Genomic DNA, 126423 nt, shown 5'->3' on the forward strand with positions numbered 1-126423 from the left:
AGGAAAAATCTATTAACGGGTGCATTTACCGAGATATGCTATCAGACTGGTTGTTAACTCAGTTGGAGGAAGCGGTTCCTGCCTTCCATTCTGCAGCAAGAACGGTGCTCCAGATCTCATTGCATAAAAACGTACGCCAGTACGTAAAAAATAGTCTACCCCATCGCTGGTTGGCCGTGCTGTGTCAAACGATATGTTATTCTTATGTTGGCTACTAAAATCCCCAAACCTAACCTCTTCTGATTTTTTCCTATGGGATTTAGTTTAAGGCAAACTGTGCATCCCTCCATTTTGCTGAAATTAATAGCAGCTGAAGCAGCAGATACCTGAAGTGCTCGAATCATTATCAAATTATATAACGAGTGTGGCAGGAACTGGAATAGCGCAGAGATATTTGCCGTGTCACCGGAGGGGCACAGATAGAACATCTATAGAAATTTGGATAACTATAGTTTCACTGTAAATTTCATTTATCAAAATAAAATAATTAGAGCGTTCACGGGAAAAACGTCGAACTAAGGTCCGGCGCAAAAAGGTAATGTTCCATCAAGATAATGCAAGACCACATGTGTCTGCATTCACCGGCTGGACACTGTACGGACTCGACAGGGATCTTTTGCTGCACCCACCATATAGCCTAGACATCGCTTCTTCGACTTCTACATTTTTTCACCCTGCAGCTACGTCTTACTGGTACTATCTTGCATTCTCCACAGGACATCCGGACTGAGGTTGATCTGTTTTTGGACTCGCGGCCACCAAGTTTCTGAGCCGAAGGCTTTGAAAAAAAACTACCAAATCGTTGGCAGAAAAGCATAGATTTGGGTGGTGATTACTAGGTACTTCTTTCATGTTTTTTTTCCCTTAACTTTATTCAGGGGCGTAGCTAGAGGGGGCATCTGTCCCCGGGCGCAGAATCCAAGGGGCGCCAAACTGATGTTACGACATTTTAGAATTAAATGTTTTCCATCCTTGGCAAGCAGTAGGGGGCGCGAAATCTTCAGTTGTCCCTCGGCGCTAAAAACCCTAGCTACGACTCGGACTTTATTAAGAATGTTTTTGGCGGAAAGCTTTCGTTTTAACTATATATTTTGTCAATTACTGATTTATACAAATATTTTTCTTTTAAACTTTTTCTTATCGTTTCCATTTCCCATTTCTGAACTCTGTCTTGTCGTGACCACTCGCTTGAGAGCCTTTGGTTACACAGCTTATTGAGCGATCGGAATAACGATTGTTACTGAATTTATGTATTAATCCAAAAGGGTTATTATTCTCTAAACAGGATTTTGCGCTGTTTTATTCGAGTCTATTGCCTTTCGTAAAAACGTGATAAATTGCTCTTTCATATTTAATTTATTTGTTATTAATTAACAAACTAAACTATTTGAAAGTGATATAGTTCTTAAGAATATTATTATTTTTTTAAAATTTCTAATCTCATTGATTTAAATAAAATGCATTTAATTCATAATATATCTAATTAAAAACTTTCAATAGTCTTATAGAACTGCATTACATATTTTCCCCTTTTTTACATAAACAAACGATATATATAATTTTAAAAGTTGGATATAAGCGTTCCCATGTTACTCTAAATGTCTATTCATCTAACATCCTATAAAATGCTTCGCTGTTCCGCTTGGGACATTTCTCTCGATAATCTTTACTGATAAACCATATTAAACTTTAAAACAGCCCTTTTGGAAGAACATTAAAATCTGAAAAGGTTCAGATTTTTCGAATTTGATTCTTTGTAAATTTTTGAAGTTATTTAAAATTAATTTTTATTCACTTTAAAAAGTAATGTTACATATAAGTACAGTGAATTTAATATTTGATTCATATGTGTATCGTTTCTTACCTCTTTATCAAATTTTATTAAAAATATGATGCATCTGATCAACTATATTCACAAAATTACTTCTTCTCTCCAATTCCGATATTTTTACTTCCTTGTACGAAGTAATCGCGAAAAATTTCGGGTATCATATTTCAACGGAAATATACATTTCAACCGCTCTCGAAACCATATGAACGATGTTTTTGCGTGACATCTGTACGAATGGAAAGCATAATAGACTGTTTTTGCCAAAAAAAAAAAAAAAAAAAAATTGTAAAATGTATCTAAAATAGATTCAAAAGAGATATTTTTCTTGACGTCTGTACGTACGTATGTATGTACCTCGTATAACTCAAGAGCGAGTAGCCATAGAACGTTGAAATTTTGTATATGAGACTGCTATAACATGTAGTTGTGCATCTCCCTTTTTCGTTGCGATTGGCTGCACCAATCGTAACTAATTACATAAAGTAAAAAAAAATAGTAAAATTGAATTTTAAAATCGAATGACTAAGCTACTTTGCTACCTGATCGGTGAGCTTAGCTTTTTTTGATTATATATGTCGGTAAACTGTGCATTTTTTACTGTGCATTCTATAAAAATGATTGAATTATGTTAATATTATCTTTCACTTAAGGTTTTTTATGCCTTTAGTTAACCTGCATGCAATAGTTGTAGAATTATCAACAGTTTAAAATTAAGTTCCACTAAGCCTAACGAACATCGCTATTTGTTTACATTTGAAACTTAGCAGCATAGTGAATTAAGTCAGTTTCTGCACCAACTACATTCTATTTTTGTCGAGTGAGGCAAAACGTTTTGTGCACTGAAGAATCTGTCTTTCTGCCTAATTGTAATGAATTTAAACTCTAATTTTAATTGTAAAAATTTTTTAACTGTACATGGTGTTTTAAAGTTTTTCTCTATATTATAATTTTTAAAGAAAATGTTTTGTATTTTTCTTTGCCACGAAGGGAGAACTGAATTCATTCAATGAGAAATATATTTTCAATGAAATTCGGGAATGAAATACAGCAAAAAATGTGCATAATTTAATGAGCCATAGAAGGAAGTCATGTGGTGTCCACATCAGAATTTTTTATATATGTTACCGGCAAAGTATGAAATCCGGCATTCTATAGAATGACAAATGCTCTTTTAGGCAAGGTATGAAAAAAAAAGATTATGATAAGGCTTATTATTTAAAGAACGTTCATTCCTCTAAAATACGAATGTTATTTTGAAAAATTAATGAAACTGCCATTAAAAAACTGTTCTTCGAAATACGTTAAAAAAAATAGTGAGGTGATCTTGATACAGCGTAATAAATTTGTATTTTCTATCTGGCCGAGACTGGGAATCGGTAAGATCTACTTGACAACGGAAGTTAACTTCAGAAACAATCACAAGTTTCACAATCGGTGCACTTTTTAATACCCTTTCTTTCTTTTTCTTTTTTTTTTTTTCCTGGCAGGGCTCACAAAGGTGATTGTTATAGTTCAATATCATTACGTGTAACGTTTTTGTAATGGATTGAGAGTCTTTCGGCATTCTGTCACGTCGTTCCTGGGCAGTACTCAAATGAGTTTTCATGAAATACGGAAAATAACTCAGCGTCCGTGACGCAATACTGCATAGTACTGACGCTATTTTTTAACAGGATAAATGAATGTACTTTAAGTTTTCACAAAAATCACAACCTACCGATTCGGCGGCCAGTAGTCCCGAAGTTCCTTCTTGGTAATTATTTTTGTCATTTTACATCATTTATTAACGTCTGGTAAGCAGTTTCGGTTCTTCAAAACGAGTGGGAAATGTATTTTATTCTTTGCCGGTTTGTCATCTGACATTCTATAGAATGCCTAGGAAATGTATGAAATATGAATCGTTTCATACATTGCGAGCTAGTTTTAGGCATTAAATACAATGCCTAGGCATTCTATAGAGTGCCAGATTTCATACTTTGCCGGTAACATATATAGTATCGACATTATCAAGAATATAGTAATTGCAGTCCTATATAGTTTAAAAATACTAATTATTGTTATCGAGAATTAACTCAGTTATTAAATTTCAAACTTATGCTACATGAAAACAAAAACTTATTTACTTACGTTTAAACTTATTTAAAGGATATTTTAATAACTTGTAAAAATGCTTTACATTCGACTTTTACAAGAAAGTTAAAAAAATTCTGAATCGATGTTACGTGAAAATTGTTTCCTTAAAAATTCTTAAATTGTTCTGTGTAAAGATCAAATTGTGATAAATTTTTAATAAAAGTCTATTGAATATTCTGTAACCTTTTTCTAGAAATGCGAATTTTTTCTTAATTATCTGTTGTGTTCTATTAACCTTATGCAGCATATACAAAACAACAAAAGCAAAAATAATCAGTCATGGAAAGACGTTGCTGCTTTTGCCTTTTCTGTATCAGTTGCTTTGTTTAAATATCAAATCAACCAAAAAATTTAATAAATCTGCTTTTTTATCTTGTCATTTTCCTTTACCTTATCATTTCTATATAAATATTATCTTCTTGCTTATATATTTTGTTGAAAGTGGGTGGATAACATTTACTCGCATCATTGAACATTCTAGTACTTTTTTAACTCCATTTTCCGTTTAATTATACTGTTATCTTTTTTATTTCAGTTGCGGTGATGTTTGGGAATAAAAGAATGCCGCAAGTTTATCTCAACCAGTCGCATAAAAATCTTATTAATCGAAACAATAAGCTACTGTTCGAGTTCCTTTTATTTTTCTTTAATGTTCTGTTTGAGGGTCTTAAGTATTGTTTGGTATCATTGGAAACAGGTGCAATGGCCTCATTTCAACTTGTAATGACTATCGTCTGCGTTCTTCCTTTTTTTTTTTTTTTTTTTTTTTTTTTTATTTTGAGAAGAACGAAAATTCTATCTCACACGGAGGATTTCTATAAAAAATGCAATTGTTCATAATTTTTAATTAATCTTTATTATCACGTTAAAAATGGTAGCTGAAAATGTTTGCATATTCCGTTTCTATCATTCGTGTAATTAAAACAAGTAAATTTCGGGATCTTTTAAAACAGTTGCAATTGGAGCTGATTTTATTTTGGTAATGACTTTGGAATTCCGCTTGTATGATGATGATGATTTCAAAATTGTAGATAAATGTTTAAAACCTAAAGCTTATAAAAATTACAGAAGTAATTCTAAAAATGGCGTAAAATATATTCGATAGTCAATGGAGCGTAAATAATAAAGAATCTGCATAAATGTATGTATGTTTCTCGCATTGGGATAAAACAACGATACCTAGAGCCATCCAGTTTTGAATAGCGTAATCTTCACCGAATATGGGCATATGGAAGACCTATTTGTAATTTGTAATTTGTTTTATTATCGATTCCATATTTTGTAACACTTTAACGAATTTTTGATTAAGAAACTCAACGATTTCAAAGCGAGCAATGGCTACACTGTACGGAAAAAACAAACATTTTTATCTCACACGCGTGAGACTGCGTATCGGAATTCTAAAGCAAAATTCTTCGCAAAATAATTTTAAAATGAGCGTCATTTTAAAATTATTTTGCGATATTGCCCGTGAACTGATATTTATGGTTTAATTGCGAAGAACATGATATTTAATAAATAAAGGTAACACACAAAATGTTAAAAAAACGCCCCTTTGGACGTAATTTAAAATCTGAAACCTTTCAGTTCCCCCCCCCCAAAGACATAAAAAGATAGTATGATATAAATGTTTTTTTACCTTCAGTATGTTTAATTTTGTTGATTTAGTGATTAACAATCGAATAATAAAAACTACTTATTTTAAAAATAATTTATCATAAGAATTTAATTTAAATCAAAGTTATCTGTTATTACACTGATATTGTAAGCTCAGTTACGTTACACATTTTATATATTATCCGTCTCTTAATTGATGTTAATGAGGAATTTATATAAGTCAGAGACATCGTGCTGAAAATTTCATTTTGAAATTCTGCTCTCATAATTCTATCTTATCTATGTCTTTTATTGCATTGGACGGAGATGAAAAAAAGGATTAAAAAATAAATAAAGAAAATAATAAAAGAAAAGAAAGAAGTGGACTTTGACATCAGATATCCGGTTTGATCTTCGCGATGCATAGTGATGAACGGATATCCTATGATTCACTTTATTTCAAAAATCTGATTTCTTGTTAGAATTCTGATAATGACATAAAATACATTATCGTGTGGTGAATCCGAAATATTCCCCTCACTGTAACATAATTCTAAAAAATTATATTGTTTTAGAATTCAGCATTTTTTGTTGATATCTGGCGACATTCGAATCTCAGAATTAGACCTTATCAATAATCTGGCAACCCACTTGAGTACTTTTGCATCGTGTATGACGTCATGTAGTCACGAGTCGGTTGATGGTCGGCATCTTCTCGTACAGCGTGTAATCTATGAATGGCGATGATGAAAAAGTAGGGTTTCTGCTGCTATTATTATTATTATTATTATTATGGCTCTGAACAGCCTGTAAAGCATACATTAAGCTTTCGCCGTCACGATTATTCCTAGAAGTATATTTTTCTAGGCGGCTTTACTGACCGCTGATGTGTAAGCGAGGGCGTTGTTGGGTTTAATTCTGAGAATTTAGAATTGACGTTTCGAAATTAGATTATTTTCTTGTGTTATTGCGAGTCATGGAATTTCTATAGTAATGGCGTGTTTTTATAAATCTATTTCCATAAATATTCATCATGGTTGATTTAAAAAAATTATTGTAAAATGAATTTTTAAGAATTTCAAATTAAGGTTTTAGTGATTTAATATTAGACAATGAAGCGCTCAAAATTCAGATTTAGTTCCTCTGTAGCGGATTTTTATAAGAAAAAAAAAAAAAAGTTCACAATTTAAAATATACATTCGGAAGAAAAATTCTAAATTGAAAATAAAACTGCAAGAGTTCCAGTTATTTATGGAGTTCTTAGAAGTTTTTTTATTTATTTACTAGACGCTACGCGGCCAGCCTTCGTCTGGCTTTTAAATGTACTAGAAAAAATGCCTAAGGAACACCAAGCATAAAGTTTAAAAACTACACAGAATTTTACTCTGCAGAACAACTTTATCAAAAAAAAAAAAAAAAAAAAAAATCGATTAAAATGTATTATATATAAAAAGTTACAATGAAATAAGCAATAATATCCCTTAAAACAAATATTAATTATCCTAATAAATAAATTAACCAATTTCCCGTTGCAAAATCTTAAGAATTCGAATGGAACTTTGAAGAAAGTTTAAAACTTTGTTTCCTAAAAAAATCATGCAAAACGTTTTACATAATTAAACCATAATATAAAAAATTACAATGAAATAAGCAATAAATCTCATATTTTCAAGAGAAAACAGTTAGCAGTGCGTTATCCAAAGCGATGAATGAAAAACTGTTGCCAAAGCCACATTTCTAAAATAATGAAACTATCATCAGAAAGCAATAACCAATCAAAATTGTGCTTTGTGGATGACATAATTCAAAATATATAAACCTCTTTGCCATTAGCTAATAAAAAGAGAGAGGGGGAGGAAATTCTTTTCTGTTGTGCCTCGCGAGACACGTGCGAGTCAGAAGGTTTTAGGCCGCGCACCTGAAACCTTTTTTGGGAGGGCTGGCGTGCCCAAAACCTCTTTGATTAAATCCCCATCAGTAAGCGGTTTACCATGTTTTGCCAGGCACAGTGAAATTTGAAAGCTGGCCTTTGTTAGATGGTTTGTTTTACAAAGATAATTGCAAAAATCAACTTTCTGGTAATTATAATTCCTCAATTTCCCGTCAATAAACACCTTCAGTTCAACTTCATCAAGTTCGGCAACAATCTTGTGGTTGGTGTTAAAATGCCGTAAGTGAATAAGTGAAAAGTAAGCCATAAGTAAGTGAAACGTTTAAGAACAGACTATAACACGTATTTAAATTACATAGTATCATTTTATTGTGATTATTGATTAAGGAAGTAATATTTTAGTCGCGTGCCGGCTGATGAGGTTCTGCGTGCCGACTGTGGCACGCGTGCCATTTCGCCATCACTAGTCTAGGACCTAGACCCAGACTCTGGGTATACTTTGTCTCTCTTGAAAGTCTGTTTCCATTGTACTGATACAGCCTGTATATCAGTACCGGAAGTATTACACACCGAGTATAATATATGGTCTTATGCCAGTGCTCGCTAGATAAGATAATTTTAATATCATATCTGTATACTACAATAATTCCCTCCCCGGGAAATTATTAGGGGAATCGCGTGATCAAATGGAACGCGCAACACCGAAAGAACTTTCTTTAATAGTTTTATGGACTACGATCAGATTGATTTTCAGAGGAAAAAAACTAAGTGATTAATATTACCCAAATTTATTATCAATTATTTTCTTGGACGTTTTATCATGAATTGTAGGGGAAACAATAAGACTTCCCCCTACATCTACACATGTTCAGTGATGAAATAACATAGCAAACAATAATTTTTACGCCCAATCAAGAAAGATTAATTACAAGTGGTCTGCTATTGATGACATGAAAATAACAACATAAAAATCTTATTTTATCTTTTCCCCACAATCTCCTTCGCGGCGTTTAGTCAATAGCAATTCTGTTACAGAGAGATACGAAACAAATATTTGCTTTACACTTCTCGATAAGATATCGTATCGTTATCGATTATTTCATAAAAGTTGCTTCAAAAGCCTCAGTTAAATTGCAAGCTTTGCCTTTTATAGTTATTTTGCTAAGCTAGTGAGTGATTCACGATTTGCCCAAATATCGTTCGCTAAGAACTTTACCGATAATTAACCCTGGTCGAAAATAATAAACGAATATGAACTTTTTATAATTGTGTTTTCTTATCTTTATTCCATGATATTATATTATTATCATCATTCTTTCAATTACTACTAATAATTATAATGCAGGAAAAATAACTGCAGGAAGAGTTAACTATTAAATTTTTTAAATTGTTCGCGAAAAGCATAAAAAAATTAAAAATATAGTAAAGTCATATCGGATTTCAGTTTAACGCCTACAAACAGTTTTAAGCTGAGCAATTACGATAGGATTAAATTAATTTTTCAGAAATTAAACAGCATAAAATCTTATATTTAAAATACGTTCTTCAAAATGACAAAACCAAATGATGGGGGGGGAAGGGTTTGCTACGATTTTAGTTCATCGTAAATTAATGCCAAATGCAGACTCTGCACTTCTTTAATAAAGGAAAAACTTAAATCTTCTCTGTTATAGAACGACACGCGCCATAGAGTTTTCAGCAGAAAGTTATTTGCGCGAACCGTACTTATTAGCTTCTCGATTCAGTATATTGATGTTAACTCTTATTAGCTTCTCGATTCAGTATATTGATGTTAACTCTTATAACAATATTCTTGTTTTCAAAGCAAGTATTATCAGTAAAAAGTTTTTAAAATGTATCATTCCATTTCGCGCTCTGTTCATTGAAACAATTAACCTAATGGAAAATTTGGCACTTCTTTGTTATAGCGGCCCCCAAGATTAAATGACCAATCAACCGAGATATCTCGCCAAAATCTGGCTGCTCGTTCTTATACTTCACCACGTGATCGTATATTAGCATCGGCTACGTGTTCTTATACCTCGCCACGTAATCGTTTAATAGCAACGTGTGCGCAGCTCGTTCGCCTTACTGAGTTCATCGGCTCAACTCTTCATAACAAGATGTGTGTTGCAATCCTGATGATGGCCAAGTCGTTTGACCGCGTCTGGAATCCAGATCTCATATATAAGCTGATCAAGGTGAGACAGCCTCGTAGCTCGGTTCTGATGATTAAATCTTTCTTGGAAAGTCACACCTTCGATGTTAAAAAAGAAAATGAGATCTACAGCGCTAAAAGCATACACGCGTGAGTTCCGCAAGGCTTTGTCTTGGCACCGATATTTTACATTTTGTATGTCAACAACTTCTTCAGTTTTAAAGACGGCCACACAGGAAAAGATCCTCGCCATTGAGAAATGATGTAGCAAAGGGAAAATCAGTATTCAACCTGACAAATCAAAAATTCTGATGGTTTAGGAAATACCCCAAAATGACAGCTATCACGAAAGATGTAAAACTCTTCGGTACACTAGTTCTCAGAGTGGACAGCGCCAGTTATTTGGGGGTTACCTTTAATAGGTCATTCACCTGGTCCACTTTCATGGCCAAAGTGTATGGAAAAGCATACGTAATAATGTTCAAACTTTTCCCATTGCTTAAAAATTATCATGTTTCTAGCAATTTGAAGAGAAAAATCTATATCACATCTATTAGGCCTATTATTACATATGCGTGTTCCTCCTGCACTACTGCCAGTCAGAAAGACGACAAAAAACTTCAAGTGTTGCAAAATAAATCTCTTAGAATTATCTCTGGTGCCCGTATTTTGTAAGGAACAGACGCCTGCACTCGGATCTAAAAATAAAATCAATCAAAGATTTCACCGCATGGATTAATGGAAGATTTTATGAGCGAACTTTAAAAAATAACCCAGCAAATTTCGCAGAAATCCTGAAGTACGTCATTGTCGAGGAAGATATATTTTTTTAGGCCCTACGCTGCTCATTTGCTGCGTACTACACTGAACAATTAGGCTGATCAATGAGAAAGCAGAATTCCCTAGTGCTTTTACTATTCAGTTTGATATTGTGTCTTTGCAAATGCAGGAGTTTTGTGAAACTACCAGCATCCGCACCGATCAGTCGTCAGACCTCCCCATTCTTCAGTTTTAGAAACAAAGCCCTTCAGTCTATTCTCTCCCCGTCAGATACTAATCTCTTTTGGAGAATAATCTTTACGGTTGCATCATAGGTCAAACCCTAATGGGACTCTAATGGGAATAACTGGCAACACTAGCTACCGCTGCAGGCCAATATACCGACCAAGTATCAAAGTATATTAGCACCTAGTTGGATTTTGCTTTTGCCGCGTGTTCCCGTTTTGATGAGGTTCTTGTGAATGCCATTATCATTATCATTATAAGGGCACAGCCCCGATCCTCCTAGCCGGCACAAGCCGATCAAAAAAATGGGACTGACAATATATATATAAATAAAGTCCAAAATCTGAGTCTCAGTTCCGAATTCTAATTCTATCTTTATTCGTATTTATAATCTTCATTATTGTCTCTGCAAAATCTTTCAAATTTGAATGATTTTGAATGTGGATGCCATATCATTTTTTCAAGAAATAGGTCTTTTACCTGACAAACGAGTATGCGAAAATAGCCACAACATGAAACTTTATGCTAATGACGAAATCATTTGGAGGTGCAATGTTAAAAATTGCAAAAAGAAGAAGGGTCTTCGTGGAAATTGATTCAGCAAGCCCCGAATATAGTTCGTCACTGCTAATAGATTTATGTATTCTTGAGCAGAGGAGCTGACGTCTATGAAATGGTGTTACAAACAGCTTAATGAGTGTGAAAGTGCTGCAGGTGGCTGGAACAATTACATGCGATAAAATAATAGCAGTCTGAAAAAGTGAACCGATATTTATGTGAATCAACGCAAAATGTCAAAACGAAATTAATAGCCCTTAATAATAATAAGGATTCTTAAAAATATCCTTAGGAAAGAACATGTGAGTATTATTGTTCTCATAATATATTATGTCGTTTATTTTTACATTCGCGCTTCACGAGCTTGGATAAATTATAGCTGAAATCTCGGCACAAATCTAAAATCTCCAAACATGGTTGGAAGCCAGTGTAACAAAGAAGTATCGACAACATATATCTTATATTTAAAAAAAAAAAAAAAAAAAAAAAAAAATCTGAAGGCTTTTTTTTTTTTTTTTTTTAACGTTACGTGTGTTACCTTTTTTTAATTAAATATCATGATCTTCGTACTTACAACACATAAAACTCAATTCAACAGCAATATCACAAAATATTTCAAAACGGCATATCTTTAGAATTTCAATACACAGTCTCGCGCGCTGGAGATAAAAATGTTTTTTTTTTTTTTTTTTCGTACAATGTTGCCATTGGTATCTTTGAAATCATCGGGTTTGCTGATCGAAAATTCGTTAAAGTTTTACAAAATTTTAAATACATAATAAAAAATTCAAAATTCGGGCTTCCAAGTGTCCAGGTTCAGTTGGAGGACAACGGTATTCAAAATTTGAGAACTCAAGAACCGTTGTTTCGTCACAATGCGAAAAATATTCTTGCAGATTGCTCATTATTTAGTTTCTTTAAATAGGGTGATAATATTTGGTGGCAACAATTTGAAAAGTGAATTGACGCAAATTGCCGTTTTGAAATGAATAGCCCTTCTGTGCTAAAAACTGGTACTTTTCTGTTAAAGCGGCGTTAGTCGCCAAATGTGCCCAAAACACCAAATATTATACCGCGTTTTTGTCGCGTCATAAATATGTGCAGTGCCAAGGCTGTTGCTCTCCCCATGTGCATAGCGATCTGTTTTCGCTTCAGAAAATCAGAGAACTACAAAAAATTCAATATCGTGCATAGCTTCGGCATTGGGCACACTAAACATTATATATTATATTATGCGATATATTACTGCTACTGCAAGTCAAGGCTTTCCCCCCCTTAGGGAGCTTTATGTGTTGTTAATGTTGCCGCCATCTAGTTACATTTCGTGCCGAGTTTTATGTCTACGCTAAGTAAAGCTCCGCTAACAGAAAAGTACCGACAAATTTTATCATAGTCAAAATGAGTTGATTGAGCTGAATGACTTGAAAATATGTTGTAGAGACATTAGGTATTTCTTGAAAGCAGGAAGAAGTGAAAAATGAGCAACGTCTTTGTCGGGTGTCGAATCACGGACCTCTGGAATACGCGCCCAGCGTGCTGACCACTACACGACGATGAAATACCTTATAATGTTTTCTTGATAAATATATCAAATTGGTGCATAGATCGTGGTAGAGAAAATAGGTAGGCGCGTTTAATGAACGGAAAAAAAACCTAGACTTAAATATTCAGAAAAGGTGTGTGTACTTCAGTGGATCTCTTGCTCATGAGTCTTGCAACAAATTTGTGCTTTCAAGAAGCAGAATCTTTTATTTTAACAGAAAAACAAATCCGAGAACTGAAAATAACACACACTTCGAAGAAGTTTCATCTGCTGTGTTAAAAATGTTAAATTTTAACGCTAATTCGATTAAGAAGCGAGAGGGCAGATATTGTTATAAATGAATTACTTTTCTGCACTGATAAGCAATGTATTTTTAAAACGTGGAAAGTAAACGCAAGATTGTTGCGCGGATTGAGAAGAATTTCATTTTTTGGTGCGGCAATTTCATTCAACGAAACGTAAAGAATCTCTTCTGAAAGACTTAAAAATTGAAATCAGCAATCTATTTGCACGAACTCAGTTGCCATCAAATAAGTGCAATTAAGAACGAATCTCGAATAGAATACAAAACGGATTTCTATTTCCGAGAATGACTCAGCTGCAACTGATGTATCACCTCGAAGAATACAATTAAGCGCTCAGCTTACAAAGCGTTTTTCCTAACAGGAAGACAGACACCTGTACAGAAAACTTGGTGGCTCACGACAAGCAATTCTAGTGACTTCCTTTAATGCAGCGGCGTAGGCGTACAAATTAAAGGAAAACAGATTTGTTTTTGACGCTTCTTCTTGCGCATATAACTACCTTAAGTTCCTTGAAAGAGAAGAATCCATTAGTCCAGATCTCTGTACCGTCACTTTATATCTGAAATGTTATTTAAATATCTTTTTATTTGATGTTATGCTATTCAGTCCAGCACAACTATTATTATAAACACGCCCTTGAATTTTGCGTATGACCTTGAAAGTTTTTACCTCTAAATGAAGAATCTAATGTGAATTTCTGATGAGTTTTCTGCATCACTAATATTACAGAACATAAACCATGTATAATGTAACAATGTTCCGTCAAATATAAAGGATCGGTTTAAATGCAAAATTTTGAAGGAAAGCCATTAATAATAATAAAGTTCATATATGAAATCTTGCATCAAAAATTTTCCCCGATAAAATTTAGTTCATTTAATAAATTGAAGAAATTTTATGTAATGTGAATATACGTCCTATATTACTGAAAATATTGCATTGTTTTGTTATATGCATTCAAGATAAAGAAAATCGAATATAAAATCCTAATTTTAATCTGCAATTTAATTTGGCTGTTTTCTTTCGATTTAAAAAATAGTAACATGCTTGTTACAAATCATTCTAAACTGCATCAGTTCAAAAAGTATTTGTGTCATATAATTCTTATACGTCGGGCAGTCCAAAAGTTTCTGGAATTTCGTTGTGACTCTTTATCACCGCAAATAATTAATTCATTTGTTTACTACCACTATATTTATTTACTACCGGAATTCATAGCAGGCTGTGTAGATGAAGGTAAGAGTGTGTGGTGATCAGTCGGCGCGATTCCGAAGTTCGAGCAATATCACATATTGAATATCACATTTAGTGCAGATTAGGGAAAACCTGCTTCAAAGCTCATTTGCATTTTGTGGCGTTTCACTAGAAACAGCGAATCACTTTTAAATTGTTGCCATTAAATATTATCAACTTGTACTATATTTAAAGAAATGGAATAATGAAGAATCTGCGTGAATGTATGTTTGTTTCTCTCGTTGTGAAAAAAAGAACAACGGTACTTGGAGCCATCCAAATTGTGAATAACGTAATCCTCCACCCGAACATGGGCACCTGGACGCCCGAATTTGGAATTTGTTATATTGTCTATTTCATATTTTGTAAAACTTTAACGAATTTTTGATTAACAAACTCAATGATTTCAAAGCGAGCAATGGCAAGACTGTGGGGAATAAAACATTTTTATCTCCAGCGCGCGAGTCTATCTAGTCTATCGAAAATTCTAAAGATATGCTGTTTTTAAATATTTCGTGGTATTGCTGTTGAATTGAATTTTATGTGGTTTAAGTTCGAAGATATTTAATAACTAAATATGACGATGATGAAATTTAATAAATAAAAATTACGCACAAAACGTTAAAAAAAAAAATGCTTCTTTGGGCGTCATATAAAATCTAGGTTTCAGATTTTCTTATTTTTATTTTATTTTATTTATTTTTTAATAAAGAGTTTAAAAGAGGGTATTAGCCTCAAAATGGGATTTTGCGTCGCTTCTGTATAAACGGCAAATCACTTTCGAGATTGCTACCACTGAATATCACCTCCCTGTATTATTTTTAAAAAAATCAAATGATGAAGAATCTGCATGTATGTATGTCTGTTCCTGACATTGTGAAAAAACGACAATACCTAGAGCCATCAAATTTTTAATAAAGTAGTCCTCCACCCGAACATGTGCACCTGGAAAGGCCCGAAGAATGAATTCCATTTTTTTTTTAATATTTTGTAAGATTTTAATGAATTTTTGATTAACAAACTAAACGATTTGGAAACGAGCAATGGCAACAATTTAAGATATAAAACACTTTTGTCTGCAGCACCCGGAACTGTTGCCGTTCAGGAAAAGTTATCAATTTTAATTAATTTATGCGATTTGAAAGCGAGCAGTGACAACATTTTTAGAAATAAAGCAAATTTTTATTTCCAGCGGCTTCCGAGACTGTTGTCACTCGAAAAAATAAGGGCGAAAATGAGCGTTTTCGGAGTTTTTAATTAATATTTCGGCTGATTAAAATTGCCTGAAGATGAGAATGGTCGAAATGGCTTCCCACGTATTTTTGGAATCCGGGGGGGAGGGTACCTCAACTCAACTCCTCGCCGTTCCAGAGGAGATGATGCTGTAAGGATCTTAAGTTTTACTAACGTTTATTTTATTTTAAAACTATACTATCACTTTCTATTTTCCACATCCGGCCAGAATTAAATGCGTTAACTTGTTTATGCAAACTGTACTTGCTAACGCTCAAGTATTTAAGTTGTGGCTTTTTGATAAGAGTTAGAGAGAGAGGGATAGTGAGCCACCTTGCCACTGCATTCTGTAAGAATTTTCAATCAGTTGCTGCTTGCCTTTAAGGCCAGAGGTTTAGTCCTCTTGATATTTAAAACGCATTTTAGTTTCGGCAGTTTGCGTACTACATTCGTAATCTTTTAAAAGGCCAGTCTTAGCGGCATTTGTAAACTAATTCAAAGTTAGCTCTTATTTAGAATTTTAGTTAGTAGTTTCATATTCTTACGTTCAGACCACAAGTGGTTGGTCTCTGTATCCCGAAGTGCAGGAACACCTGTCATCTTATAGAGAATAAAGGGTAAAGTAAACCCTTTCTGCTTGTGTCGTCCATTCCACACATACTTGAACATAGCTTGAGTAAACTCCCTGTTACTATTCAGGGTACATCATATTCCCTAAACAAGTCAAAAGACATACAAGTCCTGACAATGCCACAAGCAAACAGACGCGCACAGATTTTAATTGTATAGATGAGTTTAATTTCAACTAAATCACTCACTTTGATTAAAGGTTATCAAAGCCATTAAATCTTTTTACTGTGTAAGTTTCTACATCTGCATTTGTTCATTTTAACTAAAGGAGTGTACACATCAGTCGCTTAACATTTCCTTATTTGCTGCCGAAAGGGCCAAGACCGACATTGCCACACCAGGAAGTGGAAGTCAAGGTCTAGAAAAAGACACACTTTCGTTTTCTGCTTCCACTTTCTTTTTTTATATCCATTCTTCGTCTTCTGTTGCTTGAACGTTGCCCTTTTTGGAAAGAGGTTGTTAGATAAGGCCATCTGACTCCTCGGAAAGCGGCGAAAAAATTATTTTGTTAAATGCAGCGGAGAGAAGAATAATTGAAGGAAGGCCCTTGAATACGGTAGGTTTACTAGGTCACATCTGAGTCATAAATGAAGTACGTTTGGGTTGCATGGCGATCCTTACATGTCCATGCATCGGGATGGTCTTCGAGATACTTTAAATTCCTTAACCCTGACAGTATTTGATGCGCTGCGGTGAAGAGAGCGACTATGTGACTTTTTCATGTTGTTTCTATCAGCCATAAGAAAACATAAACTATCTGCTTTTTTATTTTTTGGAAAATTAGAATATTTGGAGTTTACTCGACTAGAATTCAGGTCAATAACTTTTATCTAAGATCATACAGTGTCACGTAGTTCTACATGAGTTTTTTTCCTCCCCACCAATTAGCGGTTTTTATTTACAAAGCATTTGTGCTGTTAAATTGGTCATATTTATTTTAATGTTTCCATTCTCGCATATTAAACGCCAGTGGTTAAGACCACTGAATACTGGAACTTCGACCCACGTTCAATCCCAGGCGAACGGGCTAGCTGCATGGTTCATTTTCACATTTGTAACATGAATACGATCCCCGTTCCCTTTAAAAATTTGACACTGCTGGGCATAAAGCATCTTCAGTATGTTGAACGACATTTAGTTTTAATTAGCGTTAAAGCTGAAACACTAGTTTTATAAAAATATGTGCTGCTGAATGAGAGAAGAACACTTAATGCGTTTCAAAAATAACGAGAAATCTAGTTCTAACACCTGTCCAGAATTCATCAAGGATTTTTGTGAAAACTCAAGTTTTAGATGGTTTTACAAATTCTTTTGCACTTTATGTAACAGGTTATAAGGTATTTCTCCCGCCTTAGCATGCCTTTGTGGTGTAGAAGTCAGCACACTCGGCGCGTATTCGAGAGGTCCGTGGTTCGAGTCTCGGCGAGGGTATTGCTCATTTCTCCCATATCCTGCTTTTCAAAATTGCCTAATGTCTCTACAAGGTAATGAATCTCATTAATATCAATTAATGTAATGTCTAGTCTAATCTCATTAATGTTAATCTATGGAATTTCTTTAAAAGTCTTATGAATGCAGTTTTTTTAAATTCAACTATGGAACTTAATTTTCGTGACCCCAAAATTTCGATTTGCGACCCCCATAGTTTAAGAACCACTGCTGTAAATCATTGGTATAGCTACGGGTAGAACGTAGCAGTATTTTTAATAGCTCGTGTGAGAACATTTCCCTTTTAAGTTAACATTCTTTGGAATTATTTTGAAGTTTCCTAAAGTACCCGCTCTACAATTATTGTTCTCAAAATGTTCTTGCTTTCGTCTTTCAACCAATAACGTCGGGGTAAAGGAAAGGTTTATTGGCAAACACTAGAAATCTTTCTCTAAACCAGTTGAGTCACTGTTTTAAAGGGGTTCAGGGGATTAAAAGCAGACGATTGCTTATCTTTCATGTGCATGGGGAAGTATTGGAAAATGCTCCCTGCTGCTTTGTCGTTTCGTTTAATTTAAGCTACACCGTTACCGTTCGCTGTTGAGCTTAAAACACTCTTAATGACTGGTTCGTTGTTGAGCTTAAAACACTCTTAATGACTGAATAGAACCTCCGAACACAAGAGGGAAATGTCAATTAGATACGTCCCGTACCACAGACGATAACTCGAGGTCTATTTAGCGTCCTTTTCATCGAAACCGTGGGAGGTCTCGTTCGATAACAGCCGATGTTTACGAGAATTGTTAAATCATGGACCTTCGGGCAGATTCCAAAATTGCTAGCACGTGTTTTGTTTCCTTTACAGTACATGTGGTTAAATGTAAAGAGATACAAACCCCAGAATCTTTATGGATGAAAACTTAAGTTTTGCTAACATAATTTTAATTCTTTTACATGTAAAATAATAAAAGTTGGAAAACATTTCGCAATTACTTAACAGTCGTAAATTTTGCAATTACTTAATATTTAATTTAAATATTTATACATATAAATTATAATTAGCTTAACAAAAATCAAAATTCCTTTATTTTTTATATATAAGAATATAAAAATGCCTTTTAAATTGTATTGTTTTAATTAGATAAAATATCTTTTTTCAGTCCAAAGGGGCTTTCTCCCTGAAGGAATATTGTTTTCGTTTTGCGATTTTGCGTTGGTTCACCATAAATGTCCGTTTTACTTTTCAAACTGTTGTCACCAAGTGTTAGAGTCGTGCATTATATTTGAAGAAATTAAATAATGAAAAATCTGCGTAAATGCATGTATAGTTCTCGCATTGTGATAATACAACGGTACATAGAGCCATCCAGTTTTGAATGACTTAATCCTACTGCGAATCATATTTGGGCATCTGGAAGCCCAAATTTGAAATTTGGAATTTGTTTATTATCGTTTTCCTATTCTGTAAAACTTTAACGAATTTTTGATTAACAAACTCAAGGATTTCAAAGCGAGCCATGGCAACGTTGTACAGAAAAAAAACATTTTTATCTCCAGCGCGTGAGTCTGCGTATCGGAAATTCTAAAGATAGGCTCAATTTAAAACCATTTTGCGATATTGCTCTTGAACTGAATTTTATGGTTTAAGTGTGAAGAACGTGATATTTAATAAATAAAGGGTAACAAAAAAAAAAAAAAAAAAAACCTTTGGACGTAATTTAAAATCTGAAACCTTTCAGATTTTTTATTATTTATTTATTTATTTATTGGCTGTGATAATTTTTTTCGCCATACGTAACTAGAAATGTAATCGCATGGCTGAAGCAATGGCTGCTTTTAGATCAAAATTCCCAAATAGAATGTTGCACGAATTGAATTATTTAATAATTTTATACAAGTCATTTCTATTCTTCCTTGAAATCCTGTTAATGTCCTAAAACAATTTCTGCATTGATCTTTATGGTTTTATTTTTCAACATATGACTAGGGATATTATAATAGGGTTTTGTTTTATTTTATTTTATTTTATAGTGCTCTTAAAAAGATTGTATAATTAAAAAAAATGGTTTTATGTATTTTACTTTATTCATTTTAATCTAAAAAAGGAATAATAGTAATAATAACAAGAAGAAGAACTACAAATCGAGTGCCTCTGAAAGTCTGGAAACTTCCTTCTTAATCTGATGTAAGATTATATTCAATTCACATGACTTTCCTTTAGATTTACAATTCGAATCTTACCTTTACTGAAAATCATTGAGGTTCTAACAATAAAGGGTGAAACATTGTTATAAAAATCCATCATTGTTAGCTTTCTTGTTTCCGTTATACATGTGGTTAAATGTAAAGAGATCTAAATCCCCAAAATTTTTATGGATATTCAATACTTTTTTGAAAAACTGCCCCCCCCCAAAAAAAAAGTAGAAAACCACTTTTCCTCTATTCCATTGTCTACTGTTCAACATTCTGCGATAATCAGTTATATAGTTAGAGCAAGGCTTTGTGGGAAAAATTCAAAATTAAATAAATTAAAAAAAAAATCCGATCTTGAATTTTGAAAAATTGCTGTGAATTCATTGCCATTGCCAATGTGCACATGTGAAAAATTTTATAATCATGCAATTACATTTGTAATCCACAGCTACAGTGAATTTTTAATTATGGCAAAACATGCGAGGGCTATTTGACTAAGGTAAGGCATGCCTTCGTGGAGGAATTTCTTAGAAAAACTTACTGTACACAGGGGGACCACTATGCAGGGACACGTTTTCGCGGGATTTTAAATCGGATCGAACTATCATTGCTCAGCGAGTTTATGCCTGGGGCACTGGTAAGCCTCGAAAAGCATATGTTGACAGAATGGAGTCAGAAATTAATTTTAAGTTTTGCCCCTAACAAGAAACCGAGTTAAGTAAAACCATTAGAAATTAAGGTACTTACATATTAACGGAACAACCTTAGTAGAAGTCGCCAAGTTTTCAGAATGTGCTAAACTATGGCAACCATGCGCATAACCATTCTTTCGGCAACTAATTGATAGCAATCTTTTAGTCGAGAAACGCCGCCATTTTCGTACGCGGTTCTCTCTCTCTCTTTTTTTCATTCCAAATTCCAACGGTTTTTATAAACAAATCGTGATATTTTTTGCCTTAGTTTTAAAATGTGAACTTGTGGAATTTGACAGCAATGGAAAAAAATTTTAGCAAAATTTCTGCAAGAATACAGAGTTTTGCTGCAAATTTTCTAAAGGTAATAACGACGAAATGCGTTTCCTCAACTGCCGCTGTTGCAGACGATGCACGAAGCCGAGTCTCTGCAATTCTCTGACTTTTTTAAGCGAAAAATAGATCGCCGTCTACTTCCAGAGAAGAACAGTAAAAGAAAGGGGAAAAAAAAAAAAAAAAAGAATGTAAGTGTTTTATTTTTTAATGTATTACATAATTCTTATTTAATAATTCAAATTGCTAACGTATATTTTTTTCATATGTTGATGATGTTTACCGATTTAACGATAAATATCGATAGTTTAGGAATATTTCTAATGGAAAAAGTGCGAAAACCACCAACTTGCACTCGATAAGTAACTTTTACCTTTTCATCGGGGAAAAATTGCTGGTGGTTGCGTTAAAACATAAGTACCGAAATTAAAAAAAAAAAAAAAATAAAATAAAATAAAAAAAAAAAAAAAAAAGAACGAAAGGAACATTTTATTTGGACGACTGTTTTTAGCTGTGTCGAACAAAACTCCTTAACACTTAAACACTATTAAACAAGGATTTTGTGCATAATATTCAACACCAGGTAAACAAATAGTTGTATCAAATTTAGAAAGACTTCCCATGAAATACTGTATTTAGATCGCAAATACGTACATACGAAAATTTTTAAGAAATTTGGATCGATGGGGGGGGGGAGCGAAATATTAGTATGAAGTTTTGATTCAGACGAAGAAAGGATTTTAAATAAAAGCCTACAATTAAAACATGCTTCATTGTTATGTAATGACGTTTCAAACATTAATTTTCGAACGATATTTTCAAAAATCGTGCCATTTGTATGCATAGATGGCCAGAAACTATGCAAGTGGATGAAACAGTTTCATGAAAGCTTAAGATATCAGTTGTTAAACTAAATTTTCATCCTTTTGTTCAAAACACCGTACGTAAACTTAAATTAACTACCGCATTTCGGCGGCACAGCAGTTGAAAGAAAGACAAAGAATGAATACATTCTCTGCGATTGTGGTTGGAGCATTCAGTCGCTCTCTTTCCCATCCCGGTCTGTAAAACGGTTGTAGGAAAAAATGTCACCCGGAAAAAAGGGAAACGGAAAGAATGTCCCCGGAAAATAAGGAACGGAAAAAATGTCGCCCTTCGTTTGCAATGGGAAATATAAGGCATGTTTAGAAAGATCGCCAAGCTGGGTGATAAAAGTTTTATCTCAACAACCGTAACTTCGGATGACCGGAAACATGTGCGAGTAGAAGCAAGAAGATGTGTTGGCTGCTTGTTTCTTCCATGGAGCCTACCCGTGGCCTTCGAGATTAGATGGCCTGGTCAGCTGCAGAATCACGTGATTTGACGTCACGTAAGGCGTCTGAACTTTCACCCTTCGCACTGCATTGTGTGGACACTACAAGCGAAAACTTCTTATTGCGTTGATTGCGTGCTGTATATTTTTATTATTCGTGTCTTTTTTATTGCTAAATTTAAGTAATGTTGTTAAGGATATTTTCGTTTTTAAATTGAGATTACTAGTTAACTTATTTGTTAACAAGAATAACGATCGACGTCTACGTAGAGCCGTCTTCAACATGCCTGCACGATGTTGCGTTCCAGCATGCAAATCCAATTACGATGGCTCTAATGAATATGTATCAGTATTCAAATTTTCAAAAGATACAATAAAACGGGATTTATGGATAAAAAAAATTATTTCAAGTGATCGCAACGTTGTGTGTTAAAAACATTTCGAAAAGATGATATTATTCGCTATGATTATTTACCAACAAACGAAGATACTTTTATTCAGATGTGTAGAGGGCATCCTAAATTAAATAACGATGCTTACCCATGCATTTTTTCTGGTTGTCCAAAATACTTATCTGAAAGTCCAACCCCTCAGAGGATGAGCAGGGCGGAAAAAAGAGCTAAGATGGAGAAGCATATTTTTAATGAATTTTTGAGAAAGGACAAAATAGCATCATTTGAGAATTTTTCTTCTATGTTACCGAATAAATTAAATATTTCAGATACTTCAAATATTATTTTACACAAATCTGTTGCTGGTATTTATATTTTATTGCTCAGTTTTCATCCATATCCTAAAATTGAGAAAAGTATCTTTGTATCGCTTCATATAGATATAGCAGTTCATCTAGGAGATAAAGTTGTTCCAGTTGAAAGTAAAGAAGAACAGTAAAGAAGTTGAACAGCATTCTTTACTGGTCAAACTTACCGAGATATATGTACAAAACATTAACATGTTTGATGATCATGAAACTTGTTTAATGTGTGGAATTCCCTTCATGAAACTTGTTTAATGTGTGGAAAAAAATAACGAGCACCATTTCAAATATTTGTTTAAACAATTATACTAAAGTTCTTCAAAATAATATGCATACAAAAATCAATGAAAGGAAACTTAAAATGTCAAGAATACGTGATGAAAAGATATGAGTATGTAAATGGACATTGTTTTATTTTTTAAAAATAGTGTACTAAATATGATGCAGTTCAAATATATTTTCAATAATCTTTTACATTTAAATTTATTAATCCTTTTGCTGTTTCCTTATTATTTGATAATACTTCATAATTTTTCAAAATAAATTCTCAATTGCGATTAATTATTGTTTCAGTATACTAGTACAACTTGCACAGTATTTGCTAAATAGACAGAAATGATGGTTTGTTCTATGCATAGTTGTTTTGAGGTTTTCGTTGGCAAATTTATTGATTTTACGCTTTTGTGGAACATTATATGGATGGCTTTTATTTGTAAATATATTATTTATTATGCATCTTCATATAACTAATAATGTAAATATTATTAAATGATGTAAATATTATTATAATTATTGCTATAGATAACATATAAATATGTGAAAATTATTCGTTTTCTGTAATATTGCAGCAAAATTGTAATTTATTTAATTAACAAAGTTTTGAGATTTAAATTTTTTCTGTGGCTTTTCTGTTCATTTTATTATATAGTAATTTAAGTGGATTAAAAATAGATTTGTATAATGTTTGGAAGCTCTGAAATATTTATAGTTTTAAGGAAAAATTATTTTTTATGTCTTTTAATTTGCTAAATTATATTTACTTTTGTTAGTGAATTATTTATATTTCTAAATCTTTTCATTCCTTTCATTCCTCTCCTTCTCAAACTGTAATGACATTTTTATGTTAATAAATAACAGCCTTTTTATTTACTTATTTCAAAACTTTCTTTTTTGAGAGTATCCTAACAAATTATTACAATACAGTGTAAAAAAAATGCACAAGATAACCTAAAACATGGCATAGAAAATTTCGTGAATATTTCTTAAAAAATAATATTTATTAAGTTATTAATCTTAACTGCAAATGAATATAAGTTTTCAAGTCTCTGGAAATTTAATTATTATGCATGATTAAAAACAAAACACTCTAAACATCGAACGAAACGCTCGCATTCAAATCTGAAGCAAAGAAAGTCACGGAAGGATCGGACGCCTTTCGTGACGTCACTCGTAGCTAACCAGGCCATGTTATCTCGAAGGCCACGGCCTACCTCCATGGTTTCTTCGTTAAGGTTAAAAATAGAGGGTTGTTTAAGAGCGGAAAGCTTTCGCGATGGAAGCCAGGGGGAAAGGCGGGTTGTCCAGCGTCGGTCATTGTCAGGTCTTTAGTAATTACTCTCCTGGCACCGCATGTAGTTATAGCCTTAAGCTGCGGTTTAGTGAAACATTTATTGACGCACAACAGAAAACGAATTCATCCTCAGCTTTGGTATAAGAAACAGTTGTAGATGCAATTTCAAGTTACGGTTTGCGATAAGAATAGTACTAAATTTTTTAGCTAATTAATTTTCGCATAATTTTTTTTTTCTCATTTGATTTTAATTAAAAGTAACGTATCTGCACAGGAAACAATTGTTTAATTTTGCACTTAAGTTTGAAAACAAGAATACCACAGTTATTAAAATTAAGAGGTTTATTTCAAAATTATTAGTCCCTGAGGGAGTATTGTTTTCATTTTGCGATTTTGCGTCGAATCACTCTGAAAATCCGTTTCACTTTTCAAACTGTTGCCACCAAATAAAACAACGGTACCTAGAGCCATCGAGTTTTGAATGACGTAATCCTACTGCGAATATGGGCAACTGGAAGCCCAAATTTGGAATTTGTTTTATTATCGATTTTATATTTTGTAACGAATTTTTGAATTTTGTAACGAATTTTTAACTCAAGAATTTCAAAGCGAGCCATGGCAACGTTGTACAGAAGAAACATTTTTATCTCCAGCGCGTGAGACTGTGAATCGGAAATTCTAAAAATGTGCTCAATTTAAAATTATTTTGCGATACTGCTCTTGAAATGAATTTTATGGTTTGCGAAGAATATGATATTTAATAAATAAAGGTAACACACAAAATATTAAAAAAAAGGCCCCTTTGGACGTAATTCAAAATCTGAAACCTTTCAGATTTTTTATTTTACTAAAATTTTAAAATCTAATTAAAATGGATCCTATAACCACGCGATATATGGAAATTTTTCTTATTAGAAATAATTACGAATTATTAATTGCATTAATATAGTATTGTGTGTGATTCTGTTGAAGTTATAAAAAGTAAAGGAATTTTAATAACGAATATAGTGTTTTAATAAACAAACCCGAAAATTTTCGCGATTACACTTTCTACAACGGCCCATTAGCGGCTGAGTGGTAAAGTCACTGAACACTGGTAGTTCCGTTCAGGGTTTTAAATTGAATATATGTTGCTTGGAGATGGTATATGGAAACTTTTCTTATTATAAATAATTATGAATTATTAATTGCATTAATATATATATTGATACAATTTTGTGTGTGATTATATTGAAGTTTATAAAAAATATAGGAATTTTAATAACGAATCTACTGTTTGAATAATAAATGCGAAAATTTTCGAGATTGCACTTTATACAACGGCACATTAGCGGCTGAGCGGTAAAGTCACGGAACACTGGTAGTTCGGTCAAACTTTCGATTCCCGGCGAACGGTCTGGCTGTATGGGTGTTTTCGTTATTTTCTGTCTGTGTAACGCGTATGCAGTATCTTCTGCTTGCATACGTGAATAAAGCGGGCGCTAAACCGCTGAACACTGGTAGTTCGGTCCAACTTTCGAATCCCGGCGAGCGGGCTGGCTGCATGAGTGTTTTCGTGATTTTCCACATATGCATAATGTATGCAGTATCTTTTGGATGCATACCTGAATATAGCGGGCGCAGTCCGCGCAAAACCGCTGAACACTGGTAGTTGGGTCCAACCTTCGAAGCCCCTGCGAGCGGGCTGAATGCATGGGTGTTTTCTTCATTTTACGCATGTGTATCGTTTATGCACTATCTTCTGCATGCATACCTGAATAAAGCGGACACAGCACGCGCAAAACCGCTGAAAAATGGTAGTTCGGTCCAACTTTCGAATCCCGGACGGCGGGCTGGCTGGAGGGGTGTATTCTTGATTTTACGCATGTGTAACGTGTATGCAGTATCTTATGCCTTCATACCAAAATAAAGCGGGATCAGTTCAGGTAAAATCGATGTAAACCGGTAGTTCGGTCCAACTTTCAAATCCCGGTGAACGGCCTGGCTGCATGGATGTTTTGGGGATATTCCGCATGTGTATAGTGCATGCAGTATTTTCTGGATTCCTAGGTGAATAAAGCGGGCGCAGCCCGCTGAACACTGGTAGTTCGGTCTAACTTTTGTATACCCGCGAATGGGCTGGCTGCATGGGTGGTTTTGTAATTTTAGGCATATGTATCGCGTATGCAGTATATTCTGGTCGCATACGTGAATAAAGCGGGCGCAGCCCACCCAAATCCGCAGAACACTGGTAATTCGGTCCAACTTTCGAATCCCGGTGAGCGGGATGATTGCATGGGTGTTTTCGTGATTTTCCGCATGTGTATCGTGTATGCAGCGTCTTCAAGATGCATATGTGAATAAAGCGGGCGCAGCGCGCGCAAAACCGCAGAACACTGGTAGTTCGATCCCGGCGATCTACTCTTGGAATAATAAACCAGAAAATATTCGTGATTATATTTCGTACAATGGCCCATTAGCGGCTGAGTCGCTGAACACTGGTAGTTCGGTCCAACTTTCGAATCCAGGCCCATGGACTGCCTGCATGGATGTTTTCGTGCTTTTCCACACGTGTATCGTGTATGCATGATATTGGGGACGCATACGTTAATAAAGCGCGCGCAGCCAGCGCAAAAGCACTGAACACTGGTAATTCGGACCAACTTTCGAATCCCGGCGAGCGGGCTGGCAGCATGGGTGTTTTCGTTATTTTACGCAAGTGTATCGTGTATGGAGTATCTTCTGGATGAATATGTGAATATAGCGGGCGCAGCCATCGCAAAATGCTGAAAACTGGTAGTTCGGTCCAACTTTCGAATAACGGCGAACGGGTTGACTACATGTGTGTTTTTGAGATTTTCTGCATTTCTAACGTTTATGAAGTATCCTGTGGATGCATACGTGAATAAGCCGGCGCAGAACACTGGTAGTTCGATCCAAATTTCGAAAACCGTCAAATAGGCTGGCTGCATGGGTTGGTTAAAACTGGTTGAAATGTGTTGCAGTCGCAGTTCGTATGCAAAACCATTCTCGCACTGATTTGTTTTATGCTTAATTTATAGCAATTTCCCTAAGTAACCAAATTTTAGATTTATATCATTTTTTTTAAATTGTGAAAATAAACAAAAATAAAGGAGAAAATTTTTCTTTCTTACATTATAATTATTTTCAGTTCATCTTTTATGATAATTAGTGTATTTTTCAATTTTCCTCAACTGTCAAATCTTGTTGTATTTCTAAATATCTTTAGATTATTTACAGTCTCCGCAACCTGTCCTTAAACTCTAAAATAGTTATTAGAAGAATTATTAGAAGCATTTGATGTAATTAATGATCTACGTCGCCCATAGATTCGCAAATTTAGAATTTTCAATATTGTTGCAAGCACTTGAGCAGAAAATTCGTCTTTTCTAGCAAATTGCTAATTTTAAAATTCAAAAAATTCAACTCCATCAATCCAATTTTCAGACTCAATTAAAGGCACTGAAGTTATTTAACATTTAAGAACTCTCGGTGATTTAGAACTCCCCGGAATTTGTACTCAAGAAATGATTTCAAAAATGCTCTTCTACATCTATTAATAATTGTTCTATCCCTTGAATAGCTAGTATCTACTGTATTTTCTCCTCATTTCTTCTTTGGTGGTTATTTTAATCATGGCAAAGCACGGGAACTGTCTGTCTAAGAGAAGGCATGCCTTCGTGAAGGAGTTAACGAAGTATGAGAAAGGGAAACTTGATTGTATTTACCTTACACATGAAGAAATAACTAAATTATCTTGCAACCAGCTTGTTTGCTGGGATTTGAGCCCCTGTCGAACTATCAGTGTTAAGCGACCGCCAGAGTCGTAGCTAGGGTTTTCAGCGCCCAGGGACAACTGAAGATTTCACGCCCCTTACTGCTTGCCGAGGATGGAAAACATTTAATTCTACAATGTCGTAACATCAGTTTGGCGCCCCTTGGATTCTGCGCCCAGGGACAGATGCCCCCCTTGCCCCCTTCTAGCTACGGCCCTGGCGACCGCTGGAGCGCTGATGAGCTGCATTATGTATTCTGCTTAAGAATATAGAACACAAATTACTGTGAATGTTATTATATCATCAGTGTTTGGTAACTTTCCCTATGAAAATAAAATTGTTAGAAATATGAGTGAAAAGACATGTAAATATTTTGAATTTGGATTCAATTTAATCCCCTTCATGTAACATATAATGCTGTAATTTACGTAATAGCATTTAAAAATTTTGAATATATTCACACAAAGGGATACGGCAATGCTGTAACGGCATTCGACAAAATATGTCTCGTTTACATATCAATCTCTGCAGAAGGAAGAAAATTATAGCCAATGCAGAAAATTTCTAAATTCAATTTCGCCAAATAAATTTTACATAAAATGAAAAAACAATTTTCAGTACACATAAATAATTAATTGAATGAATGTAAATTTTACTTTTATTTTTAATGTATTTTTACTGCAGAATACATAAACTTATTTTCAGCTCAATGTAAAACTGTTCCCACCCAAAATTTATATTATAAGAAAAAGTTAAATGTCTGTTATGTAGAATATTTCTTCACTTAGATTGCAGAGACATTCGATATTTTATGGAAGCGGGAGACTTGAAAAATGAGCAACCCCCTCTCCGGGAATCGAACCGCGGATCTCTGGAATACGCGCCCAGCGTGCAGACCACTACACCACGAAAGCAGGTCAAGAAGGCTCAAGTCTAAAATTTATGCATATTTAGTATTAATTCTATATTTTGCATATTAACATTTAAAAAAAAAATACCTGACTAAATTACTCCTGGACAGTTGTGTACGGTTCACCAAATGACATAAGGTGAACAACAAAATGCCACTGATGAAAAGAAGTATGAAATTCTAATCCAGTTCCTCAAAATGACGATTTAATAATAATAAGCAGCATTTATGCGATGGCTCTGTCAAGTAAATTTTGTTGTAGAAAACATTTTCAGAATAACTTGAAATTTGATTGATTTTTCAGAAATCATTGTGTTATACTTATAATTTCTGAGAAGCGACATTGTATAACATTACTTTTGATTCATGGGTTCTCACTTAGTTGTAAATTATACCTTTAATCAAATATTTGCCTAATGAAACACTTTCGTATTTGTATTCAAATACAAAAGCGGGCAATGCTACGAAATCTGCTTATTAGGATTTATTTCATTCATAATTAATAACTGCCAAGAATACATTATAATTGAAAATATTCCACCATAAATGGCTAAAATTTTAAACCATGAAAATAGATAGGACTAGGATATTTTCAACTAAGTTTCGCATCATGAATCTTGTCTTACCAGTGGACGTTATCAATGATGCAACTTTACAAATATATGTTACCCCTAAAGCGTATAATTCAGTTGTTTCATTGATTTTTAATGAAATAACTAGCCAATCGGTTAAAGTATGTAATTGATAAATAATTTCACACTTTAATTAGTTATACTATAACTAACAAATGATAGACCGGTAAAGTGAAAAATAAACAATTTGAGATTAAAATAAGTTCGTTATTTGATAAATTAACTAATAGTAAGAGGGAAATTCTCTCCAAAAATATATTTCATATTACGAATAGAATAATTTATAAATAATAAAGAAAAACAGAACAAACATATAATATTATTGCTACATTAGTTAGCGGCTTTCCCGTGCCATCTTTATTAACAATTCGTCATTTACTAACGCTTTAACACCATCTTTACTTACGATTAGGCATTTACTAACAATTTGACGAAGGGTCTTTTCTAATTCTTTAACGATTAGGAAATCGTTATTCTATAAAATTACTAGTTAAAGTGTAGAATCCAATAACTTTATGTACTCTATATTACAACAGTTACTCTATATTTCTTTGAAATGCATACAATTTTACTACTAAACTCAGACCTTTCTCGTTTAAGTTTTGCCTGTTTTTAAAGTAGCATTTTTCTTACAAAATTCATCACACGCTGAGATTTAGAGCCAGTCAGGCTTACCATAAAAAATCCATAAAACTCTATCTATTACAAAAAGAAATAAAATATAAGGCTTTTGAAATGCAAAGGAATTCACGTAGAAAAAATATAATGCAATGGAATTAGATTTCATTTAAGAAAGAAAGGCACAAAAATTATTTAATTATATTAACAATGCAGTGCAGATGCAACAACAGACTACGAAAAAGCAATTAATTTCAGTACAGTAACATTATAGTTAACTTAAGCATTAATGGTAACAAAAGTTTAAATTAATTACAGTACAATGTGTAATAACAAAATAAGTTAACGTGTTCAATCAACGAGCACCAATTCTATTTAAGTGTACAAAATAATTCATTTATACTTTTAAAATTATCACTGCAGGAAAAGAACAAGTTTTATACTGTTTTAAGTTAAGCAATACTCGCTCTTAGCGGAATTATACAAATCGACTATTTTAGTAAGTTCCGATTTGCTAAGTTTCTAAGCTGATTTACTAAGACTTGGAATGATGCTCAAGGCCTGCGCTAGACGTTTTGCCGCACGGTGCCTGCTTTAGAACTTCAAAATTCTGCCGCCCAGCTCTTTCCAAAGTTCTAAAAATTTTGCGTTCTCTCAATTCTGCCGCCCGGTGCGGCCGCGCCGATTGCGTATGCTCTGGCACCGGCCCTGGTGATACTAGGAATGACTAGGAAACGATAATTCAGATAATACTTATTATCTGAATTGCCATTTCCTCATAAACATGATGCTTATTAAAAATTACAGATGTTTTAATTAATAACAACCTTAAAAACTGGTTAGTAGCTTTAATTTTGACTCCATACACTTAAACAATTAAAAAAGCCAAAAGATAGGAAGTTTCCTTGTCAGCTCTTTTTGAGTCCTTTTCTAATACTGCTAAAATTCTGCATGATATTTGTTTTAGAACTGCTAAGAAACTGCTAACAAAATTTTAAATACAAAAGTTATACTGCAATTTTAAGTCTGAAAAGTAATTAATTCAGACTTGAAAGCTCTTGAAACATAGAACTTGAGCTCAAAACAATAATGATAGAATTTTGCATTCATTTTTTTAATTATACGATTGTTGCTTCATTGATAACAATGTTATAAATAGTTCATTTAGAATACACTACAATTGCTGCGTTAGAATCCATATTTCTTACTAATTATTTAAACATGAAAAATGAGAACTATAATATTTATATGTACTTTTTAATCTCCAAAGTTATAATATTTTCTCATAAATAGGAAATTGACTGTTTTCAACAGTTTTCACCTCTTCGTCAAGAAACATTTCTTTTACGGTCCTAATTAAAAATTACAGAACAGCAGAACATAATCTATCTCACGAAATTTGCTAAAACAAATTCTTTCGCATTAATTTTGAATTTTATTTAACTCAAATTTATTCAATACTTCGAGTTCTGGATAATCAAATTAGCGGTATCATTCTAAAGCTGCAAAATGTAATTAAGAAGCTCAGCTTCGTTTTTAATGATTCATTTTACCACGCCACTGGGGAAAAAAAAAATATCTGAGTTTTCAGATTTTCAATTACGTCCAAAGGGCGTGTTTTTAATGTTTTGTGTGTTACCTTTATTTATTAAATATCATGTTTTTTGCACTTAAACCATAAAATTCAATTCAATAGCAATGCCGCAGCATATCTTTAGAATTTCCGATACACAGTTCCGCGCGATGGAGACAAAAAGGTTTTTCCCACCCGTAGAGTGTTGCCATTGCTCCCTTTTAAATCGCTGAGTTTGTTACTCAAAAATTCGTTAAAGTTTTGCAAAATATAAAATCGATAATAAATCAAATTCCAAATTTCAAATTTGGTCTTCCACATGCCCATATTCGTAGGAGGATTACGTCATTCAAAATTCGATGGCTCTATGTACCGTTGCTTTATCACAATGCGAGAAATATACATACATTTATGCAGATTTTTCATTATTTAAAGGAAAATCTGAAAGCTTTCATATTTCATATTGCGCCCAAAAGGATTTTTTTTAACGTTTTGTGTGGTACCTTTACTTATTAAATATAATGTTCTTCGCACTTTACCATAAAATTCAATTCCACAGCAATATCACAAAATATTTAAAAAGCGCAAAATTTAAGAATTTCCGATACACAGTTTCGGGCGCTGGAGATACATTTCTTTTTTTGTACAGTGTTCCCGTTGCACGCTTTTAAATCGATGAGTTTGTTAATTAAAAAATTCGTTAAAGTTTTACAGAATTGGGAATAGCTAATAAAACAAATTCCAAATTCGGAATTTCAAGTGCTCATGTTTGGTTGGAGTACTACGTTATTCAAAATTGGATGGCTCTAGGTACTGTTGTTTTTTGAAAATGCGGAAACATTCATGCATTTATGCAGAATCTTCATTATTTAGTTTCTTTAAAAATAATGCATGGCAATAATATTTTGTAGCAACAGTTTGAAAAATGAATCAACGCAGAAAGTGAAACCATGCAAAATCTCGTTTTGAGACTAATAGCCCTTTGGGACTAACGCCCCTTTGGGCTAAAAATAAATAAATAAATAAATGTTAAATTAGCAAGATAAAAATCGAAAATAGCAACATTTAACCGATAGAACTCCTTACTACCTTGGTCGAAAAATGCAATTTTGAATAAAATGATAATTTTGCTTCTTTTATTAAATTATTCTTATAACAGGGCTTGCATGAATGGATTATATTCTACTACAAGAACTTTTTTCATACCAATAAATTGCCACAGTTAGAGACAGAAAGTACAGTAAACCCTTTCTAAGATGACCACAGGTTTATACGATTTTGGGCTTTTGCGAATTAGAGAAATAGCTCTCAGCACCGATGTCCAAGTTCTCAGAAATACTGATCATCATAGGAAGATAATCACCAGAAGAAAGTTCACTGTTCACATTCTGAAGTGCATTATTGTGTAAATGAAAGTACATTAAGCCGATTCGATTGCGTGTATGCCCGTATTTATTTATATATATAGGAAAAATTTTAATATAAAATAAATATAGTGTAAAATATATGTTACCGTTAAAGCGTATAATTAAGTTATTTCCTCAAATAAATAAATATTTGGCGGGGGGGGGGGAAACTAGCCAAGCCGGTTTAGCTAATTATTTTAAAATAACTATATTAATTAGTATAGAATATCATATTCTATAAACTAACTAATGATAAATGCCGCCCAGACGGTGTAGTGATTGGGGGAGCCAATTGCGATACCTTACGTCTTGGGTTCGAATCCAGGGGAATGCATAGTTCTAATTGTCCGTCCCTTCAGAGTAGGCGAAGGTGGCCCACCTATTAGGTGACTGCATAATAAAGTGACAACTGCTTCTGGTCAAGTCGAAGTCGGCTGAGAGACCATCATTCATATTTAAAAAAAAAAAAAAAAAAAAAAAAACTTAATAACAAACAAAAAAAAAATCTTAAAGGTTTCAGGTTTTAAACTACGTCCAAAGGGGACTTTTTTTTAACGTTTTGTGTGCTACCTTTATTTATTAAATATCATGTTCTTTGCACTTAAACCATAAAATTCATTTAAATAGCAATGTCGCAAAAGAATTTAAAAAAGAGCATATCTTTAGAAGAATTTCGGATACACAGTTCCGCGCGCTGGAGATAATTCTTTTTTCGTATAGTGTTGCCATTCCTCGCTTTTAAATCGTTGAGTTTGTTAATCAAAAATTCGTTAAAGTTTTACAAAATATGAAATAGATAATAAAACAAATTTCAAATTTGGGCTTCCAGATGCCCATATTCGCAGGAGGATTACGTCATCCAAAATTCGATGGCTCTATGTACCGTTGTTTTATCACAATGCGAGAAATATGCATATATTTATGCAGATTTTTCATTATTTAATTTCTTCAAATATAATGCAGGACTCTAACATTGGGTGGCAACAGTTTGAAAAGTGATTCGCCGTTTATAGCGATTCAACGCAAAATCGCAAAACGAAAAGAATAGTCCTCCAGGATCAAAGTCTCTTTTGGACTTAAAAAAAAAAAAAGAAAAATAACCTAATGTCTCTACAATCTGATAGAATTCCAGTTAACCATTTAGTTTTACTAAGAATTTCATCCTGTAGATTCCTGAGCAGTTTTCATCTTCTCCTATAATATGTTCACTTTTATTAGTAAAATAAACACTTAGTAATGAATACTGATATAATATAATAATAGATAAATATTTAAAAAAAAAAAAATCTGAAATTTTTCAGATTTTAAATTACGTCCAAAGGGGCGTTTTTTTAACGTTTTGAGTGTTGTTACCTTTATTTATTAAATATCATGTTCTTTGCACTTAAACCATAAAATTCAGTTCAAGAGCAATATCGCAAAATAATGTTAAATTAAGCATATCTTTAGAATTTCCGATATACACAGTCTCGCGAGCTGGAGATAAAAGTATTTTTTTTCTATATAACGTTGCCATTGCTCGCTTTGAAATCCTTGAGTTTGTTAATCAAAAATTCGTCAAAGTTTTAAAAAATAGGAAATCGATCGTAAAACAAATTTCAAATTTCAAATTTGGTCTTCATGCTCATATTCGTTGGAGGATTACGTTATTCAAAATTCGATGACTCTATGTACCGTTGTTTTATCACAATACGAGAAATATACATACATTTATGCAGATTTTTCATTATTTAATTTCTTCAAATATAATGCAGGACTCTAACATTTTGTGGCAACAGTTTGAAAAGTGAACCGACGTTTATGAGTCCGACGCAAAATGCCAAAACGAAAGCAATAGTCCTTCGGGACTGAAATCCCTTTGGACTTAAAAAAAAAAAAAAAAAAAAAAAAAAAAAAAACCCACCTAATGATAAACCGTTAAAATGTAAAAAAATGACACTATAAAATACCTATCGTTTTATAAATTAACTGATGATAAACCGCTAATGTTTAGAAAATTATATTTCCTATTACGGATAGATTAAATAATAACGGAATGCATAATATAATATTATTGCTAGATTCGTTAAACCGTAATAAAAAATAACAGACTATACTACGCCAATAGTTCTGTTTAAATTTTTACAGCTTATCAAATTATTAAGCTATTTAGTCCTGCAAACAAGCAGCTTTCGCGTGCCGTCTTTACTGACAATTCGTCATTTATCAACACTTTACTGTGAACAAACTGTTAGCTTCCAGTTAGGGATGGATGAAATTTAGTTTCAAGGACGGCAATTATTGGTATTTAACAGAAGAGAAACATTTGCTCCCCGTGAATTTTTGCCTTCCGGGTGACGTGGGTCGGTTTCCTAAAGGAAACGGGTGAAGCAAGAAACGAGGGAGAACATACGATTTTCCCGCAGGCAAGTTGGATAAACCTGCCATCGACATGACCTTGCTCAGCTGCAGCCAGCTCAACGTCTTACCCTTAAAACCTCCCTCAAGAGAGCCTGCTATAACCCTGCCCGTTAAATTAGAATTTGGCAGGTTTCCCCAACTCCAATAGGCGACATTATTTGGCGAGATTTTAGAGTTCCGTTTTTTCCGTTCCTTATTTTCCTAGTGACATTTTTTCCGCACACCCTGTAAAACAGGCGTCTCTTTCTTCGTCTGGTGCGAAGTGGCACACCCTATGTGGCACAGCATTGTCCGTTGGTCAAGGGAAGCTATTCGGCCCAGAAAGGAGTTAAATTGGCTTCCCTTTGGCGATACGCCCCCCTTTTTTTTCCTTTATGTGTTTTGGCGACCATTGTGGTCAGCAATTTTGACTTTTCACCTAAAGCTTTCATTCTTAACTCTTATTTAGTTGCTGCTGATGTTACTTATTCATCACCTGTTACCTATTGGTAAAATGGCTGAGAAATTAATGAATGGAGTAGATGGCGAAAATGCTGCGCCTAGTGACAGCATATTGCGAAATAAATGTTGACGGAAAAGTGCTTTCTTCCAAAATTCGGACACGTGATGAAATCGATGAATATTTCCAAAGGGTTGTAAACAAAATATTTTAATGTAGGACTACATTCCTCAATGACGGTCTCAGGGACTCCCCCTAAAATAAAAAAAAAAAAAAAGACCCAAAACATGCCTTAAAAACGCTCTTATATCTGAGTAACCCGAAAGCTATAGTTTTCGTTTATGCTTATTTAATAATTAAAAAAGACCATTACAAGTCACAACCTCCCCACCAAAAAATTGGCAGCTTTCAAATTTTAAATTACTCCCAAAGGCGCGTTTTTTTAAACGTTTTGTGTGTTACCTTTATTTATTAAATATCATTTTCTTCGCACTTAAACCATAAAATTCAGTTCAAGAGCAATATCGCAAAATAATTTTAACTTGAGCATATCTTTAGAATTTCTGATACACAGTCTCACGACGTGCTGGAGGTAATTTATTTATTTATTTATTTATTTTTTCCCGTACAGTGAATTGCTGGCTTTGAAACCGTTAAGTTTGTTAACCAAAATTCATTAAAGTTTTACAAAATTTCAAATAGATAATAAAACAAATTCCAAATTTAGGCTTCCAGATGCTCATATTCAAATGGAGGATTACGTTATTCAAAATTTGATGTCTCTAGAATTCACAGCGCAATGAACATATATTCGTGCAGATTCTTCATTACTTAATTTCGTTGAAAATAATAATATTTGGTAGCAACAATTTGAATGTTTGGTACAACAATTTGAATGAAAGTGAAACGCCTTTTATAGTGAACCAACGGAAAATGTCTAAACGAAATTAATAGACCTTCTGGGCAAATTGTCCCTTTGGGGTAAAATAAAAACCTTAAATTTTTTAGATTTTATATTACGCACAAACGGGCTTTCCCCCCCCCCCCCCATTTACAGACACATATACATTTCAAGAGTATTTGAACTAACCCCAGTTTAGGCTCAAAATATTTCAAAACATCATTATCTTTAGAATTTCCAATTGAGAGTCTCGCGCGCTGGAGATAAAAAAATGTTATTCCGTACCACTGCTCACTTTGAAATCGTTGACGTTGTAGTATTGTGTGGCCCCAACTTGTCAGCAACTGTGGTAGTGACTGCTATGAACTGTAAATTTACACAAACACGTAAGAAGGGCTTAAAGCCCTTTTTATTCCACTTTAGAAATAACAGCTGCATTCACTTGACGCTGACAAACTACGCCGACTCGGCGGTTTAACAAAAACAGAAATGTGAAACTAAAAATTAATGACAGGATGAATAAACAACTAGATCACTACCTACGAGGCTCTGAAATCGTAACTAACCTAACCGCGTTCTAAAATACAGCTGAGATTCAGCGAGCTTACTGGTTAAGCAGTTGAAAGATTGAGCGAACTGCCGAGATAGGCACACAGGCCGAAACGCGCGGTTCTTAAATTTCTACCTAGCAACCTTCACGTTAGCGATTCAAGAAGCACACTTACAAACTCGTTTCCCTTCTATTTAAACTCAACTTACTTCTTCTAAAATTTGAATATACTGCGCATTCTACTACAATTTACATACTCTGGCATTGGCAATTCTAGGGGAAAGTAAAGGCTTGACAGGAAAGATAGCTTAAAATAAATGTTAGTTAAAATAAATATAAACCCTACAAGGTTCTTAATCAAATATTCGTCAAAGTTTAAAAAATATGAAGTAGATAAAAAAACAAATTCGAAATTCAAGATTCGGGCTCTAGGTACCGTTGTTGTTTTCCAATGCGAGAAATATACATACATTCATACAGATTCTTCATTATTTAGTTTCTTTAAATACATGCGATAATATTTGGTGGCAACAATTTGAAAAGTGATACATCGCATTTAAGTGATTCGACGCAAAATCCCGTTTCGAGGCTAAATAGCCCTTCTGGGCTAATGTAATTCATAAAATTGTTCAATCATATTCGGAATTGATTGAAACATAGATTTTGTGACTTGTTTTTTCGTCCTGTTTTTCTGAATAAAGCGTCATACTCTTATTTCAATTTCAACTCTTAAGTAATTTTTGTAAATATATGTCTTCTTAGAATATAACAATAAATTTACGGTACATTTGAAGTTATATTGCCAACAGACAACTCAAATAGAAAGGTAAAAAAGTAAAATTTCATCAGATACAAAGAAAATGAATGATTGACTATGTTCTGCCGTGCACCCAGGTCTATCAGCAAATCTCTGAAAATGCGAGCAGCAGGTGGTGTTTTCGTGGAGTCAGCTGGCTTCACTTAACAGCAGGGGAAAACTGGTTGAAGCTGCAAGGTCATGGCGGGCAAGAACGAAAGAAATGTCACTGTGTTCGTCCAACGCTGAAAATATTACCCAGTCATTTCAGTTAATATATAAATTAAAAATTTGTTTTTAAAATTCAGAAAAATAAATGTAAAAATATGATTAAAATTTTTAGTAAGTGTGTTTTTCATAATTTTTTAAACTTATTTTCTTACGTTTTTAACATTAAAAAAATTTATAAAAAATACGGATCTTTTGCATTACAGGTTAGATTACTTGAATACGGCAAAACCACAATGGGTTTTACTTAAGGGAAGGGATGCGATCGTGGAGAGCTTTCTAAACAAAATTAGATTGTATTCACATTGCATAAGAAAAAAACCCACGAAACACACCTAGGCAACGAACCCGTTTGCTCGAGTTCGAATCCAGAATGAACGACCAATATTTAGCAACCTAAAGCCACCTGGTTATGGATGTTGCAGGGAAACATGCGTCAAATAATATTAATTTAGTATAAATAAATGCATCATAGAGAAAAATAAGATTAAAAATACTTCATTATTTTTCAAGCCCTATTCCTGAAACTGTTATCCCATTCGGGACATTTTCGGAAAAAATATTCATTCCTTGTTCATGTTTTCCATACTTAGACATTTTTTCCCCTTCTTATATACGTTATATTTCACTATTGCTCTTTGGCTTGGTAGGAAGTTTTTTTCATGGATATCGCATACCTCTCCTATACGTCTGCGACTGTTCTAATAAATTACATTAGCAATTAGTGTAAATAATATCTCTAGATATATAGGTATTCTCTTGAATGTTTGCTTAATATGTAAATTTGTGAAGCATATCTGTTTGAATACTTGCATTTGAATTTTTCTTTTTAAAATTAATTCATACTAAAATATATTAAAGGTTCATTTAAGTTACCAATGTTGGACCATAATATGGAGTTCATGTCAATATTATATGTTTTGTATGGTATTTATGCAAAAATGTTTCTCATATCTGTGAAAAATTAAATATCGGATGTACTCAAAGAGCTGTAAGAACTCTAAGTAAAGTAATGTCAGTTTGAAATGCGTATCTTTAAATATTGAATATATTCAGTTAAATTGAATATATTGAAGTTGTATTATTATTTGGAAATTCATGTCAGTATTTCCTGTTATGCAGGATTTACGAAAATTTCAAAGACTTATCTAATTCATTCAAATTTTTCTACATTACATACTGCTTTAGTAGATAATACCCATCTTAGAAGTATTTTATTAACATAATATTAGGAACTAAATATGAAGTATACATGTTCTACTGTAGAATATTTGCTATTTTACTCAAATGATGATAGAAACTTTACCGAATTTAAGTTATTTACATAAAATTCCCAACGAGTTTTAGAGAAATTTGCAATAGAAAGCAACTATTTTTACCTAAAAAATGAGTCTTAACAGATTCTTATCGGCTTCAGATTTACTATGAGTGGGAAAAACTGAAGCTCCCTTTATGAGTATACACACAAAAATCATTAATTATTTCATAGTACAATCAGCCCTTTAGAAAGACTTAATACTGATTCAACCTAATTTTAACATAAATTTAATGTTAAAATTTACTGAAATTTACAGTTAGAATTTTCAAAAATTTCAATAATTATGCTATATATTATTAGTCTCAGGAAAAAATGCAATGAAATGTCCAATATCCAATCCCATTCATTAAGAGCAGTTAACTTTTGCATAATTTTCGATGAAATGTAAGATCTTGTAATACATCATTACAAAACCTGAGTAGGATTTAAAAAAAAAAAAAAAAAAAAAATTCTTGACGCAGAAGAAAATATAAACAAATATAAAAATTTAAAAACCTGATATTTATTTCTTTTCAAAAAGTACTATTCAAAAAAATCTTAAAACAAATCAATTTCTTCACCTACATACAAACTTTGAACATTAGTCAGTACATCATTTACATTAATAACATCAAAAAAGTCATCAGTAACAATTAGGTTACTAAAATTTATATTGCTTTTATTTTGAAGAATAAAGTCCTTTGCTATGTCAGTCCAATTAACTGTAAACAAAGCTTGGTCAAAATAATTTTCACACTTTTGGGCACGGCTTGTTGATAAGCATTCATGTCCTAGCTGATTGTTATAACCTACTTGACAACCAAAACATACAAAAAGTTCTGTAATTTTGTTAGAAATAAATTTTTCAATACACTTACACAAAGAGTCCTGCAATTCATGAAATCCATTTGGACGGTCAGGATCACCAGCATATTCACGTTCAAAATGTATATCAGCAACCAACTGCTTTCTCACGAAATAGTTAAGAGCTTTAGAAATAAGGGGGGGGGAGTTTCTTTCAGGACGGCACATATTTCGCTATATTTTGAGTCAAGTTTAAGTAAATGTTCTTTCCTCAACAGAACATGTTCCGGTACGAATTCCAGTCTAAAATCTTTTCTTTGAAATAATCTTTGTAGTGATATAATTATTTCACCTTTGACATTTTGTTTCGAAACACATACATCATTCTTTACAATCGAAACGCTTTCAGAGTCTTCAAAGAAAGCAAATGTATTTGCATGATCGCAGAATTCTTTCCATACTAGTGGAGACAGCGAAACTCCATCTTTGGTAGGATGTAACAGATCATTCTCATCAGTCACATATTTCCGAATACGAGTCAAACCTATGAAACACGATACAGTCACAAAAATATCCCCTCCGAGATGAAACATATTCTTTGGCAAAGAATCAAGCTTCAGCAAAGTTTCATCATTTGAAGCATAGCGAAACATTTTTGATGATAAACGTGAATTTGCATGTCGACTCAGCCAGTCATCCTGACGTATCTCGTCTTCTAAACGTGCTTTCTTGCGTGGAAGAATCTTTTTATTCATACACAGTTTTGGGGTTACGGAATTAATTATGCCATCGTAATGATTAAAGTCCTTTTCAACACACGAACGCTTCCCTTACGGAAGTAAAATTTTTCTGAACGTCAGACTAATTCGAGTAGTCTTCACTTCGGGTTGGGTTGGGATACTGTGTTTCCAGACTGTGTTCGTAGGGTGTTTCATTACAAGAAGCGATTAATGTGAGTCATATAATTCTAACTCATAAAATGCATCTCTCGCGTCGAACCGTAACTCAGTGTTGAAATGCTGCACGAAGGGTCTAGCGCGCTTTCAGCGTCTCTGCGCGGAGATGTTGGCCTCCGTCAGGGTATTTGTTGAGCAGAATGTAATTATATATTTCGTGGGTGAGTGCTTCAACTTCATATTTAATTTGCTGCAGCGTAGGAGTCCAGGGCTGGGCGGCGACCGACGTTCCCGAAAAACTGTAAATGAGTCCATCATCATCCCCGAAGGCGCAGCAAAGTCGAGCTGGAACGTATTGCCGTCCATAAATATTCAGGTTTAGAGGCTGGAATGGATAAGCGCACAATTCCGTAAATATGGACTCTGCTTTTTCTTTGTCGTGAAAATCATTAAAATAGTGCAGTATTAACTGATCGTCAAATTTTCCAGCCGTAGTGAGAATGGTGTGTAGTGACTGCCTCGAAGTACAATCGTCTTGGTTCAAACAGGAATGGAGAAAGCAGGAGCGAAGCATACAGCACAGACAGAAATGATATGAAACTTAGACTCTATAATTGACCGAGCTATTGCGAAGAGCAATGTTGCTGGTTCCAGAATTAAAGCCCAAGGGCACTTGACATAAATAAATCCGGACGTGGAAAAAATCTCAGATGAGAAAACGGAGATAAGGGGAAGAAGAGAAGTACCAAAAGGAGCAAGACAATCCAATCGGACCAGTTCGCAAAATGTGACGAGCGATCATAGCTTTCAAGGAGGACCCAAGACAATGGAAATCAATGACAACAATGCGAGAAGATACACTACAGCAATAGTTCCAATGACAATTCAAATACAATTAAATAACATCAATCAGTAGTGCTAAATACAACACAATACAAAACAACTATACAACACAATTTAAATACAATTATTCAACGAAGCTACAGAAGAACTTCAATCAAAATTAGATGCATTGGAAGTATACATAGCTAACAATTGAGGATCTAAGTGAAAAAAGTTGTCATCTCCTCCCATGAAGGTGTGAGCTGCAAGTGGTCTGACGCTTCTATCTTCGAAGAGAATTTCATAATTAAAGACTTGGGAGTAATTAACAAAGTCACATTGCACAGCTTTGTTGAAGAATGTTTCATTAGATCTTCTGATGTAATTTGGAATCGTCTCAAGTTTTAAGTCTCTGTGTAAAAGTTTATTGCGAATAAGATAGTGTGAATCAGTAATAATGCGCAGAAATTTGTTTTGCACTACTTGTAATTGATGCAGTTGAGTTTGAGTGACCGTGTTCCAAGCAGGAGCAGCATAACAAAGTATCGGTCGAATGCAAGTGGTATATATATGTTTTTTGGTACGCAAGCTAAGATTTGAATATTTTCCAATGACCGGGAGAAATCTGCATATTATGCCCATGGCTTTGCTCTTGACACTATTAATGTGATTAGACCATGTGAGCCTTTGGTTCAAAAAATTCCTAAATATTTGGCCTTTGTGACCAGAGGAACAGCTTCCTGAAAAAGGTAGAGGTCTTTAAAAGCAATGTTTTTCTTAGTTTTGCTAAGAATTAAAAATTGTGACTTGCTAGCATTGATTTTTACTCGCCAATTTGTGCAACAGTCTTCTACGGAATAGAGGTAATTTTGCATTTTGTCTATTGCATGATTAATGATATGATAGGATCCATTGTCTCTCTATATAGGCCTTAGTCAGGATCCACGAGAACCAATCAGAATGCGCTATGGTTGAGACTACTGCCCTCTAGCGGTCATTGCTGAACTAAAAAAGAATGCACTAGAAACTTCTATCATGTTGAAATCAGGATGCGGATTTAGTATGACATCAGAGCAGTGGGGAGTTCTACGTCAATCGATAAGCGCGGAAATGAAACCGGATTACAACACAAACAGAATGAAACATGCATGGACCTTATAAGAAATAGACTAACCCAAACGGGTTTTCTCCCTCGTCTGAGGCGTTGCCGGCTGTCACCTTGATCACATCCGGAGGAGTAGGGACGACTTGCAGAAATTTAACATTGGTTGCCTATTGCAGCGTGTATAATTTTCCAGAAAAAGCTGGTTGTAGCGCCTCATTTCACAAATTAGAATTTCCACATATTTTTATTTTTGAAATTGAGATTGATTTTTAAAAATTTAGCATATTTATCAAGCATAATTAATGTTCCAGATAATTATAAAGCTATTGCATGCTTTCAGAACTGGATATTTTTTTAGCTTTTCCTATGCTGTAAGGAAATTTGTAACTACTTCTTTTAGAAAATAATATTTTAAATCTGAACTAATAGAAAATTTCAAACAAGCAATTTTCTCTTGCAATTTTTATGCTTTTTATTGGTGTAAATAAGTAAAAAATACTAAAATATTTAAAAACGAATTTTTGAAAGTTTTGTTTAAAATTCTAAATTGTGCTGCTTTTTTAAAATTATAGATGAGTATTATAGCACAATTTCTATAAAGGAATTTTATTTCGATTACATTTCATAATACATCATAGTGATAAACACTTTTGCCTCCTTAAAAATATTTATACATTTAATTCTAATATTAAAATTGTATTTAACCGTAATAATTAATTTTGCTTGTATTTTACAGTGATTATTTTTTTAAATTTATTTTTAGTTCTGCATAAGGTTTTTTTTATTTACTGTTAATTTAATTTATTAGCCCAAAGGGGCGGTAGCCTAGAAAGGCTGTTAATTGCGAAGCGGCATTTTGCGCTGTTTTACTATAAATGTCCGTGTCTCCTTGCAAATTGTTGTTACCAAATATTATCGCCGTGTATTATATGTAAGGAAATTAAATAATGAAGAAGCTACATGAATACATGTATATTTCTCGCACTGTGACAAAAACGACAGTATCTAGAGCCATCAAATTTTGAATAATGTAATCCTCCACCCGAGCATGGGCATCTGGACGGCCGAATTTCAAATTTGTTTTAATCTATTTCATATTTTGTAAAACTTTAACGAATCTTTGATTAACAAACTCAACGAGTTCAGAGCGAGCACTGTACGGAAAATAACAGTTTTATCTCCAGTGAGGAAATTCTAAAGATATGCTGTTTTCAAATGTATGTGGTTTACGGGCGAAGAACATGATATTCAATAAATATCGGTAACACACAAAACTTTAAAAAAAAGAGTGCTTCTAGATTTTATTTTATCTTTTTTTTTCCTTCATTACGCTCAGAAAATTTTATGAATTATTAAAATAACTAATCCACTTTCATGTTAATAATTTAATGATCATATAATCAAATAAATATGATTGTTTTGTAATGTTATTATAGTTTGGAAAATCACTGCCTGAAAATGTTCATTAAATTTAAAAAAAAAAAAAAAAATTATCAGATCTTGTTTAATTTTACCTTATTTATTTCAAAGCATTGCGTACTATTAGTCTTATTTAATTTTACTTTATTTTTACGCAAAATTAAGTTCATAAATTTTGTTCTTAGAGTTTTTACCGTTTTACCAAAGTAAAGATGTTTGTACAAGAATTACGCATGAAAAAAATGCACGAAATGCAGTAAAAAGTGCTTTAATAAGATATATTAAATCCTATTTGGAAAAAACTGTGGCTTTCATAATCTCATCACTATATAACGGATCACATTTAATAATTAAAAAGAGTTATGTGATACAAACGCCATAGGTTTCAGTGTTAAAGTAAAACAGATCGTCCCTACTCTTTCTTGCCGACATGTCTGTGACGGGGCCCCGCCCACTGGGTTAGTCTATCTCTTATAAGGCCCATGGAAACATGTGGCTGATGTAGCAATAGTAAGATAATCCGAGCTGATAAAGCCATAGAATTTTCTTATAAGGTCCATGGATAAAGCGTGATGACGTCAGGAACAGGATGCAACGCATCCCTGCTTGAGCCACGTGGTTGATGACGTAGCAACCTTGGCGTGCTCAATTCCCTCCCCCCCCCTCTGCGCCTGAAGAGGCTCCGCCTATCTGCTCCCCGAGCCCTGTGGCCCCAAATCACCTTATTATACCTACTCATCATCCTTTCGAGATGGATTTTGGCTTGCTGTATATTTTGAATGCCCTCATGCGGTACAGACACTATACATTTACAAACATTCATGCCTTCTTGGGAATTCGAACCCGGGCCTTTCAGTACGTCAGCCAGCCTCACTAATACTTCCCCTTCTGGACGGCGAAACATTGTGTATGTATGGATGGATGTAGATTCCTTGCATTGTGGAAAAAATGTGGTCACCTACAGCCACCAAATTTTTAATCCACATAGTCCACATAATTTTTAATCCACATAGTCCTCCACCGAAAATGTGATCTTCAAAGCCCCGAATTTCGATTTTCCAGTTTGTTTTGGATTTATTTCGTATTTATAAATTCAGAGAATTTTTGTTTCACAAGCTCAGCGATTTGAAAGGGAGAAGTGGCCACATTGTTTGAAATAAAACACTTTTATCTTCAGCGCGCCAGGATGTTGTTCGGCAAAATGTAAGATATTTATTCTCAATTTTAATTTACAAATTCGCCTGCTTGAAAGTATTGTGCTATCATTGTCGTAAATCGAATACTTATTAGGGTTCTGAAACAGCGTGTTGCCATACAGTAAAGTGTAAGATACTTAACTTTGAAATTTAATCTTTCTGCGTAACAAACCAAGTGACTGAAAAGCAATAAATATTTCTACTTTTTAATCTGAATGATTTAAATAAAAATGCATTTAAATCGTGAGATGTATAATTAGAAGTATTAAATATTTTTATGAAATGACACTAGCTGAGCTCATAAAAATACTTATATACTTTTTTCTTTCTTATAATAACTTTTTAGGCGGCTAGTTCTTAAATAGTATAATATAGAAAAACGAATTATGTATACATTCGCAGAATACTAAAGTATTTATTTTTTTAAATACCTCTAAGGAAATTTATTCGAGGGATTTACTGCTTTAGTTCTCAGATATGATGTACTGGCAAAATGGAAAGTACTGCCACATGAAGGGATTATGCCTAAGGGGATCCAATGAAATAAAAGTTCAGCTACGCCTTGAGTAATTGACATTTCTTTATTAAATAAATTCACAAGTCTCCTCGTAGTGTTAATTTATCGTGAAATGCTAATTGCCAAAACAATATTTTTCCGAGTTATTAAGACTTTGCGTTTTGAATTTTAAATATCAGATTTTGCTTTCCATGTCTTTAACTTCTGCGGCACTATTTTTTAAACAAATAAAGAGATGTAATATTTTCATTTAAAATATTTTCCACGAGCTAAACTGAAATTTGCATACAAAGAAGAGACTGCAGTTTCTTCTTTATTGTTATTTATTTATCTATATTCGTATTTTTATTTATTAGTCCATATTAAAACTGTTCCAAGAACTCTTTATAGATTTGTAATTTCAGACAGTAACTTTACTGAAACATTTTTGGAAGGACAAGAAGAATTTTTCGAAGCAAAATATAAGTAAAATATCATTTCGAAACTTTAAAAAGCATCACGTGTCTTTTTCGGAAGATCAATTGATCATGTCCGATCAAGATCCACGTTATCTACATTTTCCTTCGTTCGATATCGTTATGGCTCAAGAAACTGCAGATCCGTTTGGCAAAAGAAAGAAATTGCGTAGGTGCGTTTTTGTATTAAGAGCTTTCTTTTGTGGACGTTTGACGTCAAACAAGAGTCGCTGTCAGAACTCAGAGGAGGCAGGAAAACGACGACACTGAAAGCGTTTTGACTTTTTGAATTGGAAGCACCAAAATCTCACACCCTTTTCTTTGAAAAAGATTCCTGAGCCAGTAGAATTCACCACCTGCACATTAGAGATGAAAGAATTGTGGTAACTAAGGATACTTATGCATTCGACACTCTCTCAGTCAGTCGTAAAAATAATCGAATACGTAAATAAAGTATTTTAAAAATTTCTCGTATTCAGTTTAGACAGACAGACGTCTTGTTTTGCACCCGTTAAATCTTTCTGCACCGATGCGTTTAACAGCAACATCGCCAAATAATTTTAAAAATAGCGTGTTTAGAATTTCCGATAAACAGTCTCGCGCGCTGGACATAAAAAATTCCCCCCCCCCGTAGAGTGTTGTCATTGCTCGCCTTTAAATCGTTGAGTTTGTTCATCAAAATTTCGTTAGTTCGTTAAGTTTTACAAAATATGAAACAGACAAAAAACAAATTCCAAATTTGAGTTTCCAGATGCTCATATTCGGGTTAAAACGTACGTTATTCAAAATTGGGTGGCTCTAGGTACCGTTGTTTTATCACAATGCGAGAAACATACCTACATTTATGCAGATTCTTCATTATTTAATTGCTTTAAATATAATACAGGCGCTAGATAATATTTGGTGGAACCAATTTGAAAAGTGGATCGGACATTATAATGAACCAACGCAAAATGCCGAAATGAAAATAATAGTCCTTCAGGGCAAAGTGCCCCTTTGGACTAATTAGTGAGATGATCTTGGTACTCCTAATAAATTTGTATTTTTAATCTGACTGGAAATCAATAAGATCCACCTGACAGCGGGAATTAAATTCAGAAAAATAATAGGTTTCACATTAATGCCCTTTTTAATACCTTTATGTTTTTCCTAGCAGGGCCCACAAAGGTGGGTGAACAATTCTATATCATTTCACGTAATACTTTTGTGTTTGGTTTAAAGCTCCTTCAACATTCTGTCACGGCCTCAGTGCCCAACAGCCAAATGAATTTCATGAAGTACTTGAAATAACTGACGCATTCTTTAACATTCTTTAACAGGACAAACGAGTTTACTTTTGTTTTCCACAAACATCACATCATAGCGATTCAACAACTAATATTCCCGTGGTTCCTTCTTAGCAGTCATTTTTTTCTTTTTTACATCATTTATTGACTGATATATATAATAATCTTTAAACCAATTGCGAGATCAAAGAGTAATAAATAGATTTCTTAATAATAAATATCTTTATTTTATTTTTAATAATATGCCTGATATAACATACTAAATTAATAATTTATAAACCTATTTGCATCATTTTCCCCACCTTATGAAACCGCAATTTTTAACATGCCAATGAATTTAAAATTTAGTTCAAATAACATTTTTATTTTAAAAACTGAAATGCTTTTTTTGAAGTTATGAAAAGCTATATACTAAAACTAATCAATTTTTTTTTAAATGTGCGATATTTGTTAAACTTAATTAAAAAAAAAAAAAGAAAGAACAATGAAAATAAAAGATTGCAATCCTTATCTTCGCGAAAATCTGTTTTTAAAAACTCAATATTACATTAAAAATAACAATGAAAATTTGCATAGATGATGCCTTATATAAAAATTAATGCCTCGTTTATAACATTTCTTCATACAAAGATATCAGAATGTTATTGAGAAATATACAGTTTGTTGGCTTATTTTGTTATGATAAAAAAATATTGTCTTAAAGTTTCAGAAAAAGTAAAATTTTTATATAGCGTGAAATGGCAACATCTCTCGTGTTTGTCACTATGTCTCAGAAAAAGAGAAATTTCCTGGTAGCAAAAATATGAAACGAAAACTTTTAAAATGCTTTTAATTAATTAAATATGTTTGATTTTCTTTTCAATTCAGGATGTAACCACAGCTACTTACGGTTCCCCCCTTTTTTTAGTGGGAGGGATAATTAATAAGATTTAATCCTTCGTTATGATTTATGTATTTTTAGTTCCTTGTACGAAGTAAAAGAAGTATGGTAATCGCGAAAAATCGCGAATTGTTGTCCTTGTGGTCCTCCTAGTGCAAAAGAAAGAAAAAAGAAAATTATCTATGTATACCTCACAAAAACTGAAAATTTCTGACGTTGGAAATTATGCAGGGAAATCGTCTATCATTTTTACTTCCGTGTACGAAGTAAAGAAAGTACTGTAATCACGAAAAATTCCGGGTACCATATTTCAATGAAAATATCCATTTTGACCGATATCGAATCCATCTGAACGGTGTTTTTGTATGACATCGTATATGTACGGACAGAATAAAGGATTGTTTTTTTCCAAAACGGATTGTAAAATGGGTTTAATATGGATTCAGAAGAGATTTTTTTTTTTCGCGACGTGTGTATGTATGTAGGTATGTGGCATAACTCAAAAACGAGTAGCCTTAGAGCGCTGAAATTTTGTATATTAGACTGCTACAACATATAGTTGTGTAGCTCCCTTTTTGGTTGCAATCGGCCTCACCAAACGTATATAATGTCATAATTTAATGCGTAGGAGAAATCGGATACTTCAACAGCTTGCTGTTTTAGATGGCTGAGTGGAAAGACGAATAGATGACGCTGACACAAATGGTGTATTGGTGTATTTTATTATGCCAAAGCACACTAGGGCTATCTGCCTAAGGGTAGGGATGCCTTCGTGGAGGACTTTCTAAGGGAACTGGCTCGTATATACGTTACACATGGGGAAAACCACGAAAACACCCATGCAGCCAACCCGTTCGCGGGTTTCGAACCTCGGACCGAACTACCAGTGTTCAGCGATTTTACCACTCGGCCGCTGGTGGGCCTTCGCTGACACAAATGAATTCTGAAGAAGTCCTAATCGTTATTTTCACGCATATAAAACCATATAGTAGACAATAATCCAATCCTAACGAAATTCAATAATTTCTATGTACATTGTTTTTTTAAAAGACATAACATTTAAGCAAGTAACATTGCATTTAAGCAAGATAAAGCAGTGCGGTGTTGACAGAGCAGAAGTTAGGGAAAGGGTGAATAACGTAGTTATTTGTGAGTGGTATTTATACCGAGAACATGCAGAAAGTACTCTAAGCTGTAATTGGTTACCTTTTTCAAGCAGTGTTATGTAACATGGAAAGATCTCGAATTTGGAAGTACAGAAGAATTTGGGGGGGGGGAGCACGAAATCTAATGCGTATTTAATTTTGAGGTCACCAATTATTTTTAAAGCAGCCATCGGATTTTGTTATATCTTACATATATATGTCTCCATTCTGTTATTCGGCTGGGTGAGCTCATTTTTTTAGTCTTATATGTTGGTAAATTGTGCATTTTTTGCTTTAAAAGTGATTGAATTATGTTGTTCTGATGTTCCAGATGAGGTTTTTATGCCTTTAATTAATATGCATGCAATAGTTGTAGAATTATCAAAAGTTTAAAAGTTTAATTAGAACTAACGAGGCCGTCATTTGTTTACATTTGAAACATATGACACTAGAATAACGAGTGCACTAACTTTCGTGTCATTTTGCCTACTGGGACCAAAAGTAAACTTTCAATTTTGTGCACCAAAAAATCTATTTTACGACTCGCTGGCTTAATTGCTTGTTTTTGCTTAGAAACTCTATTTTTAATTGGGAAAATTACATTTTCAATTTTTTTTATCTGTATTTGGTGTTTCATGCTTTTTTTTTTTTTTTTTCCAATTTTTAATAAAGATGCTTTGAGTTTTTATGTATTTTTGTCTTGCCGTGAAGTGAGAACTGAACTGATTGAATGAAAAATATTCTGTAATTAAATTCGAGGAAATTAGTTTAAATGAAATGCAGCAAAAGATGTGTGTAATTTAATAGGCTGTAGAAGGAAATCATGTAGAGTCCACATCAGATTTTTATTTTATTAATTTATTTATTTTGGAGAGATAGAAAACTGGAAATAATTTTCAGTTCCCACCCCCAACTTAATTTTTATTTAAAAAAGATGACTTTGAAATTCAGACGGTCTGGAGTAGGCGTGATTCTATATATAGGGAAATAAAGGCTATAACCACCTCTCCAACAACCAGTGTATGCAATGAAATATTAAAGTTTACAGAGGGAAATAGCTGATATTCGTTGCTGCTGCCACTAAATCTCTGAAAATTTTAAAATATGATCAAAAATAGCGAAGTCTATTTTTATACTTGGTTTTAAAGGAAAATCTTAAACTACTTCCTGGTGAAGATAAAAAAAAGCTGGACCTTCATTGCTCTCAAATATTTCTTCATTTTACCCTTGCCAATGGCAAACAAGTATGAACAAACTGGCCTGTGTGGGGCGATAAAGGGACAGCTATTTTCACTTCCGCATAGTTGATGCAAGATGATGTTGAAATTACTTGGTTTCTAACTTCTGTGCTTTATTTTTCTAATCTAAATACGAAATACTACTGCATTCGAATCCCCTAAATAGCAACAACAAAAAAGGGTTGCAAGACTCGAAAACTTTAAGTTACGGTCTAATACATCTAAGAATTTATCAATGCAAAAAACTAACAAAAATTGAAGTATAAAAAGTAAAAAAAAAAAAAAAGGAAGTTAAAAAGAAATTGATGTTTGATTTTAGCATGTAGATTTCAAGTTAGCTCCTGAAATAATTTTAAGCTATACACTCCCGATGCGTTTACTCCTTTAAGAATTAGTTCTTCAGAATCTTGAATTTTCAATTTCGAATTTGTTTTTTTATTTATTTCGTATTTTGTGCAGATTTATCAAATTTTTGATTAACGAACTCAACTATTTTAAAGCGAGCAGCTCTGTTCTAAAGTTAAGGAAGTTAGCTCTTTGAATAACCTCTTTGAATAAAACATTTTTATCTCCAGCGCGCGAGACTGCTGTTATTCGGAAAAATATAAAATATTTAATAAAATACTTTTGTTTTCCACGAGCCAGAATGTTGCCATTCTATAAAGTCTACGATATTTAACTTTCAAATTAACTCTGGAAGGTTTTCGAGTAATAAACTAAGTGATTTTAAAGTGTAAACGCAGTCTTTAAGAATATTTTTTCTGCTTTTTAACTTGATTGATTTGAACAAAAATGGATTAAAATCATGAGATGTCTAATTAGAAATATTCAATATTTTTATGAAATTTCATCAAATGGACATTATATACCTTTCTTTCCTTTCAATGATGATTAGTTTAGGCGGCTAGTTTTAAATAAATAATATAGTAGGTAATCAGAAAAACTTATGGCAATCCCTAACAATCTACCGGAAGATCTTACGCTCTTTCTAATATTTTATAATTTTGTTGTTGAATTTTATGTACTGTAAGTGCGGAAAGCGCGATATTGAATGAATAATGTTAAACACGCAAAAGTTCATAATAAAAAGTATACCTTATAACTGTACGGGGGGGAATTATCTCCAGCGCGCGAGACTGTGTATCGGAAATTCTAAAGACATGCTCATTTAAAAATTATTTTGCGATATTGCTGTTGAGCGGAATTTTATGGTTTGAGTACGTAGAACACGATATTTAATAAATAAAGGTAACACACAAAACGTTAAAAAAAATCCTCCTTTAGACGTGATTTAATTTCAGATTTTTGGATTTCTTTCCTTATTCTGTGTCGGCTGCAAAATTAAGGGCGAACGATGCGAATGTTTCTTTACACGCCGTACTTTAAAGGAAGGTCATGAGTTCTAGTCAGACAGAAATGAGACGCGAGTGTCGTTATTTAATTTTCTGCTGTTCTGATGTAATTTAATTCTGACTGACGGGAGGAACTTGGGCGTGTTCACTCCAGCATTACCTATGGCAACACAAAATAAAGATCTCCCCCCCTCCGTTTTCGCTTATTTCTTTGATAAAGGAAAGTATGATTTAGCTCGAATAAACTGACCTAAAATTCTCTCATCACACATGCGATGAGCATAACTAATTCGCGGAATCGTCAAAAGCAGACGATGTTCTCATTCCACCCTCACTTCATTCTTTTTTGCATTTTTGTTTTATTTTTTGTATTATCGAAAAGCCCCAATATGGAGCAGGACATCGTCTGCGCGATTACGGTCAACGCGATGCGTTTTTGACTTTTCCTCTTATTGTCATTGTCTCTTCTCCCGACTCCCAGGCACAGACGATTCCAGGCTTCTTCATCGTCTGCCGGAGCTCACGTGCCAGTCCCTGATCGATCCAGACCGGGTTCCATCACAATTTTCGGTCGCTAACCTCGTTTGAATGGGAGAGAGAAATATCGAGCTGTAGAAATGGAACGCCATTGCTATCACGCGCTAAGATTAGAACACGGCTGGGGGGAAATTTTATGTTATCAAACTCAAATTTTTCCATATTTAGAATTTATCCTGATATCATAGATAAGAAATGTAATCCTCGTAGCTATCCATCTTATTTTGAGCTTGGATGAGCAAGCGATATAATTTCGAGGACTTTAATATGTATTAGGAATTGTGAAAATTCAGATCATTCGAAAGTGGACCGAAATTCAGTTCTGAGTATTTATATGCAACGACAAAATTGGGCTTCTGAAAAGATAAAAAATTATTCTTCATCCTCGCAGTTATTCATTTTTCTTGGGCTATATGAATTTGTTTTTCTATATTCATGAAGAAATATAAAATTTAAGTGAATGAAAGAAGTGAAGGAAGTTTCCTTGTTGGACATTTATTTTAAAATGTTCATTAGCATTTTTTTCATTCTTAAACAGTTTTGGTTTGTTTGTTTTGTATCATTAAGATTTTAAAAACATGAAGGTAAAATGCTTCGAATTCGGTGTTTCTCATTTAGTTTAAGCTTCGAAGAAGTTTTGCTGTTTTTAATCTAGGGACAAGATTTTTGTCATTAACAGACATCGTCGTTGTCAATGTTTTTAGTGGTGTTTTCGCACGCGACATTTCCGCACAAAGTCTTCAGTAATAAATGAATAACAGAAGTTTAACTTAGTGGCACTATAAGGTATTTCTCCCGCCTTCTTTGCGTGCCTTCGTGGTGTGGTGATCTACTCGCTGGGCGCGTATTCCAGAGGTCTGTAGTTTGATTCCCGGCGAAGGCGTTTGCTCAATTTTCCTCTTTCCTGCTTCTAAAAAATATCTAATGTCTCTAGAACATTTTCGCCTAAATCCACATCCTTGCCATTTCGATAAATCACAACCACCTTGGCGCAGTTTGGCGATTTTCTGAAGATGGAAAAGAATGGTAATTTCAAATCAAAGAAAGTTATTTTTTCATATCATACACGTTATTAGATTCATATTTTAAATTTAGCCCGATATTTATCCCGGCAAACAATTTATAAAACTACTTAAAATAGGTTTTTTGTTCTGCATATCTCCAGCATATAATTATTCCACTCGACTACAGTCTTATCGGCCATTTCTAACTCTTCCAAGTAAAATTTAACACTTGTTGATTCTTTACGCCAGTAGTTCGAAAATGGCGAAGTTGCTAATTCAAACTCACATTTATCGGTGGATTTCTATGCACATGACTTCCACAATTTGGCGACTTCTGAAAGTTTTGTGATTTTTGCCAAGGTGGTTGCGATAATACCAAAGTATCCAATTTAGAATATAAATGTCAAAGTTTCCTTTCAGATATAAATATAATATTTCAGTTTATTTCCTCACACTATTTTTTTGGAGGGGGGCAACGATCTGTTGTATTTTTGTTGTGCATTGGATAGGGCGATATACTCAGAAACCGCCCTTGCCTGAGAAAGCTCTGACTTCACGACTAGGTCCAAAGCACACATTAATGGTGTGTACAAATTAAACCTTCCCGTGAAACCTCAGCTCACAAATTTAATTCCTTTCTGAAGGTTGTTCGTCAGTTGAAATGTTCCTAAGCTGAAACAGTTTTCCTCGTACGAATTAATGCAAAATGAATTCATTTGTTCTTGGACCAAAGTTAATTGTTTATTTGAAAACTTTACAGCAGCTTTTGTGCTAATGTTCAAAAGCCAAAACGAATGGAAATCATTAAAAATATAAAGTAAAAATGATAAATGTAATATTAAAAAATAAAATTCACGTAATTTTAGTTTACCTGTGTGAATTAAAGAGGATGGCATAATTGGTTTGGTTTGGTTCGATTTGTGGAATCATGGTAAAGCCTCGAGGGCTATCTGCCTACGGGGAAAGAGGCCTTCGTTGAGGACTTTCTAAGTGAAACTGGCTCGTATATGCGTTACACATCGGCATAATAGGAAAGTGATAAGGAGGATGTTCTTGTTTAGTTGCGAATTTTCCTTCCATTAAAACATAAGGTAAGAGGTTATCTTCTCTTTTCTTTTCTTTGTCTCTAAGGGCGACTTTGTTTGAGATTCACAGGGCCTCTGTTTCACTCAAACTTTGTCCAATATGATTTTTTGTTGCCTATTGTTCATTTTTTGTTGTTTGAAAATGCTTCTTCGTTGGTGAACTAGTGTTCAGTAATCTTGGGCGCCTGGGCTGAGCCTTATCCCAGTATAGCAATAGTTATCCCTTTCCCGAACGTTGAAATACCATGATTCAGAACTCATAAAAATGTAGAAAAATTAATAGAACAATTATGTCATATCGAAGTAAGGATGCGAAGAGTTTCAGTAAAAGTCCAGATGTAGGCAATATGGCAGGCGAAAGATATTTAAATATGGCAAAGTCCTAATAGGATGCAGAAATTGGAGAGTAAAATGTTCTAAAAGTGAGACATGGCATTGTCTTTGAAAATGCTTATGCTGTAATTTGCTGCTGTTTTGTCAGAGTGATATCGTTGCCCGAAAATTTTATCTTATCATATTTTGCACAAATAACAGTTATTTTTAATTTTGAAACTTTTTCCTTTCAATTCTTGTTTCCCAATTACAACTCCCTACCAGAATGAGTTTTTATAATGGCGTTGAATGCAAATGAGTTAGAAGTCGTATTTAAAGGAAGTTCAACCCAACTTCGAAAGAGAGTGCTTAGGAATCCCTAATGGCGCCAGTGTTCGTACGGTTGTTAAGAGTCCTTAGGTTTTTTGGAATCCATTTTTGGTTCTTAAAAGTCCTTAATTTTGGCCCAAATCGTCAGAAGGTCCTTAATTTTAATCATCCGAAATTTCTGTCTGTTTTTACGACTGCCATTTTGAGTGCGACTTTGCATTTTGGAGGAATGTTTTTGGCGATTCACTTACATATATGGTTATCTTTTGAATGGCTTCATGTGTTATAATTTGTTCCTATTTCTAATATAAATGGTGGGATACTCGAATTTCTAAGCAAGACGTGAAACATAAGCATTTCGAAATTCATTTTTCCTAATGAAGAACTTTTAAACAACTTTTCTCTTTTGAGGATGTGAAATCTTTTATTAAACGGCTCTAAATTTGGCGATGTATCAACATTTTGGCGATTTTAAGATCAGTTTTCATACAAAATTTTTAATTTTGAGATCTGGCAATTTTTCGATTTTTCTAAAACATTGAAACATTGTAACATTGATAAATTTCATTAAAATAATGGTAATATATTAAAATTATATTTAAAAAATAACATTAAAATAAAATATTTTTACTTTTAGTTGTCATAATATAAAGTTCCATTTTGGAAACGTATTATACAATATTTTGAATCTGAAAAATAAACAAGGTATAATACTTATAAAGCACAATTTTCGAAATACTTCTTAACAAAAGCAGAATTAGCTATGTAAATAATTAGAAATGTCTTCTTTTTAATTTTTTCATAGTAAGAGTTTTTCCCGTGTAATTGTCTCAGAATATGTATCAGTTTTCTCTATGAAAATAATTTCACACTCCCCCCCTTTTTTTTTTCCAAAATATGTCTGGCTTTTTGCTGTTACAGAATTGGTAAGGATAATATTTCTTTAGGATTTTAGACATTGCATTTTGGAAAGTTTAGAAGGATTTGAAGGTAAGATTTATAGACCCACGATTCTAGAAGAGATTTAGGTCTGTTTTCGCGATTCCTGTTTGCGCGTTTTTAAAAAATCTTCCTGTTTGCGCGAAATCGGGGAGTACAGTCCCCCTCCCAAAGTTCCCATGGAGGTAAGAAAAGTGCCGAAGGATACGATCGAGAAGCTACATGTATGGAAGATTTAGAAATTCCTAATGAATTATTAGCAATGGATGATAACTTTAGTTTCTTGTTGTTCGATGATTTAAAAGATAGCCGAATTTTGGTATTTTCAAGTAAGAAGGGAAGGGAAGCAATGAAATGCGGCAAAACTTTCTTCATGGATGGAACTTTTAAAAGTTGCTCTAAGCTTTTCTCTCAAATTTATACTATCCATTTTGATATTGGAAGTACCTCTAACGAGATTAATGTTGTTCCTATGTTGTTTTGCTTAGTTCTCGATAAGCGAAGCGAAAGCAGACTTATGAGAGATTATTTCGTTTAATTAAAAATCATATTTCTGATTGGGATCCTAAAAAAATTGTGATGGATTTTGAAATTGCAGTTATAATTTCGCTGATAAATATTTTCCTTCCTTAAATATAAGAGGTTGCAATTTCCACTGAAATCAGTGTCTGTGGAGAATCAAGACTTGGGACTTGTTAACGAATATAGGCATAATGAAGAAATTAGAACCCATCTCAGAATGTACGCGTCCCTTGCATACATACCCGCGGAATGTGTCGATGATGGTTGGCTGTGCATACAAGAAAGTTCACCTCGTAATGCAAGATAAGAGGCATTTTATCATTACTTTATTGAGCAGTGGCTTGAAAATGACGTCGTAACTATACAGATGTGGAATTGCAATGAAAAATTGCACAGGACAAATAATATTGTTGGAGGATGGCATCATAAATTAAATTCTGTTATTAGGAAAATCCATCCTAAAACTCTAGAACTGATAAAATTTTTGAAAATCGAAGCTAAAGAAAGTGATTATTTTATAGATCGTCGTTATGTAAATTTAGAAGGGAAAAGAAGGAAAACAAGTGTGGTCAAAAAAGAGGAAAGAATCCAACGTATTATGCAAGAATTTTTCTCATCACAAAATATAAGAAAGTGCTTATTCTCTCTTTCTTATCTACAAAAATTCGATTAAAACATATGAAAATTTTCTCTAAAAATAGCTTAATTTTTTCTTAAAAAAAAAAAGGAAAGTGACTAACATCTCACAACTTTTAAACACGCCAGCATTTTTACTGCCACTCCTAAGCCTGGAAAAGTGTGAAGGAAAGTTGAATTTTCTCTGTTATTAAATTGATAATTTTAGTTATAAGGTATTTTCTGCCTCCTTTCTGCATACCTTCGTGATTAATTGGAAGCATACTCGGGCGTGTATTCGAGAGGTCTAGGGTTCGAGACTCGGGGAGGGCACTGCATATTTTTCACTTTTGCGATTATTAGAGATTTCGAAAGCACGAATTTTAAGGGATTATCACAATATCGCAATATTCGACGAATACTGAATTCTCCACTTTTTAAACATCCATCATCAGACTAAACTAAAGTCGTTTGATATTTGCCTTAAAGAAGCTGATTGTACTTACTCTTCAGTTACAACTGTTGAACCAGTGTTTCCGAATTTTTTAATATTGCCACTATACGAATAAATTAAATTGCGAATCGCATTTACAGTTGGAATTGAAAGTGACTCACAAAGTACAGTTTCTCTTAAAAAGAAGCTAGATGAATAGGAGATTTAGAAAAAGAGCATTTTAAAATGAAATAATATCAAATAAGTTGATAATAATTAGCAATTTCATTATATACAAATACAGATGTGTATCTAAAAATAAATGATTTAAAATATACTCTTTAACTATTTATATTTACTGTCAATAATTACTAACAAGTATATACACATAATTAATTATTTTAAATTAGTATGATAAATATATACAATCACTGCTGAATCGTGCGCTATGCTTCTGGAATTTCTGAATTAAATCTTTGAAACTAACAAATTTACCTTTGACAATTAATAAATTTATCAATGGTTTCTATTAATGTATTTGGATATTCCGATGAATGCAAGTAAAGCCATTCAATCGAGATTCAGATGCTACATTTCTGAATTATGACTTTGACAATTTACAGCTAGGAAAAAAAAGCTTCTTTTGGCTAGGACAAAGCTTTCTCAGAAGCTGCCTTGATATTCGAGGTATATTTTCTTCTCATCTGCCTTTCTTTTGGCAACGAATATATATTCTGAGATTTTATTATAATTCACCTTTATGCAGAATTTCGGAAGAATACTGTTTTTACTTTAGGAAACGATCTTTTAGTTCATTGCCAAAATCATCGCAGAATTTGAACATCTCTTCCCTTTAAATACAGTACTTCATTTATGCAAAGATATACAAAGACTCAGACTTCGTAAATATCTTTCGATTATTTCTTTTAAAAATTCTTTTTTTAAATCTAAAAAATTTTTGCTTTCCTACATTTCGGAAGAGGCCAACGCCCAGTCGGCCCCCCATTATGGAACCCCTTTGGAAGGGGGTAATGAAGATTGATGATTTCGCGCAAACAGGAAGACACCTCTAGAAGATTCCAGAAATATGTGACAAAATGAAAAATGTCTCCATGGTATTACACCTAATGGATGTATTTTACAGAAAGTTTGCGATGAATTTCTTACTTTTTGGGGAACGTCTGGAAGAACAATGAAAACATAATACTTGAATGTTTTTCTTCTGATACTAGAATCTTTTTCTTAATATGTTTATTTTTACTTTATTTTCTGTACTCTTCGCTAGACACAAGCATGGAAAATATAAAAAATTCTTCTAATTTTATGACATGGACAGGCGTTATAAAAGGAATTTTTTTTATTAATAAAGAAATTCAAAATTTAAATTTAAAAGATTCATCTAATATTTCTTTATGCATCATACACAGAGTTGGCGCTCGGCATTTTCCCACCTGATGCAGTCTCTGTGGATCCTAAATTCTGCTTCCAATGCCAGCTCTAAATTCTAAAAGTTTTGCCATTTCTAGATTTTTGTTGCTCAATGTGTCACTAAATTCTAAAAATTCTGCCACACCAGCTCTGTATTTTTAGTATTTTTAGAATAACAGAAATCCTTAATTAAATCCGAAAATTTTAAAATGAAACATGTTGAAAAAAGAAATTGAATACATAAAGAAAATCATTCTTCAAAGATATGTACAGTTAGAACAAATTAACACGCCGAACAAGTATTAATTTAGAATTCAAACAACAAAAATCAGCGTTATTTTGTAAATTTTCGCAGGACTAGTTTCGATGGTTCGGTAAAACCATGTTTACTTACATGTTCAACTAGTCCTGTGAAAATTTACAAATATAACACTGATTTTTATTGTTTGAATTCTAAATTAATATGTATAGTTATTATTATGTAAATTACCCAGTTGTTTATGATATCAGCTTTTACTATAATTTCCCATTTCTATTTCCTCATATGATAGAGTTACTGAGCCAGCTTAAATTAAAAGAAACTTGTATAGTCTTTGGTGACTAGTCCACATTTTTAGTTTGAATTTGACTGTTCTTGTTTAATTACATCACCATGAGCTGTAACTGATTTGGTAACCATCAGAACATGATTGTATATTTTAAGTTGTTTTTAAATAAAAGAGGCTTATTTAAACCTATGTCTGACATTGTAGTTACTTTCGGACATAGCGATAATTTGCTTCACGTCTGTCGGGGGGAGAGGAGTGACTATTTAACTTTTACCAGATCAAGTAAATATATTGGAGAGAGGTTGATAAGTTAGGAGATAATGCACGCAGAAACTAGCGAGAGCGTTGGTTTGCGTATTGAGACGAATTTCTGAGTGTTAGAAAAGATGTTTAAAGAGAAAGTCAAAATTCCTGGGAAGGCTTCAAATTAAAAAGACGCATAAATATTTTGCTGAATGTTGTTGTTACAAAACATAAATGTTTTGTAGCTTTTAATGTGTAATATAATAATCCTAATATCGTTTAAGAATTAATGTCATAAATTACATGCATTTTAAACTGTGAAATTTTATTAGATTGTGATTTTAATAGGGCTTTTTTTAACAAATATTGTTAAAAAAAATAAAATTTAATAGTGACCATGTAAATCCATAATGACTAAGGTTATCTAACTACTTAATTTAATTATTTATAACTAACTGCTTACCCTTAAAAATTACATCTGCATATTAAAGCCAATTATTGTCTTTCATTAATCCTTACTGTGGTCACAAGATAAAACACCAAAATGTAAAAATTCATGTAAAACTTATTCTTTTGCATCTAGTGAGACTTAAAATAAGAGAAAACAACTTATCACCCCAGTCTTTTGTTATGAATCTTGACAAAAAAAATCTACCTGCTATTTACTAAACCTCTAGACTGAGCAAGTATGTGACAAAATGAGTCATAAAAAAATCAGCATAAAGCTAACTGTACGTATCCAAATGATTAGAAGGTTGTTGATGCGTGTTCCTTGATCTATTGCACCAAGATATTTTACTGTACATTTATTTAAAATTTATTTACAAGCCGTATGCCACCTGGCATGTTTACAAGCGTTATGCCTCCTGGCATGTACATGATACACATATTCTGCCACCTGGCATATACGCTCGGCCGAATTGTACGTGCCTGTTGATATTCGCCGCCTAGTTTAAATGAAGAGCCAACCGCGTTAGATATTTGTGTCTAGTTTCGGCTAAGTCTATTTTAGTTAATATTAGATTAGTTTCTTATTTTCGTACCCTGATTTAAAAACCCGAGTGGAGGCTTTCTTGTAAGCTCGAAAAGGGGCCAACTGTAGTTATTTCTCTGAGTGAATAAAAGGGTATTTTAACCCTTCTCGAGTCTACGTTGTAAGTACTTGAATTCAGCGATAAGTCGCTACTTAGTTCACTAGGTTCCTCAACATTTTAGCATAGACAAAATAGCGAGGGACGTTACAACTCGTTGCTGTGCTTTGTTAATGAGAGTTAAGCAATGATAAATATTAAAAGGATGTTTTCAGAAGTTTCCAAGTATAATTATGTGGCAAAGTGCGTTAGAAAATGACACATTGTACATTGGAGTGTTCTCGTAATCCGAGACGATTTTTGTTTCGATAAATTGTTCCCGAGGCTAATTATTCGTGAAGCAAAGGCGTTGGTGTTCGCCGTTTCCACTATGCTTTTTTTTTTTTTTTTGCTTTGTTTTTCACTTTCCTTTTCGTAAAATATTCCGTAAATTATATAAGACGTTCAAAGCTTAACAATAGAACGGGCCTTATTTTAAATGATTTTACTCCGTCATAAGCTAATGTAAGTAAATTACGAGAATCTAAGTTGATACTATGACGTTCATAGGTTCAGATATATCAGATACATTTTCAACATATACATAGACAGATCCGAAACGTTTCAGGCATCAGATATAAAAAATTATTTGACCACAAATTCCTCTTACAGGCATGTAGTGGATATACTAAATAAATAAATTTGAACGTTTTGTTAGAGAAACAGTTTTTTTTTTTTTTTTTTTTTTTTACTGTCTACTGAATGTAGTGCAATGCTAGTTAATTCTGGAATGTTTAAAGCTGAGTTTCGTTTAATGATTAAGTTTTTGACTAACGACGGCCTTAATCTCAAAGAAATAAAAAAGAAGTTTGGAGTATGATTTATCTCCGTCCTATATTGTGCAGGGAAACGATGAGTAAACCAATTTTGTATCGGCTGGCAATCCGTGGATGAGTCTCGTTAAGGTCGACCACTGAAGATATTGGCATCGACAAATATTGCTCTTGCCCCGTAGGAAATACTGAGTAACAGGAGATTGAAAGCCAAAGAGACAGCAGCAAGATTGGATTTAATTCTATCTAAAACAACAGTTTTGCGTATTCTACATGAACATCTTCACATCAAGAAAATCTCTGCAAGAAGAGTACCGCCATTTCTTTCAACAATTGCAAAACTGCAACGTATCTGTGCAATTAAAAAAGTCAGTCTGAGTTAAAGGAGCTTTACCAATACTCTTGCAGTGGATTCATTTGGATATACCTATATAATTAAGTAACCGTATTGAACATTACTGATTATTATGCTCTCTGAAGTGACCACCTCTGAAGCGTTCCTAAAATCATCTGAAACGTGGATCGTCTCAAGGTAGTTTCACTGTATTCAATGCAATTTTTATTGTCTACTTTACCGTACGGTTTGCCTTAATTCAATTAACCAATTATTAAAATTTTTTTAAATCTTTTCTGAACTCCTGAACTTCCCCTCGCATTTCCTCGCCAGGATGCAAATTTAGAGTTAAGTGAAGTGAATATTTACGCGGGTGAAGTCAGAGCGTGTTTTCACTAGCCAGCGCACGTTACGAGTCTGTCCTTGCTGCTACGCGGAGTTGCTGATACGCCTTTTTGGCCATTTAAATAAGTATCACGCCGGGTAGGTTGTCGAGTCAACCTAGTTAGCCTTAGCTTGGTGTTAGTTGAAAAACGTTAAATTTATTGTGTAACGATTCTTAGGTTCCAACACAAGCTGTCGGTGTTATTGTAAGCACGTAGTACGTGCCATTTCTGTTCAGAGTTTTATTTTTACTCTTCTTTTGTGCCGGTATCATTTACGCCTGTGTGAGAAGTCACCAAGTTCTTTGTAGGATCTAGTAGAGTTTATGTTACCAAAGAAAACACGATCCTACAGCGTAGTGGAAGATTTCCTCCTTCTTCCAATATCTAGAGCAGCGGTCGCAAACCGGTGGGTGGTCCGTGATAACTTTTTGCTGGTTCGCAGAAAAATTGGAACATTATTTATATTTTTATGAAGATTCAGCTTAAAAAATGACGAATAGCAAAACCTATTATGAAATATGGATTATACTTTTTTTTAAATTTTAGCTTCTACTTTTAGCGAAATTCCTTCTGAATTTAGTGATTTTTTAGCTACTTTTGTAGGTATATCTAGCGACATTTGAAAGTGAGAATTGGCATCCATGGATTCAATATTAGCGCGAACTGTAATTCTCTTTCCTTTTGAATTACAAACATATGCTATTGTAGTTTTTAATAACACAGTTTTTCTCCGTGTCAATAGGCAACTTGATGGATTATTATGGATGGAACTTGATGGAATTATAAACAAGATGGTTCATCCGCATCCTTGTTCCGCGTTTTTGTTTTGTCTAACTATTGATCGATGACGTCATTGCTGAGTAAGCGGTGATTATTATGTTTACAATAATTAAAAATTGGCGGCATAACACTATCAGTTTCCTGATATCGCTTTGCGTTTGCCAATTTGTTCTTGCTTTTCGTGAAGTTCCTTTCAGTGATATGGAAATGTGAAGCTTTCTGTACAAGAAGGTAAGATTTTTGTACTTTTCATGTAATTTTTCAATGTGACCGAAGTGCGTGTAGTTTGCCGATTATAATTGTATAAATGTATTTACCTTTTTTTAAAATTTATGTTAGTTGTCCGCCAAATATAAAATTATATGTGTAGTGGTCCGTGAAGTTCTAAGGGTTGACGAACGCTGGTATAGAGCACTTGGGAGTCCTATAGAATGATGGATTTAAAAGCTAGGTACTGTAACAAACATTAGCATGTTCTCGAGTAAAAAGAACGCAAGTTTCTGAACGAATTCGTGAATGGGAAGGAAGGCAAACACGTCTGACAAGTTGCTCACATGTTGGCGCTACTTCAAGTTAGCGCCGAGTGACAGTGTCACGTGAAAGTGTCACAACGACAGATTCTTTTGACAAGGATAACTGATGCGGGTGGAGTTGTTACGTATATCTTGTCCCATTCACGAGACGCTGAGTTGGAAAGAAAAATGAGCGGCGGGGAAAAGGATGGAACTTGGCTTTCTGCCTCGATTATTTTTCGAGCTGGCTTCGAAAATCAAAATATTTTTGGAAGCTCCACGGCTGAGGTGGCATTTGATGAATGGCGGGGTTGATCTAAGAGGCATTTCACAAAGCTCTCTTAATGTGATTTTCGTGTAGGATGAAAGGATCCGTGTTGGGCTGGCTGTGAGAGTTAATGCTCGTAATTCTTGCTCTCGAGAGTGTCCCAGAAAAATGGGGCTAAGTGGACAAATCACAGTTTATCAGAACAGAAGTCGAAGATCTGATGGAAATTTTTTCGGCAATATCCTGTGACACAATGGCTTCGATTTAATACATGATTTAGGCGCATATGCCAGTGTTTCTTAAAAATATTTCTTCTTGAAGATGCCTTTTGTAAAAGTTCTCTCGCCTACCCCCTCGCAGCCTGTCTTTGAACAGATATTACTCTAACTTCTGCTCAAAGACCATTCCATTCTTTCGAATCTTTCATTTCTTCCTCCATTCTTTCGAATCTTTCCTATAATAAGAAGAAAAAAGAACGATAAGAAAAGGCTTTTAATTTTTAAAGGTAAAGGCTTTTACTTAATATTAAACACTTTTCATTAAAATAAAATTTGAAAATGTAGTTTTTAAAAAAGTATAACTTATATTTATTAAGAAGATAATAACGGAACTAAATTAGCAAAAGAAGTATATAATTAACATTTTAAAATCTTGAGGTTGATTTCCTCCATAAAATTTGAAGAAACGTTTTTTAGGCCAAAAGGGCTAAAAATTTATTAGTCTCGAAACGGGATTTGGCGTGCATTACTTTAAAGGTCTGAATCACTTTTCAGATTGTTGCCACGAAATATTATCGTCGTGTATTAACTCTTAAAGAAATTAAATAATGAAGAATCTGCATGTATGTTTTTCGCGCTGTGAAAAAACGACCGTACCTAGTTCCATCAGATTTTAAATAATGTAGTCGTCCTCCCGAACATGCGCACCTGAAAGTCCAAATTTTCAATTTCGAATTTTGTATTTCATATTTCGGAAAACTTAGATGAAGTTTTAACAAACTAAACGATCTGAAAGCGAGCAGTGGGAGCACTGTACGGATTAAAACATTATTATCTCCAGCGCGCGAAGCTGTCTATCGGAAATTCTTAAGATGTGCTGTTTTTAAATAGTTTGTGAGTTTACTGTTCAACTAAATTTTAGGTGGCGTAAGTGCGAAGAACATGATATTTAATTAATAAATTTGGCACAAAACGTTAAAAATAAAAAGATAAAAACAATTTTTTTTGCAAGCTATTTTACTAAAAATACTGTACATTGATATCATAAACAGGGAAAAGACTGAAAAAAAAAAAAAAAATAGATAAATACATGAGAACACTTAACACTTCATCGGAAATTCTAAACACACGCTGCTTTTAAAATTTTTGTAATTTTGTTGTTTAAATGTATATGGCGTAAGTTCGAAGAAAATAATAAAGCTAAAAAGACAAAGAAATGTGTTAGCAGGAGTCAGTGCAACAACGGACTGTAGAAAAACCTTAACAACGACCATTAAAATCAGAGTGAACTTCTTTTGAGCGCTAAAATCCTTTTGAGCGACTGTTAAAATCTGAGCCCTTTCAAATTTTTCTGGTCCTTTTTCTTTCTTTCCTTGCTTTTTAGCCTAAAAGGGGCAATTTGTAAAGAAGGGCTATTAATTTCGTTTTGGCATTTTGCTTTGATTCAGTATAAACGGCGTTGGAAACGGAATTTGAAATTTGTTTTATGATTGATTTCATATTTTGTAACACTTTAACGAATTTTTGATTAACAAACTCAACCATTTCAAAGCGAGCTATAGCAACACTGTACGGAAAAAAGAAAAACATTTTCATCTCCAGCGCGCGAGACTGTGTATAGGAAATTCTTAAGATATGTTCTTTTCTATTTTATTTTGCAATATTGCTGTTGGATTGAATTTTATGGTTTAAGTTCGAAGAACGTGATACTTAATAAATAAAGGTAACACACCAAAACGTTAAAAAACACCCCGTTTTTCTCCCCCCCCCCCAGCAGCGGGCACTAGCCATTATTGGCGTTGGCTGCTAACCCTGGCCTTCTCGAAGGATGTATTTACGACTTAGCGGTGGTCATTTTATTATGGAGGCTGCTAACAGATGGCTCACCGTTGCGTCCTATGAAGGGACAGACGATTTACATCTATGCCTTCTACAGAATTCGAACCTGCGCCCTTTTGTACAACAGTCAGAATCACTAACCACTTTCCCGTGAGGGCATTTAACAATGTACATTAGAATAACATTTAAAATTTTTTTTAAAGCAAAAGTAAAGGGTGGAAGGTTATTGCAAGAGTTAACGTACGCTAAACACGGATTGCAGCATTCTCTCCAGAAAATTAATGAACGAGGTGTTCCAAGTTCCCACGATATTGGGGATCCAGAACAAATGAATGTGTAACAGCCGCTTTCTTATTTTTTAATGAATGCTTCCACTGAGCATCAGTAATTTTCTTTAAGTTTTCCTTTAAAACGTTTAATGAATTTTCAGTTAGGATTTTAGGATTTGAAAGATTCAAATGATGCGAAAAAATGCCAATATTAATGTTTAAAAGTCACAATGAATTTTCACAGAAAAAAAAAAAAAATGGTTTATAACTTTCATAGTGTCTCCGACCTAAAATATGACAATTTCATATCGCGTACAATTAAATCCGATTTGTTTAAACATTTAAAAGACACTGTCAAGAGATATCGAACATTAAGGAAGAATTCTGCCTTAAATGATAATCTGATTCATTTTCCCTTCAAGGCAAGAAAATGCTCCCATAATTAACTTAAAATTATCGTGAATTTGCTGCAAATTAAAATGTTTTGCTTTAATGAAAAATTCGTTATTTGCATGTAGGCGAAATTGAAACCAAAAATTGCCAAAAATTGCGATTGATCTTATTTTTAACATGAATTGATAACGACTAAAGTCTTCTTATCATAATTTTTTGGCATTTCGGACAAAAAAATATGTCGACTTTGTATTTTGCGGACTGCGGTTTATCTTGTTTAAAAGTTTAAAACGGTCAGTTTTCTATCCACTGCTTCAGATCTAGCTAAGTTTTTTTCTTTTATTTTCAGACATTTTCTCCCAGTTTCCAATGTACCATCCATTTTTGCACACCGATTGCTAAAAATCCATTTTTGCACACCGATTGCTAAAAATCCATTTTTGCACACCGATTGCTAAAAATCCATTTTTGCACACCGATTGCTAAAAATCCATTTTTGCACACCGATTGCTAAAAATCCATTTTTGCACACCGATTGCTAAAAATTTGTGCTGACTGGATCGCTGGAATCTATTGCTTCTGCTCTAAAAACTCCGTCAGTTGGAAAACTTTGTTTTTTACCTCTCTGTGTTTCAGATACTCTGATTCTTTGTTCCATTATGTTCCCTGTTTTCGAAATTCTGTATATCCCTTTTATGTCTCGTCCACACTTTTTTTTTTCTCTTCTCCCTTTCCCGTGTAGTTCTCTCTAGTCTAGCAGTCTCTTTTTTTCTTAATATGCATTTACATCCAGCGCTATTTCTCCTTTGAATCGTCTTCTCATCCCACTTGTATCTGTCTTTTTATATGGTCTATGTCTGTAAGATCTTTTGGGAAGGGAGACCATGAAGTTAAAATAGAACATAGGGAAGTTTATAAGCCTCTTCTGCTGTGTTTCCCGCCCCTGTCCCTTTTTATGCTTTCTGTTTCTTAGTCCTGATTTCTATACGCTTTCGTATTTTCATTCAATAAGGCTGTCCAACAATTATCATTGAGACAAAGCTCGTTCAGGAGGGCTGTTGTACTGTCTGATTCGACTTCAGCAATATAGGCCATCACCTCTTACCAAGAGTGTAAGAACATATGCGGTTCAACAGTGTGAGGAAGTGATAAAAGAACTTTCCCACAAGATATCTTTTCAATGGGTACCTTCACACTGCGGTATTTATGGGAACGAGACGGCTTATATGCTTGGGAAAAAGGGGGGCTACGGTTCTCCAAAAGCCAAAAACGAGTGCAAGCCTCCATTCTATTAAGCTTCTAACATCGCTAACATATCAAAAGACTTTTAGAGATTTCGCCACTCGGGCTTGTTAGGGTAAGCCTTGGAGTGTTATTTCATCAAACCCAGCTTTTGTTCCTGACTACCCGCGAACAGTTGCGGTTGCATCTTTTAGACTATTGACGGGACATGACTGTCTACAGCATCATTTATTTCGCATTGGACTAGCTGATTGGCTGTTGTGTGTTTTATGTAATAGTGGACGGCCAATGACGGCGGAATATTTGGATGAGTGTGAATTTCAGCGCTATTGGCAAGCAAGCAGTTTAATGGCCTAACGGCCAATGTAACTGGCATTTGACAAATAAAATATAAAGTAAATAAATAAAATTTTCATGCAATGAAAACTGCTGCTCAAAACAGTTAGCAACAAGGAAGTAAGATTTCGCGATATCCTGTTTAGTACTTTGAATCGGAACCTAAAATTTACATATGTCTTACAAAATGTGACGTTGCTTCACAAACACGTAAAGAAATATACGTAAATAATTGTCTGCAGCTAAATTTATATTAAGAGGAATATTTAAAAATAATATAAAAAGGAAAGAGGAATATTTAAAAAGTAACTCATTCTGGCTTGCAATTAAATCTTTGGCAGCGTAGCATACCATTTTGTGAACTGTGATTAGAAGGAACTGTTTAAAACGCGAAGTAGGGCTGTAGGAATACCATCGAAAAACAAGCCGATGTGACAAGATAATATCGTACACATCGCAAAGTTTTGCACAGACTTTGTAATCGCTATCCAAAGAAAACATATTGACTTCTAGAAAGTACGGGACGTTCAAGAATTCAATCCGCAGCCGATGATCGCTGTGTCGAAGTATAAGGCATTGTGATACAGCAATAATCAGCTCTTGGCATGTCTACTTTCTAAATGTTTAAATGTAAGAGAAATCTCATCAGATAGTATCTCATTCGCTTTACAAAAGGGATCTGTACGCGAAAGAACCAGCTGCTTGTGTCTCTATGTCATCTTTGCAAAACCAGCTAGATTTGAGTTTCTGAACGTAACAACTGCAACTTCTCTTTGGTCATAGGATGCCTGGATATAGGATGCCTGGACACTGATGCGAGAGAAATAGAAAGATGTGAGTCTCAATTTCATATCCAGAATGAAAGCTTCTCAACATTTTCTACTATGGGGGAGAACCTAGAACCTGGGAAGACAAACCTTCTGGTAAATAACTGTTATAAAGGATATGGTTTGCCGATGCGAGCAGGTACAACAATGAACGGCTGCCTCAAGCACGTGTTTTGTGAATCAAAAACTGCTACGTAATGTAAAGATGTAGTAGTCCATTTATCACTCTAGTTCTTATGTATTCCTTTTTTTTTTTTTTTTTTTTACTTCCTTGTACGAAATAAAGGAAGTATTGTAATCGCAAAAAAATTTCGAATATCATATATTTCAAGAAAAATATCCATATAGACCATTTGAACTTTTTTTTGCTTGACGTCTGCATGTACAGACAGAACTGTACATTGGACTCTTTTTCCCCAAACGAATTGTAAAATGGCTTCAGAAGAGATTTTTTTCTGATTATATATATATATATATATATATTTAATACTGCGTATTTGCAGTTTTAGGTTTTTCTGTATTTTACTATTTTTAATGAAGATGTTTTGAGTTGTTATGTAGTTCTGCCTTGCCGCGAAGTGAAAACTGAATTAACTGAATGAGTAATACATCTCTAATGAAATTCGACGAAATCCGTTTTAATGAAATGCAGCAAAAAATGCGTATAATTTAATAGGCCGTACAAGGAAGTCATACGGTGTCCACATCAGATTATGTTAACCATTCATAGTTCTCGTCTGCATGGAGAACTGTAAGAAGAGAGCTACAGTAAAACCTTAGATGAATAGTAAGTGTATTATCCCCACATTTGCAACGAGATTTTGGAAATATGTGGATAGTTGTCTTATGACTATCTCTCTGACGTTCAATACCGATGTTTGTCTTTATAGACATTTTCAAAAGCGGTCGTCTATAGCAATTAGTCGCCATGAAAAATGTCACACTCCTAGAGTAAAATTATTGTTCAAATGCAATAGCTTGTTAGATCATAAGAACCTGAACCCATAGTGTATGTATGAGACATTTTGAGAAGACGTTAAGTCAGAGCACCCGATTCCATATTTATCCTGAGCTTCATATTATTACTAAATATGTCAATACAGCTTTGCTTTGATAATGATCTCATTTTATAAATTTCATTCTGCTCTGTCTCTTTTCTTATTTTTTTATGAATAGGTCACATTGTATAATACACAGTCGAACTTGCCTTAACCGACACTCCACTTTAACGGACAGTTCTTGAATCTCTGAACTTACGAAGTAGGTGACTTAACAGACTTTTCCTGATAACCTCCCGTTAACGAGATTCGATTGTACTTGTTTTATGGTACTATAGAAAGTACTATATATAGTTTTATAGTACTATAGATTTCAAGAAATTCACGTGTTACGCTTACGCAACTAATTGGCTCTTCAACATGCTGTCGTCGTTTCGATAGTCTTCCGAAACCCAACGAGTTTTTCATTTAAAATTAAGCACTAAACTAAAGTCGAATTTTTTACACTTATTAGAGAGCTTATTTATCTCTCACACTCAGCAATTTTTTTTTTTTTTTTGGTTCAAAGGGGCGTTAGCCTAGAAGGGTTATTAGTTTTAAAACGGCATTTTGCGTCGAATTATTAAAAGCGTGGAATAACTTTTCAAATTGTTGCCACCACATATTAGAGCCCTGCATTATATTTAAAGAAATTAAATAATGAAGAATCTGCATGAAAGTATGTATGTTCCTCGCACTGTAATAAATCAAAGGTACCTAGAGCCATCGAATTTTGAATAACGTAATCCTCCTCCGAATATAGACATCGGGAAGCCCGAATTTGGAATTTTTTTTATTATCATTTCATATTTTATAAAGCATTTATGAATTTCTGATTAAGAAACTCAACAATTTCAAAGCGAGGAGTGGCAACACTGTGCGGAGGAAAAAAGAAAATTTTTTATCTCCAGTGCGCGACACTGTCTATCGGAAATTCTAAAGATATGTTGTTTTTAAATATTTTTGGCCCAAAGGGGCGTTAGCATAAATGTCGAAACGCGTATGTGTGTGTGACTGAAAAAAAAAAAAAAAACGCCCATTTAGGACCAATATAAAATCGGAAAGCTTTCAGAGATTTCTTTCTGGTAATACAATAAACCCTGTCTAGAACGACAACTCAGTTCAAGATAATTTTGGCCATCTGCGGAAGGTATTCTTCAAAGAGAAGTGGTGTTCCAGAAATACTAGTCATTTTCAAAGGCGGCCGTCTTAGAAAAATGCTCGCCACGAGGGTTTACTATATTGTTAGTGAAGATTTCTGTAGCAGTCTTTATTTTAACCTGTGTTTATTTCTATTTTAATTTTTAGCTTACTGATATACATATCTATTTAATTTATTGCTTTTATCACCATTTATCTATGTGTACCCACCCCTTTTTTTATTCAATATTCTTTTCCATTGTCTATCTCTCTCTCGTGTTTTTCTTCCTTTTAATTTAACCGTCTGTTTATTTCTTTATCATTCTTTTTGATAAAGAAACAAACGGAGAAATTTCGTGATTTCTCTTTTCGCAGTTACTTTGTTCTGTGTTATCTGTTAATTAAAAAAATAATCTACATTTATTTCCTGTATAGCGACTTGGATCTTGTTTACCCACAGCAGTTGAAGTATTCGTTCATTCGCAGTGTTTAAAAGAGTTCGCTTTGAAGAAGAATTAACGGTCGATATTTTAATTTCCTAGTCGACGTATTTTGCTCCTTCAAAGCTTCTTTAGATCCTCGACAGACAAGCATCGGGCATGTGGCCTAAGGTCTCTGATTTTAAAGATCTTCGAATCAAACTATATTTCTAAACAATTTGCATAAAAAGACATTAGTTCCGAATGGGATATTAGTCTCCAAGCGGCATTTCACATGGAATCATTATCACTTTTCAGATTGTTGGTCATCCAGTATTATCGCCCTGTATTATACTACATATTTAAAGAAATTAAACAATGAAGAATCTGCATGAATGTATGCATGTTTCCCGCATTGTAAAGAAACAACGGTGCCTACAGCCATCGAATATCGAATAATTTCAATATTCGATGTCCTCCATCTGAACATCTGAAAGCCCGAATTTGGAATTTGTTTTATTATCTATTAGAACTTTAACAAATTTTTGATTAACAAATTCCACGATTTCAAAACGAGCAGTGGCAAACAAGGAAGGGAAAAAAAAAAAAAAAAGATTTTTATCTCTAGCAAGCGAGACTGTGTATCGGAAATTCTAAAGATATGCTGTTTTTAAATATTTTGGGATTTTGCTGTTGAATCGAATTTTATGGAGTGCCGAGAACGTGATATTTAATAAATAAGGCAAACACTCAAAAGAGTTAAAATAAAAAAAAAAAAAAATAAATGTAAAGCAATCTCAGTAAGGAACATGTACGTTGATATGATAAACTGAGAAAAGTATGGAGGGGGGGGGAAGAAAAAAAAAGAAAAATGTATGCCAACACTTAAGGCTGCACTGGGAATTCTAAAGGTATATTGCTATACTGCTTTTAAAATTTTTGTAATTTTCGTTGTTGAATTGCATATGGCGCAAGTGGGAAGAAAACGATACTTAATAATAAAGCTAAGAAGGTTACTGGGAGTTATTAAGTGCAGGCTTTTATTATTAAGTGCAGGCTGGTAGACTGCGAGCTCAGCGAGAGCCTAAAAAACCTTAACAAACAAACTCTTTTGGGCTACTGTTAAAATCTGAAACCTTTGAAAATATTTTTTTTGGGGGGGGGGTCACACTAGTTGTCTCTCTTTTTTTTTTCCACATGAAAATAAGTAAGCTGGATCTTGAAGAACTGAAAGAACGCTTTGCCGAGACCCAATTGAACTTAATCAGGCCCTGTGTACCGCTCGATGCATAATCATTCCTTTCTAAATGTCAACTTGAAAGGCTACGTTAAAATCTCATTCGTAAAGTGCTTACAATTTGCGTAAGATAATTGCGACTTCTACAGCTAGAAAAAACGGAAAGAGAGAATGAATACCCATGGCACAAATCCAAGAGTAATTTGCCGTAAAAACAAAATGGCGTGGAATGTTTGTTTAATCAATCTACGTTCTCAAAGAACAGCGTAAAACACGTCTCAACGAGGTTATTAATAATAGACAAACACTCTGGAGGAGTTTGTTAGCACTGCGGTGGGATTTCTTGGCAGTTCTCCTATTCACGTCACAAATCTTACAAAGCGTTGTATGTTTGCTATTAGCTGCTTCTTCCTCAGAATGCAGAAAATGCAGTAAAGCCCCCGTCGAAAAAGCTCAAAATTTTCTCTTTGAAAAGAAACACGTGGAATTTTTTAAAAAGTTAATTTGTAAAATATTTTCTGTCACAGTCTGTATTATTAAGTAATGAAGAATCTGTACTCATGTTCCTCGCAATGTGGAAAAAAAGCACCACCAAATATTCTACACATGTAAAACTCCGAAACATGTGCACCTCGGAGCCCGAATTTTTATATTCGAATTTCTCTTATTTATTATCTCTCTTATTTTGAGTGAATTTAAGGAATTTTTTTACTTAACTTATTTTTAATAAGGCACGCAGCGATATAAAAGCTTTGTGTTTCCAGTCTGAAAAGCGTAAGATTTTTATATTTCAAATTTAATTTAAAAACTGAGCGATATAAAAGAAGTGTGTTACCATTTCCATAAAGCGCAATATTTTTTTCTTCCGAATTTAATCAAAAAATAAGCAATTCAAAAGAAATGTGTCCGAATTAAAATATTTTTATTTTCCACGTGCAGCGAGTTGTAATTCAGCAAAATTTAATTTTTAACTTCATATTTATTCTATTATTAATGAACAAATTAAACGATTTAAAAGCAAAAACCGCAAATCCACTTCAGTTATTATTAATTATGTATTAGCTGGACTTCTGAAATTGCATTAGTTGGATTCTTTAAAATCATTATATATACAGTTTTCACCTTTTTTATAGTAACTATTTTAAGCGAATGGCCGCACAAGAGACTAGTGTGTTATTGATTGCAGCTGTAAGAGCAGATTTTATTTTAGGATATCATCTTTTGATTTCTCTTTTATATAGATTTCGATATTGATAGTTCTAAGTTTACTTAAGCTACAAGTAAGCACACTTTTTTATTGTAAAATATTGTATAAATTTCATATTAGATATTATGATAGTGATCATTTAAACGAAACTAATATGAATGCATGCATATAGGCAAACATTTATTTTTAGCTTAAAAGGGCTATACGCGATTTTGCGTTGAATCACTGTAAATACGTTGTGTCACTTTTCATTCGAGTCTTTTGCCATTCAGCAGAATGTAAAATATTTATTTTTCAAACTGAATCTGCCTTCGGAGATTAGCAAACTGAGCTATTTGAAAGCAATAGATGCAGTTCTTAAGAATATTCGTCTCTTGCGTTTGGATTGGATTGTTTTAAATAATAAAAAGGCGTTTAATTCATGATCTATGTAATTAAAAACAGTATTTTAACGGAATGAAGTAATATATTTTTTATTACTTAATTTATATTTTGTAAAATTTTAATGAATTTTTGATTAAGAAACTTAACAATTTAAGAGCGAGCAATACTGTACGAAATAAAAACATTTTATCTCCAGCGCATGGAACTGTCTATCGGAAATTGTAAAGGTATGTTGTTTTTAAATATTTTGTGATTTTGCTGTTGAGTTGAATTTTATGAGAACTAAGAGCAAAGAACGTGATATTTAATGAATTAAGTTAATACCCTAAATGTTAGTAATAACAATGGGGGGGGGGAAGTAATTGGTAAGCTACATAAATCTTTGTACTAAGAAAACTGAACACTGATATGATAAATTAAGAAAAAAACAGAAAATAGTATGCCAGTACTTAGCACTACTTCCGGAATTCTTAATATATGCTGCTGAGCAGCCTTTGAAAATTTTGTGATTTTGTTGTTGAACTGTATGTATAAGTGCAAAGAAAACGATGCTTAATAATAAAGCTAAAAAGATCTGTTAGCGGGAGTGTATGCAGACTGGTAGACTGCAAGCACAGCGAGAGGATAGAAAACGTTAATAAACGATATATATATATGAGTAAAAATTAGACTTTTTTTTTAAATTTTTAGTTTTATTTTAATTTTCGAATGAAATGTTTGGATTATTTTTACTATGGCAAAACTTACGAGGTCTGTGAAGGAAAGAGACGGTTTAATAGAAGATATTCATATAAACCGCGAAAGTTCCCATCAGCCAATCTTTTCCCCACGATTTGAATTCGACCTGAACTGGTAGTCACTGGTAGTCAAAACTCCGGGGAAGAGACATTCCTTTCAGTAAGAAAAAACGTAAGAATTTATACAAAGAATTTTCGAAAGAATTCTTAGTTATTGTTTTTATTTTACAATTTCTCCTACCAAACGAGATAGATGATTCCAAAATAATTGCTTTATCAATTTATATTTTTAGTTTATAATTCAAGTAGAGCAGTGGAATTTTTATATTTATTCAAAATAATGCCGCGTTGAAATTAAAATGGGAAGTTCTCTTTGTTCTTTTAACTAAAGATTACGCTTGCAGACGACTTTTAGATGAAACGGGTACTCTGTGGCGCACCGACCGAAGTGAAACCGAGAGTTTAGGGTGACATGACGTCATCCGCGTGTGCTAAGGTCGTTTCATCGGAAGGTCGTGTCCGACTGACCTATTTAACACCCTGCTTTCGATAATTTAACCGTTTACGGAAATAGCAAGTAGTGGTATCGAAGGAGATTCTGTACCAGTAAATTAATTAAGGTTATTTGTTGATGTTTTTCGATTAACTTCATTGTGAACAACAGACAATGATACGCTGAAAGGATTTCAGCCTTTCTTGAAGAGCATCAATAAACTATTTAAACATAATAATGAAAGAATTTTTCTAGCTCGACGATTGCGAAGTTTGAGTTCTGTTAGTAAAATAAAAATAATACACTACAGGACTTTACGGCCTACTAAGTTATACACACTTTTTGCTGCATCTTATTTAAACTTATTTCCTCGAATTATTCGAATGATTAATTAATAGATCCCTCGAAAAAAGTTGAAAATGATAGCAAAACTTGCAAATTTGAAATTACATACGTATCATGGTCAATTTTATGCTACGGAAGTCAAACTCCTCATTTTATTTTTTTCATAATTAGTATAACACTCTCCTAGATGTAAGTATAGGAATCGGGAGCTAGCATTCAAAGTTAGATTTCATTTATCCAAAAATATTTTTTTTTTTTTTTTTGAATTTGACATTGCCAAATCATGAATATTTTGGTCATTTAATACACTTCTGTAATCGGAAGTATATGATTGTGGTCAACGATGAAAAGAAAAAAAAAAAAAAAAAAAAAAAAGGCCGTCAAAGGACTTTTAAGCCGGGTAAGCGGGTGAGTATATATGTATAACGTTTGGTGCTGCAGATTGCAATAAAAAAGGAAGGTGCATAACTAGTTGTTTTAGCAGTTCCATATGCAATTTAACGTTCTACGGCTAATCGTTTTTGAGTTAAGCGAGATACAGACAAACATATTACTATTATTAACAAAAAATACCTAATAACAAGTCATTAGATATTTTTGAAGCAGGAGAAAGGAAAACAAGCAATGCCCCCGCCGGGGCACGTACCACGTACCTCTCGAATACGCGTCGAGCGTGCCGACCGCCACACCACGAAGACATGCTAAGATTCGGGAGAAATACCTTATATACTACCCCTTTTAATGCGCCACTGGGGTTTTAGGGGACCCAGTCGCCAAATCCTGATTGTGGAGAATCATCATCCACCACCTTTTTTAGTTCGGTCGCCAGTTGAGAGTCTTTAGGTTATTTCGAAGCGAGAGAAAAAATGAGCAATGCTTTCGCCGGGACTCAAGCCACGGGCCTCTCGAATACGCGCCGAGCGTGCTGACCACTACACCACAAAGGCATGCTAAGAAGGCGGGAGAAATGCCTTATAATTTATTTATGAAAAATTCGTTTTTAATCCCTTTTACAATCCGTTTTGGAGAAAAGGGGCCTTTATTCTGTGCGTACGCACGTGCGTCCCGCAAAAAATCGTCCAAATGGATTTCGAAACGGTAAAAGGGAATATTTCAGTTATGCCCACAATTTTTCGTGATTACAATGCTTCCTTTGCTTTGCACATGGAAGTAAAAATGTACTTCCATTGCCCGAAAGAAAATGTGTTGTTGCCATTCGGCAAAACATAAAATATTTATTTTTTTCATATTTAATTTGTCTGTTGCTGATTAAAAAAATCATAAGCGACTTAAAAATAGTAAATCCGGTTTCCATCTCTATTTAATTCCTAATTGCTAGATTGACTCGAGTAGCTACACTCATTAAAATTAGTATACATATTTTTCTTTTTTATAATAACCATTTAAGGCGGCTTATTTATTATTATTTTATTTCTCGAGAATCGATAATTATGGGGGCTCTGAAAGAAGTATTTTGAAATTCTGGAAAATAATTAAACAGTGCTATATCACCAAAGATTATTATGATTTGCTTATTTTTATTTGCTTATCTGAAGCATTTTTTTAGCTTTTTATCACTATGGCTTTTTAGGTGAGAAATTTATATATATATATATATATATATATATATATATTATGGTACAAAATTTAGACCAGTCAGAAACATGACTACAAATTACTGTTACAAGACTTTCGTAAACAACATCAACGAATTTATAGTTAAAGCAAGCTATCAACTGAATTTACCCATAGATACCTTCTTAAAATGGAAAGCTAAAATTCTTCAACGCATATCCACCGAAATCAGTCACCTCAAGTTTAAAAGTACACTGAATTGGTCGCAACTTACATCCGATATTAATAAATTAAAACAGCTTTTTACTATTACAAAAATAGATAAAGCAACTAATAACTTTAGCATTATATGAAAACAATTCTACGCTGAAATTATTCATAAAGAACTTCTCAACGCAACTACTTATCAATTGGCCAACCTTACAGAAACATCTATTATAAACAGGATTAAAACTTTTCATAAGAAACTCAATATTACTTTCAATGCAAACTACAACAGATTTACTAATCTTTATGCGATTCCCAAATTCCATAAAAGACCATTAAAATTCAGATTTATAGCTAATGGAACTAATAATTACAAGAAAAATGTAGACTATTATTTTTCAATTCAACTTAATAAAATCTGTAAATTTATTTTCAATGATTGTAACACTAATCATAACTATTGCTGGATCATTCATAATAACACTCCTGTCATTAATACCATTCAAACCATTAACATCCAAAACATTAACTGCTATGACTTTGAAAACTTATATACCTCACTTCCTCTAGAAGAAATCTATACCAGTCTACTTGTTCTACCTAAACTCTTCCCTGATATGCTCAATATCATGACTCTTGACAAATGGAAAACCTACTTAAAATGCACACTTTTTCATAACTACATCAAGTTTCAAAATCAACTTTTTAAACAAGTCAGAGGATTGCCAATGGGCTTACATTCCAGCACCTCGGTCTGTAATATCTTTTTATGTGTCAAAGAATTTAACTTCCAAAAAAATCTACAACCACAAGAGTTAAATTACTACAAACACACCTACAGATATATTGATGACCTTATTACAATTAATAATTTTGGTAAAATTGAACACTCCGAGATTTATCCGAATTGTCTTACACTTAATAAAACTAATAATTCACAAAATAGCATAGACTTTCTAGATCTTCAAATCATTAACTACAAAAAAATTTTACTTTTTGACAAAACAAGAAACTTCAATTTCAATACTAACAAATTAATAAATTGGAACTCCAACATATCCAAAAAAGTAGTTAACAATACTATAATTAATCAAATACAATGAATTAAAATTATATGCACAGATACAATAGATTTACAACGCGAAATTTTACTCCTTATTAAAATTCTCAAAAATAATCTAATTCCCATTCAATTTATCAACCATTGCCTTAAAAGAGCAGGCGTTAAATACTCACTCTAAATCATTTAACTGATAGGGATATGATAATTTGTTCCTAAACCTGAGAAGGCGGTATAAGTTGGATGACTGTCAGTTGAAGGATTTGTATATAGTGTAATTACTCAATTGTATATATTGTAAAAAGCTAATTGTCTTCAAACCTTTACTGTTACTATACTGTTACTAAAAAAATGGGCCTATTTCATGACTCTAGTCTGTCTAATAGCTCTTGGACAGTGAAAATTCCTTTTTCCTTTCTTAAATTCTTAATCATTGCGACACGACAATTAGCCAGAAATTAATTAATTTCCATTCACTAATATTTTCAAAAAAATCTTAACTGACAGTCTCACTCAAATAAGAACTCCACATAATACATCCCTCAAGAATTCCAAGTCCCACCCAGTACCATAAATTACTTCACCCAAGTCTTACCGACTGATATTATTCAAAGCCCCCACTGCTGCTAAGAATTTTCGGACACCCTACACTTATGAGTCAGACTCAAAGAGAACACTTTGCCAACTCCCCCACTAGAAAGAATGTAAGTTACTTAATACCTTTTCTGGCCTTTATATCTTCATGTACATTCACTGTTCTTATTATATATTATTTTTTATATTATTTTTATATTGTCTTTGATTTGTTTTTACAAAGTTTGCATTATTTATCTTATTTTGTAATCTTCTATGTTTATTTCAACTTTACTTTGAATTCGATTTCATAATGATTACAAATAATATAGAACTCAAATGCATAAACATGAAAGTGTCGGGAACGGTTACTCAGGTTAATTAGGATTTCTCTATAGTAATTGCTTTTTACTCCAAATTGAATTGACTAAAATGCTTCATAAGAATAAGATCTTTGAATATCAGCATTGGATCATAATCCCTTCTATTCGCGGAAATAGTTGGTCTGACTAGAATTGCCGGTTTGGCTTGAACTTATAACTCGAGTAAAGACGAAACACTTTCGTATTTACGTTTTTTTTTTTTTTTTTTCCAATTATTGTTCATTGAAAGGGAGTTGGTTTGTTCCCCTTGAAAAGTCAACTAATTTCCGCTCAATGACAATGATTACATGTTTTTAATTTTTCCTTTTACAATTGAAATTTTATTCTTCCTTATGATTTAACTCCAGTCCCCGTTAAAACATTATTAACATTTTGCTTTCAAATTACTTCAAAACATCTTTCAAAATATAACTTACCAGTATAGATTCACTTTTTAAAAATAATTCTACTTTAATTAAACTTAGGAGATAATATAATCAATTAATCAATACTGTTTAGGAAATAAATTATATATATATAAAGTTTGAGTAAATTCGGAAAAAAGTAATCCTAATTATCTTATTTAAGGAAAAGGTGTAGCCAAGAAATTAATGGTATAAAAATAAGTCAACCTTTTGTACTGCAATCTTAAACAAGTTTAAAAAATTGAGATCTTAAAAATTAAAACTAAAGTTAACAAAAACTAAAAAAGCAGCAATGAAAAATGAGCACATGAAGCTTGTAGATAAAAATGCGGAAAAAAAAAAAAAAAAAAAAAATACCGCAAAACAAAATATTTATCTCCCTTACCGCTTCAAGCCGAACTTGTCAAGTGGTAAGTGTTTGAAACACTAAACTCGGTCGATTATATATAAATACGCGTATTAAACATATTGAAAGTTCAAGGTTAGCAGACTTTTTCTTTGTAAAAAGGTTGCGTCTGAATTGACAAGGGGTACCCTAGAAAATTGAGATAAAAAGGCTAATATGTCAATTCACTGCTGAATATATACGTATATACTAAAATGGCGGCATTTGGGGATTGAACCGATAATTTTTGTATCCAAGATTCAAGAGAAAAGATAATTTCTGAAATGGAAAACTGGATTTATACAGAATGGAATTTTTACTTGGAGTAGTTTATTAAGAAAAAAAGAGATAATGAAAAATATAAAGTCAAACAAGAAGATGAATATTGTAATTAATGTTGATATAAATCAGGTACTGACTAATCGTGGGCGTTTTCCGGCTTATTTTAATCGGTTCCATCTATAGAAGAATGATAAATGCTTAATTTGTGATAAGTTTGGGGACGCCAGGCACTTCGTCGATGAATACTTACCCGGAGTCTTACCCGGAATGCAAGAGAGAAATATAGAAACAATTTTAAGGAAGATTTTAAAAGGAATTATTCAAATTTGAAAGATTTTGCAGAGACAATAATGAAGATTATAAACACGAACAAGATAGAACTGGAATTCGGCACTGAGACTCAGATTTTGGACTTTATATATATATGTTTTTTTTTTTTTTTTTTTCCCGTCCCATTTTTTGATCATACGCCCGGCTTGTGCCATCTAGGAGGATCGGGGCTGTGCCCTTATAATACTACTACTAATAATAATAATAATAATGCCTATATATATGAAGTAAGAAATTTAAAACTAATGTTTCAAAGACCAAATATTTTGAAATTCATAATTAATAAATTTATACCTATATATAAATTTTCGGAATTAAACTTCCTACATATAAGTTCCCTCTTTTTTTATACTACTACTAGATTTATATTAGGAGAAAATATAATAATATTTCTTTAGTAAATAAACTATATATATATTATAATATTGTATGATCTTAAATTTATTTAGTGCGAAAACAAGTTATTCTACTACTTGCGCAATTGCTGCAAAGTAAGTTAATAATAATTTATTTACTAAATAATATTGATTAATTGATTATATTATCTCCTAAGTTTAATTATAGCAGAATTATCTTAAAAGAGTGAATCCATACTAGTAAGTTCTATTTTGAAATAACTTGATTGTAAATTGTTAAAAATGTTTTAATGGGAACTGGAATTAAATCATGAATAACAAAATCTAAATTGTAAAAGGAATAAATTAAAGGCAAGAATTAAATTAAATGTATGTAATCATTGTCATTGATCGGAAATTAGTTGACTTTTCAAGGGGAACAAACCAACTCCCGTTCAATAAACAATAATTAAGAAATAAATACGAAGGTGTTTCGTCTTTACTCGAACAATATACTCGAGCAATAAGCCAAACCGGCAATTCAAGTCAGGCTAAATATTTCCGTGAATAGAAGGGATTATGAACCAATGCTAATATCTAAAGAACTCATTTCTGTTAAGCATTTTAGCTAATTCAATTACTCAATAATTTTGAGTGAAAAGCAATTTCTGCAGTAAAATTTGATAATGTTCGCGTAACCGTCCCCCGACACCCCCGTGTTTATGCATTTGAGTTCTATATTATTTGTAAAAATTAAACATTGGAAATTGTCATTATGAAATAGAATTCAAAGTATAAAGTTGAAATAAACATTAGAAAATTACAAAATATAAGATAGATAATGCAAATTTTGTAAAAACAAATCAAAAAATAAAATAAAAATAAAAATTATAATAAGAAAAGTGAATTTACATGAAGATATAAAGGCAAGAAAAAGTATTAATTAACTTACGTTCTTTCTAGTGGGGAGTGGGCAAACTGTTTTCTTTGCGTCTGACTCAGAAGTGTAGTGTTTCCGATAATTCTTTAGCGGCAGCGGGGGCTTTGAATAATATCAGTTGGAAAGACTTGTGTGAAGTAATTTATGGTAGTGGGTGGGACTAGGAATTCTTGAGGAATGTATTCTGTGGAGTTCTTATTTGAGTGAAACCGTCTGTTAAATTTTTCCTTTTAAATACTAGTGAATGGAAATTAATTTCTGGCTAATTGTCGTGTTGAAACGATTAAGAATTTAAGAAAGGAAAAAAGGAATTTTCACTATCAAAGAGCTATTTGACAGACTAAAGATTATGAAATAGGCCCATTTTTTTAGTAACAGCATAAATGTGAAGACAATTAGCTTTTTACAATATATACAGCTGAGTAATTACACTATATACAAATCCTTCAACTGATAGTCATCCAACTTATACCGCCTTCTCATGTTTAGGAACAAATTATCATATCCCTATCAGTTAAATGATTTAGAGTGAGTATTTAACGCCTGCTCTTTTAAGGCAATGGTTAATAAATTGATTGGATATTAGATTATTTTTGAGAATTTTAATAAGGAGCAAAATTTCGCGTTGTAGATCTATTGTATCTGTGCAGATATTTTTAATTCATTGTATTTGATTTATTATTGTATTGTTAATTACTTTTTTGGATATGTTGGAATTCCAAATAAGGAGAAAAGGGAAGGTTGCGAAACGCTAAGATAAACCTACACCCCATTTCCATATAGTTCTTGAGATTCGAAACCCAGTTCTTCTGTATAGGAGCAGGTTTCATTGAGCTTCATATCATCTGCTCAGCTATTTAGACTATTTGGGAAAAAATCAAATTTGAAAAATGTCAACAGTTTCATACACTTTGACATCGACGAAACATGTACAGGTAAAATGGCCAAAACAAAATTCTGGAATTTCCGCGTAATTCATAGAGGAAAGGAATGTTTTTCAGATTTCTAATTAGTTAATTTTGCTAAAGGAAGCAAAATTTCGGTCGAAATCGGTTCTAAGTTCCGGTTTGCTCTATTTCACGAGTGATTCTTTCGCACTTTTCGAGCACATATCACTTTCACGATCCTGAGCACTCTGTTTCATGTTGACGGCAGTTTAAAAAAATAAAAATAAAAGTAAATGAATAGAGGAACAAGTCTCCTGGAAGAAGATATTGCCATTTTAGCGTTTCGAAAGCCTGCACGCTACGAACTCGTTTGTTACCATTGGACAAAATATGCTTCTAGGAAGTGTGGTATAAAATTTTATTTTCATTTCAGCTCCGCATTCCCGATTGGATATCAAAGCACTCACATACTTTGGATAGCTGGAAGTATTTTCGGACTTTCCCTTTCTTCCAGTTCCAGCAATACCGGAAGTATTCCGGATTGAGTTTTTTTCTCTTAAGAAATAACAGATGTTGTATTCTGTACGTCTTGTTTTCACTTTATGGTTTTTTTCCTGTTATAATTAATCATCTTTTGACTAATTCGATTTCACATAAATCCAATTAAAATGATACTTTATTTAGGAATGCATAAAATGTTACATTCATCTCTTGAATATAGTTTCGAGAGGATAAAAAAATTTGCTTCATGTGCTTTGGTGGAATTTAAGCATTTTAAAAAATTTGTTGCTATGCCATTCGCTTTCATATATGTTTTACATATTTATAGATCTCGGAAGACAGAAATCAAAGAATGTCATGTTTATTTGAAACTCTAGTTTGAAAATGTAATATCAATGAATAATTTTTTTAAATAGAGCATCTATCTTCGTCTTGGTAACCGCGTCCACATATATTTAAATATATATTTTGAATTCAAAAGAATGGTCATAAAAACTTTAACTTTCGCATTTAGTACAATTTTGATTATCCGAAATGAGTGTGATAAGGAGAGGTTCAGATAATTAATTTTAACATTAAAAATAAAAATCTGATGTGGACACCACATGAGTTCCTTGTACGGAATATTAAATTCTACACATTTTTGGCTGCATTTCACTTAAACTTATTTCCTCGAATTTCATTAGAGATATATTTCTCATTCAATCAATTCAGTTCTCATTCGCAGATTAAAAACTCAAAACATCTTCACTGAAAATTGTAAAATGCGGAAAAATATAAAACACCAAATACAGCTAAAAATAGTTAAAAAATTTCTTTTACAATTAAAATTAGAGTTTCTACACAAAAAACAATCTATACGTCCAGCGGGCAGGAATGCAGATTTTTTGATTCACAAAGCTGAAAGTTTACTTTTGATGCCATTCGGGAAAAAGACACGGAAGTTGGTGCCCAAAATGACTTATTTCACTGCTCTGTTAAGAGTTTCAAACGTAAACAATGGCGGCTTCGTTAGGTTTAGTAACACTTTAGCAACTTTTAAATTACTCATAATTGGACAAATATTGCATTAAGATTAATTAAAGGCACAGAATCCTTAACCGAAACAGAAGAACAACACAATTCAATCACTTTTAAAGCAAAAACTGCACAATTTACCAACATAAAACATTTACGTGCGTACAGACGTCACGGAAAAATCTCTTCTGAATCCATTTTACAATCCGTTTTGGAAAAAGAGTCTTTTGTTCTGTCCGTAGGTAAGATGTCACGCAAAATCATAGGCATTCGAGAGCAGTCAAAATGAATATTTTGTTTGAAATATGATACCCGAAATTTTTCGCGATTGCAATACTTCCTTTACTTTGTAAAAAAATGTAAAAAGGATTATCATAAATAAATGTTTAGTTTTAAACATTACATTAACTAAATGCAAATTTATTTTCAAATATTACGTATTTAGCTAATCTTTGTAATATGGTAACAGGTAGTTTGGCGACATTTTGGTAAGGCGATAAAGGTTACTAGCTAGGACTTTAGCAGTGTACATGGATAAAGTCAAGAGTGTGCGCAATGCCATTTTCCTGCAATTCTGGGATGTTTTTTTAAGCGAAAATAGGTCGACGTGTACATGGATGATACCGTGTATGTGCAATTCTTAAAAACGCGGCAAGCAGTGGGCGATTCTGCACTTTCTTCCAATTTTGCACCTAATCTTCGTCATGATTAAGCACTTTTGTTCCATAAAAGTTCTAGCATACGCGTAATTCGGTTACTGTTGAGAAAAAAAATTTTGAGTTAAAAAAAAAAAAAAAACATGCCTTTACTTTGTGAAAACAAAATGGCGTCCATAAAGAAACTAGCAGGTTGCTGTAGCAGACTTTCTTTGGCTGTAGCAGGGTTGGACCCAAATTTTCGCCAAAAAATCGCCAAGTTGCCATAATCCAAAGATTAACCATGTATTTTTATTTCGACGTTAAATTATGTGTTTAAGGGTAGAACAAGCGTATTATCCGCAAGTATTGATTTTCCTAAATTATCCGACACTAACACCTTTAAGATTACAAAATTTTTAAACAATTTTGTAGTTAATTTTTCTTTTAACTCGAAGCACAATCCTTTTGAGAAACACCGAATAGTAGTATTTCGCCCTGACCTGGATTACTGGCTAACGGACGGGCTGCATATATGTTTTCGCGATTTTACCCATGTGTGATGTGAATACGATTCAGTTTCCCACAAAAAGTCCTCCACGAAGGTATTCTTTCTTTGGCAGATAACCTTTGCATTCTTTTCCTAAATTAAACTTGTTTAGTCTAATTTAGTGCTATGTTAAGATTAAGTCCAAGATTTAATCGTGGCCAAGGAAAAGTGTAGCCCTTGTCGTTATAAAGGCCTTGGGCACCTGACGAACCTAAAAATTGCCCAGTTCTGTCTGAATTTTAATGGAGAACAGTTAAGGAGAACGGATCCAAGAGTGCTAACCACTAATCAGTTGAGAGGGCTTTCAACGAGACAGTACTTTCAGTACAGCCATGTCGCAGTGACACTATACATTTGCAACCACCATGCCTTCTCCGAGATCCAAACCCGGGCCCAGCCTTATGGCCCAGCCGGCTTCCTTATCACAAAGCCGACAAGGCGGCTAGTTAAATTTTTTTTACAAATATTTTACCAATTTCTGTTTTTTTTTTTTTTTTTTTTTTTTTTTTTTGAGGGGGGGAGTTAGATGCCATAAATAGGTATAATCTATGAATAAAACTTCATTTCCTGTTTTATCCATGGATCATACACTTTCAAAGATTGTGGCAGAATTGGAGAAGGGAGGGTTCTGAAATAAGAACTGTTACGGTAAGGCAGAAAATAGATGTACTTAAGAATTTTGATTTAAAAAAAATCTTAGATATCAAAAAATTAAATTATAAAATATGAGAGGATGTACAATCGGAAAATTTCGAAGAATTCCACTGAACACAGCGGCATTTTATTTCCGGAATTTTCCTGGAACGTAAAAGATGTTTCTAACTTTATAATTATTTGTATTGTTTAATTTTTATAATGTTTTACATGCTTTAAAATTCTTTAAAATCTTTTTGAGAAAGATTATTAAAAATCTTTGAAGTTCTTAATGGTCTTCGAGGCATTTTGTTGCAATCAAAGTCTTCAGAGGACAATTTAAAAAAAAAAAAAAAAAAAAAAAAAAAGCAACTTTTCTCTTATTTCGTGTATTGAATTTGTAGGCTTCCACCACTTAATTAACTTGACTTATTAAGACGGTCTGATCATTTATCGCTCTGTTTAAGTTGCGTTCTACGGGTTCGCGGATTTGGAGTAATTGACGACAACACTTAAGGACGGATGAAAACACAATTTATTCACCAGTATTGTACAGGACAGTTCCAAAGACACGTTTGCAATCGTCGAAAAACTACGATAAACAGGCTGAAACAATCAGCAGCACAGCCTCACGGCAAAGTCTAAATAAAGCTGCCGAGTCGGTCGATCGCTCGGAGCTCAACGTATAAGTATTTCTCCCGCCTTTCTAGCATGCCTTCATGGTGTGGTGGTCTGCACGCTGGGTGCGTATTCCAGAGGTCCGTGGTTCGATTCCGGTGAAGGCGTTGCTCGTTTTTCAATCTCTCTTGCCTCCAATTAACCTAATGTCTCTACTAATGCACTCAAGATACTCTTCGCAATAAAACTCACGGTACTCTGACGTTAAACTTAAGATACGCTGTTACTCCTCTCAAGTGAAACGGTGTCTGAGCATCTGGGTATCTAAGCCAAAGCCCTACCCCATGTAGGATATTTTATAACGTCGCGAATAAATTTTCTATTAAATAACCTTATAAGCTCATGATAGCATTTAAAAAAATAAATAAAATAAGACTTATTTTTTATGGCATCTTGAATCTTTTAGGGGAGCAAAAACCGAGTAATAACACTACAATACAGAACAAATGCATTGAAAATATAGAAATTAATTATCTTACAGGTACATGTAAATCATAGATGCATTATAAATAAATGTATCTGATACTAATATGCAGAATATGGACAATAATGAGAAAAAGACTACCCCAGGAGGGTTACATGATCCAAGTGTTCAGTATAGCTAATGGTCTGTTGATATTGTTGCGTGCGTACGGGTTCGTTATGAAATGAATGCACAAGTCCGATGAAAAATGAACAAAAATTTATTATTATCACAACAAAAATGCTTAAATTTTCTCAAATTATCATGCAGTATTACAATATCTCACAGTAGTTTTCTTTTAACTACTCAAATGTCCAATAGAACGTAATTCAAAACAGCTAAAGAACGCTAATCCGCGAATTCGCTACAATCAACAACAGTAGTTTTCTAAACAACAACAAACTAAGCAACTACTACAAACTGAGATGTTTTCCTCCTTTTATAAGATTTTAAAATCACGCGCTAGAATTTTCCAGTACTTTCTCGAAATCAAAAAGAGATATTTATTTATTTAATGCACGCGCTCTTGTATTTTCAATTTTCCGGCTTAGCTTTCTTTTAATATTCGTCACGCGCTGCACTGCGCGAGAAATAAAACCATTTAATTTCTAATTGTACTAACATTAGCTTTTTAAATACCAAATTCGTAACACTGCCCCCTTCCCAAGGACTGCACGTCCCGGGCAGTACAATCCCTGGACAGGAAGCAAAACTTACAACTGTGGCATAAATGCATTAAGAAGCATTACATTACAATAATAAACAACATGAACAATAAATGCAATACATAAAACAAATCAAATGCTATCAAATACAAATCAAATACACATTTAAAAACAAAAATGGACCATGGTCTTATACTATTTACAATTATTTACATTATGTACTATGGCCATAGTAATGAGCTAACCTGTCGTAATGAACGACTTTAGGTTTAGAGTTCGAAGACTTACGAATCCGAACCATGACGTCATTTAGCCTGTTTAGGATTGTGTGCGAACCATCCCAAGGTGACTGTAAATCAGGCCTGACTCCTTTTCGTCGAATCGGGTTCCACAACCACACCTTGTCTCCTTCGTTGGATCTATGTCCAGCAGCTCTCGTGTTGTATCTGGTCTTCACTTTCTCCGTCGCCAAGTTCACTCGCTTTCGTGCGGAACGGTGCATCACTTCAAAACGGGCCTTGACATCTTGGATGTGTTCCTCAGGCGATGAAGGCGCATCCGTACGGCGATGAAACAGGCGGTCACAAGGCAGACGAAGGTCTCGACCGAAGAGCATCTGAGATGGAGAATAGCTGGTAGTCTGGTGTTTCTTTTCGACCCTAGCATGATTTCGGCTGTTTCTCGAGCTGGTTCTTTCGGACAAAGCGTCGGCATTTCCAGGTGAGGATCCCTTCTTAGGATGGATAGTCATGTCTTCAGATCCTGAAAGCAGTTTGTTGTTTTTCAAGTATAAGGAAAAATTGTATTTCCTTAAAAAGTCCAATCCGAGTATGCATGGATCTGTAATATCCGCCACATATGCCGTGTGATGGTAGGCGGCACTTCCAAACGTGATGTTTACGTTTAACTTCCCAGTTATGTCGATCTTGTCACCAGACGCAGTCTGAAGGGTAACACAGGATGGCGTCCAAATAAGTTTATCTTTAAACTGTTCAGCTAAATCTTTCCTAATGATGGTAACATTAGCTCCTGTGTCAATGATCATTCTGCAAGGAACTCCATCGATATTCCCATTGATGGACAGTCCGTTATTGTTGCCACTCACTGTATAAATTTTAAGAGCTTTAAAACAAGGTTTTTCACTATCTGGCAACCTCCGTTCCTCGATATGGTCACTAATTTGTTTACTGCGTTGTTGCTGGGAAATGGTCTTATTTTCCGTACCTCGGGGTGTTCTGCAGTTTCTTCGTATGTGGCCTTCAACTCCGCAGTTCCAGCACTTTAGAATTAGTTTCTTTTCACTTCTGTTCCGTCTCAAGCCACTGACTTGTCTGGTAAAATCATCTGCTTTATATTCCGTACCCTGGGGAGTTCTGCAATTCCGTCTTAGGTGACCTTCACTACCACATCTCCAACACCTTAGAGCCACTTTCTTCTCGCTCCTACTCCGTATCAAATCTTCGACTTGTCTGGCTAAATCATCTAAACGAGCCATCAGTTGATCCACTGGCTCATGGACTCGCACAGCTCTAACTGGGTAGCGATCTCTACTAGTTGCTTGCTGGGCTGCCTCGAACTTCATGGCGTACAACAGAGCGCTTTTTAAATCTTTTACATCCGCCATTCGTAGAGCTTTCTGTATTTCAGTATCTCGGATGCTGTCGATAAAGTATTGCAAGGACAGGATTTCCCTTGTTTCTGTCGGGCATTCCGAAAAGGCGAGATGGGACAGCCTTTCAACATCCGCGGCGAGCTCCTGAAGTGTTTCGGTAGGCTTCTGTTGACGAGATTTTAATTGGAGCCTGCTGTAGTCTTTTAAACACTTCTCCCCAAAGCGCAACTCCAAGGCGCCGGACAGAGCTTCGAAATCTAACCTTTTGTTTTCGGGAAGAGTCTGAAGGATATCCGCTGCGTCGGCTCTTAGAGAAGCGGCGAGATGACAGGCCTTAGCTTGGGAATCCCATCCATTCGCATCCGCCACGATAGAAAATTGTGTCTTATACACCTGCCAGGAGGTCTTCCCATCATATGTGGATAGCTTCAGAGGTGGACGAGCAGGCATTGGTAAGAATTTAAAATCATCACTCCTGCTCCCTGCCGACGCTACGAATTTCTTTAAAGTATCCATTTCTTTGGCAACTGCAGAAACTCTCTCATCAATTTGTTCTTTTACAGAAGAAACTCTTTCTTCTATTTCTTCTTTCACCGAAGAAACTCTTTCTTCAATATGTCCAACTTTATTTTCAACTGCGTCAATTCTGCCTTCCATAGCTTCAAATTTATTTTCTATTATGCAAGTAATTTCTCTTTTCATTTCTTCTTGACCAGCTTGAACGGCTTTCATTTCGTCCTTAACGGATTCCTGGCCCAATTTCATTTCTTCCTTAACGGATTCCTGGCCCAATTTCATTTCTTCCTTAAATGATGCTTGGCCAGCTTCCATCTTTTCTTGGAATGCAGCAAAAGCACTAATGAGCTGTCTCAATTGTTCTTCCATCGCTCTTGTTATTGGCATTCAAACCCCACTCCTGACACCAAAAATTGTTGCGTGCGTACGGGTTCGTTATGAAATGAATGCACAAGTCCGATGAAAAATGAACAAAAATTTATTATTATCACAACAAAAATGCTTAAATTTTCTCAAATTATCATGCAGTATTACAATATCTCACAGTAGTTTTCTTTTAACTACTCAAATGTCCAATAGAACGTAATTCAAAACAGCTAAAGAACGCTAATCCGCGAATTCGCTACAATCAACAACAGTAGTTTTCTAAACAACAACAAACTAAGCAACTACTACAAACTGAGATGTTTTCCTCCTTTTATAAGATTTTAAAATCACGCGCTAGAATTTTCCAGTACTTTCTCGAAATCAAAAAGAGATATTTATTTATTTAATGCACGCGCTCTTGTATTTTCAATTTTCCGGCTTAGCTTTCTTTTAATATTCGTCACGCGCTGCACTGCGCGAGAAATAAAACCATTTAATTTCTAATTGAACTAACATTAGCTTTTTAAATACCAAATTCGTAACAATATTATCAAGATCATTAGAGTCGTAAATGGCAATTTTGATAACAGGGTTGTCTAAAGTTTTTTGCTTCTCATGAAACGTTTTGGAAATTTTATAATAGTGGGTTCGAAGCTGACTGACCCTTAATTCCTCATGAATTCTCCGATTTCTGATGTACTGCTGTGAGTTAGTGATCTGCATGAGTTTACAATTTCGGGCGGTTTGAAGCCGCTTTCCATTCGTAATTCTTGCATATGCCCATACAGGCATGCATAACAAAGTAATGGACGGAGAATGGATTTATAAATGAGTAGCTTATTACCTATAGATGAAACACCGTTTCGAGCAATTGGGGAATACACTGCTATTCCGGGTACAAGCAGGGTTTATATAGATTTTGACCTGCCTTCGAGAACATTCTGGGGTAAACCGGTAAGAATTCGTTCAAGATAATGTTCTCGCTCCGTAAATGGCATATCGCCAATTTTGCCACCAAATTCGCGCCAAATATGGCAACCCTAAACCCGCTTTGCGAAGAAGCTATCTTACCGCAGCTGCGTGTTTCGTGTCAATATGTAGACACAGAAAATCTAAACAAGCCTTTATATTTAAACTTTAACTTAACAATGCACGGCTTGTGCTTAGAAATCAGTCTCCGCTGCTTGCGGGATTTCAAAGTAACATGAAACTATAAATTAAATTAGATATTAGTTGACTCCGGAGACTGACACAGCCTAACAAGCCAAACAAGTGTTTGCATAATTCTACCTGATTGAGCGAGTAACTCGGCTATCTTCATTCTCAGGGCAAGGGAATAGTAAAACGTTCAGCGTCGCTACCAAAGCTCTCCGTTTAATTTTCAAAAATTCTGTTCTTACATACACATATTTTATTCACATCTTGCTGCGAGCTAACGAAAAACAGAACTGGCAGTAAAATTTAAATTCTAAGCTTTAGCAACGAAAAGTCAGTAGATATAATGTCATCCTGGTGTTTAAAGTAGCTTTATAATGCGTATGTGAAATACTTTGCTTCTGTGCACCCTTTACAATATTCACGAATGTTTATACGTATATTATAAGAATGTAAAGTCTCTGAACTTTTCAAAAGTATTTTTAAGCATTCCTAAGAAATCTTTCTCTACCCGGAATCTTGTAAAGCAAAGAAAGAAAACTGTTTTTGAAAGAAGGGAAATATTTTAAAACTTCCCTAGGTTCTCAAAGTATACTTGTAAAATTCATAGTAAATAATGCTAAGAATTAAGAATGGTAAATATAATGTAACTAACGCATATAAATAGAAATTATACATTTACAGTGTAATTACAGTGCACACTTGAACGCGGAGCTGGTCATTTGTGCATAGACTTTCTAAGCCATGGACTTGCAACAATCATACCCCTGTGTCGATGGAGACGAGATAGCGGAAGATTGGAACACGTGGTAAAAGAACACGTCCTCCGTTTAAGTATATATTGTAATACCAGATGTAAAAGGGACAGGAAAGTGATCATTTATTAGCCTCTAGTTGTCCTTTGTATCTATCAGATCACCTAACATGCAGTTCCCGTACTTTGTTTGCCTCAATATCAAAACTGGGTGTTTGTTATCTGCTTTACTTGATGCGTCCTTTGTATCTATCAGATTACTAACATGTAGTTCCTGCACCTGCTTGCCTCAGTATCAAATTTCGATGTTTATTATCTGCTTTACTTGATCTATCCTTTGTATCTACATTAAATTACTAACATGCAGTTCCTGTACCTGCCTACTTCAGTATCAAAATTCGATATTTATTGTCTACTTTACTTGATGTGGAAACTTTGAAACGCGATCGCAAGTTTTTCATTAGACAGTACAAAAGCCTCAAATGCATAAACTTCGTACAAGGAAGTAGAAATGGCTTTTACAGCGGTTTTTAATAATTGGATACGAATAATTTTCTTCGGAAAAAGCATAAACTTAACCTTCCATCCATTGCTTTTTTAAAAGCGCCATTTCACTTGAAAACTAAACTGTCAGACAGTAGATGATAATTTATACTTTCAAAAATACAGTTGCAGTTAAAAAAGTAATCTCCAAACAGACAATTTATAGTTATAGCAAAGCAAAATCGTCTAAAAAATATACGAACAGCCGTTGTATAAGGATTTCATGGACAAAAGTAATGATTTAGTGGATGAATTTATGTAACACCGATCGAATGGAACGTTAAGGAACATCACGGAGTAAATATTTTCTAATTCTTCCTATGTAAAATGTTCCGATTTATGTTCTGAATATCAACGTACCTAGGCGATCTCCTCCTTTTTCTTCTAACCAGGCCATAATTTTAGGCGTTGCCTTGTCAGGACTTCGTGTTCTATGCATACTTTTGGCAAACATAATGGTGACAGTATCAATGTCCTCAACTCGAACAGTGAGCTGAATACAGCTATGTTCTTGTGAGTGCTAGAAGAATTACAACGTAAGAAGAGTGTAAAAGACCCTTTTATTTAAATCACTATTTACAGCAACTCCCGGCTCGGGAGTGATAACGGAAAAATAATGACCGCGCTTGGGTCTAAAACTGAACAATCAAGCAATTTAAAGTAACAATTTAAAGTAACACTTCAGTAGACATATAAATAGTCGCTGTCACAGAGCTTAAACGCGAGATTGGCCTATTTATGGTGCGTAGCAAGTCTTAGCTAAGTACTAACGCACTTAAATCTCTTCAATCAGTATTTGAGAAATAGCACTAAGGCGTAAGAATTTAAATACTAACTATTCTTGCGAACGTCCACCGAGCCGACGTGGTCTGAGACTAAAAGCTCTCTCACACTTGAGAAGTTCCTCACTAACCTTTAAATACAAAACTTGTCTCCAACACAAATTAGCATAAACCTGAACCGCGCGCTTATTCTGAAGGGAAGTTGAAATAAGAGTTTACAGGAAAGGGTAACTTAAAATAAAAAGAAACTTGGTTAGTTTAACTTAAAACCTTACAGCCTAACAAGGATTTATTCTTCTTATAAAGGCCTTACTCTAACTCGGATTTAAGTTCAGGGCCTTCTTATTACATGTTGCCCTTACTCGCTAATTTAACAGAGGGTAAATGAGTTCTGGTAAATTCTGCTTCATTAAATTGGGAATTTAGACCTCGAAGAAGTGGACCTTTTGATAAAAGTGCTTAAATCCGTATGACTGGGAGAGACCTTCACAAAACTTACTCCAAAATTACTGGCGAAAATTTCATTTATATCTTTGTAATGCGTTTTTGTTTGAAAATTCTGAAAATGATAATTAGGTTATTAAGATTCTTTTGATTTTACCATTACTGAAACTTAAAACGTCGTTTAAAGACTTACTTTTTTACGAATAAGATAGGAAAGGGCAAATAAAGGCATTTATTTGGTAGAAATTCTGGTAGCAATAATGTCAAGATGCTTCAAACGGAAATTCTTCACCTTCTGCATTTTAGTTAATTAGAAATGAACTGATACAATAATGGTTCATGTTTGTTTAAAACCAGTTTTTATTTCTCATGAAAATAGCGGATACTTTCAAGTACACATTGTTTCCAGATACTACTTCAGCGTGTCAAAAGAGAAAGAAGCGCCGCATCTGGTTCTTATTTTCCATAGGAATCTAATTTCCAACGGATTTTCTTCCAGCAAGTCAGGAAAGTGGATTTCCGAAATTTACCAGGAACTACTTCCGGCGAAAATCTGAACATTCATTTCCGATATCAGATAACAAGTTAGGGGGGTTACGGCTGGTTGCTAGACGATTGTGAAGAATCAAAGAAAAGTAGGAATCGGCCTTAATACTGTAGTTGATTAATGTAGTTTATTACACTTGCTTTTGTTTTCCTTTTTAATAAGCCTTTTTTATTAACTCGAAGGGCATTTGGTGTTTTGTGGCGTTTCACTATGAACGGCGTTTCACTTTTCAAATTGTTGCCACCCAATATTATCGCCCTGTATGATATTGAAAGAAATTGAATAATGAAGAATCTGCATAAATGTATATATTTTTCTCGCATTGTGATAAAACAACGGTACATAGAGCCATCCAATTTTGAATAACGTAATCCTACTGCGAATATGGACATCTGGAAGCGAAAATGTGGAACTTGTTTTATTATCTTTTTCATAGTTTTAAAACATTTATGAGTTTTTGATTAAGAAACTCAACGATTCCAAAGCGAGCAATGGCAACACTGTACGGGGGGAATTAAAATTTGAAAAGTTTCAGATTTTAAATTACGCCCAAAGGGGCGTTTTTTTAAACATTTTCTGTCTTACCTTTATTTATTAAATATCATGTTCTTCGAACTTAAACCATAAAATTCAGTTCAACAGCAGTATCGCAAAATAGTTTTTAAACTGAGTCTGTCTTTAGAATTTCCGATACACAGTCTCACGCACTGGAGATAATTTTTTTTTTTTTTTTTCTGTACAACTTTGCCATGGCTCGCTTTGAAATCATTGAGTTTGTTAATCAAAAACTCGTTAAAGTTTTACAAAATATGAAATCGATAATAAAACAAATTCCAAAGTCGGGCTTCCACATACCCATATTCGCAGTAGGATTACGTCATTCAAAATTGGATAGCTCTAGGTACCGTTATTTTATTACCATGCTCGAAATATACATACATTTATGCAGATTCTTCATTATTTTATTTCTTCAAATCTAATACAGGGCGATAATATTTGGTGCCAACAGTTTGAAAAGTGAAACAGACATTCAGAGTGATTCGACGCAAAATCGCAAAACGAAAACAATAGTCTCTCAGGGACAAAGCCCCTTTGGACTTAAAAAAAAAAGGGGGGGAGGAGTGCGTTAAACTAAAATTCTTATCTAATATATATGTAATATATATATGATTTAAAATTCACTTATTTCGATAACAAGTTATTCTGATACTTGTGCAATAGCTGCATAGTAAGATAATTATAATTTATTTACTAAAGAAATATTATATGTTCTTTTGAAATACATATGTTTACCCAGCGATTTTCTTACACTAAATATTCCTCCGGCCTCCCATCCGCCTCACAAAAAATATTGAACATAAAATTTAATATGTTCTGTTTTGAACAGAACACGTGTCACAACAGGTTATCAGATACTTAGCAGACTAACAGGGGGAGGAGGGGGAAAAATCTTATGGGGGGACCTTTAACTTTCGAAAATACGGTTTGATCTTTTTGGCATCATTTCAACTGTATTTTTTTTTTATTATTTCTTGCCTTATATTTGTCCATTCTTCTTGCTCAAAGGTTATTTTAAAGGAATATTTTATTTTCGAATTTTATAACCCATTTCTTAAGGGGTTTAAATCTGGATACTGAGGAGATATTTTGATTATTTCAAAAATCTTAAAAAGTAACTCTTTTGCCACCCGGGGAGGTAACTGAATTTGCCACCCCTCTTGATTTAGAAACAAGTACCTATAACTACTGCTCGATGAGGTTTAAATCTGAATACTGAGGAGATGTTTTGAATATTTCAAGAATCGTAAATAGTACCCATGCAGTGGCGTAGCTAGATTTTTACTGCCCGGGCAATAACTGAATTTGCCGCCCTTCTTGACGTAAAACAAAAAATGTGAAAATGTCATTTAGCAAAATAAATTAAAACTCTACTTTCATTTTTGAAGGAAAGCTTTAATTCCACCATTTTAAATTATATTACTATTTCTCTCGTTCTCTCTCTCTCTCTCTTTTTTTTTTTTTTTGTTTGTTTGTTCGGAAAATCATCGAAGACATCATAGGGGTCTACTTGATTGCTCCATTTTCTGTTGTGCGTGCAGTGCAGAAAGTTTACTTAAATGCAAAATAAACATTTGTAGTTATTAAATATTACTTAAATGATTCTTATATAGAAAACGCTTCTAATAGCTAGCAACACTTACAGAAATTGTGAAGAAAATTCGTAGTACTATTAACAGATGTGGAACTTGAACATTTTATATAAAATAATGTTTCAAGCGAAAAAGTACCCAAAATATACCGCCCGGGGCGGACCACCACTCCACCCTTCTCTACAAAAATTGAAAAAAATATATATAATTTGCGTAAATGTTTTATATAAATATGAATATTTTATATAAAATGATGCTTCAAGCGAAAAAAAAATCCCCCAAAATATACTGCCCTGGGCGGAGCACCATTCCGCCATCCTCTAGCTATGCCATTTCATCCGTGGCTGCACATTCATAACATTATGGTCGCTATCATTATGTTGGTAAAACGAGGATTTAATTCTGCAAACATCTCATATTTTTATGTCTATAATTTCAAATTTCGTTTCAAAATATTAGTCTGTTTGTATTTATTTAGAATAATAACAATATACTTAAGCTTATGATTTCAAAGTGCGACATATATCCCTATATCATTAAGAGGTGTATTTTTTTGCGAATAGTTATTTTAATTGATTACCTTTTTCTGACATTTCTCGTTTCCTGGCCAGGATGGAAATGAGTTAGGGTAGTATACTTATTTAAACTGAAGTAGCGAAAAGATAAGTCAGAGCGTATTTTATTGCTGAGTGCGCACGTTGTTCTACCAGCTGTTTGAATTCTGATTCTCGACAAACGCATTCCTGCCACCAAAGTTTTATATCACGCCGGTGTAGGTTTCTAAATAAAACCAATTTGTGTACTCTTGAAGTACTACTTTAAATTTAGTTTAGTTTACCATTATCTTTAGACTCATTTATCACCACAAGTGGATGGTGGATTTGTAAGCACAAAGACTGTGCCATCTAGCTGAGTTCAATAAAAGAGAATTTTAGACCTTTCTCCTGTCATATTTATCTTCTAGTCTTAGCGATAAGTTGCTAACAGACTTTCAAGTACGTCCAGTAGCAATATATGTTAGCCAAAAAGACTAGATCTTACGTTATAAGTCCTTCACTTTTATTTTCTGCTGTTTGGAACAATTCTTAGTTTTTAGAATTCTACTCTAGATATTATACTTGCGATAAAACTGACGAAATATGATAAATTTGATAGATCCTTATTGTCGTACGACTGTCAAGTTTTTTATGATTTTATTTTTCATAACAAGTATAAAACTTTCCTAAATAAAAGTATAGGAACTGGGAGACCACATTAAAAGTTAAATTTCGCTATTTGGCGATTTTTTTTAGCCCAAAGGGCGTTATAACAGAAGGGCTATTAATTTCGCTTTGGTGTTTTCCGTTGGAAAACGTTAAATGTCGGTTCACTTTTCAAATTGTTGCCACCAAATATTATCAGCCTGTGTTATATTTAAAGGAATTAAATAATGAAGAAATCTGCATAAATGTATGTATGTTTCTCGCATTGTGATAAAACAAGGGTACCTAGAGACATCCAATTTTGAATAACGTACGTTTCCACCCGAATATGGGCATCTGGAAGATCAAATTTGGAATTTTTTTTATTATTAATTTTATATTTTTAACACTTTAACGAATTTTTGATTGACAAACTCAACGATTGCAAAGCGAGCAATGGCACCACTGTACGCGGGGGGGGGGGAATCTTTTATTTCCACCGCGGGAGACTGTGTATCGGAAATTCTAAAGATATGCTCATTTTAAATTATTTTTCAATATTGGTGTTGAAATGAATTTTATGGTTTAAGTGCGAAGAACAGGATATTTAGTAAATAAAGGTAACACACAATTGTTAAAAAAAGTCACTTTAGTCACAAAGTCAGTGTAAAATCTGAAAGCTTTCAGATTTTTTTTTTTTTAATTTTTAATTTGGCATGTCCAAAACATGAATATTTTCGTCACTTAAAACAATTATATAGTTGGAAGTATATGACTACGACCAACGATTGTGAAAATAAAGTTCGGCTAGGGACGTTAATCTGTGTTAAGGAGGTGAAAGTACATGTATACGTTTGGTACTGCCTGCAATAAAAAAAAACGAGGTGCACAACTAGATGTAATAGTCCCGTATACAAAATTTAAACCTTCTACGGCTAATGGTTTTTTAGTTATGCGAGATATATATATATACATACCTACGTGTACAGACTTCAGAAAATATCTCTTCTGAATCTATTTTACAATCCGTGTTGGAAAACAGAGTCGTTTATTCTGTCCGTACGTCCAGACGTCAAGGGGGGGAAATGAATTCAGGAACAGTCAAGATACATATTTTTGTTGAAATATGATACCTGAAATTTTTCGCGATTATAGTACTTCCTTTACTTCGTATATCGAAGTTAAAAACAGTAAAATATTTGATCTCTTGCTTGTTTGGACAGTAAAGACCGATTCATATTATTCGGTATCTTTAAAATATCTGCTTCATTTATAAAACTACATTCAAACAATTATTCTCTCTCTCTCTCAATATATATGTATATATATAATTGTGTTTTTATAGAATATGGTCCATGGACTGAATCTGTTTCGCGGAATTTTACTTTCCCTCCTAAAATATTTATTTTTTCTACATACATTTTCAAAAATTCTTCTTCAGCATGTGTTTTGATGTCACACTCACACTAATTTTAAGACTTTATAAAACAAAGTTTAGTACGCAGCATTGGCAACAGAAATGAAAAAAAAAAAAAAAAAAAAAAAAAAATAAATAAATAAATAAATAAATAAATAAAATAAAATAAAAAGGAACAATCATCCACTTACCCTATAATAAAAACATAATTCCTAATAGTTAAAGAACAAGATCTCTGATGTAAAAAGCTCTGATTCATTAGAAAATTTGAAACTATTGTATTATTTAGAAAACAAATAATTTATACTGCAGAATTCTGAAATAATTTACAATTTCAGCACTTAATGACGAGTAAGGAGAAAAACGAGATCAAATTCCCGAATATTTCATCGGCAGTCTTTTTCGGCTTAAAACGATTGATTATGTTTAATAAATTACCCCGAAAAACTAATACCAAATTTGGAAAAATTTATTCCAGTAACTTCAACCTCACAACTAATTCCATCCGCAGTTCTTATCGAAATTCTCGTATCCGTGCTGCAGGGAACCACTTGCAGTGAATTACACTTGGATGAAAATGGCGGTTGTCATGGCGACCGACTGGGCGGTCTGGAGAGTGGATGAAAGGAGCAGAATGCAGCGGTCCACGTTAAGATCGTTCTTTTCTCGGGGTCAACGACTCTCCACGAGGCAAAGGTCGTTTTGCTAGAAAATGCTCACCACATGTTAGTTGGGACTGCATGGTGCCAAATAGCACGTGTGTTGATGGGATAGCTCGAAGAAGGGTCAATTTTCTCTCATCTCCAAAACGGGATTCCTCTCTTGACACATTCGTGTACTTTCGAATTCTGTACGGATTGCCCCAAGGTCAAAAGACGCCCCGATTTTAGATTAAAGATGTCACTCGAATATTTCGATATAGGCATTGCCTCCCTCCCAAATATGACGCTTATATAAATATATAACACGAGGCTTAGCATGAATAAACTTAATAAGATAACAAAAATAAGATTTTGTAAACACACACTTATCCGTAAGGGCCAACAAAGATATGCGAAGCACCACACTGCCTGAGATATATATTACAAGAGCTGTACACTAAATTTACTATTTTTTAATGACCAGCAATAAAGTCTGTTGTACAAAAAATTGCTTTGGAGATTCACCAAAAAAGTAATGAATTCCTGAGCAATTTTATTCTTATATTTGTCATCAACTTAAAAAAGTCTAATGTGGTCATCACATGACTTCCTTCTTTTAATTTCATTCCAACTCTTTAAAATATACTTTGGTTGTTACTTTTGAAAGACAAGGATGTCAAAATAACTATGGTAGCACAATATATAAACTATTCCTTTCTTTTCAGTAATAACTTTAGCAAATTTACATTAAGGATACCATCAACACATGTAAAATATATTTATGAACTACAAATAATGGTTAACAAAAGCTATGAATCATTCACATTAAATCCACATCATTGTCTTCCTTGTACGGCCTATCAAATATTCTTTTTAGAACAGCAATAAACTTATAAGATATTTTCTCCATCCTTTCTGCATGTATATTTCTGCATTATATATGTAATTAGATTTCGTTATTTGTCAGAAATTTATTTTTTTTTAAACATTTGACATTGCCAAAGCATGAACATTTTCGTCATCTAAAACATTTCTGTAACTGGAAATGTAAGACTACGAACAAAGAAGACTGCCAAAATAATGGCTAGGTACTGTCTGTCTACGAGAAGAAAAGGTTCCGCCACAGTGTCTGGTGGATGACGATTGCTATAGCAACAGGGCTTGTATATTTCAAATAGGGGCGAACCAAGTGCTGCTTTATTGTTATTTTCTTTGCGGCTACTGTTAAATGAGGGGAAAAGAGTTTATCATTCGTCTTCAAGACAGCCCTACTGAAAATGGGTCAAGACTCGTTTCTACGGCAACAGACAGCTGCAGACTAACTGGCGAGAGCTTTTCTTATGATAGACAGACTGTGAGGACTTTTAAGTCTGGATATCCACACCCTTTATATTACAGTATCACAAATTTTTATTAAAAACAAAAAAATTATACCAATCTAATTTCCGCAATTTGCTGCTGAAACTGAATCAATTATAGACAAAAGAACCAGATACATAAAGATCCAAACGAAATGAAATTCAAAGCCAGTAAAATTTTAAAATTACCTAAAAATATTAAAAAATCAACCAAAAGTCAGAATTTTCAATAAAGAAATGTGAAACACAGACTACAACAAATACACAGAAAAGACGAATGCAATCAAATGTGATTCAACATTATCAAGAGGAGGTATATATACGTGTTTGTTATTGCGATTGCAATAAAAAAAAATTAGGTGCATAACTAGATGTTATAGCAGTCCCATATACAAAATTTAAAGGTTGTACGGCTAATTGTTTTTGAGTTATAGGTGATGCATACATACATACATGCGTACAGATGTCACGAAAAAGTGCATTTTGAATCCATTTTGCAATACGTTTTGAGGAAAAAAATCTTTAATATGTTTGTTTGTACAGATGTCAAGCAAAAAAACTTTCCAAATGGATTCGAAAATGGTCAAAATGTGTATTTTCGCTGACATATGGTACCCGGAATTTTCCGTGATTACAATACTTCCTTTACTTCGTACAAGGAAGTCAAGAGGTACACATTCGAATTCAGCTTTTTATTGGTTTATATTTAAAAAAGTAGCTTCTGGAATGACAGATTTACTACCGTTTCGGGAGTAACTTTTTAAAAACCAGGCAAAACACAACTTGATTTCTACATAATTTTTGAATAGCATAGTATGTATTTCGAGGGTTATCAGATATAGGTCCCTCTTCTTTGAGATGGGGAGGAGGGACAGGTAACTTTTCCTTTTAGCTACTGTTCACCACTAGGTAATGCTAGCTAAAAGCTACTTCACCACTGAATTGTATAAGCAGTATCATGCCGATTGGGAATTTGTCATTAAAAGTGTGTCGTCTGTACACCAGTTAGCCTTTTATATGTAAATATAACGATGATAATACTTGTTGGAAAATTGACCATAAACGTCCACATTTCTTATTTTAACATTTTCTTTGAAAATTGAACGAAAGGAGCAAGAACTACTTTCTAAAATTCATTGCACTTTCTCATACTACAGGATTAAGTTTGAGGGTTGTTCAAATATAACAAAGCGTGTAAGGGATATCTGCCTAAGAGGAAGAATGCTTTCGTGGAGGAAACTAAAGGAAACTTGCTCGTATTCACGTTAAACTTGGGAAAATCACGAAAACCAACTGTGCAGCCAGCCCAGTCGCCTAGGATAGAGTCTGGATAAAGCAATATGCCATTCGAATTAAGTTGTTGTTTTTAAAGAGAGCTGAATTGCAATTTCAATTTGATATGGAATGTTCTTTAAAACAGCGGATTAACTGCTTTTGACGTTAAAGACTCATTTCATTTTGTGGCGATTATTTTTAGTTTTACTAATAATTAAGCTTAATTTAAACATTTTCCTCTGTTTCCTTTGCTTTACGTGACATACATTCACTCAGGAATTTATGCCAAGCGAAGTATGCGCGAAAGAATTTAAAAGATAGGGATGGCTATCTGCATCTGTTGTATTGTTGTGCTAAGAGCCGACATACTGTTTATAGTAACTGCTAGTGCAGCTATCTGCACTGAGAACTGAGCATTGGTCAGAGACCACATAGAGTTGAGCCATACTAGGTGAGTAAGTAGCCCCTTGTATAGTGGTTAACTAGAAATAAAAAAGTGTCACGTGTACAACACATGACTTTCTTGTACGGAATATTAAATTATACGCATTTTTTCCTGCATTTCATTTAAACTTATTGGATTGAAATAAATTTATTTCGTCATTAACGCATAAACCACAATAGAATAAATGCACTCTTTAAAATTCACTATATTTCTTTACCATACGGACATTCTGGCCCTAGATTCGCTTAACAGAGTTAAATTTCATTTTTTAACGAAATCGAGTGAATGGTTAGGCGGCATTTAGTAGCCTCTGCTACTTTAACCGTCTCTGTTGGAGATATGCCCTAAGGCGTTGGGAAGAATTAAAAATTAAGGTGATTTACACCGCACCGACAAAGGTAAGCAGGAACATGTGCTAATGCACGGAGTTGGTCAAGTAGACTTTGGAGAAGGAAGGTTCAAGCATCTGGGCCGGCGTACAAGCTGTGATGTATCTTCACTAGTTGAAGAAATAGCCTAGCGCACTCCGTAAATTAACTTCCTTGATCCTTGAAAGATGATACGTCGAAGCCAGTCACGTGGGTGGTCATCCACCCAAGTACTGACCCCGAGCTCTGCTGCTGTAAACAGGGGAACCTGTGTGCAGTGACGTAACTAGAACTCTTGGGCCCCTATGCAAAAACATACAATATGTATGGTAAAATTTTTTTCTGTCTTTTTAAAAAACCTTTTGGTACACTAAACTACTTGAATACATGATTTTTATAAAAAATATGAATGCTAAAGTTTTTTACTGTTTCCTTTTAATTTTCCTCAGTCCGTACTGCTCTTCTTCTGTAATTTTTTCCTTCCTCAATAAGTATAATGATAACATTCGTGGCCAAAATTCATCATAAAGAAAAAAAAAAAAAAAAAAATTCTTCTTTTAAAATTTGCGTCTCCTAACCTTCATTTCCGCAAAATTATTTATCAATACTTGGACGTCCATTTTCTCAGCCATCTCAGCTTCAACGCTCAATAGTGAAAGGTTTGACAACCGATCTTGTGTCATACTGTTACTTAAATATGTTTTTATTAGTTTCAGTGTTGAAAATGACCTCTCAGTCGTGGCTGTGGTTACAGGTAATGATAAATACAATATAAATGAGTTGCACACTCCCGAATAACTGCTTGTCATGTCATAATATTTTACCATTGCTAATTTAGCTAAATCCTTAACGGATTTCAAATTTTGGGTTTCTGTTCTGAAAGTATTTATAAATAATAAAAGTTGTACTTCCAGTACAAGTCTTCTTTATATGTTTTCTGTATTTTTGAAACATTATTAATAATTTCCGTATTTGTTAACAATGACAGTGTTTTAGGTTCTTCATATCTCTTTTATTTTCCAAATTTAGTTTCTATGCTCCATTTATTTGCAATAAACTCAGCTTCTTTCATAATGTCTTCAAACTTGCACATTAATAGAAACGCTTTTTAGATGATGTGCTCCATTCAAGTCGATTGATTTTCGATTGTCGAGCTGATTGATTGGTTGATCGATCCTGCACTATAGCGCAGGATGTGTTTAAAATATTTTGTTTTTAATTTTGGCATGTTATGATGTTTCTTAATGAATTGGAAACATAGATTATATTTATATTTCATATTTATCATAAAAATATTTAATTAAATTGATATTAGTAGACATTTGCATTGTTAATGGTGATGATTTTGGATTTTTCAGATAAATGGATTAAAAGCTTAGCTGAATTGAATTTTTAGCAAGTTTTAAATTATAAGAATTTAGTTTATGATTAATTTAGATATTACACATCAATAACTTACCTTTATAATGAAGAATTATATTTGAGATCACTTTGAAAATTAATTTTAAAGAAAAACTTCTGTTTGTTCTCGCCATAGACTAGAGAAATGGCATTAGAATAAGAGCAAGTTTAAGTTCAGTTTTCTGTTCTGAGTCATCAGGCAATTTATAAGTATACTTGAGGGATGCGTTTCATACTTCAATGCGGTGGCTTAACGAAGAAAGGGATCCGAAATCACCCTTCAATGCAGCTGTTTAACGAAGAAAGGGACCCCACCTCCACTATAAATTTACAGTGTCTTCCCAAGTTGAGTCACATTAAAACTTTCATCTAAGACTTTACTGTAAAGATGTCCATTGTTCATTTCACTTTTAAAACGCTGAAACATCTGTTGTTTTCTTTTTCCCCTTCAGTCAAATTGCACTATTATTATTGCCATATTCCAATGATACATAATACATCACCTGCAATATCTTTCTACATTTCCTCTGTACTATAAATGCATTTCAGTTAATGTATAATTATTACATATTTTGACAGTAAAAATTATGGATATTCGAATATTTTTAGGAAATTCTTCACAAGTTCAGGATGAAATAATAAACAGGTAGAAGCAAATTTTATTGATATGTATCCAAAGAGCTTTGAAAATGATTATGTAATACGAAATGGAAATTTTAAAATTAAACACAAAATACTTATGGTATGAGGATTTATCTAAATTTAAATGCCCACTATAGCAAAATATGACGATTCCCTTCGAAGTTTCAAGGTCCCAGAAATGTTTAATAATTTAGAGTTAAGCTTATCGACACTAACGTATATTTGAAGATGAGTATTCACACTCTGTCGCATGCGATTCTAAAAGTAGTACACATAAATACTTGTTTAGGAAACCAGTATAAAGTTTCTTCATAATTAGTAAAAATAAAATTGTATGAAACAAGTTTTGCGTACTTCGTAGAGAAATGCGCAAAATTTCATTTAATGAAAATACGTTTGTTGTACTCCAGGTGGATCAGAAAGCAAAAATTAGTTAGGAAAAGCGGCTATATAGGAGCATTAGTATTTATGATTATTGTTATCTGTTTTATTTGCGTCTTAGAAAGCTATTTATGTCTCAGAAATTAATGACCTCAGACTTCCAGTCTTTACATTGCTTAAAAATTAAGCAGTATCAATTTTTTATCTTAATCATTAATTTATAAATGAAAAAATATATAAAAAATAAATATAATATATGAGAACATATATTAACGGAAGCTATTTATGTCTTAGAAAAGTTATGCAGTGATGCCGAAATGAAAGAGAATAATATACAAAGGGATTTTTATAAGTAAAAATCGCATCTTTACTATTAAAACGTGTTAATTAAATTTTTTAATTTGCAAAAATTATTGAAATATTGCAATAACGGGGCAGCATTCTTTTCTGAAATATTCCATTCGTTTGTGTAGTGAAAATAGCAATGTAATTCGCGTTCTTTCAGATGTTGAAATGCAACTTAAAACTATTAGGGCAACGCTGCCATTGATATGTTTAATATTTTCAGTAATTAATTTATCGAAATTTACGAAGTAGTATATACTTTTAGTTGTGTGATGCCATTTTCATTATCATTATTATACTATTATTGATGATTTCACGTACTGAATGCTGTGGAAAGTAAATTAAAAGCAAAAGTAAAGTAAATTGTAAAATTTCATTACAAATAACGATTAGAAATTACTCCATGAAGGCGTTCTTCCCCTTAGGCAAATGGTCCTCGAGTGCTTTATTATTATATAATAATTCAATTCAATGCCATTTAAATAACGTACAAATTATTGCACATTACTCAATCATACGCTTAAATTTTTCATGTTGTTAAAATAAATTGTAATTTATTATATTTTTTTTCAAACGAAGAGAGATTAATATATTACTTTCAAAACAAATTTAATGTCTTCAGAATTACCTTTTACAGATAAGTGTGAATTTTTGGTAGATGGGTAATTTACGGGTTAAGAAACACTACAGCTCTTCTCTTTTCTAAAGCAAATCAAGTAAATCCTCAAACGAGTTCTGTCTTTCAGATTTAATTTTCGATTAGGGATTTTAAAGAATTCCTAACCTGCATTTTATCTGCAATGTGAGAATATTTTGAAATTTTGATATGAAAAATTGGTTAAATATTTATTTACTCATTATTTCAAGTAAAAATATTCATCCATTCCATTTCCTACACCCATGAGTGAAAAAGTAATGAATTTCGATAAATTTAATGAAATATTAAATTTACGCCGGAAATTAACTGAAATATTTGGCCGCTTAATAGTTGAGCATCTGTGTATTCGTAGCCTGTCGTAAAACTCACCCCTCTTTTTTCGGACTCCGAATTCATTCAAAGATCTCTCCTTTCCAAATGTGGTGCAATACATTCTTTGTGTTTTCTGGACTAGAACGGCATTTCGACATGGGGGGTGGGGCAAAGACCTTTCATGCCACAACTGCTCAACTTACGTCAATGATTTTATGTCCTTAAGAAAGAAAAGCATGTATTTTGAAGTTAGCAATTAATACTTACGAATGATTCCTCCCCTCCAGCTTATTAATGTAAAAAGCAGAGAAAAAAAAAAAAAAAAAAAATCGATCCGCCTTTAACTTTGTCATTTTGTAATGTCAATCGTGCTTCTAAATCCAAAATGTTTCTGTCCCTTACCTTGCCTCTTGGTGCGACTGCACAGGTTGCAAGTACCATCGTTCCTTATTTAATTTCTTTAAAAATAATATAGGGTTAAATTATTTGGTGGCAACAAATTGAAAAGTGATACGCCGTTTATAGCGAACCAACGAAATACATGTTATATTAAATTCTAAGAATCATTCACATTAATAAATTCAATTTCAAAATGAATATTAGGACTGATTTTTGGACTTGCGTTTAATGGAAAAGCTAGTAAGAGATTCAATATATGAACAAAATTAAACGCTACGGAATGACAGATTATGAAAATTACGAACTAACTGGCAAAACCAGAATCCTGCCTAGTTACTTCTTTGATTTATACTTCGAAAATATGTCTACTGATTATTCGATCATAATGCGAATTATACAGAAATAAATTAATATATAAAATAAGTACTTTATAATAAATAGTTACAATTAATTTCCACTTCCGCCGCTTTTTGATTTGGGACTGCAAAAAGGAGAAACCTTTCCTTTAGGGGGTCGCCTTTAATAATTTTCAGGTTTGAGACTAAGAAATACAAAGAAACTTTTCCTATTTTTCGCTCACTGCTATCCCTAAACTGGGGTAGGTCATGAAGTTATTATTTCATAGTCGAATGCTGGAATTTTAACTTTTGCAAGCACCTGAATTTAGCTGTTTCAGGTGCTTCCAAGGGCCTCCTATCTGCGCAATACAGAGAATTGCGTCACTGCACCATATAGGTTGGTGGGGGGCCCTTAAAAGAAAAAAAAATCTATTATCTACATATGCTTAAAGATTCTAAAGTTAAAAGTAAATTGGAGTCAAATCAAGGCTATTCCTCAACTATATTAATATTAAAAATCGTGTAAAAGGGGTTTAACACAAAATCCAAACATATCAAAAATAAAATAAGAATTTATAGTAGTTCAAATTCTAAAAATAAAAATGAAAAGCAAAAGGGAAAAAAATACAAGATAAAAAATATAAAAATAATAATTAATCTTCTTTTATAGAAATTCTAATTTCGAACTCATCAAGGGAAAATAAATTAAAGCTTCTATATATATGTAATGGAATCCGTCTTAAAGTTTAAACATGTAAATGTAGTTCAGCAGGATATTTAAACGGCCCTTTAAGCCTTCGGGCTCCTATGCGACGGCATTCCTTGCATACCCTTATTTACGCCACTGCCTGTGTGTTGAAAAAGTGAAAAGAAATCGTAAACATAGTGAAATTTCCTCAAATGCTTCTAAGCTGGTGATTACTCTTCACTTTCAGCAAATCTCATCAGTGTCATGGCTGCTTTGAACCCGGCAGTAAACTTGTGGTGTTGCGTGGCCCCAACTTGCCCGCAACAATAGTAGTGACTGCTATGAACTGGAAAGTACACAAACTCTTAAGAAGGGTTTAACTCCCTTTTTATTCCACTTTAGAAGTTACAGATGCGTTCACTTGACGCTCACAAACTACGCCGACCCGGCGGTTAAATAAAAATAAGAAAGTACAACTAAAGATGAATAATAACAAGTCACTACCTACAAGGCTCTCTAAACGTAACTAACTTAACCGCGTTCTAAGATACAGCTGAGATTTCAGCAAACTTTCTGAATAAAAAGTTGAAAGATTCAACTAACTGCCGAAGCAAACACACAGGCCGAAACGCGCGGTTCTTAAATTTCTACCTAGCAACCTTCACGCACGTGAATCGAGAAAGCACACTTATGAACTCGTTTCCCTTCTATTTAACTCAAAATACTTCTGCTAACAATTTGAATACTTTGCGCGTTCTACTAAAATTTACATACTCTGGCATTGGCAATTCCAGGGGAAAGTAAAGGCTTGACAGGAAAGATAGCTTAAAATAAGTGTTAGTTAAAATAAATATAAACCCTACAAACTTCTCAGCCGTGGTTTTTGCAGCGCGGATCTTCTCAACGTGCTCAACCATACTGTTCAGAAATTTTTTGATTTTAGGATCTTGGATCCAGTTTATGATATCCTTGTACTCTGTGGGTGGGATTTCCAATTTTTTCTTTACTCTGTCACTGTAGAGAGGTTTCATCTGGGTTTACTGCTGTCTTCCTCTGTTTCGATGAATTTCGGAAAATCGGCGTAGGGATCTTAGCTGCTGGCTTCGCCTGCTGCTTCTTTGCTTCATATCGCTTCTTGTACGCGGGGCAACCCCTGTATGAACTTACATGCGGTAGTGAGCAGAAGATGAACTTAGGTTTTTCTTCTGGCTTTAGAGGGCATTCTTTACTTCTATGGTGCTGTTCACACTTGCAGCATCGCTCAGGATTTAAGCAAAGATGTTGCGAATGTCCATATTCTTGACATCTATAGCATTGAATTACGCGTTTTTTCGGGGCAAACTTCTCAATCTTGACATTAACACTTAACATAGTGTTGAGTCCATGAATTGCACGTCCTTCCTTCGTTTACTTCAGCTCCAACAGGAAAATCGGAAGTTTCTCGATAGCGTCTCCTCTTCGTCTGGAAAACTGCTTGACTTTACTTATCGGGAATTTCCTTCTCTCCAGATCTGCCTGGATTATTTCTTCCTTCATCGTCGATCGGAGGCCCTTAAGAACAACCTTAATAGGTTTTTCGCTGAGTAACTGGAAAGTATGAAATGGTATATTTCTTTTCTGCAAAACCAGAGCTGCTTTTCTGTAATCGTCTACTGACTTAACATATAGTAGTTTCATTTTCATATTGGCTTCGAATTCTTCACTGCAGGTATTGATAAGGATTTCATGAATTTTAGGCCAATCCACTTCGCTTTGCTGGAAAACTATTGGGGGTGGAGTTTCCTCTTTTTCGGCTCCTCCTTCTTCTTATGGAATGGACCTTCTACTTCACTTAGCTGCTGAAATCGATTTTCCGTCGTAATTTCCATTGGAGCTTCGTTTTCTGATACTTTCGCGATTTTCTTAGGAGATATCCATTCTTGTTCCCTGCTGTCTGTTCCTCTTTCAGTTATCAGCCGTGGATAAAAATTTTTCGTGAATGTCTCTACATCCATCTCACCCTTAGTTCTTTTATGAAAGTAATTGCAAATTACGTCAAATCCAAATTTCGCAATCTGGTCCCGGATTTCTTCTTCAGAACATGACTTGAATTTTGGGATGTGCTCATCATTTCCCATTGATAAATCTTCTGGTGTCTGTTCATCAGTAGCTTCTCCATTCGGTGTTTGAATGTCTCTTTTTTCCTTACCAGGCTTAACATCTTTCTTCTTACTTGGTTGTTCGCTTTCCGTATCTGACATAGTTTTCGCCTTTTTCGCTTTACTTTTCTTTTCTTTAGCCATAAGAATGAAATCCTCTTTCTTCAATAGATAGGTCTTGTTGGTTTTGGACGAACGCTCGCTTCGGTAGTCCTCTTCATCAGAACTATCGAGTGGTGTCCTATAAAAGGACATTTTTGTTTTTTGGTTTCGCAAATCAATGACTTATTTATAGACACAAAAATTTTTGACAACAGCGTACGTTTAGAACTCCCAGTGAAACTTCATATTATACGTGAAAAGTAGAACAATGTTGCCAGGAAAATATGTACTCATTTTTACTTCCTTGTACGAAGTAAAAAGGAAGTATTGTAATCGCGAAAAGTTTCAGGCAGCATATTTCAACGAAAATATCCATTTTGACCGCTATCGAATGCAATTTAACGATGTTTTTGCGTCATATCTGTACGTAAGGACAGAATAAAATACTCTTTACCTTCAAAAAAATTATAAAACTGCTTTAAAATTAATTCTGAAGAGAATTTTTCGTGGCGTCTGTACGAACGTATGTACGTACGTACGTACGTATCTCGCATAACTCAAAAACGAGTAGCCTCAGAACGTTGAAATTTTGTATATAGGACTGCTATAACATGTAGATGTGCAACTCTTATTTTGGTTGCAATCGGCCGCACCAAACATATATAAATATACATATATAAATATATAACCAAACGTATATTTATATATATGTCCACTCTATTACCCGGCTCAGTGATCTCAGTTTCTTTACTCTTATATGTTTGTAAATTGTACATTTTTTGCTTTAAAAATAATTCAATTATTTTATCTTCCGCTTAAGGATTTTATGCCTTTAGTAAATTTGTGTGCAATATTTTTAGAATTATCAGCAATTTTAAAGTTGTTCAATTGCCGCTAAGCCTGTTTTTAATGGCGGCCATTGATGTTTACATTTGAAACAGGAGACTAGTGAATTTGTTGCCAATCTAGAGAAACTTAGCTTCGCAACAACAAAGATAACGCATTCATTTATTATTGCCATTTAAATAATGCTTAATTCTTTCTGGAATTTTTTCGAGGAAATGAGCGTTTGAGATTTACTTCGTAATTTTTAATATAGATATTTTGAGTTTTTATGTATTTTTGCCTTCTCGCGAAGTGAGAACTGAATTAATTAAATGAGAAATACTCAATCGTCTGTGAAAAACTGTTTTTGTTTTGTTTTGTTTGCTTAATTTATTTTATACATCATTCTAGCTTTATTATAGTATTTGAATAGAACATGTGGCAACGATTAGATAATTCTTTAACTGATATAAATTTTGTGCATTCTAAGTTATAATATGAACGAAATATAATACTGTTAAGTAAACCTAGCGCCAGAGTGTCGCTATGGTAAACAAAGTGAATTTTAAAGAATGCATTTATTCTATTGTGGTTTTTGCGCTGTCGCCGAAGTAGGTTTAATTCAATCTAATAAGTTTAAATGAAATGCAAGAAAAAGTGTGTATAATTTAATATTCCGTACAAGGAAGTCATGTGGTGTACACATCAGATTTTTTAACTTAGAATGCACAAAATTTATATCATCTTAAGAATTATCTAACCGTTGCCATATATTCAAATACTATAATAAATCTAAAACGATGTATTAAAGAAATTAAGCAAACAACAACAAAAATTTAAAAAAAAGTTTTTCACAGACGCTTCAGTATTTCTCATTCAATTAATTAAGTTTTCACTTCGCGAGAAGGCAAAAATACATAAAAACTCAAAATATCTGTATTGAAAATTATGAAGTAAATCTTAAACACGTATTTACTCGAATAAATTCCAGAATGGATAAAGCATGACTTAATTCACAATAATAAAAGAAGGCGTTATCTTTGTTTTTGCGAAGATTATGTTTTCTAGATTGGCAACAAATCTACTATTCTGCTTTTTCAAATGTAAACAAACATTGCCGCCATTGCAAAAGGCTTAGCGGCACTTAAACAACTTTTAAATTGTTAATAATTCTAAAAATATCGCATGCAGATTTACTAAAGGCATAAAAACCTTAACCAGAAGATAAGAACAACATAATTCAACCATTTTTAAAGCAAAAAGTGCTCAATTTACAAACATATAAGAATAAAGAAACTGAGATTACTGAGCCGAGTAACAGAGTGGATATATATATATATATATATATATATATATAATGTTGTACGATCTTAAATTCACTTAGTTCGAAATATTTATATACTTTTGGTGCTGCCGATTGCAACCAAAATACGAGGTACAAATCTACATGCTATAGCAATCCTATATACAAAATTTCAGTGTTCTGAGGCTACTGTTTTTGAGTTATGCGCCACGAAAATTTCTCTTCAGAATTCATTTTAAATCAGTTTTGTAATTTTTGGGGGTAAAAAGAGTCCTTTATTCTGTCCTTACGTACGGATGTCACGCAAAAATATCGCTAAATTGCATTCGATAGCGGTCAAAATGGATATTTTCCTTGAAATATGATGCCTGAAGTTTTTCGCGATTACAATACTTCCTTTTCACTTCGTACAAGAAAGTAAAAACCCTGTATCTTACGTTAGAGGATGATTTTTTTATCTGTACATTTAAGGACAAGGTCTAATTATTAGCTCAAAAGGGACGTTAGTCTCGAACGGGTTATTAGTCTCGAAACGGCATTTTGCGTCGAAGCAGATAAATGCGTTGTATCACTTTTCAAATTGTTGCCACAAAATATTATCACCCTGTATTATATTAAAGAAGTTAAATAACGAAGGTTATGCATCAATATATGCATGTTTCTCGCAATGTAAAAAAACAACTATACTTAGAGCCATCCAATTCTGAATAACGTTGTCCTCCACCCAAACGTGTGCATCTGGAATCTTGAATTTTGAATTTGTTTTACTATCTATTTCATTTTTTTGTCAAACTTTAACGAATTTTTGATTAACAGACTCAACGATTTCAAAGCGAGTAGTGGCAACACAGTACGGAATAAAACATTTTGTCTCCAGCTCGCGAGACTATCTGTCGGAAATTCTAAAGATATGCTGTTTTTAAATACTTTGTGATTTTGCCGTTGAATCGAATTTTATTTGGCGTAAACGCCAAGAAGATAATAATAAATAAAGTAAATACACAAAACTTTAATAGTAAAAAGACAAAAAAAAAAAAAAAAAAAAAAAAAAAAAGTTTTGTAAAAACATCTTAGTATGAAAACTGTGCGTTGATATGATAAACTGAGAAAAGGCTGAAAAAAATAGGGCGGGGGAGAATGTATGCGAAAACTTAAGCTGCATCGAGAATTCTAAACGTATGCTGTTTTTAAATTTTTTGTAAATTTGCTGTTGAATTGTATATGGCGTAGGTGCGAAGAAAATGATGCCTAATAATAAAGCTGAGAACTAAAAAGCTAAAAGAACGGGGGGGGGGGAATGTTGGGTTGGCAGGGTGAATGGGTAAAAGCAGGTTGGTAGACTACGAGCTCAGTGAGAGCATAAAAAACCCTAACAAATCCCTTTGGGCAACCGTAAAAATATGAAACCTTTCAGATTTTTTTTTTTTTAAGTTATTTTCTTTTAAGTAATAGAAAATAAAGTTTATTCAATTTTCAGTCTGTGGTTATAGAAATTGATATGAGTGAGGATGAACATTTAGAAAGCAACTCTTACTAAAGTATCATAAAGTGAACATATTTTAAAAAGCAGTTTAGTTTTAATTTCAGTGCCACATCCGCGCACCTTTTCATTCAGTTTTTGGTTATTCGAAAAAGTCCTCAAGTTTGAACTTGTAATGTTGCGCGCTTCCAACCTGCACGCAACAATAGTGGTGACTGCTGAGAACTGGAAAGTAGACAAAGTTTTGAGAAGGGTTTAAATCCCTTTTTATTCAACTTTAGAAATTACAAATGCGTGCTCTTGACGCTCACAAACTACGCCGACCCGGCGGTAAAATAAAAATAAGAAACTAAAAAAAAAAAAAAAGAATAGTAACAAGTGACTAACTACGAGGCTCTCTAAACGTAACTAACCTCACCGCGTTCTAAGATACCGCTGATAATTCAGCAAACTTCTGAATATTACGTTGAAAGATTAACAATCTGCCGAGGCAAGCACACAGGCCGAAACGCGTGGTTCTTCAATTTCTAACTAGCCACCTCCACGCTCGTGAAGCAAGAAAGCGCACTTTCGAACTCGTTTCCCTTCTATTTAACTCAGATTACTTCCGCTGACAATTTGAATCCTTGCGCGTTCTACTAAAATTTACATACTCTGGCATTGGCAATTCCAGGGGAAAGTAAGGCTTGACAGGAAAGCTAGTTTAAACTTAAATGTTAGTTAAAATAAATATAAACCCTACAAACTACTGATCTATGATTTATCTATAAAGACGTACTCTAAACTAAACATAATAAAATATTTTTTTAAATAATCATGTAGGATGACCATTTAGTTTTCTGTCTTTTTCAATGTCTTCAACTTATCAATCTTACCATATTGTAAACTTATCTTACATTTAAGCTATTCTGCTTCCTTCACAAAAGTCGATATCATCTTTTATTTAAACTGTGTTTTAATGAACAAAATTCAAAATTTCTTTGAGGAAAAACAGCCTTGAAATTCTCATATGTATTCTGAAAATTTATCAGATCGGTGATTTTAATACCAATAAAAGGAAAATACTACTATGAAGCGAATACAATTCTTCCTGTAAAGGACCAACGCAAAACATTTATTTGAAATAATTTTATTTTTATTCCATTACAGTACACCTTTAAAGCAGAATCTTAGTTTAACAGCGATTTTTCGTGCGGTGTGTGTGGGGGGGGGGTAAAAAATCGTAATAATCTTGCGATTCTAAAAAGAGGATTAGCCAAGATTTAAAATTCTCTTCTCAGGATTTCAGTTCCATGTTAAATGTCACAAAAAAGCAAATAAAAATAATTAATAAGCGTTATGTTTTTCGAACGACAATTCACACTAGACCATAAGACATTCCACAATTTTTTGAAAAATTTCTAAAAATAGGTATTTCGTTGTGCATATCTGGGTCTAATAAATAGCTTTAAATTTAAATTTAAATCAATTACTCTAAGAAAAAAGTGTTTTATGTAGTATGAATTAAAATTATGCTAATAATTATGTTAATAATAATAACGCTAATTAAAATTCTATTACGTTTTAAGAGAATTACTGGGAACTGATGTTTTGTTTATTTAACGATAAATATCGCTAATTTAATTCCTTAATTTGCTGTAGTAAGAACGTTCTGAATAGAGCAAAAAAATCTTTATTCTGTTTTATTCATTTATGTATATATGAGATTATTACTTCTATATTACGCTTACGAGACATTAGGTTTCGTTTAATGCAAGAGACGTGAAAAATGCGCAATACCCTCTTCGGGACTTGAATATGCACCAAGCCTGCTAACCGTTACACCATGAAAGCATGCTTGAAAGAGGGAAAAATACCTTATATACCCCCTTTCAAAGGGTGATTGGAGATTAGGAGACCCAATAGCCAAATCCTGTTGGTGACGAAGTATTGTGTACTACCTTTTAGTTTGGGCGCCACTGTAGAGACATTAAGTTATATTGATGCTGCAGACTCGAAAAATGAGCAATGCCCTCGCCGGGAATCGAACCAGGACCTTTCGAATACGCGCCGAGTGTGCTACCGTTACACCACTAAGGCATGCAGAAAGGAGGGAGAAAATACCTTATAACGTATATACAATGTATTTATGAGATAGGTAAGGCATGAGACATACATATAAGAGAAGTATATATGAGATATGTATATATAAGAGACATATATAAGAGGTACTACATTTATATGAGATTTTCTGTACTTTCCTTTTTTTTTTTTTTTTTTTTTTTCGAAAGCTTGGAATTCAGTGTTTTTGGAAACTTGAACATCTCATTCACACATATCACAGATCTTTCCAGAAATTTCCAGAAACGTCGAGGCAGATTTTCACAGCTTCTTCATCACAGATTTTTCGCCGACCAGCGGCCGAGCGGTAAAGTCGCTGAACACTGGTAGTTCGGTCCGAGGTTCGAATCCCGCGAACGGGCTGGCTACATGCCCTTGTGTAACGTGTATACGAGCCAGTTTCTTTTAGAAAGTCCTCCACGAAGGCATCCCTCCCCTTAGGCAGATAGTCCTAGTGTGCTTTGCCATAATTAAATAAACCAAACCATCATCACAAATGTTTCAAAATTTGAACATTTCCGTGTGTAAATTGCGAGTCCGAAAATTCTAATGATAGTTTATTGTTGAACACTTTAAAAGAAATATATAACTTAATGGTGGAAGAAAAATCAATTTAATATGCATTTTCCGAGTTTCCGAGTCTTAATATTCGCAAATGACACTGAGTTTAAAAGTCCGCGTGAATTTGAAGTATCACTTTATTTTGCTGTTCACTTCTGTGTTCTGTTTCATTTCTTATTTCAATTTTTCTAGTTATTTCATTTTGATATTTTTATTTAATTTTGTTCTGACAGGGTAATTTGTTTGAAAGTTCAAGGCGAAGAGAAGAGTGATTAAGAAAGTTATAGAAAAGAGGCTAATGAAAGTATAAATGAAAGATAGTTGAATGGTCAGTCCTATTTTTCGCAGAGAAAAGTTGAAGGGTCGTTATTCAACTGCATAAGAGAATAGAAGCAGAAATTGGTAACCTGAATATTTATAGCTAGTGATAACAAGACGTTTTGTGATGTCAATATAATGCTTGAAAGGGAATATAAAAGCATCACGTAAGGACTGTACAGAATTATGTAAACAAAGCCTAATGTTTTTCAGTGCTTTTATAATTTGCGGATCCCTGAAGAACCGGTCTGTACGAAATTAGAAAATAAGTCAAGAATCAAGATTCAGGGCCTCTTTTATGATGTGTCTTTTGAAGCTAATCAACATTTTAGTGCTCTTGTCAACGCTCGGCAAATGATGTCGAAAAGTAGTTCACGTGCTTCTCTCAAAGACCCACATCGCCTGATAGCATGGGCCATAAATATGAGGACAGCTCACTCAATGAGGTTATCTCGCGGAAAAGCTGCACGTTCCATCAAGAGGCTGGAGAAATTTATAGGTCGTTATTTCCAACACTTCTGCTTCAATTTTTTTTCCCGTTTCACGTAAGAGTTTCTGCCAAAGGATGTCCTTGAATGAAGTTAGTTAAGTAGGAGCTGTCAGTATTCTTCTTCACAAACAATGGGGCATAGTCTGAATCACATAAAACAAGAGCAAGAATGAGCAACAGCTCTATATTAACCAAACGCTGATTGCTTGAACTACCAATTGTTTTTTTATTAAAGCACCCTGGAGCCATAAACTGTCGAAGTTATAAGATAATTTCCTAAATGTGATGGCAGAAAAGCTAAGTAAAAGGAAAGCCACATTCTAGAATGTACCAGTTGCATTTGAAAATTATAATGTTCAAAGTCTGATTAGCCCTTGGGCCCATAAAGTCTGGGCCTGTTTCCTATTACTTTTGTACTCTGTTAGCATTTCAAATTATGGATTTAATTACTATGCTTATTTACATAACCAATTCCCAGTACCCTGTCAAATTATCTTTCTGTACACAAGTACCATGAGCCCACAAATGAAATGTAACCTTATGTAACTATTATCCTATTCTGCAAAATGCGGCCTTTTAATAGTATCCAACAAAGCCCCAAAGCTTGGCACTGATGTGCTCATGGGGGTGCAGTTCTCTACTTAGTATATGCGGGCTATACCATTTTTGTCAATGACGATATCGTGGTGTCCCATATACTTGTTACTGTAACTGTAACTGCCTATTACTTTAAACGGTCTCCAAATTATCCGTACGTTTTGAAGGCTCCTGAAACACTGCTGCGCTTAAGACTCACCCTGTATTAGAGCCCGATTAAGAATCTCTTAATCGGGCTCTGATACAAGGTGTTCCAGAATGTTAGTATATTAAATACATTTTATATGTATCTTTCCACAAGAACATTATAGATTAATATGAGAAAAATACGGGAAGTAAGGATGTAAGTGAAAGTGCTATTCTTAAATTGCTGTATCGAAAGTGGATCATGTGCACAAAAGCTTAAATTATATTTGGAACAGGTGAAAAAATTGCAGGCATATTTGTAAGTAAAATCAGAACCCTTCACAACAGGGCAAGACATAATTTGAAACGACGATTAAAATTATAAAGTGTGATACTTAATTCCCAGAAATGTTTCTCCAGTTTGTTTTCTCAAATGGCAACGTACATTCTATAACATACACCAAAAAGGAGTTATCCTAATGGGACGAAAGTAGACAGATGGGATGTATACATGTACTAAAAACGAAACGCAAACTGTATCATATGAATTGAATGTTTTATTCAGGAAATACAGCTACAAGAAAAGAAAAAAAAATCAATAATGCGTAATCCCACATCTCGTCCTGATGCAAGCTGTTATTTGGATGATTGACTCGTAAAAGAGTTAGCGGATGTTCTCCTAAGAGACTGCTTACTATACCAAATGGCAAATTAGATCGGCGTGATGTATCGAAGTTCGGAGATGCCTGCTCATCAGACCCTAAACGTGCTGTATTGGGGAGGGATATGGCAATCGCGCCGGCAGAGAAGTGTTGGAGAATCACGCATATTCACAAAGCCTACAGACCATTTCTACTACGGTCTGCTCTCATTGGATGAAACATCTGCTTGTCGGTCATATTTGAAATGGCGAGTTATCGCCTTGTAGGCGTGGTAAGTAACGCCAAACAAACCTTGCAGGCTTTCAGTACAGTGAGAAGAAACAGCGTTTATTTCATTCGATAATTTTTTATTTTATGAATGAAAGCTAAGGGGAATTGTGTGGAATATATTTTAAATAACCTACTGATCTTATTAATAGTTTATTTGTATTAGAATTTAAACTGTTAAAAGTACGATAATTGTTTTGCAAGAAAAAAGGTTTACAATCAATCAATTCATTAAACATTTAAGGGCATCGGATACATATTCTTTTAATCTAAATTATGAAAGTAAGTATAACTAAAATTATATTTTATTCCATTATGCTTTGTTTCTGTAGAAACGATTTTCGGGATCTTGGTGCATAATCTTGCTACTGGTACCTGCTGCAAAGAGTACAAATCAGTAAATAAAAATAAGAAAAATTATCATTAACAAAAATAGAGGAAATGAAAGTGTTAAATTTTTAACACCTCACCCGAAGGCGAAAATACCAATAATGACAAAGTCATTTCAATAAAGTGAGGATAAAAATAAATCCGTCCAGAGCAGAATTCGTAAAAGTCTCGCGCGGGGATAGAACCAGCGATCTAGAAGTCCGAGAAATTTTTCCATCCTCGTTACCGTTGAGCTGCGGTTTCGCCGTTGGCTTTCGCACACTTTTCGGTACACCAGGCTAATATAGAATTAGTATAGGCGATGAAGCAAAATTCGTCAAGTACAAGATTCTGTAACCTTACATTTCCTGTATCAACCAATCGGAGCAAACAGTATAAGAAGCGGTCTGTAGGCTTTGCGAATATGCGAGAATCACGAAGACAAGCAGTCGAAAGGTATGTGCGATTTGCGGCCGGGCATTATCCTGTTGAAATGTAAGCACAGAATCACAGCATTTTTAGAGGCTGTAAGCACTTAAAGATTTTGCTGCCCCCACATAAGTTTGCGGCCGTTTTTTCTTCATTCCTTCTCTCTCTCGATTTTGGTTTAGCTGAAACATGCATTCTATGGTAAGACTGGCGATGGGAATTTTTTTGATGCCCCCTTTCCTAAATGCCTTAAGCACGTGCTTATGTTGCTTTAATGGTTAATCCAAACCATGGACCTTATAAGAAATAGACTAACCCAAACGGGTTTTCTCCCTCGTCTGAGGCGTTGTCGGCTGTCACCTTGATCACATCCGGAGGAGTAGGGACGACTTGCAGAAATTTAACATTGATTGCCTATTGCAGCGTGTATAATTATCAAGAAAAAGCTGAATGTAGCGCTTCATTTCACAAATTAGAATTTCTATATATTTTTATTTTTGAAACTGAGATTGATTTTTAAAACTTTAGCATATTTATCAAGCATAATTAACGTTTCAAATAATTATAAAGCTATTGCATGCTTTCAGAGCTGGCTATTTTTTTTAGCTTTTCCTATGCTGTAAGGAAATTTGTAACTACTTCTTTTAGAAAATAATATTTTAAATCTGAACTAATAGAAAATTTCAAACAAGCAATTTTCTCTTGCAGTTTTTATGCTTTTTATTGGTGTAAATAAGTAAAAAGTACTAAAATATTTAAAAACGAATTTTTGAAAGATTTGTTTAAAATTCTAAATTGTGCTGCTTTTTTAAAATTATAGATGAGTATTATAGCACAATTTCTATAAAGGAATTTTATTTTAATTATCTTTCATAATACATTATAGTGATAAACACTTTTGATGCCTTAAAAATTTTTATACATTTAATTCTAATATTAAAATTGTATTTAACCGTAATAATTAATTTTGTTAGTATTTTATAGTGACTATATTTTTTAAATTTATTTTTAGTTCTGCATAAGATTATTTTTATTTACTGTTAATTTAATTTATTAACCCAAAGCTGCGGTCGCCTAGAAAGGCTGTTAGTTTCAAAGCTGCATTTTGCGCTGTTATACAATAAGTGTCCGTGTCTCCTTGCAAATTGTTGTTACCAAATATTATCGCCTTGTATTATATGTAAAGAAATTAAATAATGAAGAAATCTGCATGAATACATGTATGTTTCTTGCACTGTGACAAAAACGACAGTATCTAGAGCCATCAAATTTTGAATAATGTAATTCTCCAACCGAACATGGGCATTTGGACGGCCAAATTTCGAATTTATTTTAATCTATTTCCTATTTTGTAAAACTTTAACGAATTTTTGATTAACAAACTCAACGAGTTCAGAGCGACCACCGTACAGAAAATAACAGTTTTATCTCCAGTGAGGAAATTCTAAAGATATGCTGTTTTCAAATGTATTTGGTTTACGGGCGAAGAACGTGATATTCAATAAATATAGGTGTTAAGTTAGAATACAGCGCCACCTATTGGATAGGGAGAGAAACTCTCACTTGGCCATCTGGATTCAGCCATCCGGCTCCATCCGGCTGAGCAACATGCCAGAGCATGTATTAGATCTGAATAGTTAATTACTGTAAATAAATTTGTTAGTTCTTTTGCTATACAGTCCACTTATTAGTTTAGAATCACAGTACATGGTCAGCAGAGCCGGAGAAGTGAACAAAATGCTGGCATTAGATAGAAATAAAACTTCGTTAAAAGCGAAACTAACTAGGTTAGAAAATGTAGTGAAGGAATATGATGATAGTTCGAATAAGAATGAAATTCAAATAAAGTATAAATCCCTTCAAAGCATTCAAATGGATATTAGAAACTTGAGGATTGGATATTTCGAAAGCGTTGATGAAAAAGATGTCACAGCCATCGATGAAGAAATCGCCGAAATGGAAGAAAGAACGGAAGTTCTAGAGGTAAGAATTATGGAAATTCTATCATCTATCGCTCGTTCAGAAAATGAAAATGATTGTAATAAATTTGATCCTAAAGTACAAATACGTTTGCCAGAATTACCAATTCCTAAGTTTTCTGGTAAATATACCGAATGGAATAATTTTAAGCTTCAATTCGAAAACATCATAGCGAATAACACGCAACTGACAGAAGTTCAGAAACTCTACTATTTAAAAGCTGCATTAACTGATGAAGCAAAAAATCTTGAAACTGTTGATGATACTTTTAGTTCTCTATTTAAAGCTCTTCAAGATAGGTATGAAAATAAAAGAATATTAATTGAGACGCATATAAAGTCAATAATGGATTTACGTACTTTAACATTCGAATCGTCTAAAGGAATAAGATATGTAATAGATAATGTTACTAAAAACGTTAGGGCTTTGAATGTTTTAAAATATGAGAAAAATAATTTATCCGACATTCTATACTATTAAAATCTGTGTGCCTCTGTCTGTTTGTGTGTTTGTAACATCATCTCCTCGGGAACGGCTGGGTGTAGAGCTTAGCGGAAGGTACCGCTGGATTCAGAATGCCCGTGGCTCGCCATATTGACCATCGGCATCTTCGTGCGACTTTAATTAGCCGAGATATTAATTAAAAACTGATTTTCTCCCTACATTTCCCTACGTTTTGCACTTTCTTTCACGGGTTTCCCCTATTTTAGGGATTTGGCCGAGTGCCAAATTCGTTTTTCTCGAATATCTGCGGAACGGCTCCGAGTTGCGATTCGAAACGCATATCCCCGCATTCGAAAAAAATCAACGAATCCATCGATACCGGTCCCATCTTCGTACGAGAATAATCGGCGGAGTTATTAATTAAAAACTGCGAAAACGTTATTTCATTTTTCGGAGTGGCAACCGTCTCGGAATTAGCTGAGATAAAATTGCTTTTTCGAAAGCGCCGGGGGGATGACAATTGCTTCCGCTCGAGATTTGTGCTGGCGAAAGGTCACGTGTCAATTTCTTTTTTCTTAAATATCTATGGAACGGCGCTGAGTTGGAATTCGAGGCAGGTGTCTGCGGATTCCAAAAAATTCTACGAATCCAATGATACCATTCTCATCTTCGTAGGACGTTAATCAGCTGAGATATTAATTAAAAACTGTGAAAACGCTAATTTTCGGGCTCATTTTTCCGATTGCAACAGTTTCTTGAATCGCCGCAGATACAAATCAAGGTTATGTTCTAAAGTTGAATAAAGCACGCGATTGCATGTTACCTAACTGTATTTTAAAAATATTTCGTTAATGTAGGCATTTTAAATAAACAGCTGCTTTTCACAATTTTTTTTTAATTTCAGGTTAGGATGATTGTCACGTTAATTCTTTTATTGATATTGAATAAAAGTTATTATATTACATTAAATTTAAATGATGACGTTCTTGAAGTTGTACAACTTTAATCAGCTGGGATATTAATTAAAAAATCTGAAAAAGCTATTTTTTAAAAATATGTTGTTATTTTTTTAATAATAAATTTGATTTTTTGGAATAATATATTTTTTTATGTTATTAGATACGTGCACTTAATTTAGATATTATCTTTTAATGCAAATGATATTTTAAATAAGTTCGCACCAATAAAAATTAAATTCACACTTTTTTTTTTTTTTTTTTTTTAGATTAAAGATTTTTCTTTGCTCCTTTGAGATGGTATACGGTAACTTTCGAATCCCGGTGAGCAGGCAGGCTACACTCATGTTTTTTGTGATTTTACGCATATCTGTTGTGTATGCAGTGTCTTCTGGATGCATAAATGAATAAAGCTGAACTCTGGTAGTTCGGTCCTAATTTCGAATCCCGGCGAACGGGCTGGGTCCATGGGTGTTTGCGTGATTTTACGCATGTGCCTCGTGTACGCAGCATCTTCTGGATGCATAAGTGAATAAAGCGGCCGAAATTCGCTCAAAACCTCTGATTACTGGTAGTTCGGTCCAACTGGTAGTCGAATCCAAGCGACCGTGTTGGCTCAATGTGTGTTTTCGGGATTTTTCGCATGTGTAACGTGTATGCGGTATCTTCTGCATGCATACTTGAATAAAGCGGGAGCAGCCCGCGCAAAAC

General features: G+C 33.7%; 1 long non-coding RNA gene across 1 annotated transcript; it reads right to left on the reverse strand.

Annotated features, from left to right (window-relative positions):
• Positions 1–58144: 58144 nt before the first annotated feature.
• On the reverse strand, positions 58145–102286 carry LOC118191728 (uncharacterized). The gene is made up of 2 exons (XR_004758652.2): positions 101506–102286; positions 58145–65675 (listed from the first exon to the last, which is right to left on the reverse strand). It is a non-coding gene; the product is annotated as an uncharacterized LOC118191728 (long non-coding RNA).
• Between the last annotated feature and the right edge of the window lie 24137 nt (positions 102287–126423).

Source organism: Stegodyphus dumicola, chromosome 2, assembly GCF_044657685.1.
Source record: "Stegodyphus dumicola isolate Sdum_Otavi_A_Nest chromosome 2, ASM4465768v1".
Classification (NCBI taxonomy): Eukaryota; Metazoa; Arthropoda; class Arachnida; order Araneae; family Eresidae; genus Stegodyphus; species Stegodyphus dumicola.